Source organism: Epinephelus fuscoguttatus, linkage group LG16 (assembly GCF_011397635.1).
Source record: "Epinephelus fuscoguttatus linkage group LG16, E.fuscoguttatus.final_Chr_v1".
Lineage (NCBI taxonomy): Eukaryota > Metazoa > Chordata > Actinopteri > Perciformes > Serranidae > Epinephelus > Epinephelus fuscoguttatus.
Window position 1 is genome coordinate 2,114,123 of NC_064767.1, and position 144,179 is coordinate 2,258,301.

A 144,179-nucleotide genomic window follows, 5' to 3' on the forward strand; every position below is an offset into this window, starting at 1 on the left:
CCCTCATCAGGGTCCATCGGTGGACCATCAGCCCTCATCAGGGTCCATCGGTGGACCATCAGCCCTCATCAGGGTCCATCGGTGGACCATCAGTCCTCGTCAGTGTCCATCGGTGGACCAGCAGTCCTCGTCAGGGTCCATCAGTGGACCGACAGTCCTCATCAGGGTCCATCGGTGGACCGACAGCCCTCATCAGGGTCCATCAGTGGACCAACAGCCCTCATCAGTGTCCATCGGTGGACCATCAGCCCTCATCAGTGTCCATCGGTGGACCATCAGCCCTCATCAGGGTCCATCGGTGGACCATCAGTCCTCGTCAGTGTCCATCGGTGGACCATCAGCCCTCATCAGGGTCCATCGGTGGACCAGCAGCCCTCGTCAGGGTCCATCGGTGGACCATCAGTCCTCATCAGGGTCCATCGGTGGACCATCAGTCCTCATCAGGGTCCATCAGTGGACTAGTCTCCTGCATGTTTCTGATATTGCTGTAATGATGAAATGATATATTTTGGTGGTTTGAGTTGAAGGTGTGAGAAAGAATAGTATCAGTAACATTGTTAACACTGTGCTACATTACAGAGAAATACAAACCGTACTAATGAACCTTCATTAATATAGGCCTATATTTTATCTCCAAGTGCACGTCACACACTGAGCGAGCCGCCTGTTAATGACGCTGTGGGCTAATGGGCATGTAGCTACTTCCATGTTTCACATGATACGTCATGTTTGTAGTCGACCAATGAAGATGAGTTTACATATCACCTTGGGTTCGTCCTTCACCTTCTCAAAATGATCCCACACTTTGGATTTCCTGCCCGACATGTTATTAACTAGCCTGTGGAATAACCGCAGGTACCAGCCCTGGAGATTAACCTGACTGCTGTCTGACTGCTGAGCGTGGACACTTCCTGTGTCTGTCCTTTCAAAGTAAAGTCACACACGCTCCAGTCATATAGGTTTGGATTTATTGTGACAAGGTGCAGCTCCTGATAGAGTTTCATGTTTGTTTTAATTTGTTTGTATTTTTCTGCTACTAAGTGACTATCTGGTTGGCTAACGTTTGGTCGACTGTCAGGGGGCAGTCTGACTTAAACTCTGGACTGTGAGGTAACCAGAGTTTAACTGTAGATGTTGCAGGTCAGAAAAGCTCATTTGAATCATTTTGGAAGGAAATAAACAATCTCTCTTTTTGCCATGTTTTGCTTTGCTTCTTCATTATTCTCAAACTTAAACAAGCTCATGAGGTGCTTTAATTAATCTATACGAGGCACAAATCCATGATTCATCTGTTGCTTTCCATGGACTGTATTTTCCCCACTTGGTTTAAATTTGAGTGAAACAATAATATCTATAACTAGTCCATACCCTTTGAGTACAGCATACCATACCATGACTTAGTCATACCAAACATTAGAAAACAACACCAACATTGGTCCACAGGGGGAGCCACAGCGATCGGTCGCATTTTAGCCATTTTGAAGCATTTTTCTGTTGTTATAGCGCCACCCAGTTGCCAATTAGAGTTAAATTTCTCCAGTCACCTTGAGGCGTCCTGTTCTACATATCTACCAAGTTTAGTAAAAATCCATATGGCGGTTAGGCCTAGATAAGAAATGAGCTCTCTAGCGCCCCCATTTTGTTTGATGGGCTCAATAATGGAGGGGTCCCCTCAGATTATGTGTGGTCATATGCCTACAAAGTTGCGTGGTGATGGGTGAAACCCTTGAGATGTTCTACACCTTTATGTGATGAGCCACGCCCTCCGCAATATTCATTGCCTTATAGAAGCTCAGTTTTAGGAAGTTTTCCAACTTTTGCCAAGAGGGAACTTTAGATATTGCTCCCTAGATTATGTTCACCCAGTTTCATGCAGATCGCTCAAACTTCCTAGGAAGAGATCCATTTGAAGTGTTTTTCAAAAAATTCAAAATGGTGGAAAATCTATATAAGCGGAAGTTATGGGTTATTGAGGCAAATGTGTTCCTCATGAGGAGAGGCATCTCTGTGCAAAGTTTCATGTCTCTACGACATACGGGGCATGAGATATGCCCATTCAAAGTTTGACATTTCAATGGGTTGCTATAGCGCCCCCCTTTGGCCAATTGATGTAATATTGCTTCATTGGCATCCTCCCATGACCCTCTACCACTGTGCCAAATTTCACATGGATTGACCAAGTCAGTGAGGAGAACAACATGGAACAGACACACAGAGTTGGTCATTATATAGTGAGAGGATTCGGTGCAGGAGGCTCTTACTTTTAGTTAAAGTGATCGAAGTGGGGAATTTAAAAATAGAGTCCTTCATGTCTGAAAACACATTAACATTTAAGTGTTTTACATTTGAGTCCACAGAACTTTGCAGCGATGGAAAGTTTAATCCAGTTTTACTGGAATTAAATTAGGATTGTTCTGATTCATACAGAGAGCTCAGAATCAACATTTCCAGCAGAGAAATACTGGGACTGAACAGGATTACACACAGGCAGGAGCTATAAGAGGAAGAGGAATATTTGATGTGGACGGAGCTGAAGAGGATGGCAGAAGGAAACCTGCTTTACTGGGAGGAAGTTGTGTTTAATTTTTGTCTTTTTCTTCCTTAGAGGACAAAAAACTTTGGTGCACTATTGAAAGGATCAACTGGAGGAAATAAATACATAAAGTAAAGTAGAATAACTGCCCGTCGATTGACACTTGGATAGTCAAAGATTACTGCGATGTGTTCTCTCGATTAAGATGTAATTTCTCACAGTTTAAAGAATGATTTGAGCTTTTGAGCTGAAAACTGTTGACTGTATGTTCAGTGTGTAGCTGCTTCAAGCTGCTACGTCACCTGAGACAAACACAGTTTATAATCTAACAGCTCTGCAGTGATGTATTTGCAGCAGAGTTATAATTTGGTTTCAGTGGATCAGGTGTGTGGGGCTTAATGAGCTTTTAACCAGGCAGTAATGTACTGTAGATCAGAGCTGACCTGACAACACAGAGACGAGCTCCTCTGCTTGGTCTCATTTTGATGAAGTGTAGTCAGCTGAGTAGATTAACTGGACCATGGACTGAACTCCTCTAGCTGTCAGTCCTGATGGAGTCTGATGTAGATTTATGTGCCGTGATGTTGCAAAGAAAATTAGCAACATAAGCAGTAAGAAACCCTTTTGTTTGTCTATAAAAACACCTGAACACTGGCTTCAACTGTGTTGTTGATCTTAATAAAATGTCTGAAAGTAGCCTAAAGTCTTGTGGCCATTATATACTTGCTAGCTGCTAGGTGTCTCACCTGGCCGCTGTAGCTCCGCCTCTTTTTGTCCTTCTTTACGCGATCATGGTCAGAGGCAAGGCTCCACAAGGTTTCCCTCTTTGCTGGAATCACACACATTTCTTTTAGCGTGTTTTGTCTCCATGGCGAGCTGCTACCTGTCTGTACTATACTTTCAGTCCAGTCCCTCTGGAACCAGCAATAAGCCTTAAGACATGGTACCTAGACCCTCGGTGTGTTCAGACAGTCCTCTTAAATGTGGGCGGGGTTGTTGTCACTCACTGCTCCGTCCAGCACTCGCTGTATTTCCTCATCAGCGGTGACACAGATGGAAGTCTGCACCTGGTTTATCGTCCACAGAACGAGGCTGCACGCCCACATTTTCACAACAAAATAGAACAGGCTGCAGTGAGAGTCTCTCTCCATGGGATATTTCAAAATAGCAGCTTTGTGCATTTAGTCCTTCTCAGGCAAGCTCAGGGGTTTAGTGTTGCTGTAGCCCACAGGAAGTGAGGATTAGAATATATGACCTTCACATAATCCGCTCCAAATGAATCTATATTTTTAAAGTCATTACTAAAAGTGTGTGTCATATAAAAACTAAAGTGATGGTCAAAGTTGTCACAGTGAAATTTAAGGTGTGCTGATGGATTCACGTCATCAACTCATGCATTGAGTAACATTACAAGTTAACGTTCCACCTTAAAAGTTGCCGGCAGTCGGCCCAGTGAATGAAGTGATTTTTTTCTCTTTCATTTTATAGTTGTAGTTTACTGATGTATGAACAGAGGTTACATAAAACCAGAGTGAGCGTCCTCTACTGACCAATCAGACTGCAGGGTTTCTAGCTCCACCTTTTAGTACCAGATCTGTGTGCTAGGTACCCCAACAGAGGGGGGACCAAACATGGGGACGCTAAGGAACGCTGCTGTTGCTACAGAACTGGACTGAACTGTTTGGTGGAAACGGGGCTTTAGTGCCCTTGAGCAAGACACCAAGTCACCACCAGCTCCGAGTTTTTCACAGACATGATGAGTGGAATTAAAGAAGAGCTCCTGCTGTTTTCACTGTTTCTCCACCTTCATCCTCACCCCGTCCTCTCTGCATGTCTCCTGCTCACCAGTAGGTGGAGCTTGTCTCCTTTAGCTTGAGAGAAATAGAGAAGGAGGGAGAGAGGGAGATGATTAAAGAGAGAAGAAAGACAGCAAGAGGAGGGATGGAGGGAGGGAGAGGGAGATGGAGAGAGGGAGGGAGGAGAGAGCAAGCGTCAGCACTCCATGCGTTAAAAGGGCAGATGGTAACCGCGGGTAACTGAGGAGCAAACCACTCTGCCGGCCACAGAGCAAGAGATCAGCAAGAGGGAGAGGTAGAGGAGGAGGGAGGAGAGCGAACACATGCAGCGCAGCAGAGGAGAGGAGAGGAGCATCTGAGAGGAAGCTGCACGCCTGCTCTGACACAGAGGAAGACAGAGGGAGGAGAGTACTTCTTCTCCACACTAACAAGGAGGCAGACGAGGAGAGAAACAAAGACAAGAGACAGGAGATGGGGAGATAGTGAGAGGGAGGAAAACAAAAGTATCCCTCCCCTCCACTTAGAGAGACACAGAGACAAAGAGGGAGGGGAAACCAAAGAGAGACTGTGAAGTGAGGAGAGGAGAGGAGAGGGAGGCAGCGGACGGGAGATAGTTAGAGGAACTGCAAGACTGATCAGTGAGAGGCTGAGGTTTCGGGGAAGAAATTTCGACTCAGCAAGAAAGAGACAGGGAGAGAGAGAGAGAGAGAGAGAGAGAGAGAGAGAGAGAGAGAGAGTCAATGACAGGGAAAGATTGATGAATGAAAGATGGGAGCAAAACATTTGGAAGACTGAGAGAGGGAAATATTTAACAGGCAGACGCAGAGGGAACATTTTTTAGAGGAAAAAAAGAATAAAAAAAACATTTAGACAACGACAAGATAAGAGCGTGAGGAAGAGGAGAGGAGCGCAGGGTGAAATATTTAACAAGAGACAGAAGCTGTGGGGAAGATGAGCCGAGTCAAAGAGTCACCGGCAAAAACTTAGAGAAGAGAGGGAATAAATCAGAGCAGCGGGGGGAGAAACTCCTCCTTTCTCTCCTCTTATTTCCTCCGTCCCTCCTCCACTTTATAACACAGAGGAGGAGAGCTGAGATGAGGGGAGCGGCAGAGAGTTGAAGGAGACAGAGGAGCAAAGTCCAGATAGATGCTCAGATAGAGACTCAAGCATATGAATCAAATCCAATGGCGTGCTACTACATTGTGATCAGTTCCACCCACCTGCGTGACGGACAGCTGAGGAGCATCAAGGGGGTGTTCAGAGGACCAATAGGAACCACCGGGCAGAGAAGCACGGTAAGGCCTCGTGTCCGATCTTTACTGGGCTGTGAAAGAGACAGAAAAGCCAGACTGAAGTGCTTTTATTTTGAAAAGTTTGAGTGCGTTTGGGACTCAAATCTGAGTCGGATCTTTGAACTCGAGGCTTTTTCTGATTCGACGTGAATCCAGTTTGATGCCGAGCGCGTGTTTGCTCCTGTGACTGTTGTTTTTAATTTTCTGCATCAAAGAAAAAAGCCAGAAAGTCATTACCTCTAAATCAGCATGAGTCAAACCACTCCCCCTCAGTTGATTGTCAGGTCCTTAATCATTGTGTTTGCTGAGTTAATTAATTGCCACTTCCATTAGGGTTAATTGGCTTGGTATTGGAGGCTGGAAGATGCATGCAGATGGGGGTGGGGAAGCTGGAGAGGGTCCCCGTCTTACGTTAAGAGCTCCTCCGGCTCCGTGTCTGCCCTTAAACATGTTCCTGTTCTCTACCTTTTAAGTGTTCGATGTTTGAGGTCAGTGAGAAGTCAGGAGGGGTTTTTACATTTACATTTCTCCTCAGTTTGACACGACACGTCTGCTGTTCTGCACCAGGAGTCAAACACATGCAGCAGCCACATGTTCGCATGTTGTTTGCACATTTATTTGAAGCTAATCTTCTAATGAGCTGCTAAAAATACCAAGAATGTTTAATGTCACACCGTGTGATGAGGATACGTTTTATTGTGGTAAAAATACAACGTGGTGACAAATGAAGAAACTGAAATCTGAATGAAGATGAGTTGAGAGAGAGAACTTGTGGTGTGCAGTCGCGGAGCTGTGTGGGAAGGTTTGGAGCCGGCCAGATGAGTCACAGGCTTCTTTACTTTTCTTTTTTTCTCTGTTCTCTCTTAATCTAAACTCCAACTAAACCTTGTACTTCATTCCCCCTCGTTCCCACTGAACGTTACAGGCAAACATAATTACAGCGAGTCCTTGTAGAGACGCACCTAAAAATTCCTACAGGCTTCAAAGAGAGACATGAGATGAGACGTCAAAAGGTTGTGTGAGGGCAGCGCTACAGTAAGCTCATTACACGTTAAACACCATCAACTGCTTTTACAGAAGAAATGACATCATGATTAATCAGAATAAACCAAATATTTAAATTCAAACCGTCAGGGTCATGTTTGATGATTAAGGATAAATCAGGTGTGATCATTTCCACAGAGGCTGAACAGTATCTCGTCTTTGTTCTCCTTCAGTGCGGCCGCTTCGCCTCGCGCGACATCGTCAGATCATATTTCACTTTTACTTATGTCAATACTTTTAATAAGGGCCATAAATCACAAATTATGATGGCATGTCACGGTGAAATGACGGGGCTATAGGTCTGTGAGAGGGACCGGCCCGCAGTAAAATCAACAATGGATCTGACTTAGCCTGCAATTAACTGGGAGCACACAATAGAGCCTGCAGCAGCTCTCAAGCCCTCTGCAGCCGTGTCTTCTTTTATTCTGTTTTTAATTAAAATAGCAATAATAAAGCCATGATATAATGCTGGAATAATGCTGGTATTTATGGAGAAAATCACAAACCTGGATTACCACACAACTGCAGTAAGTGTTTTTAAGCTTTTGGCACATTGCAGCTTTTCACGAGCCCGATGATGCACTGAGAGAGACTCATCGGTGTTAATAAAAGATCCCGGATCATATTTTTATGGACGTGGAGCGTGCGGTCACTTCCACAAACATTTGGAGTTTATTTGTCCCAAACGTAGACTCCAGTTTAAACTACACTACACTGACACATATAAGCATAATCACCAGCAACATAAGACGCTCCGGAGGACGATTAAAGAAGCATCGTGTTGATCTTTTGGGTTTCCGGAGAGTTCTTACGACCTCTGCAACATCTTTTGTCCTCCATTACAAACTACTGCTACAAAAAAAAAAAGAAGTGTTTCCTGATCTGACACTGATGTGATCGGGGTTTGAGGTTTAGACGCAGAAATGACATGGCTGTGTTAAGGGTCCAGGGTACAAAGGGTGCAGATGAGCCCGGCCCATGAAGAGGTCGATGGTTGACCTTTGAATTGGATCAAGTACAACAGTTTACTCACTGACTTAAATTCACTGAGAATAAAAGTTATATGTATTTACATGATAAATAAATGTACTTTTATCATTACGACACTTTTCAATGTGCCATCTGATGCTGCTGCCCCCCCGCAAGTATTGTGAAATGGTTCGGTCCATCTATTGATACCAACCATGTGATGCTATCTTGTCAGAGAGGGTGCCAAATAATGCTCCAAAGTGATGCTAAATTTTGGCGAGGGAAAAAAAGGAACGCTGCCATTTTTCAAAATTATTTCTGCCTACTGAGACTCCCTCACAGTCTTGCAGTTACATAAATTAATGTAAGTGTGTATAATAAGTGGAAAACTGAGAGCTGACAGCCATAAAGTCTTTATACTATTAGTATTAGTATCCTTTCAATCATGATTTGATCTTATGATGTAATAATTCTTTGCAGTAATTTGTTGTTGATTTTACTTTTCTCTAATCATTTAATTGAGGGCATTTTCTTTCTGCCAAAAAAAAACCCACACAAAAAACACATGGATATATAAAAATAAAGAATACACTAAGTGTTGTCCCCCTGCCCATATTTCCTAACGGCTGGCCTGTAAGCAGAGATCATGGTTTAGATTCAAATGACGACATCATTAGAGTAAGGGTACCTTTGTACCATGGTTATATTAATAACCACTTGGTTAAAGTTAGGGAACGATGGGGCGTCAGTAGAGCAGTGGATAGTGCCGGCGTCCCATGTATAGAGGTGATGTCTCGCTGAAGCAGTCGCAAAGTTCGACTCCGGCTGGCAACCCTTTGCTGAATGTTGTCCCCCCCACACTCTCTCTCTCCCCCATTTCACACACTAGCCATGTTTCCATCAGCCTGTTTAGATGCGCATCTAGAAGTATCGCATGGGAAAATTACGATGGAAACGCCAAAATTCGAATTAAAATTCCCTGATTCACACAAACTAAAATACGCTCGCTTTAGCCGGGTTTTGGTTGATTTGAAAAAATGTTGATTCGCAAAACGGGGGATGGAAACAGTTATGTTGGAATTAAGTCTGACGTAGTGCACCTCTCTCCATGGTGATATCCACACTCCGGGTCAGGAAGGCGGTAATGCATTTACAAGCTGGTTGCCAACCGCCAGAAAATGGAGAAGAAGAAGAATGCGAGACTTGTTTTGTTTCCGGTTCTGCAGAAAACTCGCGCGAGTTCGTAGTTTTCACCAAAGTCCGTACATTTAATGGAAACACACAGGATTCGTATTTCTTTAATGCACATTTCCCAATGATTCAAATCACTTTTGGATGGAAACATAGCTAGTGTCTGTCCATTAAAGGGAAAAAAGGCCCAAAAAAATAATCTTCAGAAAAACATAAATAAATAAAAAAAAGCTAGGGAACGATTGTGGTCGTGGTAAAAAACCAACGTCTCTGGCAGCAAAGCAGCAAAGTCTGTAATGTTTAACAGCAATGTGATCACTGTTTTCAGTAACGAGTAGTGTATCAGTTGAATATTGAAAAATTTTAGGGATCTGCTTGTTTGCTGGACGGACAGTTGGTCTCCTTGTGTCCAGCACACATACGCAAACAGGGCTTGTTAGCTTGACTGAATGGACGTGGAGGAAAGCAGTTAGCTTAGCTTAGCTTAGCTAGTGACTCCCAGTGAGTCAGAGGTTGTGTTCTTTGTTAGGTGGCTTGCTAACGTTAGCCACCGGTACCCCTGCATTTCGGTATCAGTTTGGTTTTGTGTGGACTTTTAAGGTGTGGGAGCCTCTTTGTCTCTGAGGCTAACGTTAAACTAGCTCCTGATGGTCGATGAAAATGTCTTGTTTTGTATTTCTACACGTGAAATAATGAAAAGCTTTGGAGTTGGTTTAAAGGCTGTTTGACGTAGCTGGGCTGCTTTTGAGTACGTAGTAATGTAGTTACTTACAGTTACTGCACAATACGATACGATATGATACGATACTATACCTCATAAGTTTTGCTACACAGCCCCTATAAAGCATTTAAACAATCACAGTTGTAACGGTACACAAAAGTCATGGTGTGGTTTACACCACGGTTTAAAAGTCACAGAAAAATTAATAAATAATACAAAATCAAATCATAAGGATCCATTAGTTGTGATTTATCTTAAACAGACAGTAGTGCAAGTATCAGATTAAATCCTCCTGCTGCGGACTGAGGGACATTCCAACCACTTTATGTTCACTTCGGTAAACTATATCCATTATAAAAATAAGAAACATTTTTGTATCATACTGTACGAACACTAAACAAACACTTTCCCAAAAGGCAACAGGACACAACAGGCAACAAAACTGAAAAGCATCTCCTCTGCTGTGACACTAAAAACACCAAAACACACAGAATAATAAAAAATAAAACTTGTGCATTAGGAGGAGGACGATTAGTTCCATCTTTGCTATATTTAAACATTTAAAGTAAAAATGAATCATCTCAGTGATCTGGGTGATGCCGTCAAATGTTAAATGTTAGCATGTTGGATTTGTGAATGGAAACTGTCAACTGTCTCGCCGTTTGTTGTTTTTGTTGCAAAAAAAAAAAAAAAAAAAAAAAGATGATAAAATGTCTGACAAATATCATTAAACTGTCCGGAAAAATGTTTTTAAAAAATGTCCGAAAAATGTTAATAAATGTCTGAAAAATATAATTAAATTGTGCAAAAATGTTTAAAAAAAAAAAAGTCCAAACACATGTTGATGAAATGTCTGAAAAATATTTTAAAATGCCCGGAAAAATGCTTTAATTGTCCTAAAAAATATTTTAAAAAGCCAAAAAAATGTTGATAAAATGTCAGAAAAATATTATTGAAATGTCTGAAAAATGTCAATGAAATGTGTCCTTTGCAATGCTCAAACAAAATGACGCCCTTGTCTGCATCAGTGTATGGGTACTAAACTAATAATAAAGAATAATTTTATAATGATAAAAAATAAAATAATAAGAAAAATGTGTACATAGCTATTTTTTAATCAATAATTATGAGAGGTGCCCCCTTTGTCTTTTTGCTTGAGCAGCTGCCCCTGAAACTGTCTGTGCACGGGACTGAGCTGCGTTCACTAAATTGTGACCCGTACCATGACGGTTTGGTACAAATACACAAACTGTTACAGTATTGTCTCTTTTGCTGAAATATCTTCTTTCTTTGAACCCAAATTTTTCATGACATCAAAGGAAAGTCAAGTACAGGCGATCACTTCACAAAATAAATGACAAACTTAAGAAGCCCTCACAGCACCTTCATCAAGTTAGAGCTTTCAAACTTGTTAAATCATATCCAACAGGAAACATAAGGTAAAGTTTCCACTGCGAACACAAGACCATAAATAAATGTTCTTTAATTACCCACACAAGAAAACGCAGACATTTCAGAGGCACGTATTCAACTCTGTTCGTCACCTCATCCAGGAATAGAAAGCTATATCAAGAGATTTAATTGGCCAACAACCACACATGACTACCAGCAGTCACCTTGGATCCTCATATACCCAAGCTAATTTTATCTCCAAGTTCTTTAGCGCAGGCAGGTCTGATGAAATTGCATGAAACGATCACGTCTTAAAAATTCAAATAACATGCTCTGTGCATGGGAAATGAGAGCGATATGTTTGCGCCAGCACAAAAGGATTGCATGAGAGAGACTTGGGCAGGAACAGGCAGCCGAGTCTGAAGCCAAGATAGTGTAGAGTGTAAGAGAGTGTGGAGATCTGTGGGATGGATGAGTGTCTGCAGTTTGCTTTTGACTCCAGTGACTCAAGTTCAGTCTTATGTTTATGCAGAGATGTTTTCATTTTCAGCAGCTTTTTTTTACTCAGTCAAAATCATGAACAAAATATCAGCTGAAAGACACTTTGAGGAACTGTACCCAAGTGTTCTCAGCTCTTTAACCACAATTCATGTTAACACAAATTTATTTCTTCTACAGACAGGCATCATGTTTCATTTAAGTTAGGGGTTACGAGTACTTCCTAATTAAAAGCGTCTTATCTTTTTACTGTTGCTAAAATTGGTCACATTTGTTGCCATATCAAACTACAAACATTATTAATCATAAATAAACAAGTTTCAGCCATAACGTGTGATCAGGTTTGGACCTTGCTCACAATGTGTCGGGGTCGGCTGCAGACTGACTTTTTAGAGATGGCTGCCATCTTGTTTTTACAGGGATTAGTGTATTGTGCTCTTACTACCACTAGATGGCACATCATCGACATCAAAGAACTAGCAGCGATGAAAGCCAACTGTTGCGTCGTCTACGTCGCCTCACGTCGCCTCACGTCGCCCTGTGTCAGTTGCATTTGAACACACTACACGGACTACATCCGACGGCCAAGTAGCACGTACGTTCTGCGCCTGCGTGAGAGAGAGCGGAGTGAGACAGTGGTACATCCTGTCAGCCGAGGGGTTTCCTATCTGTGCAGCCGAGCACCACAGCACCTCCACGGACTATTACATCCAGACGGTCTAACTTGACGGGGCTAGCTCAGAGACTAGCGCAGGCTAACTGGCTGTGCTTCCCTCTGGTCATGCTGTGGCTAACGCTCCGCTAGCCGCTCCCAGCTAGCTCCGGTTTGTTATTCAGGTTAAAGTGTGAAGAAGCAGCGGGTCTGTTGGGCAGCTGAGTGAAGTGGAGCCTGAGGAGGAAGCACCGGTTAGCCCCGGTTTCACTACAGGCAGATTCACTCGCTACAGGGGCGAGGAAATAAAACCTGAACAGCCAATCAGAGTGATCTCTCTCACCGACAAGTTCCGCCGCTGATTCAACATGCTCAATCGGCCGAAAAGCCGCCAACGCCGAAGTGCAGACGGTACAGGACAAAAACTAGCTCACCGACGGCCCGACTTTGGTCGACAGCACACCATGGACTTGGTGTGTCAGAGCCTTAAGGTGCAGCAAACCCAAACTGTGATGTCATCATATGAGGACACAGAGTCTCAGGAGGTTAAATCACAGTGGCCCTCATTTACCAAACAGAAGTGCGACAGAAATCTGGGTGTGCGGTCATTTCCACGCAAAGTTCAGCATTTATCAATGTGGACATGAGCGCTGGCTACGATCAAACCTCACGTCAGGGGTCTCTCTATAAAACAGCGCGCAGGATCCAAACTAAAAATGCACGTACGGACAAAAGTGCACCAGAAAATATTTGACAGTTTCTACAGTCAGGCTTCCACCTCACTATCTGTGTCGCCAATGTCCCGTCTCCAAAATGTTCGTAAGCATGAGTCAAAGTTTCTCTCATCAAGTCTGTTTTTATAGATCACAACTTTTGTGTGGGAAGTGGCGTACGCCTCTTGCAGGTTGTATGCAGTCATGTACGCAGCTTTGAGTCAGCGTCGAGTCTGTCTGAGTTTGAGAACTGTTCTCAGACCATACTCTGACTGGCATCACAGTATTTGCAGCGACACATTAATCACTGTAAAATGTGTAGCCTATGAGAAAATAGGATATTTTGTAAAGGTCTACATCGATGCATGCTCTCTGGGCCTGACTCCAGGCTGACTGAGCACTGAACACCACCGCTGCCCGCCTCTTATTCATCTGACTTTTTTTTCACACTGATAAAGCATGTTTTATCATTTATCATTAAAACACCATTAAAAAGAGAAATAAACCTTGAAACAGTGTAATTATTTAAACACTAGTGATGACATGTTTGTCCTTGTCTCCTCCACCACCTGGATCTGGATTCATTATAAGCTTAATGAATATGTTGATATTATATAATACATAGGCTAATATTAGTATGTAGGCTGTAAAAAATAATGTAATTAATTATCAATACATCAATATTCCAACCCAGGGAAGTGGCACCAAATTCCGTGGGCCCCCCGTCCCTCCTCTAGACCCATTCCTCTCTCTCTCGTACCTTTTGAATTTTCTTTTACAATTTCAGTTTGCTGTCTTTCTTTCTCATCACATCCTCACTGTGACCTCGTCACATGTCCACGTTTGGTCATGGACTTTCCACGTCCACATATGGTGTCCAAGGTACCCTGGGTGTGTTGGTTGTTGACGTTCTGGGACGCCGTGTCAACTTCAGCCTGTTACATGCATTGTCTGTTTTCAAAATACACTTCTGTTTTCACAGGAAATGTACAGTTTGCATACAGTCTCAATTACTTGGAAATAAAAAAATTGCAGACAAAACAAACTTGTTATTCCAGGCTTTCCAAGGGGCCTCTCCTAGTCCCACTTTCCCCCCACCACAACGCCCCTGTGTGTTTGCCCACTGCAACCCTGCTGACCGCATCAGTGACTTATTTCCATACTGTTTTATTCTGACTTCCTTTGGTTAAACTTTTTGCTTAAATTGGATCTGGGACGTCAGCGTTTCCTTTTCATTTCTCTTTCCGGCCGTATTTCACCTCTCCATGTGGTAAACTCTCAGGGAGGAGCCTCTGAACCCAGAATATACTGGGGCGGGATATTTGAATGTTTTCAGCAGCCACAGTGTCGGCCAGAGGAGGAATGTGGCGGCCACACTTATCAACGTGCAGTCATTCCTCCTCTGTGATCAGCAAGATAAGAACGTTATCCCTATTGTTACATGACCTGTGCGCTCAGATCTGCACTGGTGTGTGAACATCAACAACATGAATTTGTTCTTTCAGCATTGCATGGTGATGCTGTTTAAATGGAGACTGATAGAAACTGCATTACCTCACACATGTAGTGAACACACTGTAGATTTCAATGATGTCTAGCTTTAACGGAGGTCGACTGATTTTTAAGTCACTTGGGACAAAAGCAGGAGCTGAATAAATGAACAAACCTCACAACAATATGTTCACAACTTGAGCAACGTTCAAGAGTTCGATGATTAATTTCCAAACTGTGTTGAAATGAATGGGAAACAATGGATGCTGGGGACGGTGTCATTTGTATTAACTGGGCTAAAATATGTAAATCATTGGTGTGGTTCTTTAAATAAATAAAGTTACACCAAACTGGTCAAAATTATAAATATGTAAATATAAATATACAGCTGACAGACAAATAATAAACAAGTAGAGAAAGACAACACATGCAGAGGCGTGTATACAGGTGTACTACAGCATGATGAAATTAAGCAATTAACATGCCTATCACACTGTGTGACACGCATGATGATGCACAGCAGGCACGTTTGACAGCGCTGTTGTCCGCAGGGCACGAGGGCCATGAATATTCTGCTTACTGTCCCCGTTTATTAGCAGAGCATCTGGACAGGATGCAGAGACTGACAGTCACTATAATACATCATGATACGACACTAATACAAGAACAAAACACAATAACCTGAGTATTTACGGGCGAGATCCGTTCAGCAGCTGCTGTGGAGCTTCTGATCGTATCATACGAGAAGCAGATCGTTTTTACATTTAGGTGCAGGACTTCAAAGGTCCTTTCTCCTGAGAACTTCAGTCAGAAGCCAATGCTGGATAAACATGAGGAATCTGACTCCATTTTTTTTTTTGCTCTTAATTTACGCCATACAGAAATTAAACCCAAAACTTTTGTTGTTGCTCCCAGTGTGGATATCATATTTCTTTATCACACCACTCGTGTGGACGAATTTATTTTGGAAACCCGAACCCGAAAAACTTTGGTTTCAGAATTGATTTTCGCCACAGCTCCCGCCTGTGAACTACAGAACTCCCATGTTGCTTTGCAAGCGTACAAGGCTGATGAGTAGAATTTAAGAAACAGGCTAAATGACATACTCTTGTACAGTAGGCGGCGGTATGCACCTTAAATTGTTTGCAATCCCCCAGCTGAGAGAAGAAGAAAAAAAAAGCTTTGCAAGCTGTCTTTCCGATCGAGACTGGCCAATAGAGACGTGTCCTACAGTTTTCAGTTTAGGCCCCGCCCACCATGTTCAACTTTTTACTCGCAAAACTTTTTGACTTGCAAACGGAAAAAAAAAAAAGACTCGCAAACAAAACTTTTGGATTTGCATTTTTTAATCAATAAATTTTTGATTGCAATATTGGTACTTTTGCTCTCAAATCTTTTTTTTGATTGCAAAACCTACTCTGATTGAATAATAAAGGAACAAATGTAGCTCCATACCTCTCAAAATCAAACAGACAATTGTTTGTGTACAAAACGTGGCCTGAAAGAGCCGTACGCCACTTCCCACAGGAAAGTTGTGATCTATTAAAACAGACTTGATGGGAGAAACTCAGCTCAACTCTTCCTCAGAAGGAAATGTGCATCTACTCATGGACGAGAGGCTCGTGACAGTGTGAGATGTAAACATAAATGGCTGACGCCGGAATTCCACTGGATGCGTGTCCGTTGCAGAATGGCTGTGCTGGTTATCCGCTGCGTGCTCCGCCATCTGTCAACACCCACCGGCTGCGTTTGCTGGGCCGGAAAGCGGGAGTCACGAGGACCCACGAGATCTCGTGAATTCACGCATGATCGCTCGATATAATAAGATGTAGTTTCTATAAACAGAACCACAAACCAGAGGAGTAGTAGGAAGACATCTGGGTGCACCTCCATGATTAACATCTCCTCGTCCATGGTGTCAACGGGGTGAAATGACGTCTGGAAACCTCTGACCTGTTGACTTCAGGCCTGCCTCCGCCCATTATGACGTTTTCAAGGTGTAGTGCAGGGAAATATGATCCGCCGTGAACACTGTGCATTTTATTTTGAAAATTAACCGGATGTTTTATTTTGTGTCTGTGCATGACTTCCTGCCCCGCACGATCTGCTCTGTGCTGAATTGCTGCGTTTTTGCGTGTGCAAAAATAGAAGTCCTGCGTATCTGTTGCGGAGGGCTCCGGAGCGCCGCAGCTGTGACGGAGCCGGAACGCAGCACAGCCGCAGCTGGTGGAAGCACACACATTGACTAAAATTGAAACAGATCGGCTCTGCTGCCGTTCCAGAGCGCAAACGCAACCAACACGCATCTGGTGGAATTTGGGGGTGAGCTGCAACGATAGCTGGCTCAGCGATGCTAGGTAAGCTAGCATGTTGGCCCTACTCTGCCTCTGATTGGCTACACTGTACTTCTTGACGCGTCTCTCACGTGTTTCACCCATTGACTGTGGATTTGCAGTGGACACCAGAGAAACTGATGTCACGTGTTATCTGCAGGAACATGTTCATGTTCTAATGTCTCTGTTATTTTTTGTGATTTACATTACTGTCTTTTCCCTCTGATCACTGATTTGACATAAAGTCAAAAATAAAAGTAGCTGTGCAAGTATCAAATTACTTGTGCCATTGTCTCGCAGCCTAGCTATCTGTATTTCTCTGGAGACAGCCTCAGTGTAGTGAAACATTATTTTGATACTGTTGTAATATTAGAAAAAGTATCAGATATGTTTTCAGTCCCAAAACCAATATTACAGGAACATCATAATGACGTCAGTAAACTCGTCAGCCACCTTTACTTTCTCACTTTCGTGCCACTGCAAGAAGCAACACAGTTTCTTTTCTACTGAAGCCTCATTTCTTGTGATTTGAGTGAACTGACCCTTTAACCTTCCAGCTGCTGATGTAACGTCTAATTCAAACTGATGCACCGTCGTCATCGTTTCTGTTTCATATTTATCTCTCATTTCCTGAGATGACTGACACACCTGTTGTGTGACAGGTGAGCGTTTAGCTGCTGCAGAGAGCAAACAGATCTCACACTGCACGCATATAACGGAAAATAAACCACTCTAACACCCTGAATCAAATGTTTTTTTTTCTGTACCTTAATTGCTCGAATGTGCCAAAGACACTCTGGCACGTCGCCTGTGTTTCTGTGTGTTACTATTCCTGCTGTCAGCTCGTCTCGTCTCAGCGGGTGGTCCAAAGTCTTAATTTATTAAAACATTTTAAAATCACACAACAGCACGCGTCTGAGTCCTCTGCTCTCCGCCTCATGTGTGTGCGCCTCACTGTTTATATGTGTGTTTTTGTAAATCAGGTAGTTCACAGCGTCTCCGTGGCGACATTAATTCATGATAGCCCACCAGCTGTCAGGGAATTTTTCACACCTTTCCCCAGTATCAGCGAGGCCAGAGTTGTGTTGCTATAGAAACATTGATTCCAGTAAGTTAAATAATGCTGATTTTCTACACCCTACTTGGCACAAAAAGTTGACATCAAATTCCTTCTGAGCATGTAATTTTCTCTCGGCGGTAATATTTTTGAGCAGTTTATTTGTTTTGGAGGCTTCCTGCGCCGGATGTGTGAAGTGTTGCTCTCGAGGAAGTGACAGCGGTTTGGTTTAGACCTCCGGAAAAAAAAACTCCAGCAGTAAAAGACGAGAGCGTTTAACTGTGGTGTGGTTTATTTTCTTCATCAGAGGTCTGTATTTAGTGCTGAGTGCTTTCAATTAAAACCACAGGTGCTGCCGACTGTCTTGTAAAAGCAATAATGTCCTTGAGCCGCAGGGTTACGGTGCAATATTCTCACTCCGTGCTGTCGGCTATTTGACATCAGGCCTAACAACACCCATGACAATACGACACTATAACCTCGTGCCTCTTAGCCGCTAATGCTTTCAACCTGTGTGTGTGTGTGTGTGTGTGTGTGTGTGTGTGTGTGTGTGTGAGGGACAGGCAGAGTGTGTTATGAGGTTTGAGCTACGTCGCCAGCGACATGGCTCCTCACTCCATAAATTAGCGCCGATGAGGACACTCTGTGCATGTGTGTGCATTTGTGCACGTGTGTGTAAGTGTGTGTGTGTGTGTGTGTGTGTGTTTGTATCACTGCCTGTGTGTGTGTTGCGGCCCTTCTGGGTTCGAGTGGTTACGCATGTTTGCAAGCATGTTCCTCTGTGTGAGTGTGTTCAGTGGTTGTGACTTACATGGCATGAGTGTGTGTGTGTGTGTGTGTGTGTCTGTGTGTTCAGTAGTTGTGAGTACATGGTGTGCTTCATTGATGTGTGAAACATCAGCTATGACTGTGGAGCCATCTGCTCCAAAGGGAGAGATAGAGTGCAAGTGTGTGTGTACGTGCAGGCACATTTTCTTCTCCATGCATGAGTGTGTTTTCATGACAGTGTGTGTGTGTGTGTGTGTGTGTGTGTGTGTGTGTGTGTTTCTGACACAGTCTGACTACTTGGCTGAACCAACAAGTTGTGTTTCTTCTTTCTGTGCTTGTGGGACATGATGAAGTTTCAGAGCTAAAATATCTCCTCAATACTTTCAAACACGTCGGCTTCTTTTTCTGTGAATCATTTCGTTGTCTGTGATCTTACTTCAGTTACAGATTCATTCAGCGAAGATATTTTAAACATTGAATGAATTCGTCAACATGACCTCCAAATTAAATGAAACACAAATGTCAATTGTAACTTTCGTTTCCTGATCTGACGCCTGTTTCACAGGACGACATCATTTGTCTGTGCTGTGGTTAAAACCTCTTGCACTCCACCCCCGTTTTGCAGCAAAAACACCTAAAATGACATGCCTACATTAAAATGACTGTAGCTTCTGAACCGCTCTGACTACATACATGCATGAGGTCTTGCCAGAAAGAAAACTCTCTGAAGTTTCTTGTGAAAGTGTCAGAAACACTCTAGGTGATACAGAGACAGAGTAATGGGCCTCTGAAGTCAGTAAAAAATTCAAGATTTTGCCTAAAATAAAATAAAAAATGTTTTTCAGTGCGTCTCAGATTTGGTCCTAAACTGTCCGTTAAAAGGGAGAAATTGGTGAAATACTTATCAATTCAATTGAACAAATGAACATGAAAATAGATGGAAAATTTACATACTACTACATCAAAACTTTCATTTGGTTAATTTTGGTTTTGGAGCTCAGTATGCAGATTGTGAACAAAAGAGAATGTCAGTAAAACTTCATGTACATAAGATCAAGTATCACACTGAGGAAAATGAGACTAATCTGGGTAAAGACAAAAATCCTTAAAAAAATCACTTTCTTTCCACATTTGTAGCCAAGAATGATGTCAGGAAGATTCTGTAGAAGATGTCATGTGGTCAAATATACAGACTGAAAATGTAAAACTTGATTTGAAGGGACTATTTTCTGCACTTTAAAGACCACAAGAACTTTTAGGCTGCTTTCACACCTGCCCTGTTTGGTTTGGTTCAATCAAACTCAAGTTAATTTGCTCCCTCAGTGTGGTTTATTTAGACAGGTGTGAACACACCAAAACAACTTTTACCGAGACCTTCTTGGAGAGGTGGTCTCAGTCCGGTTCCAAAGGAACTCTGGTGCGGTTGGTTTGTGGTGAGAAGGTGTTGCGACCTGGATGTGAAGCAACTGCAGTCACATGACACATTGTTTGGGTTAAACATGAGCATGTTACAGTCCTGGAGGATTATTAATGTGCACCTCCTCCTGTACTGCCTTAATATGCACATTCAGCACATCCAATGCATCAAAACATTGTTTTCTAGTTGGAGCCGCGTTTGCCTCGTTTTCAAACTGTATGCTTTGACTAAAATGAACAATGACAGCAATATAGTCCACGATGAGCAGCGCTAAAATCAACCTGCATAGTTGTCCCTCCATTGTGACATTAGAAAGTGTCACATTTATCTTGCAAGTGTACTCTTCTTCAACGTTTGCTTTACTTCCTGGATTTTTCCCACATGGAAATTCTGACCAATCAAGAGCAGCTTTCTCACACAAGGCATTTGATCTGGTCCTCTTGTAAATGCTGCCGTGAGAACACCAACCAACTCTAGGCAATTATACAACTTTGGAACAACATGAGTCCCTGATTCAGACCAGAGGAGACCACTCTAGGGCTGACAGCAGCCTCAGTCATGATATGTGCCTCCAATATCACCCCACATGTCCCATCAGCAGAAGTCAGATTGCTCTGTTGCAGAGTAGATTGTTTCCTTCTCACTAAAAGTAACGTAAAATTTCCCACATGAAGTTCATAAAGCACAGGCACATAAAACAGACACAACACAAGAGAGGTCAAGGACTGTATGCTCCTCTAACAGAGCTGCAACACCTCTGAACCTCATCACCTCTACGTCTACTCATCTCCTAAAAATGACTTTGAAATGAGGATGATGTTTCTACAGGTTTGATGTAAGCTACAGTTCCTAATATACCTCGACATCACTCAGCTTTCAAATCACAGAAATCTTAAAGCCTTAATGAGCCGCTCTGTGATAGCTCGACTTTGGGAAAAACATGTTTTGCAAAACCCACAAGCTTCTGCTCTATGAAATCTTCATGGATTTAATTTCATCTCCCTAAAACCCTCCCGCTACGTCTGAAACCAGAGACACTCTGCATATGTCCAACTCCCATCAGGCTTTGACAACAAGCCAACTGCTACGACTCGTGACACATGTTGTTGTTTAACACTTGCAGGATAATCACGGATTTTTCTTTGGTCAGAAAAAATGTCAACAATGATGCTAAACACAACCCAAGCAGGTCTTTGGCTCATGATCGCAGAGGAACCTGTTTAGAAGCATTACAGGTGCCATACAGTGCTGTTTGAATCTTTGAGCCTGGGGGCCTGAATGATGCCTGATAAAACCATGGATGAGTCACTGTGCTTCTAAATGACACATTTACTGAAAATATGAATGATTATTAGTCATTGAGAAACACAATACGTTTCCTTTGGAGGGCAAAAAGGTCAATCGCCAGTGCTTTAACATTATTCTCTGGAAATACACCGTTTGCTATTTTAATGATTATTCTTTTCAAAGGTTCTCTACTGGTTCCTCAGCTGACTTTAGTGAGACTTTAGTGTACTTTACTGGGGCAACGTATCCTCACAGAACTGTTCGTATGAGTCAACTCATCCTCACTGTGACCTCGTCACATGTCCACGTTTGGTCATGGACTTTCCACGTCCACATATGACGTCCAAGGTACCCTGGGTGTGTTGGTTGTTGATGTTCTGGGACGCTGTGTCAACTTCAGCCTGTTACATGCATTGTCTGTTTTCAAAATACACTTCTGTTTTCACAGGAAATGTACAGTTTGATACAGTCTCTTTCAAAATAAAAGCACTATGTTGGTACAACACCGCAATTTGACTTTTTTCCCTTCAACAACAAACACACGTGATTGGGTTCAGGAAAAAGAACAGGGTTTGGCTCCCGGGTGAAAGTCATCCCACCCACACTAATGGGACCGTTGCCACCTTAACTTTCGTTGTTGTCCCGTCACATTTCCCCTGACTCCAATTGGTGCTGCTGAACAATACCGACGACCATCCGCAAATCACACTGATGGCTTTTTCTGTCTGTGTCTGACGCCTGAAGTCACTGACAAAGTGCTGGTTTTCAAAGACTTCAGAGTGAGACTGGGTTGTATGATATTCTACAAATTAGCACCCCACGAAATGACGCTATATATTTAATGTACACGTAATTAGCATAAAGTTACAAAGGTTAGGTCTTGGCAAGTGCAGATATTGTGGCTAGGTTTCGGAGAAGACACTCAGAGTTCACAAGTTCCCAATCACAGGTCTCCTGGGGAAAGTCCCATGTGTTGTGACCCATCCACCACCCCTCTTGCCTGCCTACTTAGACTTCGGTCCCCATAACGTTCGTTGTTGTCCCGCTATGTTTCCCCCTGACGCTGCTGGACGCTGTTAAACTATAATGTCGACTGGCCGCGTATCATACTGACGTGGTAGGACAGTTTCTTTCTTCAGGGCCTGAAACTGGAAGTCACTGTCCAAGCGCCAGATTTTGTCGACTTCGGAATGATATTCTACAAATTAGCACCCCATGAAATGATGCTACATATTTAATGTTAGTTATGTAACTGAAAGGAAGTTATGGTGGTTAGGTGTAGGAAAAGAACCACAATGACCATGTTCCCTGTGATGACTCAGAGTCACAAGGTCCCAATCACAGGTCTCAAGGTCCAGCTAAGCCCCGCCCACCCAAAAATATGATACTGTTTATTTAAAGTAAAAGGGGCTATAATAAATCAACTGACTTTTGTCACACATGGGACACAAACAGCAGGCTCCTGGCTGAAAGCCCAGAGTTTGTTTGACCCATCCACCTCTCACCTGCCCTATGTGGACCTTCTCACTCTTTATATTGCAGTAGCTGCACAGAGCATCAACAAATTACACCACCCAGTGCAACTCATACTGCTGATCAAGGTGCCTCTGTGTGTTGGTATCTGATGTTGAGGGTCAATGATCAAGTGTCGGACTTTAACGAGTTGGGAGGGAGACCTGGTTGGGATCTCAAGGCAACTGACCTATGGCTAAGCCACGCCCCCTCCACTCACTCGGACAAACTATCAACATTCAGTGACCGGCGCTATGGCAGGTGTCACAGTACACGGCATTTCACAGGAGGCAACTGATGATTTTTGGGGACATAACGATCAGATGTCATTGAGAAGTAACCAAAAGGGCCTAAACTACGCATTGGAGGGATATATTCATCATTTTATTGTTGAGAAGGTCGATGAAAAGCTTAAATTACAAGCCAACATTTACAGGTCACAGTGTACGCTTGTGAACCGCATCTGGTTGCCGTCACCATCAAAGACAACAAGTTAAAGTGCCACTGAAGTTAAGGTTTTTGGCTCAGAATATGAGAAAAGGATAACGGCCTTTTTACCATCTTTACCAAGAGTGTCTCTCCGTTAGTTTGGTGCTACAGTATTTACACTGAATCATTCAGCATAACGTTTGCCAACCTTTGTTATCTCTGCCATTACAGATAAGTTAATGAAGCTAAGCTCCAGAAGTTAACGTTAGCTTAACTAGAGCCCTTTGGACAACAGCTAACAATGATGTCACATCACCAAAGTACAAAACTAGAACAAAATAGGCTAATGAACTCCCAGCAAACAAGGTGACATGATGAACAACGCAGCTAGGAGCTAACGTTAGGCTAACTTTAGCTAACGTTAGCTAGAGATGTTAAAGATAACTTTATATTTCTTTCCAGCAAAGTGACAATATGTTGCCTCAAACACAATGTTGACTTACCTTAGAACAGATGTAGACATCATTGTTAATCTTATTCACGTTGAGTTGATGTTGTGGTCTAACGTTACCACACAACTTTATCCAAAGGAGACACTTTTCTCGCTTGAGATGTGGTTTAAAGTGTAAAAATACACCTGGTCGCCCAGCCTCTCAGGATACCTTGTGTCAGAGTTGCATGTACCCCATGCACACCGTTTGACCATTTTTAAACTTCAAATCTCAGAAAAAGCTCATAAAACCCAACAAACTGACTTTCTGTAATGCATTTCAATGGACGTCCAGGCAGAGAATGTCCCAGTGTATGGGAATGGCTATACGCACTGTGATTGGCTCATCGCGTTTGAGGGCGGGACTTAGCCATAGGTCAGTTGAATCGGATGCAACTGGACTTGGTTTTGTCTCAGAAGACGTTTCACCTCTTATCCAAGAGGCTTCATCAGTTCATGCTTGTCTGACTAGGCTGGAACTAGTCTGACAAACTGGGGTGCAAACAACCCAGGTATTAAACCTTTGAGGAGGTCTTCACAAGGCCAATGATGTCACTGGTTTGTTAGTGCTCCAATGGTGTGTCAACGGTGGTCGTTGGAGTCGTTAGAGTCACATGAGGCCATTTGTGAACGACCATTGTTTTTAGAGGTTAAGCTGCTAAATCTCCTGGGCAAGGATGAAAGGACAGCATTATAGGTGGGGGATAGGTGGTGTCGCAGACCTCCTCCTCTTTTATAAATGTACATCATATAAAGAAACAACAATAAATAAAAGCAACAGTAACAATAAACATATCCAGTAGGAAAAGCAGCGATAAAAGAAGATATAGTGACGCTGTGATAAGAGTAAAAACCAGAAGCATGAGTGTGCTGCGAGTCCACGTCCAGCTCCGATGAATCATCCTTATTAGCATCCTTATTATTTCATGAGGCTGGAGCAGTATATCTGATAAGTTCCAGATCTCCAGCTGAGAAATGAGGACAAGTTAAATGTTAATCCGTTTAGGAGGCCTTTATGAATAAAAGCTTTACAGAAAAAATCAATAAAAACATTTAAGAGGAAACCCATGGAGATAAAGAAGCTAGTGGAGCAGATGTAAGCTACGAGAGGGGGCGGGACTCTGTCTGTCTGTTGTTGTTGTTGGTCAGCCATGATGTCAGCCACAATATGTTGACCACTGCTACCTATCTGCTGTCTGCAAGAGAGAACTTCAGACTCTGAAAGGGTTAACGTCACACGTGTTAGGGCTGCTCCGCTGACAGCTGAATGGAAGAGTGATTTTGTGAACAGCTTTTATACCCAAATAAGCTTTGTTCTGACTCTCTCATGAGTCGTGAACTAGAAAATGTTCTCTTGTAGTCATGAAATCCCCCTGGGTCACATTTACCATCATGTCACGCTCCGCGGAGCAGCTCCAGCTTTTTAAACATGCCGACGACCTCACAGGTTCATGCGCTCCTCAGTGCTTCTCTGGCTTTGTGCTCACAAACACTCGCAGGGATTTTAAAAAAACAAGAAGCCCCTAAATTCAGAGTGGTGTCTGTTTACGGAGGACAACACCCTGAGAGATGAATGTTTCATCCAAAGATGTTCTTAATGAGTTGTGGAGTGCTGAATGTTAAAGTATATATTTATGTAGCACGGTCGCTACTCGATTACCATGGAAACTGAGGTAGCATGTTGGAGGTGAGTGGGCGTCAACGCGACTTGGATGAACCCTGCGAATGTGGTGGGAGGGACGGAGAGATAGAGATAGAGAGATAAAGAGTCAGAAAGAGAGAAAGTGACAGAGGAAACAGAAGCAGATGGAGAAAAGTAAGAAAGAAACGCTCACTGATAAAGTTTAGTTGCTATGAGGAGTTTGCTCCTTGTTTTCCTTCCTTCATTTCTCATCTGCCTCTCCTCTCATCTGAAAAAGTTTGCTCATCTTTTCCTCCTCCTCTCTTGCTTTTCACTCGTTTTGTCTCCCCTCCTCTCCTCCCCTCTTTTTAACAAGATGTTTAGTCCTCTAAATGATGCAGAACAACCACCCGGCTCAGTCTTGGCGAGGAGCTGGAAACATCAATAATAGTCCAGTCAATCAAGCTTAAAAATGGGCCCAACCTCGGAGAAACTGCAACAGTAATGTTTCATGTTTTTTTTATTGGTTTAATAATACATTCATTCATTCATTCATTCATTTTCTGTAGCCGTGTTTAGTATAAGACAGTTGTTTTGTCAGTGAACCTTGTGAGCTGTAATGGAGCTGAATTTTGTAACGTCACCTTTGTTGCTGTTGTCCCTGGCTTCATATGAGAAGAGGAAAAGATCGCTAGCTGCTAGGCTAATTTATGCAATGTAAAATGCCATAGACTTGTGCTAATAACTTTAGCATGTTGTATTTGTGGGGAAAATGTGTCCAGATAAAGACAAGTGTTTGTCTGTGAATGCTGTGAGTTATAGTGAAGCTGATTTGTGTACTTGTGTTTGAAACTGTCTTTATTAAGCCATGTTTAATGTGTGTTTAATGTGTGTTTGTGTGTTTACTGTGTGTTTAATGTGTGTTTGTGTGTTTAATGTGTGTTTACTGTGTGTTTAATGTGTGTTTGTGTGTTTAATGTGTGTTTACTGTGTATTTAATGTGTGTTTGTGTGTTTACTGTGTGTTTAATGTGTGTTTGTGTGTTTAATGTGTGTTTACTGTGTGTTTACTGTGTGCTTAATGTGTGTTTGTGTATTTAATATGTGTTTAATGTCTGTTTGTGTGTTTACTGTGTGTTTAACATGTGTTTAAAGTGCATTCAATGTGTTTTTAATGTGTGTTTGTATATTTAATGTGTGTTTACTAACCGCTAAGCTAATTTATACAATGTAAAATGCCGTAGCCTTGTGCTAATAATGTTAGCATGGTGTGGGTTTTGTCTGTGAATGCTGCAACTTAAAGTGAAGCTGATTTGTGTAGTTGTGATTGAAATCGTCGCTATTAAGCCATATTTAATGTGTGTTTAATGTGTGTGTGTTTAATGTGTGTTTGTTTAATGTATGTGTGTTTAATGTGTGTTTTGAATCAACTAAACTTTACAGCACTTCACAGAAACCAGGCCGCTGACTAGTGTTTTGTGCAGCTGTATATTTTCAAACAGTCTTTGCATTTTATTTTGATCAGTCTGTTTCTCAAATTTGGCTTTGATTTGCAGCTGAAAACATGTTTTCCATTTCGTAGAAAATACATATATTTTCTATATATCGTGTATCACCAGTCAGCCTGTAAATACAGAGATGTTAAATTCTGTCCACATGGCCCAGCCCTACTGGGCTCCACCCTCTTTTATGTATTCTGGTACTGAATTACAAGACGAGTATGGTTTCCATTTGTATGCCTCACCGTTTGCCATTCAAAAAAAACCCACACAACTCCCAGGAGGTGGAGCTTCTACCAACAGGGTGGTGCACAGGTGTGCTGCATCCTGCCAGTGATTACACTGAGATTGGTTACTTTGACCAGCCTGTCCATTGCTGCCTCATGTTTCCTCTGACGAAGGTCAAATAGACCGAGAGCTCAACAATGAAGTGAAACACTGCAGAGATGTTAAAGTGCGCGGAAATCGTTTTCTACCAGTTCAGTCAGCAAATGAAATAATTCTTAATAAATTACTGACCCTTTAAATGATGTGGCTGTTGTTCAGGTTCGGTTTTGTTTTGGCACAAAGAGAAATTGGTCAGGTTCAGGGAAAGATCGTGTTTCGGGTTTAAATGAGTACTTTGTTGTACTCGCCATGGTTACAGTAACAGATTTGTGGTGAAGCTTTGGGAAGGATCGTGATCATGCTTAAAAAAAAAAAAAGGTAGCATGTCACGAGTTTTTTTTAATGAGAAATCAACGGCAGCTTCCTCCCTCCATCATCTTTCCTCTCCTCTCCGTCCTCCTGCCAATACTTCCTCTCCTCTCCACTTCTCCTTTCAACGAGACATTTGACATGTGCTTTCTTTCCTTTGCCTCTCTGTTCCTCTTTTCTTCTTCTCCCTCCTCCTGTTGCCTCACCTCTCCTCTTTTTTCTCTCACCTCTCGCTTACTTTCTTTCTTCTTCTCTCCATGTTTCAACCTTTTCATCCTCTTTTCATCTCTCTCCTCCTTTTACTTCATCTGGACTTATCCTTTGCTCTGCTCCTCTCCTTTTTCTCTCCTCTCAATTTCTCTTGGCTTCCATCACCAGTTTCGTCTCTCCTCCTCTCCCTCTCCAACCCAGTCACCAGAATAAATGCTGGTATTGATCTGTATGTTTCTGAAAACCTCGGATACGTAACGTTGGTACATTATTGTGTTGTGAATACGTTGAAACTTTCTTTACATTTCAGCAGCCCTGTGGTTAACATGTGGTTATGTTTAGGCACAGAAACACTTGATTACAGGTCAGGAGAATGTCATGCTTGGGCTTAAAATACCTGGTTTTGGTGCCACAATTATGACTGAAAATGCTGCTGATTATAAGGTCAGCTCCGAGACACGTTATCATGTCTGTGTCAGTTTAGAAATGCTGAAAACGTAACATATCCATGGTTTGCTGATAGCGTCATTTTCCTCTTGCGACTGCAGCCTGGCTTTCTATTTGTTGTTTCCTTCCTCCTCAGTTTCTCTGTTCTCCTCTCTTCCCCCTTCTCTCATATTTTCCCTCTTCAATACACCCTCATACATCCACTCGTGATATCTAACAAAGTAAAGTCACCTTGGTTTGGGTAAGTTAAAGAAACAGGGTTGGGTGTTGTTAAATTATGTACTTAACATAAAGTTACCTACTCCATCATTGAGCTTCGTAAGTTATGTTTAGGCAAATTAAGTTATGTAAGTTATGTATGGAAAGTTACGTACTTAAGGTAACGTTATGTAGGTTTAGGAAAGTTGGCTTTAGGAAAAGAAACATGGTTGTCATCATGTTACATACTTAAAGGGATAGTGCACCCAAAAATGAAAATTCAGCCATTATCTACTCACCCATATGCCGAGGGAGGCTCAGGTGAAGTTTTAGAGTCCTCACATCACTTGCAGAGATCCAAGGGGAGAGGAGGTAGCAACACAACTCCACCTAATGGAGGCTGACGGCGCCCCAGATTCAAACGTCCAAAAACACATCATTGAAACCACAAAATATCTCCATACTGCTCGTCCGTAGTGATCCAAGTGTCCTGAAGCCCCGACATAAAAAGTTGTTTGGAAAAACATCAGGCTACAATGAGGCCAAAAACAGAGTTCAAATGATGTTTTTCCAAACAACTTTTTATGTCGGGGCTTCAGGCCAGGTTTAGGAAAGGAATCATGTTTGGTATTGTAAGGTTTCTTACGTGATGACAAGTTATGTACTTACCCTGCAGTTAGGTATGTTTAGGAAAGTTAAGTTACGTTCGATTTAGAAATAGAAACCTGGTTGGTATTGTCACGTTGCATATTAGATATAGAGTTACGTTTAGGAAAATATAGTTACATAGGTTAGGTTGAGGAACTGAAACATGCTTGGTAACGTCATGTTGTGTAGGGTTAGTAAAATTAGGTTGTGTTTTGGAAAAGAAACGTAGGTGAGTACGTACCAACACTCATACACCACCTGACCCGCCTCCTTATACAGACGTTCACACTTTATACTACTTCCTACTTAACAATTATGAAGGTTACAAATTACAGGTTCATGATTACGCAGGTTTGATATGAATTCAGTGCCATATTTTCCGCAGGTATACATACGAACAGCCCTGTGTGTTGTCTCCTGTTCCTCTCTCTCTCTGTTTTAGTTTTTCCTCTGACCCCCGTTCTTCTTATGTCAACAAGCCCTTTGCAACCTTCCTTGTTACTCTCCTTTTATTTATCCTCTCCTCCTTCTTTTACCTTTTTGTATTTCATCTTGATTTCTCCTCTCATTTCAGCGAGACACTGGCAACCTTGCTTTTGACTCATCTTTTCCTCCTTCCATCACTCCGCTGCTCGCCTGCCCTCACCTTTCATCATTATTTGTTGCTCCTCTTATCTGCCATCTCTCTGCTGCACTTGTTTCCTCTCCTCCCCTCTTTTTGTGTTACAGTCGTCTCCTTTCTCTGTTTAAAAAGACCTTCATAATCTCGCTTTCTTGTCCTCTTTTTTCTCTTGCGTAGTGTTTTTCTACCTTTGCGCTTCATTAGCAGCGTTCATTTTCCCTCCTTCCATCACTTCTCTGCTCTCCTTCACTCACCTTTCCACATTATTTGTTGCTCCTCTTATTTGCTCTCTCCCTCCTCGTCCACCTGTTTACTCTCCTCCCCTCTTTTTTGTTGCTTTCTTATTTGTGCTCCGTTTCAGTCGTCTCCGTCTTATTTATTCTCCTCTTCTCCCTGTATTTATATATCTCCTCTTTGTTTCAACGAGACCTTTGCAACCTTCCTTTCCATTTGTTTTGTCCTCCTGCCATCACTTCTTTCCTCATTTGTTTCCTCTCTCGTCCTCTTTTCTCCCGTTTCCTCTGCTTTTCCTCACCTTCATCCTCCTCTCCTCTCCACTCTCCGTTCTCAGTTTAGTGAGCAGTAAAAACAACGATAAAATAATAATAAAAACAACAACTGTCCCGTGATTATAAAACCATCTCCATCTGGATCTCTCACACCCTCACACTGAGACACACACACACACACACACACACTGAGCCGAATAGGAAGTCAAACAGAAGGCCAATAAGACACGCTTGACTGGAGGCGACTCTGCAGTGTGTGTGTGTGTGTGTGTGTGTGAAGGAGACAGATAGAGAGGGAGATAAAGCGAGACTGTGTGCGTGAACAGGGAGAGTATTCACTCCTGTCATTGTGTGAACCTCGTGTCCTCGCAGCCAAAAGGAAAATGAGATAAATCCTTAAACATTTTTGTCAATACTCGAGGGAACATTTCAGACTGAAGACACCTGGAGGTCAGGGAGCGACGTCACGTCACGCCACACACAAAATAAAATGAGCAGAAACAGGTGATCGAGCTGAGACGACTGATTGGACCCAAAAAACTATAACTGAATTAATGAGATGATATTTAACTGACAGACTTTTCATGTGCTTGTTGACATCGTGGGAGAGTTTCTTTGGTTTAATGATCAACTTTATGAATTTAATATAGACCCGTGTGTGTGTGTGTGTGTGTGTGTGTGTGTGTGTGTGTGTGTGTGTGTGTGTGTGTGCTTGATGAGGTTTAAAGAGCAGCGGTGCAAAACACGATGGGCAAAAGGGGACACATCTGGTCATTACAGCTCGGGGGACACACACATTTGTACATCTATGTGTTTGAGGACTCCAACAGTCTCGCTGTGATGGTGAGCCCAGGTTTTAACCCTTTACCTTCCTGTATGGCTTTAACTTTAAGGTCTATCGTATCATAACATAGACAGATAAAAGCCGTGCTTCTCAGTCGTCACCTATGAAGCACTAAAAGTGATAAATGGACTCACATTTGTGCAGCAACTTCCTCGTCTTCCAACCACTCAAAGCGGCTTTGCCTGAAACGCCACATTCATCCATTCCCAATACCAGACAAGGTGCAATCTGCCTCTCAGGGGCTCCGTATGTTGCCCAAGGATACTTTGACATGTGGACATTTTCTTTAAAATAAAACTCCAAACCGGGAGCACAAATGAAATGATGCTGACATAATGTTGACTCTTCATCAGAGACCATAAAAGGACACAAACTGGATCCTGCTGACCACCACAGAGCGCTGAGAATTCATTTAAATCTCAAAGTCCTTGGGGGCCGTACATGTGTCACGTTTTTTGCGACCTCAGATCCATTGTTTTCAATGTAGACACGCAGCAGGCGTGCTCAAGCACACTCACAAGCCAGAGCGATGCCGTCGCAGCATGCATGTGTTCCTGTGTGACTATTATTCAGCGTGCGATGTTCTCTAGGAGGTTAAAGATGTGGCATGTGTATGGCCCCTTACTCATCACTGCTCTCTGTATGTTCAGGTGTGACGGTCTGCCTTGGACACCTGTAGACCTCACCACTGGTATGTTCTTATTTATTAAAGGGAAACGCCAATGATATGTTGTTTCCATGGCCGAGGACAGGTCAGTCAATATTTATGAAGATGAGCTCCTCTCTCTCGAAGCCAGAAACCAGACTTGACAATGACTGTGACGACTTGTGATGTCATTGTGAATCAAGTCTGGAGCTGCTCCATCGACGATGAATGGGAGCCTGATTTCGTGGACCCACAGTTTGTTTTCTTTTTTATACCCAAGTGAGCTTTATTCTGTCGTAATGCTCTCAGTCCTGAAACAGAAAATGTACCCAAATACTCAGAACATTCCTCTGGGTGCTCTCACTGTCATGTAAAACATCTTTCACCATTTCCATGTCGATGACGCAGCTTCAAACATTTTACGCTATGACATCACAAATTTGAGTTTAAGCACTCAGGTTTTGGATTTGGGAGAGTTGTTTATGTTTATTTTTGGACCGTCCTATGTAGTGTTCAAACTGTGAGTGACACATCAACAGGCTGTAGGTCAAATTCAATGGAAATCAGTTTTATTAAGCTACAAACTGAGTCCAACACTTGTCACTGCGGACAGAGGCACTGTAGTTTAAAGTTGAGCTGGCCTCGATGCCGATCATGTGCTTTTGTTTCTTGCTGTGGTGCTGTGCTCTGTAGGTTAGCTAGCTGATGCTTGTTTGATGCACATTGCAGTGCACATGGAGATGCAGTGGGATCAAAAGCATTGTCACCAAATACAAACTTAATATGACATTTAGTCTGGTGCTTTATGGCAAGGAGCAGACACACACACGCCCCCCCCCCCCCCCCCCCACAAGACGTTAACGAGCGTTTACCTTCAGTGGTGACTCAGCAATAATGTAGCTGGTAATGCTGTTGTGTTGTCACTTGTAGTGTGAACACAGTATTAGACCACAGAAATAACATATTAGAAAAATGGCTGTAGTTCCCCTTTAAGGTTGTTTAAAACATTCTGTCTTCCAACTCTTCAAAGACAGACACTTAGTCAGTAGCCCTAAATGCTCTAGGTATCCTCCAGTGTCAGTTTCGCATGTTCAGGGATGGTTTGTCAATTTACTTGTTACATGCATTGTGTCTTTTCAACTTCCGTTTGCCCAGGAAATGTAATTACAGTGAATGCTTACCAGTAGTCTTTTTTTTTTAATAAACTTGGAACATAGGTTTAAAAAAAAAAAATAAAAAAATTTTTAGATCTACGTTCGTGAGTTAAGGCAACAAATGGACACGGTTAGGTTGAGAAAAAATATGGTTTGGCTTAAAATACGTTCAGTGTATTATAATGTCATGTCACACAGATCACAATCTTAGCACGCTGCACATACTCGCAGACTACGTTGTTATTAAAATAATGGAGTTGACTTTCGGTTTCACAGGGGAAGCCTTTTGTCGGAGTTGCAAAAAAGAATAAAAAAATCATATCGAGATTATTTTTGACAGATTCTATAATTGGCGGCACGGTGGAGCAGTGGTTAGCTTTGTCAGCTCATAGCAAGAGGGTTCCTCTTTCGAACCGCGGGCAGGAGGTTTGAACCAGCATGGTTTTGGTGGGCGGGGCTTAGCTGGAGGCAAAATAATTCTCCACAGACATTAGCTAGCAAGTTATGTTAGCTTGTTTTAGACAATGGAGGGAGATGGTGTGAGTGTAGAGCGTCAGACTGAATTTACCAACGCACCGTGTGGGTCCATGTCATTTGTTCAACATCCCATTAGTCCGACCGTCCGCGGTGCTGAACGGCTCGCGGTGGGCGTATGGTGCGCCACGACCGGCTTGAGGCGGAGCAGGCTCACGGCTTATGTGTTTGTCACTTTCTTTTTCATTTTAACCCACACCATGATCTTTTCCTGACCCTAACCAAGTGGTTTTTTTTAATATGGTCGAACCAATGGGCAGTTCCCCGCCATGTCAGGTCACTCACTCTCCGGGACCGCCAGTGTTACTTGAATAAGTAAACACTGACCAACGGGACCAGACTGGCCGACCCGTATGCTCTCACTCAGTGGATGGATGATGTCACAGGAAGCCAGTCTTACAAAGGAGGACCACACTTGTTTGTTTTGCTATGGAAGCTAACGTTAGCTAATGTGCTAAAAAGTTAGCGTTGCAGAGAAATCCAATCTTCCTCTTAATCCCTCCCCAGTTTCTGATGAGGTGGACATGATAACCCTTAATACACATAACCTTATTCATCCCTACAACAGGAAATACTTTTTCCCTAACCTGATATGAAGTGTGCGCTGCACATGTGAGCATTTTTGATGATGGCCTCCGTCCAGTCCTTTGGTCTTATCACATTTAACCATAGTTGTCTTTGTTTTTGTTGACGGGCAGTGGCGGCTGGTTTTGATCCATGACTCCTTCTATTCTGGCTCCCAATAACACAACAAGACAAACACATTTTAACACTCCTGTGTAGCCTACAGCCCTGTGGGCGAGTGAGACCAGGTTCTTGGGCTACTTCCTTGTTACCTACGGATCTACATCCTTCATAAATATGGAAAGTTCTTGCCCTCACTCTCAGGTGTTTAAGAACATGGCTTGGAAACAGATTCCCTGAGTGTTTAGTAGCTGGTCTTGTTGGTCGCCTTTACAGTGATTGTAAATGACTTGTAAGCATCTTATAGTTTCTATAATTTGCTCCTTTTCATTTAAATATTTATATGTTTATTTCCTGTCTGCAGCTGTGTGTTATTGGTGCTGCTGCCTGTGTCGGTCAGGACGCTCTGAAGAAAGAGTTTTAATCTCAGTGAGTCTTTTGCTCCTGCTTAAACAAAGGTTAAATAACAAGCCGTCTGTGAACTACTACCTCTGTTATCTCTGCTTCGCGGCTGTTAGCTTACATTCTGTACAAGTCCTCCGAGCAGAGCGGACAGTGTAAACACAGATGACATATAGATGCCCTTGCTCCGGGGCACGTCGGCAGCGTCGGGCGCTGTTGATACCTGAGATCAAACGAGTAATTCCTTCCTGCCGCTCGGTGGCCTTTTCTAAGAGGAAGGAAAGATAGTCAGATATTTTGGCACTCAGGCTCTGCTCTAATGACACAGCAGACGAGCAGATAGCATTGATCAGAGTGACCCCTCTTTCTAAATCAATAGAAATGATCCCATCTAGATAACGTTACACACAATCAATAGCGCTCTGTGTGTGTCTGTCTGTGGGGGCGTGTGTGTGTGTGTGTGTGTGTGTGTGTGTGTGTGTCTGCACTCGTTCCTGATGACCTGACCTGTGTCTTAGAGAGGCTACTTGTGTGTGTGCCTTAATATAGTTTTGAGAGCAGGTTTGGATGTGTGTAGGTGTGCATGTGTGTGTTGGTGTGTGTGTGTTGGCGGGTGGGGGGAGGGGTGGGGCAGCTAAAGGTCAGCCAAGGTGAGGCGTAATGGGACTCTGACCAGATCCAATCTGGGACCACTTGTGGCAAAATGAATTGGCCTCACACATAGGAAGCTGAGTCTATCTCTGAGTGTGTGTGTGTGTGTGTGTGCCCAGCTGTCTATGTGTTTCTCAGAGTGTGTTTGTATATGTGTAAAGGCCATGCTTGCTGTGGAAAACTAATCTAATTTTGACAGGTTCGCACAGACAAAAGGCCACATTTATTAAAAAAAAAAAAAAAAAAAAAAAAAATCCTGAAGCACCACATTGGATTTGCACCGCCGAGTGTGCACAGGCTCGCAGGCTGAACTCATCGAATGTTTCACACACCAGCCGCCACTTTGTGACCGTCTGTGATAAGTGTAAAATGCCACATGATTGGTTGTGTTGCGTCGTGGAAAAGCATCTCCATTTCTCGCCGTCTGGTTTCGTCGCCTCGTGGTCGGCTCTGCAGATCAGATGCCGTCTTAAAACCTCAAATTGTCTCAGCTGCCTCTGTTGCTCCTTCACCGCAGAACTGTCGACCGCCTCGTCACTGATAGATACATTTGATTGTAGGTCAAAGGATGTCTAGACATCAAAGGTGACACTGAGCCAAAATTAGTTCCAAGGTAAGTTTTCTTTGTAGATGTTAGATTAGCAAATGGTGAAAGAAATACTCTTTCACCTAAACCCTCCCACAGACTGTGAGATTTTAACAATCTTACAAGTCTAGTGCAGCGACACTGTGTCACATGGATCTAATAAACTTGGGTACGACATCAGGTTTGATGTCTGCAGACTGTACAATGACAGCGCCGACTGAATCACAGGTTGAATCACCCGATGCACTAGCTTCACATACTGAGTGAGCAAGGATGCTGCACAGGTTATTACTTCTCCAACTGTGAAGCACAACATGGAGCCTCACATTAATACAATTAATAAAAGGCCTGAAAAAATGTTGATAAAATGTCAGAAAAATCTTGATAAAATAAAAATATATACATATTATTAAATTGTCTAAAAAAATATTGATAAATGTCAGAAAAATATTAACAAAATATCAGAAAACAATTCTGATACAATGTCTGAAAAAAAGGTTAAAAAAAATGTTGAAAAATATTATATATAAATATAAAAATAAAATGTTTTTCTCGACATGACAATGTGGCACCCACTTCTGAAAAATTCTCATATTACAGCCAAACAGTGCACTTAAATGGAAATGTGGGTTTATTTCAACCTGTCTCCTATTGTGCTAAATTTGTTTCAAGTGACTAGTGACATAAAAATAATAGTTAGCATGTTAGCCGTTAGCCTAGATACAGCCGGGGCGCATAGTAGCGTCAGACCTGTTAAAACGTAAGTGAACGGGCAACCTTCAAGTGCAAAGTTAGTCCACTAAACAAGCTTTTTTTCCACAAAGACCGCCTCATATCGTTAGGATAAATGTCAGAGAACATATAGAAAACGACATGTAAACGTGTTGTCTTACCTTACCGGTGTGCTGCCATGTTTGTTTGCCATTTAGCTCTGCTTTCCAAAGCGCCCCGGCTGTATCTAGGCTAACGGCTAACATGATAACTATTATTTCTATGTCACTAGTCACTTGAAACAAATTTAGGACGATAGGAGACAGGTTGAAATAAATCGAAATTTCCCTTTAAAGATGTTTCAGAAGACATTTTAGGTAAGAAGTGGGCGATACAGTAACAGAACTTTGGTTTATATTTGATCATCTCACAGTTTGGTCTGCATTTGAGAGTTTGCGATAAAGAGAGGGGGGTGGGTCTCTCCCTGGATCCGCCCCTTCACTGTTTGTGTCCAAGGTGGCAGGCACAGGAAGATGCAGACGTAAAACCTGTAGTTTGAGCAGCAGCTGGAAAGCTGGCGAAAATCCACAAAACGTGTCACCCTGCAGATATACGACCTGGGAATGAGATTCAACAAGCACTCTCTCTCTCCAGAGTCACACACTGCACCTTTAAATGCCCGAAACAACAGTTAAGCAGGAAGTACAGTATAGTAAGCAATCTAATAAAAAAACAAAAAGTTTCCTTCTCTGCCACATTTAGCTCAGTGGTGGCCGAGATGTCAGTGAGAGTGGTTCACAGTTCTCTGTGCGATCACCAGCTGCCTCCTCACAGAGGACAGAGCAAAGAAGTGAATAATTAGAATTGAGAGTTTTCACACATTTGTATGCAACAAGGAGTCGGAGCGTCTCCTTTTCCAGGTCAGTTTGACTTCTTGGTCCACCTTCTGTCACAGCGCAGGAACAAACAAACACATTCACTCTTTATGAACAATTTAGAGTTTTCCTCTCCACCTGACCTGAAGGCATCTCCACTCTCTGGGTTGCTTTTGTGTTTGGACAGAACTCCACACAGTAATCGGCTGCAGGTTTGAACCCGACCACAACCTGTTGTGCGAGGTGACAACGTTCAAGCAGCTCTCCAGCAGCAATCGTTCTTTTCAGTATCAAATACTCGCCACATGTTGGTCAGAAAAGTTTGTAGCGTGCTCTTTTGTGATGGACTGACAACTGGAGTCAGTTTGGATTCACAGCGGTTACAAAGGAAGTCTCCTTCATTCATCGGTGTGTTCAGTATCAGTGTTGCCAGACTCCAGGATTATTATATTTAAGGGCAAATCATCGTACATATAAATCCAGACTGCAGAAAAAACCCCGAGCTGAGTTTCTCATTCTGTGCCAAAGATATGATAATGTATTCGTGGGTTCACCAAGTTGACAGAAACAGGCTCGAACAATAGAGCAGCATTTATCATGCAATCTCTAACACACCACAGTGTGTAAGCAGAGAGGTTAGAGGTTGGCCTTTAGCATTCAGCTACACCCAGGGAAACTGTTTATCCCCCAGAGTCGTTAAACACAGTCAGGACGAGTTCACTCTGATCTGTGAGATTTGATTAGGTCATTCTGGCAGATCCAGGGTCAGGTTTGAATACATTGGGTTCCCATTAATGAAGCGTTCAGAAACCTGTGAGCAGATTTGCACATATATAACCGTGGTACTAAAAACCTACGCCGCATCATGAATGCCACGAAAAACTTGGATTTGATCGTAGGCACGTGTGTATGATAATAAATGCCAATCAGTCCTAAAGTGACAGCACACACTCTAGCTAGTCAGCAATTAGCATACATCCCCGCCCGTGAATATCCAGTGACCTCCATATATGGAGGTGATAATTACTATGGACAGGTGCATCCTGTCGACCTGCCAACATGCCGCAAACAAAGAAAAAGAGAGTGAGAGAAAAAGAAAAACTTCCGATGCTGAGATTGAAGTTATTTTGAGAAAAAAATATTTTATCATAATTACTGTATTATTAGTGTTGTGACAGGGACAGGTAAATCAAAGGCCTGGAAGGAGGTAACAGAAGCCGTTAACTCTGTGTCCTTTGTTGTAAGAACCATCCAAGAGATTAAAACGAAAATGGTTCCACATGAAACTTGATGCAAAAAAAACCCCAAAAACGCTTAGCTACAGGAGGAGGCTCCTCCCACTCACTGCTGCAGATGAGACCTCTCTGTCAGGAGTTATTAATGACGCATTCAGCAACATGCCTCCACTGGAGCAGCATGAGGTGGATACGGTGGAGTTCTCTCCCCTGATTGAATCAAGCGGAAACGAGATGTAGAAAACACGTGTATCAAGTCAATTTAAATAATAATTTAAGAAACCTAATCTGATTGTGTCTAATTGTAATTCCAAAGATAATGACAAGCAACATTTATGTGCATTACTTATTTACACAGGCACTATGGGCAGTCAGAAACAGGTCTAGATTTTGGACCTGTCCCAATACCCCCCTTAGCCCTACCCCTTAGCCCTACCCCTACATTTGCATGTTCCCGCGAGGGGTAGTGGTATCCCAATTCCCTTTTGCGTGTAGGGGTAGGGAGCATAACGAGGGGTAGTGGGCATGAAACTAGCCCTTCGGAGCGAGGGACTTCAGATGCTGACTTGCCAGCGAGGGGTAGACGTCGCCATGGCTACCACCGAGCAAGAGACGGGGAAAAAAGTTGATACATAGCTAACGTTACCGTCATCAGGTTGCTTGTTAGCTAGCTAGCTAGCTCGCACTGTCTGGCGTCTGTCCTGTTCTGCAAAATTGTCGGATTTTTCACATTATGATAACACGCCAGCTAGCATAACTATGCTGCCTCGTAATGTTAGCTGGTTAGCTAGCTAGCAGAAGTCCCCTGTCATCTGTCATTCATCAAACGAAGCATGACGAATGCGGCAAACGTGATCGGTAGGATGAACTCAACTGGAGACTCCACTGTAGATGCCGGTTGGAAATGTAGATGGCTCGCAGCTTCCTGTTTAAAATAGTTACGTATGCGTGAACGTAACCGACGCAGTGACGTAGTGAGTGGTGTCCCAATTCCTAGGGAAAGATTTCAACCCCTACCCCTCGTTGCTTCATTTCGAGGGCCAAGGGGTAGTGGACAAGGGGGGGATTGGGATTGGGCCTTTGTTCGTACCTATGAAAATATCGTAGCCACTAACATATTGATGAATGCTGAAATACACAAACAGTTTACACACAAATTCATTCTGTTCACGTTTCATGAATGAGACCCATGATATGCATGCTGTTGTAGTACTCCAAAGTAGTTGAAATATGGCACTTGGTCAGTAACTTCTGGTGTCAGACACCAACGAAAAAAGCTTGTCATAGCGACTCACTCGCACGCCATTCTCCTTGTTGTGCTAACCTCAGTGGCCCACAAATATTTATCCATATCTGATAATGATCAGACTCTGATCCTCTGCCTGACCCTCCCTGTGTCCAAGGAGATTCAGTTATTTTAATCCAAAGCGGTAACCACTGTGTGTGAACACATGAATGTGTCAGACCTGGATTTGAAATGAACTGTAATAACCTGCTGTGAAACAGCACAAGCCTCATCCATTCAACATCGACAATTTTGGTCAAAATAACACAAAAGTAGTGTAATAAGTAACTTATTACTCTACACTAATAGTGCAAACTAACTCATTACTTTTCAAATGAAGGTGACTAATGATACAGTAATATGTAACACTGTGACAGTAACCCTGCACACGACCAAACACCATACCCTCCTCCAGGCTCCTGACAGAGATAATTATCATACACTTATTAATGACTGTGGTTTCTCACAGCCTCCTTTTTGTTCAAAAGTGCTGCCACAAGTGAAAATTTAATGATGTGTTGGCAAAGCAACGACTGTGTGAGGATCATTGGACATACAAATCAGCCATGGAGAGTTTGATTATGCTGCAGGAGTGATTTTTTTGAATGTTTTGGTGCCACGACTTTCAGCTTCCTCCAGAATCCGTCCTCCAAACTGACAACAGCTGCCGTTCTCCATGAGAGACCGAGCTGCAAACTTTGAGTGTTTGATATTCAAAAGATACAGCAGAGTATTCCTTTAGCCACTGAGCCATCGTGCTGACCGTAGTTTCCAAACGCCCTGTGGTCAACTCCGCCGGTCGTATACGGTGACACATCATCAATATTTCCACAGCTGCCTTTGTCGCTCCTTCCACCGCAGCTTCAATATCACCTGTCTCAGATTTTCACTGTCACCGCTATTTCCGGCTTCCCTCGGTTAACCTTATTCCTCACCACACACCCCCATGCAGCGTGGAATGTAAATAAACCGAGAAGCCACAGCCAGTACACACACAACACACACACACACACACACACACATTTGTATGCTGCAACGAGTTCGACCGTGTTTCTATTTCTGGCCCGGTTCGACTTCTTTGTAAGTCTACTGCGCCGCCTTTGGAGCATTTCTTGGTTGTAAAATAAAGGCTGGGGATACATGTACTTCTCCACAAAGATTTGTTAGCTCCCTCTATTACAAGATGTGCGTCTGAGTGTTTGTGTGTGTGTATATTTGAGTGTGTGTGTGTGTGTGTGTGGGGAGGGAGACAGAGATAACATTGTTCTCCCAGAAATCTATCAGCACCAACAGGATTGCTTCCCCCCCTCCTGCTGCCTCGCTTTTTCCTGTGTTTCATTCCTGTTTCCATCTCCCCCGCCTCGACTCTCTCTCTATTCACTGCCCCCCCCCTCCTCTCCTCCTCCCTCCCCCCTTCTTTCTCTACCTCCTACTCCTCTCTTTCCATTACTCTCTCTTCTCAAGCTCTCCCCAGACAGAGCACCAGTTGCACTTTATAACATCTAGTTTAGCAGCTGCCCACCAAACACGGAGACGCACTGGGAGACAAAGGATAGCCGGGCTAACTCGTGTGTGTGCGTGTGTGTGTGCATCGGCATGTCTGCGAAAGCTATCTTCTCTAAATGATACTCTGCCTCCTCTACCCCTGACAGAGAGAGAGATAGATATGAAGACAGCAGAGAAATGGGAGTAGAGAGGGAGGTGGAGAGGCGGGAGACAGATGGGAAGAAGGGAGCGGGAGGAAGAGGAAAGAGAGGGATGAGGGGGAAAGAGAGACGACGGGGAGAAGATATAGAGGAGGGGAAGTGAGTGATAGAGGGCCAGAGAATAAAAGGAGATGTATAGGGATTAGGTGAGAGGGAAAAAATTAGTTATGGCTGGTGCAGACGGGAGACAAGAGGGATGGAGGTCGGGCGCAGCAAGGTTGTACTTTGCATTTGTCAGTTCAACTCTGTTGTACTGTATAATGTATAATTTCCTCGTGTCGGGGGCAAGAGTACAACATATTATAGGCCAAGGAAGCAGCCTGGGAGAAGTGATGTCTAAGCAGGTGAGCTCCTATTATAAATAAATGTTGCGTTGGCCATAAAACACCTGCAGCACAAAGCAGTCACAGCTGCACTTAAAGTTAAAGGAGGACGCTGGAGTTATTCTACATGTCAGAGCACATGAAGTGACCAAAACCAAAAGTGTTAGTTTGTCTGTTAAAACTGTCTGTGGGACGCGGCCCAAACTCCTCTGGTTCACACTGAAGATGTGGATCAATCAGTTTATACATGACTGCTTTGTACCGAGTTTGCTTTCAGTACAGCGTAAGCTCAAACCTACGGTGGCCAACAAGGACAGACGTACAAATGTGCTGCAGCTTCAGAGAGGATGCCATTGAGAAAAATCAACAATCCAAAACATTAAAATTCAAAACCAGTACATCAACTTCAGCGTAGTACACTATGTACGCTTTGTACTTCTTGCATGGTGCACTAATTTCAACAGGGTAGTGTCGTCTCAAATTGCACATTGGCGTTTTGCACTCACTGGAGGTGATGACAGCTTTTTTTTAACCACCTATTCTTCTTCTTGGTGTTCTTTTTAAATTGCAAACAGTCTGTAGATTATTATCGCCAACATTTGACCTCTATCTCCGCCCACACAGAAACCAAACTTACGCCACAACAAAGCTGATTAAAATGTGCCGCCGTAGCTAGGAGCAATTTAGCTAGCTAGCAAGTGCTAACATTACCAGTAGCATTATTGTTGGTGGTACCAAATCATTCAGACCCAACAAACATTACCGTCAGCCTCCGTTCACCAACAGTTTTGGTTCTTAGTGCAAAAAACATGTGTAACTAACAGACTCCTTGTTGTCTCCAGCCGCCATGTCAAAGGTTGAGAAGTTTGCGATGTCACAAAGATGGCGACTGTTGAGGGCGACAAGTGTCCGTCATTCCAACTTCTGGACTGTTTTGAGTGCACCAGTCCATCTTCCTGTACTATGCAGTGTGAACACACTTAGCGCACCTGTGCACTCAAAATATGAAGTGTACATACAGAAGTATGTTTTAGACTTTGCAGATTCATTTTATTTGTTTTGGATATTTGAACGTGGCCTTGAAATGACATTGTTTCTGAGCCTGCAGCACGTTTCTCCAAATGGAAATATTTCGGGCTGTGCATTTGTGACCTAGCGGCCACCGTACCAGATACCAACATCACATCAGACACTTAACACAACAGAAAGTTGTAAGTGAGTGCATCTGTCTGGGTTAGTGTTCAGAGTTCTTTTTGCAAGTGTTTTTAACACAGGATGATTTGGTGGGCAGGGATCTACAGCGCCTCCTTGAGGGAATCAGTTGAAGAGATAGAGTGAGTAGGGTTTTGCTCTTTTGATTGAGCATTTCTGATATAGGGATTCAATCGCTGGGAGGCAGGAGCCAATACTTGGGTTGATGTATTGATAATGTGCTGCAGTGTGTGACTGTCCGTGCTGCCGTGTTAATCTGTTATGGATGAGGTGAGAATGATCTGAATGATGGCTGCGTACAACTGGAGGAAGATGCTTTGTTTAATTTTAATGCTTTTGAGCCGTCTCAGGGAAAACCATCTTGGCTGGGCTTTATTTGGTAATGTGTCTGTATTGATGTTTCAGTGTTTTCCTGATGTGTGTGCCAAGAAATCTGCAAGAGTCAGTGATGGTTTTGGGTTCTCATGAGACCTGTGGGGAGGGGGCTGTGCCTGAAATCTTTAATGAGGACTTGTGTTTTGGATGTGTGGAGCTGGAGGTTGTTATCAAGGCACAGAGTGGCTGATGGGCTACCTGCACATGTAACCTCACTTGGACGTTTGACCTCCAGTGAGAAGAGTTTGATGATAAACAGCTGAGAGGTCGTAAATCTAAACCTGATTTTGTGACATCACAACTAGTTTGGAAGCCAGTCATGCTCCAACATGCAATCTAACCTCAGTGTGGCGTCACTACAAGCAGCAATATTACCAAGTTAAGTACATTTCTCAGTAGCGTGGTGGTTACGTCACGACTTTCAGAGTCAAACAGTACTGCAGCGTCCACAACAGTTACGAGCTCTTTGTCCCAGCAGACGTATTTTCTGGATAAAAGTCAGGATAATAAAACTGAGGATAAGTCAAGTGATGGACGCCAGTGCCACACTGAGGCATGTAGACGCGGGGAACACTTCCTGTATGACATCACATACTGATCCTTCAGTTTATTCTGCTCGCTGCTTTGCTGTTAGCTTTTCTTGGCAAGACCCGCCCTACTCTGCCTCTGATTGGCTACACTGCACTTCTTGACATGTCTCTCACATGTCTCGCCCATAGACTGTGTATATGTAGTGGATTTATCAGTGGACGCCAGAGAAACAGACACAACAAGGGCCGAGAGACGAGCTGAGAGACAGAGGACAGTATGAAGAAGAGAGGAGACAGACAGAGACATACTGATGTCACGTGTTATCTGCAGGACATGTTCATGTTCTAATGTCCCAAAAAAGAAAAGTTTTAATTCAGGTCTGTTAGCTTTATCGTTGATATTACTGTCTTTTATTTATTATGGTTTTATCGAGTGAAAAATATATTTTGGAATTCTGTTTTTGAATTAGTGACAGAGCCAGAGAGCCGACTGAAAGAGGCCGAGACAGAGACATGCACTGAGCAGGAAGAGGAGAGAGGCCGACTGATGATGTCATGTTATTGGAGGACACGTTCACATGTCACTAAGTCTTCAGAATAGGAGAAAGTTTTCATTTAAGTTAATTATTTTATAATTTACAGTTCAACTGAACATGTTTTGCTGCCTGTTTGTTTGGCTGACAGTTTTTCTGATCACTGAGGTAAAGCTGATTTGACATAAAGTTAAAAAATACAAGTAACTTTATGAGAGTAACAAGTTACTTTTGCCATTTTCTCGCAGCTCAGCTCACTACATTCCTCTGGAGAGAGCTTCAGTGTAGCTCAGCTCACTACATTCCTCTGGAGAGAGCTTCAGTGTAGCTGAGCTCACTACATTTTCCAAGTAGCTTGCCCAGCACTGCCCAAGATAAGACGAAGCTGAATCCTACGAAGACTCGACACATCACAGATAATGATTGTTCCCTCACACTTGCACAGATGTTCTGACTGTCAGGAAGGAGAATAAACCTAATACACTTGACAGCACAGTGAACCAGAGTTCTGGAGGTACACAACCCTGCAAATCCCCCGAGAACCAGTATTTTGTTTGTTCTTGTACCAAAAGAGACACAAAGAGAAACCAGCAGCTTGCACTGTTTATATGCAGTGCAAGCTGTGCTAAATAAAAAGGCCAAAAATAAGAGGAGTTTGGGTGAGATCCTGGACAGAGAGGCACGCACTGTACAGCACAGGAGTTAAATGAATTCCTGTTCTCCTGTTCACTGGTCCGTCTCTCTCAGGCGACACACGAGTGACATCACTGGTCGCAGATGTCTTTAGCACCTTTACACAAAGTGTGATGTGGAAACGTGAAAAATGTAGTTCACAAAGACTGAGAATGAACTTGAGATTTGCATATCAGATTCTGGATTTTTTGACTTGGAGAGAGAGGAGAGAAGATTTTGAAGAAGTTCTCAGCAGATAGTAGTTCTACATTGTCACAAAACTGAGCTCAGCGTTAGTTCATGTCAGCACACAATGTCAAGCTCTTTGCAACCTGCCTCCACCCCAGCTCCTCCTTTTCATGCTGTGTCTGACTTATCAATGTCATTTCTGTTTGTCATTGATGCTGCTCTGTTCTGTTCCCGGGGGTCTTTGCTGCTGCTCTCCCTGCCTGAGGCTTTCCATGTAGGCGTGTGGAAGGGCAGAGAGGTTTGCTCTGTCTGCCTCAGTCTGTCCTTGTATGCAGGTGGAAGGGTGGAGAAGTGTGTTCTCTCCACCTTAGGCTTTCCAGTAGGCAGAGAGGCCCCACAGCCATACAGCCAAATATAATACTGCAATGGGAATAAAGTTTTCTTTGACAAAAAAAAAGGTCCTGACTGAAAGATACTTTTGGATCGATACATCACTCTCAGGTTTGCAGCTGGACCCAAGAGTAAATTAGCTTAGCGTAGCATAAAGCCTGGAAATTTCCTTTGGCAATCACCATCCAGAGATAATGTTAGCCACTGGCGACCAAGCTAACCCCGCTCCGGTGAACAATCTGCATACACTAAGCTCAACTACCGTCCAACAACTCATCAAACAACCATCTTTTTCTCATGTGTTTAATCTGTCTTCTCAGAAAGCGTTAAATCTGCCCACAGTTCAGTCTGTCAGGTGTATGCAGCGTTTGTGACAGGTGTTATGACATGTCAGTCAGTCTGTCTGCTCTGTGTCACTTTTAGCTGCAATAAAAATGATTGATTGACTGAAAACTTTATCTTAGGAGGTAAAACTGATGCAGACAAAATTTTCCTTTGAGGAAATAATCTGCAGTTGGAAAAAAAGGTAATAAATCGCTTGTTTTTTATTGCAATACTCAGCATATCCCAATGCCACAATAATATTGTATCATGACCTAAGTACCATGATGATATCGTATCATAGGTCCTCTGGTGATTCCCACCCCGCGCAGTCAGGACTTCACCTTGATGCTGCTGTTGACACCACATTTACAGTGTGTGTTACGGTAAACTTTCACTTTTAAACCACATTAAGACCAGTTTTAATCCAGAGGTCTGGATACCTTTGGATGTGAAAGTCACAATGATTTGGTGTCTGGCTTTAGTCATAAAATCATCTGTGCTGTTACTTCCTGACAAATAGATGGAAAAAATATCACAGTCATAAAAAACACAACATGCTATCAGCAGAAAACACATTCCTCCTAAATGTCAACTTTTATGAGACAAAGAAAAACACTGTTTGACTCAGATTGACCAACAGGAGTTTTCAAAAGCCCGAGGCTACCCTGTAATCATCACACTGAGCTGCAGAAAAGAAACAACAATGCTCCTTTTTCAATTCAATCGCGTCAAATGAAGTTTAATAAAACTTATGTGATTTCTTTCAGATCTTATTTTGAGACATTTAAAGGTGCATTGATTGATTGTTGGCCATCAGGTCACCACCACGATGCTGACTGCCAATTTACATTCATCTAGCAGATACAAAGCAATGTTAGCATTCACTTGGAGTCACAATGAATCTAAGTCCAATATTCACTCATCTTTTAGCTCTGTTTTGGTCCCTACGAGCCTCTAAGAGAAATATCTGGCTCTTAAATTGCTAAATATTGAGCTTTCTTCACCAGCTAGTTTGGTGCCAGGCAGGTAAGCCAACCTGTTCTTACTCCATAGGGCTTTCAGCTAACTCTAATGTAAACATGTCTGTGGCAATAACATGGTGGAGAGAGCAAAAAAAGTCCTGGTAAGCTGGGAGGGAGTGGCCCGTTCTCATTCTGAACTCATCAAACACCATTGCTTTTCAGTGATCTGGACGTTTGATACCGATGCACAAAGGCACCTTTTGCAGCAGTAAAATACGCACTAGGCAGCAGCAGTTGCTGACACAGCGGCCACCAACCCATGTCATCAAATACATCAAGATACAAACCCACAAAGACACCTTTTATGGCAGTATAGTACGCACCAGGCAGCAGCAGTTGTTGACGCAGCAGTGATCAACCAGTGTCTTCAAATACCGGTGCTGTGTCACTGGATGTCTGCATAAGATACTGATGCACAAAGGTACCCTTCCTGGAGAGTTTGTAACGCAATCAGTAACAACCTAATATAACGAGCTGGAACGTCCCTATAGGGCGGGCAGGTGGGAGCGGCATTGGATGGGTCCAACAGTCCCTGGACTTTCACCCGCGAGCCCGCTGGTTGCTTCCAGAGGCACTGACAATTCAAAGGGAGAGCTGGGAAGATTTTGCAGCTTAAATAGACCGTAGATGACATACGGGGAGTGATGTATGACGTGTGTATGAATCAGTGCAGCTCGAGTTAACCACACAGTAAATGTGCTGTAAATCCAAAGCGATGAGCAAAAGGAGGCTACAATTGATCGAGAGAGAAACAACAATTTCCAAATAAGGCAACAGAATCACATATGGACTGTATCCTTGAATTTAATTCAGATCATAGACGATTGATGTATATAAGAGCTCATTAACGATATTAATCCACACGCCCTTGAAACAGATGACCAATGGGATCTTAGACTTGATACATGCATCATCTATATCCACTAAACATAGCTTGTTACGACTGAAAGTGGCACACAGAGCTCATTTAACTAACATTAGACTAGCAAAGATTTATCCGAATGCTGCGCTGCTGTGACCTCGATGTAGAGGCCAGCCAGCAGATTTAATGCATATCATCTGCTCATGTCCAAATCTCTCCACCTTCTGGATAAGTATTTTTAAAGCTTTTAGTGAGATGTCTGAAACCTAATTGGACCCTAACCCAGGTTGTGCACTTTGTTTGAGTTATTAATACAATTATTTGTTTCTTTTGTTTTTCCCTCCCTCACCTGAACGTATTTTGTAACCTGTGATCCTTTGGATGGGTGTGCAGCAGTGGCGGCTGCTGGTCTTTCAAACAGGGGAAGCTCACTTTAAGTTCACACCATAAAATGTGTCATATTGAGGCGAGGCAGTAACTTATAAAAGGAACATTCAAAGATTTTCAGATGGGTTTAATGGTGAAAATGAGCTATATGGGAATAAGGAACTCCGGACGGCACTCTGTCAGAAGACTCCACTCGCTGATGCCGGTGTGTATTTCCAAAGTGCTGTCAGTCACAAAGGGGTTCAGCCTTTTAGACCATTCCTCCAATCATCATGCAGACACCGAGCGTCCTCTCCCGCCTACCGCTCCATCACGTCCCAGGGAAGCTGAGCCTCCCTGGAAGTGACGATTTTGTTGCATTTATCCAATGACTGTCTCGCTTTGCTGCATTTGCTGCTGTCTCATAAGAATGCTTGGAGGCTCCGCGAATGTTTGACAGGGAGGTCGCGTGATAAACAGCTGACGTTTGAACATCATAGTCATGATATGAAACACATCCTAGCGCACGTTTAATGCAATGTAAATTGTTATTTTATTGTAAATTCAATAGTGCAGATTCGACCATTTCTTCTATGAATTTTAGGGGAAGTTCAGCCTCCCTTGTTGTCTCAGAGCAGTCGGCCCTGGTTAGCAGGGTGTTAGGGATTCAACTTTTCAGCATTTATGAGGAACACTGTTTCTTCATAGTCAGCGGAGGAATGGTTTAATACAAGTCAAATATACATGTTCTGTATCTTTTTAGTGGGATAAAAACTCAATGAAACATATTTACAAAAACAACAGAAAAAGAGAGATGAGGAGTTGCTCTGTATAATAATATATAATCAAACACAGATCAAAACCTTGTGTCAGATGCTAGTGGCTAATTCATTAGTTTCAACCACTGTAGGTTTGATAACTGATCATTTTCTGTGGGCTCAGATTCACAACACGTAGAGTTCAATTCAATATCATTATCAAAAATAATATATTAGATGCTGTTTCTCCTTGATTCAAACAGACCTGTGCGTTTAAACCTGATTCTATTAAAGGAAACAGTATTGATTTGCTGTCCAGCCTGATATGTGAATGCAAAACTGCACCACATTGTCTGTATTTCATTTATCATTCACGATTCAAATGCTTAAATATATGTGTGCCTTACGTTTTACAGCCCGAGGCGGCTCAGCTGACAGTGATTTATTGGATTAACTGCATTTATTCTACTCTGAAATTCATTACCTAAATCTGTCATTTAAAAAAAAAAAAAAACGTATCTTGCCATTATGGGTTTAGGCTTAAAGTAATTATGTTGCAGGTATCTCCTGCAAGAAGTTAGTAAACCTTTCTAATTGCACTATTGGATTGCTCATGCCTTGCTGCAAACCATTAACTAAATGTCTGAGGAGCCAGATATACGCTGTGAGGTAGTTAATTAGAATGGAGCGATGCCAGCGGTTAAGACACCCCATAATATAGCTATAATGCTTGAGAGATCTCGGCTGAACAACCTCTCTGACTGGAGCACAGGCTTCAGCTGCATTTTCACGTCCGAAGAAGCCGGACGTCGGATATCGAGAGCGCCGTAGCGAAGGCGAGGCGACGACGTGCTTCTCACAGCTTCATTCATCAGTCCTTTCCAGAGGATTCTGTCACCGCTTCATGATTTGCAAAATAATTTCCCGATTGTAGCTGAAATGTCCTCCTTCCTTCAGCCTGCCTCTGTTCATTATTTACCCACCTGCATTTTCTCTCTTTTCATCCTCCCGTCTCCCTCCATCCCTCCTCCTATCTGCTTTCCTCTCCATGCTCCTCCCTGCCATCTCTATCTATTCATCTCCATCCTCTTCTATCTCTTTATTTCTATCTCTTCCTCCCATTCCCTCTGGTTGCCTCTAAGAAATTCCTTAACGGCAGTTTTTTTTTTTTGTTCGGGAGGAAAGACAGAGATTGATGGAGTGAACAGCAATAAAGAGACAAGAGGAGAAGGAGAAGGAGTGTGTGGAGGGGGGATAATAGAGGGAAAGAGTGAAAGAGCAGGGAGGGAGGAAAAAAAGACGAGAAGTGAAAAATCTCTGAGCCATAATCTTCACTCAGCCTGGAGAAGCTCTGGCAAGCTGACCACACACGCACACACACATGCACACATACACACACACACACACACACACACACACACACACACACACACACACGTTCTGTGTGGGCTAAGTTTAAGACAGAGTGGAAATCAATGCAACCACTACCACTATGCATGATAATGAGAAACACTGTGCCTCTGTATGTGTGTGTGTGTGTGTGTGTGTGTGTGTGTGTGTGTGAGGCAGTATGACAGTGGATGTGTGTCTAAAACGAGCATCTGTTTGTGTGTGTGTGTGGATGCGAGTGGATATCTGCAGAGTGTGTGTGTGGTCTAATCCTAACTAAGCCTGTGGATGTGTGTCTGACTGTGATACAGAGTCATCGGCTGATTGGTGTATCTGTCCTGTGTGTGTGTGTGTGTGTGTGTGTGTGTGTGTGTGTGTGTGTGTGCGCGGCCACGTGTGCGTACTGTATGTGTGCACGTCGGTATGAGTGTGTATTTGTGTTACGGCCTTGCTGGAGGTAAACTCAGCTCCCTGAATGCAGTGAGGGAGAGTTCAGGTTCAACAAAAAGTCACTTTATTAAATGTGCCGGGAAAGGGCAGGGGTAGTAAGTGAAACTAAGCCTCTTCCTGGTCACGCTATCTTTGCTCGGGCGGCTCAGGCGGACGTCGACTGGAGGAAATAGAAGCGGGCAGAGGGGCAGCGGCGAGGTGGGGGTGGAGTGGCTGGAGGTTAAAGACAGGGCGGTGTAACTACAAGCACCGCTAACCTGTCCAGATCCAGCGCTTGAAGTTGCGATCCAGAATCGTTATTCCTGGTCACGCTGCAGGTTTCAAGAAATCCATACGACCACGGCCGAGTCCTGACACGTTGGGCGGTTCATCAGCAGCTTATTCCTCACATTAGAGATGGTACAGTTAAGATGTCTGGCTGCCACACTGTGGAACACTGACATGTTTATCAATGTGTGCAAGACTACTTTATCTCCTTTAAGGCCTCGGGCGGATCACACAGAGCGTCGATATCGCACATATTCGCTAACAAAGTTTTACTTTTTCATTCTTAGGCTGTAACTATCTTCCTCTCCCTGTTGTTCACTGCTTGCACACAGTTCGAGGCTGTCAGCGGAGTCATCAGCTGTCCTACAGCTGATCCACAATCAACCAATAGCACAGCGACCAGTATCGTGATAGATTGAGTGGCGATATTGTATCAATCCTTTGTTATGTACATTATCAATTTTTGCAAATACACATTTTAACACAACTGTTGGTGCTTGAATAATAAAATCAGTAGCTCTTTCGCTCCACTAGATGGTGCTGATGTTTTTTCTCCTGGTGAGGTCAGCAGTGGTCTCAGTCAGCGGCATTTGGCAGGAAGTTCATCAAAACAAAGATGGAGGCACCGGAGACAGAAATCAGAGTATCAAACGTCTGGACTTATTTTGGATTTTTAAACACAGAAGGAGGACTTGGACATGACACATGTGATTTGAAGCAGTGTCATATGAGAATAAAATACTGGGAATACTACGAACATGAGGGCCTCACACGACACCATCAGGAGTTATCGTTAGCCGCTAGCAGCTAAGCTAACGCTAACTCGCTTTGTTGAAAAATCAATCAACCCTGGACACACTTAGCTCGACACAACTACCATCCAACTGTGAGAGGGCTGAGAAAATAACACAGTCCATCAGCTACTTCCTGTTCAGAGATCTGCGTCCATACACTTCGTTCATCGTCGCAGTTGCTCACTGACATTTTTAAAACATAAAAGACCAGGCTTGATTATCGAGAGTCTCGCGGAATCAATGACATTTAAAAATAGCGGGTTTGTGCACTGACTGCAGTGCTTCTAGCTCCACCTTTTTATAGTATTGGAGCCACAGACTACATAATAAAGATGGACAATAAGTCAGGTCCCAAAGTGAAGCCACATCATCTGGCTCGCCCCCTGGTGGCCGGTCACAAACCCTGCCGCCTCCATGTTAGCAGATGGGACATGGGCCAAACTGAAAACTCAAAGAACACGTCAAATACATTTTACCACAGAGATCACTACTGCACAGACTCTGGCTCTAAATGACGTCACCAGAGCAGTGGCCATATCCAGGATATTCTGGCTTCATTCATGTACAGCGGGGGGAAGTGGAGACGTGTTGTCCATCTTTATATACAGTCTATGATCGGATCAGTCTGTTAGGTATCACAAAGGGTTCATGATAAAACGAGAGTGAATGAGACAGTTCTGTTGGTACCATCTGCAACTTCCTACATTGGAAATGCTATAACCCGACTAATGCGCGACATCTGAACTGAACCGCAGTGCTTGGTGGAAATGAGGCTTTACTCTCTCTGAAATAACTTTTTTTCACCCGGCTGTAAACAAGTTTATTTCTGCTGTAAAGTTGGATATTTTACGGGGATTCTATGTGGATTTATCTGACGTGGAGCAGTCAGTGGTGATGTTCTTCTGTTTCAAATACATGGGCCAGATGTGGCCGTCGAAGAGGCCAGGAGGGTCTGGCACCTGGAAGTTCCTAGAGCTCCTCCTCTTTTTGCATTCTTGATATGGGATGGAAATAAAATAACATTCAGCACATTCAGCACATTAGCACGTTGACCAAAGGTCCGTAGGTATAAAGCAGAAAGCCTTCCACATTGGCTTCATTTTTCAGCCTCAGAATTTGCCACTGCAACCCGAAACATGACACACTCTTTCCCAGAATTGCTCTCAGGTACCAAAATTTGGCACTGACTGACTTACTGTGAATTCTTAATGTAATTCACAAAGTACAGAGTTCGGTACACAACCTAGTTATGGTGATGCATTATATCCTTAGGTCAAACAAGAGCTATTCTTTTCTAGATAAAGAAAGAAGGATCATCTGCACGACTCACACGACAGGTTGGGACCACTCGTGAAGTTTTTGAGCAATACCAAAGTACTGGTGAAACAACCCAGTCTCACGTCTAAGTCGTTGAAAACCAGCGCTTTTTCAGACACCAACGAAAAAGCTGTCCTTTAACGCTGGTATGACATGCAGCCAGTTGCCGTTATTGGACAATAATGAAAGTTAGGGCAGCGGAAGTCAAAGTAAGGCGAGAGGGAGGGGTGGTGGATTGGTCAAACAACCACTGACTTTCACCCAGGAGGCCGGTGTTCCAGTAAGATTGTAAAGACAAACCCTGTTCTTTTGTCCTAAACCCAACCATGTATGTGTGTGTTTGTTGTTGAAGGAAAAGAAAACGTCAATTTGCAGTGTTGTACCGATGTAGTGCTTTTATTTTGAAAGAGACTGTATGCAAACTGTATATTTCCTGTGAAAACAGAAGTGTATTTTGAAAACAGACAATGCATGTAACAGGCTGAAGTTGACACGGCGTCCCAGAACGTCAACAACCAACACACCCAGGGTACCTTGGACGTCATATGTGGACGTGGAAAGTCCATGACCAAACGTGGACATGTGACGAGGTCACATGTGTTGGCTGAAAATTTGTGAATGCCACAAATTCAGTTGAGGACAGATCTGAATGTACGAGTGTGTCCTGCATGAAGCACAATGAGGCAAAACTATCACGTCATAGTTGTGTGTACGTATCTTTATATGTACTGTAATTGTGTGTATGTATGTGTATAATGTCTGTGAGAGAGTGTGTATGACTGATGTAGCTTTGTGTGTGTGTGTGTGTGTGTGTGTGTCTGTTTGCTTTGCATGAGTGTGTGGATGTGGGGTGTGTGAGTGTGATTTGTGAGAGTGTCTGTGTGTTAATTGGAGGGCTGTTGTCTTGAAAGATCATCCATTTGTCTCCATCTGGCCCTCTGGCTGCAGATACCTCTCTGCTACATCACACACACGCGCGCGCACACACACGCACACACACACAGTTACTGACGTGCACGCCAATGGTGCATCCACTCGGCACCGGTGTTCCCACGGTGTGCCAAGGTCCTCACCCACCACACTTGAAGCATTTTTGAAGACAACAGCAGCGACAACATTTTATCAAAGCCGCCACTCAAATGCATTTTAATCTACACCTTCAATCAATGTGCCTCTGAATGATGTCCAGGTTCTGCAGTCTGCAGGATAAAAGCCTGTAATATCGACTGTAAAGTGGAGGTGGAGGGCGTGCAGCGGGCCCACCGGCTCATTTTGGAGCAGCCTCGCCTCTCATTTATTCAGAGATGGAAAGGTGATGCTCAGCTTCTCTCTCCATTAAAATCACAACACAATTGCCTCCGTCTTTCATCCAGCGTGAGCAATACAGTCTCAGCCTAACATAAAATAACTGCCATAATTGTGAGAGATGACTCCTGCACTGAAGCCTCCGTGATGAAGGCTTTCATGTAAACACTCAGGGCGACGTACAGTGTGTGTGCGATGGAGTGTGTGTGTTTGTGTGTCTTGTCTAATTTGAACAATGTTTATTCATAGGATTAGACTGTTTGGCTAGAATATGGGTCGTGTTCACGAAACAGCACGGCAAACACTTTTTAAAGTGATGCAATATTAATGTCAATATGCCCGTCTCATTTTCATCTCGTCGCAGATTTTGTGGGACTTCTTAAAGGGCCGGATTCATTAAAGGTTCACCATGCAAGAGTGCATCAAAGTCTTTTTAACGTCTGTGGGGACAAGCGATGGGTACTGAAACCTGGTATGACACTGTCCCCGAATCATTAAAGACCGTAGTATTGACAAGCGCCAACGTTTCTGCTATCATGTTTATCTGTGTGTGTGTGTGTTCCACGTTTTTCTCCTCACTGACTTGGTCAATCCATGTGAAATTTGGCACAGTGGTAGAGGGTCATGGGAGGATGCCAATGAAGCAATATTACATCAATTGGCCAAAGGGGGGCGCTATAGCAACCCATTGAAATGTCAAACTTTGAATGGGCATATCTCATGCCCCGTATGTGGTAGAGACATGAAACTTTGCACAGAGATGCCTCTCCTCATGAGGAACACATTTGCCTCAAGAACCCATAACTTCCGCTTATATAGATTTTCCACCATTTTGAATTTTTTGAAAAACACTTCAAATGGATCTCTTCCTAGGAAGTTTGAGCGATCTGCATGAAACTGGGTGAACATAATCTAGGGACCAATATCTAAAGTTCCCTCTTGGCAAAAGTTGGAAAACTTCCTAAAACTGAGCTTCTATAAGGCAATGAATATTGCGGAGGGCGTGGCTCATCACATAAAGGTGTAGAACATCTCAAGGGTTTCACCCATCACCACGCAACTTTGTAGGCATATGACCACACATAATCTGAGGGGACCCCTCCATTACTGACCCCATCAAACAAAATGGGGGCGCTAGAGAGCTCATTTCTTATCTAGGCCTAACCGCCATATGGATTTTTACTAAACTTGGTAGATATGTAGAACAGGACGCCTCAAGGTGACTGGAGAAATTTAACTCTAATTGGCAACTGGGTGGCGCTATAACAACAGAAAAATGCTTCAAAATGGCTAAAATGCGACCGATGGCTGTGGCTCCCCCTGTGGACCAATGTTGGTGTTGTTTCTAATGTTTGGTATGACTAAGTCATGGTATGGTATGCTGTACATAATCACGGAAACTGTCAGTGTGTCATTCTGTCAGTCAGTCATTCTGTCTGTCCCACGTTTTTCTACTCACTGACGTGGTCAATCTATGTGAAACTGCACATAGGCATTGAGGACTGGCATAGGTAGAAGGGGACAAAGCTACCAATGGCTATGGACTAGTTTCCATTAAATTTATCTTCAATCCAGAGGGCTCTCTGTGTCAGAGCCTCACAGCCTGCTGCATGTGTGAGGGGCGGAGCCAGCAGAGGCCCTGCTCTCAGTAACAATGGCGGGGAGAGAAAAACACTCTGAAGTTTGGTTATACTTCACAAGACGCTGGCACTGCTTGTAGCCACAAGTTCAACAGCTCCTGTGCCTGTGAGGGCAGAAACACAAACAATCTTTGGGAACATCTAGTGAAAGTTTGTCACATACAGGCGGAGAAATGCACCGTTTTTCACCACCTAACTTGTAGTTCATCTCCCATGACTCCATCCACCCCGGGTATGTTCAGGTCTATAATATTAATTTATCCATTTTATCTTAATTGGCAGAGTACCACAGTAGCGTCCACAAAAGATTGGAACCAGTGCTTATTTGACTTCCTGTTGCCTTTCTATCATCTTGAACCAGTCTGGCCATTCTCCTCTGACCTCTGGCATCAACAAGGCATTTTGGCTCACTGGATATTTTCTCTTTTTGGGACCATCCTCTGTAAACCCTAGAGATGGTTGTGCTGAAAATCCCAGTAAATACTCAGACCAGCCCGTCTGGCACCAACAACCATGCCACGTTCAAAGTCACTTCAATCACCTTTCTTCATCATTCTGATGCTCCGTTTGAACTGCAGCAGCTCGTCTTCATCATGTCTACATGACTAAATGTTAATGAGTTGCTGATTAGCTATTTGTGTTGACGAGCAGTTAATGTGGGAAGCCAGTGAAGGATCGGTCCTTGTAGCTGCTCTATCAACTCGTGCAGGGCGAGCACACACAGAGGGACAAGGACCACAGTGCAGCAGACGAAGGAAAAAGTAAAAGGGAATAATGAAATAAATAATAAAGCAAACAGCACGGACAGGACGGATGAACGAGCACGTCTTCCATATAATAAGAGTTCACACTGAGAAGTAAAAAAAGTCGCTGGCATTAAACACAACTTGGCAATCTGGCCTGTATCTGGCCTGTGTGGGAGCATGCTGAGGCACAACAACAACAACACATACACAATGGAGTTTAACCCATATGGTGTCAGAAGGCTGATACAAATATTTTCAGGCCAAAGACACAATCAGCAGTTTTACTCTATATATTCTCTGTTTAAATCAGGACTCATTTTATGAAGTCGTCTGATGACTGTTTTCTCAAATTAATCATATAACTGTGGTCAGTGAAATGTTCTGTCTGATCAGTGTTAACTCTGACAGCTATTTTAGATTTAGTCTCAGTGTTGAGATGAAAACGTTTATTAATGTTAGTCACATTTCAGTCATTATGTTTTCTATATATTCAACTTTAACAGCACAAATAACTAATGTGAGCCAACTAGGATTTGTCCCCAGGTTCATTGTAAACTCTGACTTATCCATGTGACTGTTAAGAAGCAGAAACATAACTTGTTTCTTCATGTGCAACATGTTAGTCTGGAGGTTTAAACTGGTGTCCTCTCACAGAGTTGGTGATTCAAACTAAACTTTCATCTGAGTTCAGACTGTTTACTTACAGCACAGCTACACTCACAGATAACTGAGCCTCCTACCTGCCTGTCAAACACCATCAACCCACAAACCTTCTCCAGTCCGGACTGAGTGGAGTCCTGCGGGGTGAAGCTGTGAAGGCTGCGAGCGGAGCTAGCTGCTAACTGCAACTAACAAACTCCACAGATCCATTCAGCAGCTCCACCATCCACAGTCAGACACACACGGCTGATTATTTACTGCTGAATTACAGCTCACAACTCACACCAACCCAAACATCCCGGTGCAGACTATTTACTGGAGTTTACCAGCTAGAAGATCATTACAAGCATGGCCGTTCTCAGCTTTCAAGGTCCGATAGTCGGTCATGAACATTTTCATCATGTCTTGTCTCATCAATGAAAATGAAACATAGATTTTGTCTTATTTTCATTATCCAGATCTATTTTTAGCTCATCTATGTCTCTTGTTTATCATGGAAAAAAGGTCGTTGACAAAAAGTTTTCATCAACAAAATTGGGGCTGCTTTCACACCTGCCCTGTTTGGTTCGATTCAGTCAAACTCAAGTTCGTTTGCTCCCTCAGTGCGGTTCGTTTGTGCAGGTGTGAACACACCAAAACAACCTTCTGGAAGAGGTGGTCTCAGTCCGGTTACAAACGAACTCTCATATGATTGAAAAATCAGCTAATTGTTTGATTTTTAACTTTTCATAGTTAAACCTCTGAAGCGACACTTTTAATTTTAAAACTGCAGACATAATATTAAACGTCACAATCAATTTACGAACATGAATAATTAATTTGAGTCAAAAGACAGATTGATGTAAACTCTTCTGAAAATGTTTCATTCTGATTAGATAATATTTTATTGCAGGATAACATTAGTCATCACCCTTCTGTCATCATATATTTTTCTTTCAATTCAAATACAAAAGTGAAGGAGAAAGGAGACGTGGGAGTGAAAGTCTGTGTAATTAACCCACAAAGTACACTGTCAACTTCAAAAACCCCTCTTTACTTCCTCCTTTATCTCTGGATTTTTTCCCTCCTCCGTTCATGTCTCTATCTCTCTATCTTCCTCTCTTGCTGTCTCTCTGAAGTCCGGTTGCCGTATCAGACGGGCTAATTAAAGCAGCACATAATAATGAGAGAGCAGAGGAGGAGGAGGAGGAGGAAAGGGGAGGGTCAAAGGGAGAGAGGAAGAAGAAAGGAGTCATGATTCGGGGATGTCACATTCCTATCAAAGCAACTTGTTCTTCAGACTCATTTCCTCTTCCACTGAACCGTGCTGTAACGCCGCGTTTCCTTCTTCTTTGTGTTTGGTTTTCTGCGATTAAATAATTCAGACTAACAGAATTATAAAAACACACATTTGGTTGCTGTTTGAACGAGAGCGCGCTGATGAGGAGAAGCAGCTGATGCCTGTGGGGTGTTAATTAAGGCTAGTTTCAAAAGTTAAAGAAATGTAACGTGCAGCCTAAGGAGCTCCCCGGAGACGGCGACTCCACGTTTCAAACACACAACTCCAGTCATTTTAAATGAGCTGTGAGAGAGAGGTGGCTGGTGAGGGGACACCTATGTGAATCTGACTGTGATATATTTGAGATTCATTATTAATGGTAGGTGTAACAGACACGTGCTGGTGATTCCTGTCTGGGACCTACCTGGATATGAGCTGCATGTTAACTGAAGGTGTGAAAGGAAGCCCTGCAGCTGAGGAGCAGACTCTTGTTTTGCATCTCCTTGCAGTTGTTTTACATCTCGGTGTCGCAGCTCTGTGTGTCTTTGTGCCTCTTTTCTGTCATTCTGCATCTCTTTACAGCCGTTCTGTGCATCTTTGTGTCTATTTAGTGTCTGCTTGTAGTTGTTTTGTGCATCTTTGGTGCATTTCATATCTGTTAGCAGTTGTTCACATCTCTTTATGTCTCTTTGAGGCCTTTATGTGAAAATGTAGCATCTCTGTGTGGTTGGTCTTTGTCTCTTTGTGGTCAATTTGCATCTCTACTGGCTATTTAGCATTAGCTTGGAATCGTTTTGCTTATTCTTGGTTCCATTTTGTATCTCTTAGTGGCTGTTTGCAGTCCTTTACGGATATTTTGCATCTCTTTATGACCTTTTTGCATCTCTTTGTGGTCATTTCATGTCTTTGCACCTCTTTTCTATCATTCTGCATCTCTTTACGGACATTTTGTTTATATTTGTGTCTATCTATCATCTGCTTGTGGTTGTTTTGTGTATCTTTAATACCATTTTGTATCTGTTAGCAGGCGTTTGTATCTCTATGTGGCCATTTATCATCTCTTTGCAGTCGTTTTGCATCTCTTTGAAGCTGTTCTGCATTTGTTTGTGGTCACTTTGCGTGACTTTGCCGTCTTTTGCAAATCTTTGTGGCTCTTTAGCATTACCCTGGAATCTTCTGTTTATACTTGGCGCCATTTTGTATCTCTTAGCGGTTGTCTACATTCCTTTGTGGCCATTTTGCGTCTCTTTGAAGTCAATTTGCGCTAGTTTTTAGTTGTTTTGCATCTTTTTGTGGCTGATTGGCATTTATTTGTAATTTGTTACTCTTGTGTCTCTTTCCGTTTCTCTTTGTGAAAATTTTGCATCTCTTTCTGGCCGCTTAGCATTAGCTTGCGGTTGTTTTGTATCCTTGGTGCCATTTTGTATCTCTCTCTGTGGTTGTTTTGCATCTTTTTGTGGCTGTTTAGCATTAGCTTGAAGTCGTTTTGAATATTGCTGGTGCAATTTTGTATCTTGTAGCAGTCGTCTGCATTCCTTTGTGGCCATTTCGCATCTCTTTGTAGTCGTTTTGCATCTTTTTGTGGCTACTTGGCTTCTCTTTGTGTCCATGTTGCATCTCTTCAAAGTCATTTTGCATCTCTTTGTGGTCATTATGCGTAATATTTCCATCATTTTGCATCTCTTTCTGGCCACTTAGCATTAGCTTGGGGTTGTCTTGTGTATCCTTGGTGTCATTTTGTGTCTCTCTTTGTGGTTGTTTTGCATCTTTTTGTGGCTGATTGGCATTTCTTTGTAGTTTTGTGTCTCTGAGGCCTTTTGCCTCTCTGTGAAGATTTTGCATCTCTTTGTGATAGTTTTGCTTTGCTTTGCCATTGTTTTGCATCTTTTTCTGGCTATTTAGCATTAGCTTGAAGTTGTTTTGAATATTGTTGGTGCAATTTTGTATCTCTTAGTAGTCATCTGCATCTCTTTGTGGCCATTATGCGTAATATTTCCATGATTTTGCATCTCTTTCCGGCTATTTAGCATTAGCTTGAAGTCATTTTGTGTATCCTTATGGCCATTTTGCATCTCCTTGCAGTCTTTGTGGTCACTTTATGTCCCTCTGAAGTCATTTTGCATGTCTTTGTGTCTCTTTGTGGTTGTTTTGCATTTATTTCCAGCTACCATAAACTTGGAGTGGTTTTGCCGATGTTTGGTGCCATTTTGTATCTTATCAAATGTTAGTGATTGTTTGCATTCCCTTGTGGCCATTTTGTGTCTCTCTGGGACCATTTGGCATCTCTTTGTGGTCCTTTTGTGCTACATTGTAGTTGCTTTATATCTTTCTGTGACTGTACATCATACGTCTGTGCATCTCTTTGTAGATGTTTTGTGTGTCTTTGAGGTCTTTTGCTTCTCTGTGAAAATTCTCTTCTGAAAATCTGTTTTTGGACATGTTGCATAACTTTGTAGGTGTCCTGTATTTTTTTGTTGTTGTTTTGTATCTTTTTATGGGCAAGTTTCTTCTTGTTGTTACCATTTCGCTCATCTTTGTGGTAGTTTTGCATCTCTCTCTGTCTGTTTGTTGTCTCTTTGCAGTAGTTTTGAGTCTCTTTGGTTGTTTTTTGGTTGTCTTTGTGACCATTTTTTATTTCTTTGTAGACCTTTTGTGTCTCTTTGAAGGTGTTACGCATCTGTTTGTGGCCCATTTGCATCACTTTGTATCTCTTTGAAGTGAATTTGCGTCTCTCTGTGGTTGTTTTGTGTCTCTTTGAAGTTGTTGTGCATCTCTCTGTGGTCATTTTGTAGTCGTCTCTGTCAGTGACATCTTTGGTAGGCTCGTTCAGATATCCTACCGCGGATTTTGAACCACCAAGACGTCCGCTTTCAATCTCGGCTCAAGTGGGAGAAAAAAAAAAAAACAGTGTTGAAGTGATTTTTGACTTGGCCTTGTCTCTGCTGCGTGGCTGATGATGAAATGACTTGAAAGATGAGACAAACAGAAAGACGGAGATATGGAGAGGCAAAGAGAAGAGACAGAGGGGGAACAAGACAGGAGACACATAGAGAGAGATGCAGAGACAATAAGGAGGATGTTATTCCTGCATCATTACTTCAACACCCATTCTCCCTCCACTGTCTCATCTTCTCTTTTTTATTATTCGTGCTCCCTCTCATCTTTTCTTTCTATTATTCATCCTCTCTCTTCCTGTTTCTATCATTAGTTTTTATCTCTCTGTCTCTCTCGCTTTCTGTTGTTCAGACACTCAGACAAATGAGCCATGAAATATTCGCCATCAAGACACTGAAAGAGTTTCTGAGTTGGTATGTGAGTGTGTATATGTGTGTGTGGGTGGCAGGCTGCGCACATGCATGTGTGTGTGTGTGTGTGTGTGTGTGTGTGTGTGTGTGCTCATTTTGACTTTGGCTTTGAAGTCTGTCGGGTCTACTAGCCGCTCTGGAAGGTAGCCCACCTGTGTTCGATCCGACTTTTGTGATCCAAAAAATAATTTGGCAGGCAGGAAATCAAATTGGCCGCTAGAAATTGTGAATTCACTGGCTGCTGCACAGCTGACCGGCCAAGGAGAAAGGATGTTACACGAAGATCTCAGCCAGAAATCTTACAAGAAAATTCACCAAATTAAAGCACAACACTGAGAAAAGGGCTGTTTGTAACAGTCTGATGATGAGGATGCAATAAATAAGACTTAGATTGTATCTGCTGAGACCTCTGCGTCACTCAGGACTTACTGTCTGCTTCTTCTATTTATCCAGCGTACTCATGTTTTCGCATTTTGACTTTTTCCCAATTAATGTTTGTCTTTTCATCACTCATATCCATGATCTTTCCCTAAACTCTGCCAAGTGCTTCAGTGCCTCTATCTGTAGAAAACTCCTGCACAGTGTTTAACTTGCAAAAATAAGAATTTTAATGCTGCACCGTTTCAGTAACTAAACCCTCATCAGGTCAAAACCTGTTCTGGCCTGATGAGGGTTTATTTACTGAAACGCTGCAGTGACAGACTGTTTGCACCTAACGAGCAGAAACTGTACATGTGTATTTTAAAAAGACACAATGCATGTAAGAGGCGTAAATTGACAGAGCGTCCCAGAACGTCAACAACAGACGCAGGAGGATATCTGGTGCCTCTTATGTCAACATGAAAGTCCACAGACTAAGCGGCGATATTTGAAACGTTGGAATGAGAAAGTGTTGGAGGGTTGGCGGTGGATGGGTTCAACACAAACCGGACTTTTACCCAGGAGGCAAGTGTTTGTGCCCTGTATGAAACAAAAATTAACTTGAATTTCAGTCATCAAAATCTGGCGCATAGTCAGTGACTTTCGACATCAGACACAAAAAAAGCTGTCCTTTCACATCAGCATGGTACACAGATGGTTGCCATTATTGTTTCACAGCATCAGGGGGAAACGCAGCGGGACAACAATGAAAGTTAAGGCAGGGTTCAAAAACCACTGACTTTCACCCGGAGGCCGGTGTTCACTTCCTGTAAGATTGTCATGGCAAACCCTGTTCATTTGTCCTGAACCCGACCACATGCGTTTGTTGTTGAAGGAAAAAAACATCAATTCACTAGTTGTACTGACGTAGTGCTTTTATTTTGAAAGAGACTGTATGCAAACTGTACATTTCCTGTGAAAACAGAAGTGTATTTTGAAAACAGACAATGCATGTAACAGGCTGAAGTTGACACGGCGCCCCAGAACGTCAACAACCAACACACCCAGGGTACCTTGGACGCCATATGTGGACGTGGAAAGTCCATGACCAAATGTGGACATGTGATGAGGTCACAGTGAGGATGAGTTGATTCTCCCCATAAACCAGAGCACACACAGAGTTCAGGTCCGGTAAAAAGCAGAAGCCGTACTTCACTTCAGTCACTTCAGTTAGGGACGTCTGTGGCTCAGAGGAAGAGCGGGTAATCGGAAGATTGGCGTTTCCGGTGTTCGCGGTGGCTGTTTGAGAGGTTACTGAGTATGTATGGTAGCCTCGGCCATCAGTGTGAGAATGTGTGCGTGAATGTGACGTCGTGTAACAGCGCTTTGAGCGGTCAGAAGAATCGAAAGGCTCCATACAAGTTCAGTCCATTTACCAGTGACAACCGACTAAACCTTCCAGTAAACATCAATTCGGTAATCTGCTGGTCTAACGACAGCCCAGTTTGACACGAGACGTCTTTTGACCTGCAAATGTTCCAGTCATTGGTTGCTGGGATGTTGCTGTCCATTAATGGCCTCAGATTGTCCCACAGATCCATTGACGTTGTAGCAATTACCTGGTTCCTGACAGAGGTCAGTCAAAGTGCAAAATGACGTAATGTCCCATCATGATAATTAGGTTAACGTGTTCTAATTAACCAGGCGCACTGGGGTCAAACACCGGACTGAGCCGGAGGACAGCGCTGTCCAATAACCGTCCAAAACACTGCAGGAAAACAGCCTGAGAACTCTGCGAAGTTTGACTCACCACGAGACAAAAATAAAAATCAGCAGCACCTTTAGCAGAGTATTTGTCTGTTTATCCTCCATATTGGGATGTTGAAGCCTGCTGGCAAAGAGTTTGAGTTTTAAACTCAAAATTCATCATTTGCATTTCATAAGCTGTTCTTTGGCTGTGCTATTGTCAAAGGTAGTGAGGAGCAGCGCCTTAAATATGTTTGCAGCACAGCCCCGCTCCAAATGTTACTCATCCTGGCCCTCTTTTTACACAACGCAACTTTGTCAAATATGCATAAAATTCTGCATTACGGATATTAAGCCAGACGCAGTGCCATATGTTTGATCTCTCACGTCTTTAGGCTGCAGCCCACATTCACACACACACACACACACACACACACACACACACACACACACACACACACACACATCTTCCCTTGTGTTTGAGACTCTGCATCCAGCTTGAGTCTGAAGAAGTTGCCGTCCTTTAAAAAGTCATGAGCAACCCGTCTTCACAGAGACAGAAACACAGCTCTTGTTCTTGACCCTTTTTATGTAAAACATTATTCAGTTTTTGCATCTTTGATGCTGATGTGCTGAAAATGATGCTGGATCAAAAACATCTTCCTTGTTGCCACGAGCGTTTGTAAGAACAGTATAATTTCCTGTCATCGTGCTCCATTATGTCTTTGTTACATCTGTGCTGGTAGCAGGTTCAGGAAATAACCGCATCAGCGTCCTTCATAAACTGAAGCCGTCCTCAGTGCATACGTGTACCAGGATGCTTTGCATGTGCCCTGAAGTCATTGTTTTCAAGATGGTTACTGCTGCTGCTGGACACTCGAAATGTCACATGGTGGTGATTAAATATGTTCATGGGAGCACTGTTTTTCCATCAGATCCACAGACACACACAAACGAAGCCCAACTTAGCTCCTTCAACATATTTGTACGGCGCAAGTTTTACTGTTTATCTCCGTCGTAATTAGTTTAAAGCAACACTCTGGAAATTTTACGCTTTTCTTTGTTTAGGTTAAAATGCTATTAATAAGCTGATGGCACATTAACAGAGATAAAAACTCAGAATTATACCATTCTCATATGGTTTGAAGAAAACTCCAACCAATCACTGGCTGAGCACCCTGTCTGTCTCCCCCACGTGGAGGCGTCCGACTGACGTAACCGCTCGCATAACATCTCCCCCTAAAAAGGGACGAGATGGTCGCAGAGTTTCTGCTGGAGAGGTGTTTTTAGTTTGCCTCTAATGTAACATAGGCTATAACGTTATATATGACAACACAGCATCCAATTGCTAATGGCTAACGTTAGCCTACTGTAGTGTAGCCTCTGAAACATTAACGTTATCTTCCTTGTGCGTTTCCACTTACTAGTAACGTTAACGCTACTATCTAACGTTAGCACTGTAACCTTACTCTAATGTTACAGTGCCTCTCCTCTTCTTACACCTACGTCTGTAATGAGGACGTAAGGGAGGAGGAGGGAGTAGGCCGTTGGAGGGAGGTGGAGTTGCAGGAGTAGGAGGATGGGACTTTGGAGGGAGGTGGAGTTGCAGGAGTAGGAGGATGGGACTTTGGAGGGAGGTGGAGTTGCAGGAGGAGGAGGATGGGACTTTGGAGGGAGGTGGAGTTGTGGATGTTCAAATTTTTTCTCAGTGCTGTGTGAAATGCAAGAAAGGTAAGAATTGCTTTAATCAATTTTAGTCATGTTTGTGTTGCGTTGTATTTACGTTGTATTGCTTTGAAGCCATTTGGGCTGATCTGATCTGATCTGTCGGCACTTCTGCTGTTTTTTGTGAACTGGGAGATCAGGTATCCGTCTGAAACTTCTAGGGCTGTAGTCGACCAAAGAAAATCTTGGTCGACTAAAGTCGCACATAATCTTCAACTAATCGAATAGTCGTGGGGAAAAAAAATCTGTACGTTATTTTTACTTCTGTGGTGGTGTGTCTGCGTCACTCTGCAGTTACACCTCCAAAACACTAGTGGGCGGTGGAGGACTGTGTTGTAAAGTTTAGTTGATTCAAAACACACATTAAACACACATTAAACATGGCTTAATAGAGACAGTTTCAAACACAAGTACACAAATCAGCTTCACTATAACTCGCAGCGTTCACAAACACTTGTCTTTATCTGGACACATTTCCCCCACCAATACAACATGCTAACATTATTAGCACAAGTCTATGGCATTTTACATTATATAAATTAGCCTAGCAGGTAGTGATCTTTTCCTCTTCTCATATAAAACCAGGGACAACAGCAACATGTAATAAAGGTAATGGCACATAATTTGGCTCCATTACAACTCACAGCATTCACTGACAAAACAACTGTCTTATACTAAACACGTTTTCCAAGCAAATACAACATGCTAACGTTATTAGCACCAGCCTATGGCATTTTACATTGTATACATTAGCCTAGTGACAAGCGGAGATTTCCTCTGCTCATGTGAAGCCAGGATAAATCCTGAAGTATAAATCTGTGAGGGATAAATCACACACAAGACTTAAAATGCTATTTTAGTGGAGGCTTTACTGTCTTCACAATTTATTGTTTCTTATCTGCAGCCCTAGAAACTTCCTGTATTCACTAGCTGTTGACAATGACGATGTAGACAATGCAGCCCAGTCTCACTCTGAAGTCGTTGAATATCTGCACTTGAGCAGTGACTTCCTGCAAAAAAAGCTGTCTTTTCACGTGGGTATGATCCACAGCCAGTGTAACAGCTCAAAATATTTCTAAAAGCTGCAGAGTGGACCGTGTTTGATCGCCTGAGAGCCGCAGCAGACGCAGCTAACGTTAGCATGCCTGCAGCTACACAGACACACACGATGCATTCTCGTGCTTCACCCTGGTGACGGACGGACAGGCTGGAGGTTGGCTGGGTTTGGGAGAGGAGAGGAAGGGAGAGAGGGATTGCACAATTTGATGCACTTTTCACCTTGACGCCTTGACACAGGGGTGTAAATATAGACAGTGTAGACAGTGCGTTGTATTTGGGCCTCTGAGGTGGGGGGCCGATAGAGAGTGGGCCCTCCAACAATGTGTTGGGTGGAGAAAGGGCCCCGATACGTGACTGCAACCTTGGAAATACGTCTGTTTTAAAGTTGAAATTGTAACTTGAACTTGTAAAATAGGAAACAGCATTTAAAACAAACTCATATGCTTATTTCAAATAAACTATAATGAAGTATTACAATTGTTAGATCAAAAATCCTGCACTGGGGCCCGTCGTAGCGGCCTTACATCTCTGCCTGGACGTAAATCACCAGGTTAACACTCAGCAGTTGTGTCAGCGCACAGAAACAGTTCATATCTGATGCTCATAAAATCTCTGCAGCTCCTCAGACTTTGCCTTAAAACATTTCCGCCCCCCTGCCGTCACACACGCTCCTGATCTCACCAACAAATACAGACCGGTGCAGAGCCGAGCTGCAGCACGGTGGGCAGCAGGAGCGCAGACACATCCTGTCGTCTCAGAGCGGCCTCGGCCTTTACAGTGCCCAGCTGCAGCTGCAGTGCTGCCGGGCAGCAGCCTGAGCCTCTGCCTGGCTTTGCTGCGATCCCTCGGCACACAGCTCGGCCTCCACCAGCACGCTTTGAGTCTGACAACATTTCCTGAAATGTGAAGTGATGCGGGAGGTCCCCTGCGCGTACAAACTGGAAAGTTGTTTTGGCTAACTGAAACGCAGCAACTCCAACAGCTGAGTGAGCAGGAGAGCGCTCCCCGGAGGCAGAGACTCGTGTCGCTGTTTCACCATCAGCTGAAGCTGATTTACCCACACTGATAAACACAAGGTTCTCATCACCACAGACCGATGACTAATACATGAAATAATGCACACTGCTCTGCCCTCGTGTCCTGCTTTTTCTCCTGCTGCCTTTTCACATGTTCACATTTTAATTATTCACCATGTTTTCATTGGCAGCAGTAATTAAAATGTTCAACCATCACAAGAAGCTTTACATATTTTCAGCTGTTATTAGTGAGAAAATAACCCTCTCATGAATCACATACCTGAATAATGAATCTGAATTCTTGTTGCCTGTTTGGTCATTAAGGTAACTGAGGATGCAAACACAAGAGCAGCCAGCCGGGTTGCCAGGTTTGAGACTAGATATTCAGTCTTAAAGGAGAGCTTTGAATATAATTTCTACACTGCGGAGTTTAGATTTTTCTGATGAATCATTCCCTCTTGTTAGTATTTTTTTGCTGTCAAATTACAAAGTGTTTGTTTAAATTAATAATCGGTGCAGTCTGTTTATTTTGATCCCTTAAATTAAAGTATTTCACATCTCTTATTCTAAATACTTATTTGTGTCTTAATTCCTCCTCGTCTCCTTGCAGAGGGAAGCCTTGAGAGCAGCCTCTGTTTCCACTCTTTTATTCCATTTATTGAACACATACTTTTGTCTGAAGCAACTTACAATACGAACATTCAGACCAGATATAAATAAGATCTAGACGTCTTAAGGAATTGTCTTTCTGTAAAGATGAATCCTGGGATTTTCTTTTTTTTCAAACATTTTCTTGTATGTTCTCCGTTACTTACGTCGTAATCTGCTCGCCTCATTTTAACAAACAACATCCTTTATTTCCATGAGTGGAAAGTCTTTTCAGTTTCCAGTTACGTCCTTGTTCAGCTGAGAGGAGGAAGGGTCACTCTGCTCTTGACCTACATCTAATTCCCAGTAAATGAACAAGAGATAACTAACAGACCTTGCAAAGTACTCATCAGTTAAACCCACAGACACAAGATTTAATGAAATTTGTTCTTTGCTTTCAAACAGAAGATTTTCTTTTCACATCTTATGTAACTTGTGCTTTGTGCAAAGAGTGTAGCGCTGAGCGATCCGGAGAAAATCAGATATCACAATATTTTTCACCAAATACCTCGATGAAAATATTGAGACCAGAGCTGCCCCACAACCCACCATCATGACTGCAGCGCAGAGATGATCCAGCCTGCAGCGCCCAGTCGCTCAGTGGTTAGGGCCAGTGTCCCATGAACAGAGTCCCTGCCGCAGCAGCCGTGGGTTTGAGTCCCGCCTGAAGCCATTCTCTGCATGTCGTCTCCTCCCTGTCAAATAAGGACAAAAAAGCAGAACAATAATCTTTAAAAGAGACGTCCCGTCTTATAAATCACATCCCAGATGTACGGAAACAAACAAAAATCACATCGTCATCGTTTTTAGATTTTTTTCAGTCAAACTGAATTAACACAAAATTCACGACTCACTTGCAACATCTGTCAAAAATAATTACAATATGATGTTTGTGTGTCTGTTTGCAAATCCTGCAGCACTAACACTGATATAACACAGATGTATAACGCAGCCCTGACAGAGGAGCTGCTGAAGGTCACAGGTCGGATATTTATTTCAAACATGTAAAACAGACAGAAAGTAATATTAACAAATAATGAAAAGCATAATGTTAATGTAGAGTTACTGTGATTTACACATCTGGAGAGGAGAGGGAGGAAATATAAACGTATTAATGTCATCTCTTTTCTATAAGTCATCAAGTGTCGGCTCATATAAACCTCACACTTTTCTGAATATACAATATTATTACCATTTAACTTTGTCACACAAAATAACCCTTATCTATATAACAATATCTGTCTTATGAAATATAAAACCTGTCTTAGTGTATAATAAATATGTATATATATATATATATATATATAACAATGACAAAAAACACATCTAAAAATTAATATTCCAAATATATCTTAATCATCTTGACCTGCTTCCTCTTTACATTTTAATAGATGGATATATAAAATATACAAAATATGAATATACATAAGTCTTTCAGTATTTATGAATATGCATTCCCACATACCTTTAAATAAATATCTGCTTATCTACATATTAATACATTCTAATTAACAGAAAAATAAAATGTATATATAAGTAGAGGAAATAAACAGTGATCCGTGTGAACAACTGGTGAATTCCAAACCCCGTCTTTAACCCTGCACCTCCTGAATATCACGTCTTTATACCGTATCTTAAATATGTATTTACAGAGTTTGAGTTTCTGAACTAAACGATAAGATGACAGTTGGTTTCTTTGTTTGCTGCTCTGCTGTAATGTGAACGTCTGGATGTCTTCACAGCAAATTAATAAAGTCTTATTTCCCCCTAGAAAACCAGAGCAGTCCACTAATATAATATAATATACTATAATATAATATAATATAATATAATATAATACAATATAATAACAGGTCCTTTCTCTATCAGAGTTGAGTGGTGCATTTGGTAAAAAGCCGGCAGGGGGACAGTCAATCACTTGTTTTATTTTCCTTTCAATTACAGGAAAGCATTTGTTCTGATTCTATGGAGGATGCTGTCCACACACACACACACACACACACACACACACACACACACACACACATATGCACAGTATATAATGTATATGCATGTGCACACACAGACGCATTCACTCATTTCCCTTTTAATTTAAACCTTTATTGTCCCAGAAGGGATTTCTTTGTTTGTTTCTCAGCTGAATTTATGATGAAAAATATACAATAATAAAACCAATTAAACAAAACAATAAAACACACAGAAACTTACTACAGGATTTAATATACAGAGAAAACAACAGCAGCTCCATACAGTCCCGTAAAGAGTTGATTATCGGTGGAAAATATGACGCTCCGCCGCAGATAAAAGGCGACATGTCTCCTGCCTGCAGATGAAGCAGTCACACTGCAGTCTGGGTAAAATAATCCCATATTCTTTTAGATTTTGGCACGGAGAGATTCAACCCAGAGGGCTCGCACCACCCTCGAAGACCGAGGCAGCATCAACTTTCCTCGCCATATGCTTCTCAAAGGTTGAGTCAGTTTTTCCTGCTGCACGCCAATAACCTTCCTGGCCACTTTTCACCGCGCTCACTAATCTAGTTTTGAATGCTGAAGGCTGTTGAGCCAAGCTGCAATTAAAAAAAGGCTGAAAAGTGTACTGAAAGTCTGATGAAGCAACATTTACAGCGCTGGGAGGAACACATGCTGCAGCGCCGACGTACAGATTGTCTGATTGTGTTTTTGGAGACACAGCGTTTGCGATCAATAAGAGATATTTGCCGTTCAGACAGTCTAATTTTCTTTCCTTTTATCACAGCAGGTTTCAGAGAAGGTCGCGACCTTGTCCTTGGTTTTTAAAGAAACACAATGATGAATGTGCCACGCCACGGGGGCACAGAGCCATCAACATAAAGGCCGTGTCTGCGTTCTCTCTTTTGCAAAAGATTAAAAATGACCTCACTTGACCCCCAAACTTGATAAAAAAAAACACATCTATCTACATACTGGCTGCGGTTAGTCATTAGTGTTAAGAAAGTACGAGCTTGGAGAAAGAACATAACCCTGAGGGAGACGGAGGAAAAGAGATCTGTCAGTAAGAAAGTCATTTACAGGAGCTGCTCGGCGAGCGTGAGGCTGGAAAAAAGTCTTCACACTTCAGACTTATCAAGCCGGTTATAAGACATCCAAAATCAAATTAGTTACAGTTGACAGCTTTGTTTCAGCAGAAGTAATACATTTCAAGATAGCGGGCTGAGCGAGACGTCCTAAAATGTAGATTATTTGATGCTTTCTTCCCCCCTCCTTTCATCACACTTCATTCTTTACTCCCAGAGTCAGAGGGAAAAACACCCAGTTCAGATAATTGGGTGTTAATCTACAAGACAGAAACACCCGGCGCTGCAGCTCTGAGCAGATTTTAGCCTCTCTCAGATCGCTGTCTTGGTCTTCCAGCTGAACATCGTCTCCAGTAAACAAAATCAGACAAGCCGAGTGTTCACTAACTGCCTGCATCAAACGACACAGACCTGATGTAAACAAGTGTCTGGTGAGGAAAGTGGAGCATCCACCCGCTAAAGAGGCGGATATTTTCCTCAGGAGTCGGTGCTGACTAAACCAGAGCTCAAAGGAGAGTAATGAACTTGGATTAGATCAGGAGGACAGAAACACGACTGTCAGGGTTTTTGTTTCTCAGAGTCTATTTTGAAGTTTTTCTGCCCTCTGGAAATCAAAAACTGCCTTGTTGAAATTATGAGTAAAATTACCATTTAATAAGTTTCAGATTGCCACTTGTGTCTGCCTGCTCACCGTCATTTTGCTCATTGTGTTCCTGATGGGCTGAAATGGACTCGCTTGGAACAAATGTCATGTGAAGTCAGCTCTACAACAGATGATTGACGTCCCTTTCTTATTCAGACATCACAATGAATGCTTTCTGAACCTGCAGCAACACTCACAGGTCTTTAGACTTTGATTTCGACTCAACCTGAAGCGAAATATGGCACCTCATCCAAACTGTGACTGCCGATTAAACTCCACAAACACAAAGCAAATGTATTTCTTAAAACCTCATATTCAATACAAGATATCTCTGACATCTGACATCCACAATCAGCGTTCACTCTGACAGCTAGCTCAGATTTAGTCTCAGTCTGGAGACGACAATGCTTTTTAGTTTTAGTCACTTTTATCCTTCGTGGTTTGAGTCAACTTTTAATCGTTATGTTTTCTGTATGTTTTTATGTTTGACAGGTTTAAGGGCTGATTTACGAGCACACACTTACATGTACTGATCATCATCTGGAAAGCTCCACATCTCTCTATTTATGCTCTCAACAAATAACTAATGTGAGACAACGAATGTTGGCGTGGTGCATTTCTGCAAACCACAGATGCACGTGCAGGCTATGGTGTAGTGGATACATAGAAACTTTACTCTTCAACAATGTGACTAACATGTGGTTATGAAGTTTAGGTCATGGTTATGATAAGATCATGTTTTAGCTTAAACTAAACTGGGTTGATAAAAACATTTGGGGGCTAAAAATTCGCTGGAAACTCAGCAGTGACTCACTTAAAATTTAACTGGTTGTGTTGTTTGTTGGTCGTCATTAGTGGACTGCAGCTTGGCAGGTGTCTGGTGGAGGTGTCATGTCATCCCAACTCATTCTCACTGTGACCTCGTCACATGTCCACGTTTGGTCATGGACTTTCCACGTCCACATATGGCGCCCAAGGTACCCTGGGTGTGTTGGTTGTTGACGTTCTGGGACGCCGTGTCAACTTCAGCCTGTTACATGCATTGTCTGTTTTCAAAATACACTTCTGTTTTCACAGGAAATGTACAGTTTGATACAGTCTCTTTCAAAATAAAAGCACTATGTTGGTAGCCTGGAAATCCAGACTGAAATCTAGAAACATTTTGAGTCTGGCCCTCACCGATTCACCCTTCCTACTCAAGGGGCAGCACTAACTGAGGCGTATTAAATGCCGCCGCACGCAATTGGATAGCACGATAGCCAATCAGAGCAAAAAACAAGGTGATGTATTCGTTGCACTAAGCCCCATTTGTTTGCCGACCAGTGGGGCTAAACGGCAAAAACGTCCTTCCTGGAAGCGAAGGCTTCTAGGACAGTCTTCTGTTCCTCTCGTCTGTAGTTGGCTTAGCGTTTCTTCCAAAGCTAAACTGAATGGACGCGGTCCTTCAGCAGCTGCCATCTTGGCTGTTTACTTTTCGACTCCTACGGTGCAGCGCTGTCCTCATCATGTTACGCCCGCCCAGAGCCCGTCTCTCTGCTCGTCAGGGTCCAGATCCCCGTGCAGAGCAAATTTGAATTTCCTAGGGGCAGGGCATCTGGATTTCCAGGTTACTACGTTGGTACAACACCACAAAGAGACATTTCTTTTCTTCAACAACAAACGTACATGGTCACATTTAGCCAACACATGCATGTGGTTGGGTTTAAAACAAAGGAATATGGTTTGGGGCACCCACTAGCTCCCCTGGTAGAGCAGGCGTCCCATGTGCAAAGGCTGCATTCTTGCTGCAGTGGCTGCGGGTTTAATTCCAACCCATAGCCTTTTGCTGCATGTCATTCCCCTTCTCCTGTTGAATACTGATGCTTGGTCAGTGACTATCAGCGTCAGACACCAGGGAAAGAGCCGTCCTTTTACATTGGCATGATACGTAGCTGGTCATGTCATCAGGGGAAAACGTGACACGTAAGTTAAGAGGGCGAAAGTCCGAGCAGGGCAGGAGGGATGGTGGATGGGTCCAACAACCATCGCCTATCACTTGGGAGGCTGGTGTTCACTTCCTGTATGATTGTAAAGCTTTTGTTGTAGTGATGTAGTGCTTTTATTTTGAAAGAGACTGTATGCAAACTGTACATTTCCTGTGAAAACAGAAGTGTATTTTGAAAACAGACAATGCATGTAACAGGCTGAAGTTGACACGGCGTCCCAGAACGTCAACAACCAACACACCCAGGGTACCTTGGACGCCATATGTGGACGTGGAAAGTCCATGACCAAACGTGGACATGTGACGAGGTTGTAGGGCAGATGTTTTCCTCAGCTCTACTTTCTACGACGGCGACGGCTGAAATGCCGAACTCGAGGCTTTAAAGCTGCTTCAAAATGGCAGCCCTCACACCAATGGGTGACGTCGCAGTAGCTAGATCCTCAATTTTCTACAATCTACGGCTGCAATTAATCGACTTATTGACTCGGACTTAAAATACATTTTGAACAAAAATTGCCAGATTCATATTTTCTAACACAAAGTAAAGACGAGACAGTTTCTCAGCTCGTATTCGGTCTGCCTGAGCTGCTCCTCAGCAGTTGTTTTCCAGACTTGAATCTGAGCTTGCAAGATGCAGACTGGCTTTAGGGAGGTTCATTTTTTGCCTCACAACCAGGCATCTGAGAGTTTGTCCTGCGGGGTTTTGAAAAATTCATTCTCACTATGGGTCAGGCAATTTCCTAAACTCTTTCCAAAAAACTCTCCCTCGGCTCAAGTTGAAAAAAAAAGAAGAAGAAGAAAAAATGAGATATTCCACATGGCAACAAGACAACACATCCTCTGTTTTGTTGCCATGCAGTGCACCAAAAAGCTTCCAAACTATAATGTGTTTTAATTTGGCCTTACTGAGCAGCTATTTCCCAGCTATCCAGCAAGCCATGTTTAATGGACATCAAAGCCCATCTTCAGTGGGCTAATGCAACCCAACGACATCTTTAATGACATAATGCAAACCGATGCCGTCTTTGATTAAATAATGCAAATGTAATGTTTCGTTCTGTAATAGAATAATGTAACATAACTTCGTTACTTGATGAGATTATGGTAGCTGCAGTAATCACTTGTCTGACGAGCTAATGCTGACTAAAGGAGGAGATCCCTGCGGTAATGGCCGGGGATGGCGGCCGTTCTGGGACCATGAGGGATGAAACAAGGTTGTCTGTGTTTCCCCTCTGCTTCTGTCACTGTCTCTGTGTTTGTCTCCGTCTGTCCTCCGTCACACTCTGCGGCTGACTCACTCCACGTTTGTCTCTTTCTGGTCTCTCCCCTAATGGAGCTCAGGAAGCTTCTCCAAATGTGATTTTTCTTTCTTCTTTTTTAAGACACAAAAAGTTGGAAATTTCCAACTTATGCAAACTGTGACACACACACACACACACACACACACACACACACACACACACACACACAGCAGCCAGACCTCCGCTGAAGGTCGTGCCACAGATTGAATGTTCCCTACTTTTAAAGATAAATCAATCTTCCATTAATGGGGATGGTGTGTGTGTGTGTGTGTGTGTGTGTGTGTGTGTAGAAGCCTAAAAGTACAATCCTGCATTGCCACATCTGTGACTGTCTGTGTGGGCTTTAGATTCGCTGCCGTATTAAATGCATTAAAAGCTTTGGATGTACGTGGGCTCACAGAAATGTTTGTTTGTGTGTGTATTCGTGTGTGTGTGTGTGTGTGTGTTCGCTCAGACACTCAGATTGCTGATCAATAGTTGTGATTGAAGGGCCCATTAGCCATCGGAAGCAATAGAGACAGCATCACTCTGCATGACAGGCTCTATGGGAACACACACACTCACACACACACACACTCTCCATACGACAGGTAACAAATTAAAAGCTCCAGGATGATGAATATGCATCCTCCATAAATACATTTTACAGCCTATACCGGCTCCGACTGTAACTCACCACTCCCTCCCACACAGTGGGACTTTATACACACACACACACACTTTTGTTTTCGTTTTGTTCTTTACGACCGACTTAAAGGAGTGTGAAGTCATGATTTACACTCACACGAGAGCGAGGGAAGTGAGGAATGGATTAAACCGTTTATTCATCTGCTCGACTGTAGAAGTTTGCATGTGGAGCTACCAGCTCATTTCCGACGGTACAGTGTACGCACAGTAACAACCAGCACCACCTACAGAAGTGTTTCACTGCTGGAGAGATTTCATGAAACTGGGCGGTCCGTGCAGCAAAGAGACACAACAGAGTAAAGGGCTGAAGTGTCACTTTGGCTCAAGAAAACCTACACCTTCCAGAATGCACAGCACTGAACCTTGTCAATAAATGCTCCTGCTGGTAGGTGACGCACTGGGAGGTGCTCGCCCGGAAAACAGTGTGATGACCAGCTGGTAACAAGAAATCCCATATTAGCAAGAGAGGCAGCTCTCAGTAACACAAATGACCACGACACGTTTCTGCTGAAGAGCTCAATGGCTGAAAAAGATCATCTCACTTTATGAAACAAGTTTGTTTTCATCTCAATCCCTCTTGACTTCACCGTTGTTTACTTTCCTCACTTTAGTTCCTCTCGTGTGCTGAGTTGGACCACCAGTTAGAGTGGTTTTATTCACAGAGGGAATCCACCGACACCGATTCAACACGCTGAATCAGCTATAAAAGCCGACAAGAGCTGAAAAGGTCTAACGGTGCTGAGACACATTGCAAAGACGCCCATCATTGACCGATGGCTCGATAATGTCTCACTCCGAAGTCCAAATCCAAGGCTTGGTCAGTGACTTCTGTCGTCAGACACCGACAAAACGAGCTGTCCTTTCTTGTCAGCATGAAACACAGCCACTCGCTATTAACAAATTTGTTTCGACCTCACGCCCTTTTGACTTTAGCTTTTTGTTTACTTTCCTCACTTTAGTTTCTCTCGTTGTGCACTGAGCTGAACCACCAATCAGAATGATTTTATTCACTGAGGGGCTTCACTGACCCGGTGCCAATTAAAGCTGAATCAAGGAGCCAACAAGGGCTGACATGGTGTGGGGACAGATCACAAAGACTCGGGCAACAGACACTCACTGACGACCCAACGTTGCCTGATGGCTGACTGTCCAATTTGGTCTCACACCAAAGTTGTCCAAAACTGGTGCTTGGTCAGTGACTTTCGGTGCTTGACACCAACGAAAAAAAAAGCTGCTGTTTCATGTAGGCAGCCGATTATTAAACAATAACATTGACCAGCGGAAACACGGCAGGAAAACAACTAAAGTTAAGGCGGCAGAAGGGAGGGATGGTGAATAATAGACAGGCCCCCCTTCCCTTCTCAGCTTGTTACACCCTGCTCTCGCATTGAGGCTCACCCAGGGCACCAAATGTGCTAGGGCCACCACTGACATTCAGTAGCATCATGAAAATATTCCTGTGGACGCCGTGCAGAGTGGACAACACCAACAGAGACTGCTGACTTAAAAATGTTTTGGTTTCTAAAGAGACGTTCTGGTGACGTGGCAGTTACAGTTACAGAGGCAGGTTAAATCCAGATTAAGCAGTCGGCACCTTAAATCCTCAGAGTTCAATGTTTTCAGGTTCATAAAAGAACATTTAGCAGCGACCTCTCAGTAAGATTCTGCTCAGGTTGTTTTCTTACCTTTATCCTCGGCACCTTTTTGCAGCAGGAAGCAGAAACTTGTGGATGCTCGAGGACATTAAAACAAATCTGCTTCTTTAAAAAAAGATTCTGGTTCTAAACAAGCAGCCATACATCATGTTAATGGTACAATGATTCTCAAGATCAACACAAAAACACTAAACACAATGAGTGAGATTTCCTTTTTTAACTTCTCTGGCTCTGTGTCTGCAGGAGGAAGGAGACTCCAGCCTCTACTGCGAGCTGTGTGACAAGCAGTACGTGAGACACCAACAGTACGACAACCACATCAACTCCTACGACCACCACCACAAACAGGTGAGTCACAGCACCTTAACAAGGCACCCAGAGGTCTGCTTCATCTTGCCGCACAACACCTTAAAGCCTTCTGACCAAGGTCGCGGATTTATTACATCCCAGGGCCGCGACGAGCACTCTGCTCAGGTTTCTGTTACACACACTGCGGTCGACAGAATCACACAAACACACAACAATATCGGCTCTTATGACCAGCAGGACTGCAAACATCCATTGACTGAGTGTATGTCACGTTAGGTTTTAAATTCAGTCTGATGTCATTCATACAAACGTCTATAAATCTGTCCTCATGACTGCAGAACCTGCCAGATACTGATCATGTTTTTACATTTTCCTCAGTGTCACAGTGATCCAGTGATAGTTGTCTGCACACCCATGGGTACACTGCAAACAGGAAGTGCTGATGGCAGATTCGGTGCAGTTATAATGGTCCCAGTTTGTACTAATGTCAACAAATATCAGTAAAAGAAACAGGACTTGAGTTGTAGCCCACAGCAACGTTACACCGCTGTTCACATCTTGTTACAACCTGTATCACCTGCTCGATGGTGAAGGTTTGATATAATTTTTAAGAATTGTGACTTCTCAGCTGTTTATTTGATGGATGAGTAAAACAAAGAAAAACACTCTCTGAAAAACAAACAGAAGAATGACTTCCTGTTTGGTTTTATTTCCACTAAGTTACTGAACTGATGTCAGCAATTTATCATCATTTCATATCATGATATAAACAGAAATCATGACAAATTATATTGTGACAAAGAGTTTTTATTTGTCTAAATTTACTTAAGGAAGAAGCAATCTGTGTTTTCAAATGTCTCGCTTGATATATTTTAGTTATGTTTGCAAAAATAAGAACAGTCTGCTGTAATCTACTTGAATGTATGCATCTTATTAAAGGTCTAGTGTGAAGGATTCATACTGACAGCAGTGGAATGTAATCTAATCAGTGTGTTTTCTTTAGTGTATAATCACCTGAAAATAAGAATTATTGTGTTTTCGTTACCTTAGAATAAGACGTTTATATCTGCATAGGGAGCAGGTCCTCGTCTACGGAGATCACCATGTTGCACTGCTGTGTTTCTACAGTAGCCCAGAGTGGACAAACTAAACACTGGCTCTAGATGGGGATATTTCTCGTTTTTGCATCAGCCACCATAGTTAGCTGAACAGCATCGGAAAAACTGAGATTTTAGCATGAAACTGATTTATTCAGTGATTCTATTGGTTTAAATCATCGGTTCAGTTTGTTCTGGAAAGGAAGAGACCTCTGTGGATAATTCAGCTCTCGGTAAAACAACCCAGTCTCACTCCGAAGTCGCTGAAATCTGGTGCTTGGTCAGTGGCTGCCAGCGTCAGACACCAAACAATAAAACTGTTCTTTCATGTCGGCATGATACGGTTAACGTTATTGTTTATCAACGCCTGGCAGCATCAGGGGAGAACGCAGCGGGAAAACAATGAAACTCAAGGCAGCGGCAGTCCGAGAAGGTGTAGAAACATAAATTTAAGGTCTGGAGCTGCGACCTCGTTCCCATCTTCTCGAACAAACCTTCTTTGTTTTCTATTAAATATCAAAAACTCAAATACTCAGAGGTCACAGTGAGGATGGGTTGACTATCAGCCACCAGCCCCTCCACAATGAGCTGAACAGCATCATAAAAACATAGATTTTCCATCCAGTGAGGAGGAGACCTCTGCTGATAATTTGGCTCCTGGTAGAAACCTCCTGAACACTGAAGGAATTCTAACCGGGAAAATCTGCAATCCTCACTGATAGACGCTAATAAATCCCACACACTGTCCCTTTAAATCTGATTTTATTAATCCTGAAAGCTGATTGTTATGACGATTTTTCTTCTTTGTTCTTGAAGGAACTTTTTCCAGAACTCGCAGATTTAATTGAATCCTAAAAATAAGCAAATCTATAAAACTCATTAATCTCTCCAGACAAGATGATATTACACTTCTATCAATATAAAAATATTAATCACAGTTATCTGGGGCATCTTTCTAGGTTAGGATCAATAGTGCATATACTGTACGCTGATTACAAAATAACACAGGTGATTAATAATGCATCCTGCTTGGGTAAAAAAACACAAGGATCTGTCAGGTCTTTGTGATGTTCCCTTGCTTCGTCTCACCATGTTTCTGTTTTCAGTCTGATGTAAAAACAGTTTGTTCCTCCATAGTGGGATGTGGAGGAAGGTGACTCGGAGAACTTGCAGCTGTTTGGGTGTTTACAAAATTATAGGTGCTGGGAGGAATGTATTTGCTGCAATTATCATTTGTTCACTTGCAAGCGATGAAAGAGGCATAATATTTTTCACAGTTAGCTGTGTGTCAGAGTTATTAGGTTTACTTGGGCATGCAGAGCATTTAGGGCATATTGTTGGAGACTGCAACACTTGCAGGAAATGGATTTTCTCACAGTAATATTCTCCAGCCTGCACACACACACACACACACACACACACACACACACACAGCTAAGCTACCCATCTTTTTGTCCACGGTCAGTCATGGTCCCATCTTCTTTTTGGAAATGAAGCGGTTTGCAGACGTCAGACGTCACACAGGCACTTGATGTGCTGCTGTGACGGATGCAGACTTTGAGAAACAGCCAGTTTATCGCGCATTATTCTGCTTAAAGAGGCTGTGTGTTTCTAATTGAATATATAATTCTTACACTGAGATCTCTGAGTAGCAAGGTGACTCATCATTTGTTGTGAGCACTCTGGATCTGAAAGGAAACAATGATTCTGAAGTTAAAGTGCCGACTCTCAGCTGTACTTAGAGAGTGTTTACATCAGATGAACTGTGTGGGAACTGTTGCCCTTTTTAAACAAAGTCTCGTCTCTTTGACTCTTTAATTACAAGCCTATAGAGTCCTTCACCCTCCACTTATAAAATATGTACAGTACTCAACGGTGAGAGTTTGAACTGTGCCATGAGTTACACATGCGGAGCAGGTTGCACCACCTGGTCTTTACTAAGCCTGGTCCTAACTGCTGTTGTCAGGTTCAGACTACATGATATGTGTCAGCCCTGTGATAGTCTGGGGACCTGTCCAGGGTGAACCCTGCCTCTCACCCAGTGTCAGCACCTGGAGAAAACCCACGCTGACACAGGGAGAACATGTCGGAGCACCTGGAGGAAACCCACGCTGACACGGGGAGAACATGTCAGAGCACCTGGAGGAAACCCACGCTGACACAGGGAGAACATGTCGGAGCACCTGGAGAAAACCCACGCTGACACAGGGAGAACATGTCAGAGCACCTGGAGGAAACCCACGCTGACACGGGGAGAACATGTCAGAGCACCTGGAGGAAACCCACGCTGACACGGGGAGAACATGTCAGAGCACCTGGAGGAAACCCACGCTGACACAGGGAGAACATGTCGGAGCACCTGGAGAAAACCCACGCTGACACAGGTAGAACATGTCAGAGCACTTGGAGGAAACCCACACTGACACAGGGAGAACATGTCGGAGCACCTGGAGGAAACCCACGCTGACACAAGGAGAACATGTCAGAGCACCTGGAGGAAACCCACGCTGACACAGGGAGAACATGTCAGAGCACCTGGAGGAAACCCACGCTGACACACTGAGAACATGTCAGAGCACCTGGAGGAAACCCACGCTGACACAGGGAGAACATGTCAGAGCACCTGGAGGAAACCCACGCTGACACAGGGAGAACATGTCAGAGCACCTGGAGGAAACCCACGCTGACACAGGGAGAACATGTCGGAGCACCTGGAGGAAACCCACGCTGACACAGGGAGAACATGTTGGAGCACCTGGAGGAAACCCACGCTGACACAGGGAGAACATGTTGGAGCACCTGGAGGAAACCCATGCTGACACAGGGAGAACATGTTGGAGCACCTGGAGGAAACCCACGCTGACACGAGAAGAACATGTCAGAGCACCTGGAGGAAACCACGCTGACACAGGAGAACATGTTGGAGCACCTGGATGAAACCCACACTGACACAGGGAGAACATGTCAGAGCACCTGGAGGAAACCCACGCTGACACAAGGAGAACATGTTGGAGCACCTGGAGGAAACCCACACTGACACAGGGAGAACATGTTGGAGCACCTGGAGGAAACCCACGCTGACACAAGGAGAACATGTTGGAGCACCTGGAGGAAACCCACGCTGACACAGGGAGAACATGTCAGAGCACCTGGAGGAAACCCACGCTGACACAGGGAGAACATGTTGGAGCACCTGGAGGAAACCCACACTGACACAGGGAGAACATGTCAGAGCACCTGGAGGAAACCCACGCTGACACAAGGAGAACATGTTGGAGCACCTGGAGGAAACCCACGCTGACACAGGGAGAACATGTCAGAGCACCTGGAGGAAACCCACGCTGACACAAGGAGAACATGTTGGAGCACCTGGAGGAAACCCACACTGACACAGGGAGAACATGTTGGAGCACCTGGAGGAAACCCACGCTGACACAAGGAGAACATGTTGGAGCACCTGGAGGAAACCCACGCTGACACAGGGAGAACATGTCAGAGCACCTGGAGGAAACCCACGCTGACACAGGGAGAACATGTTGGAGCACCTGGAGGAAACCCACACTGACACAGGGAGAACATGTCAGAGCACCTGGAGGAAACCCACGCTGACACAAGGAGAACATGTTGGAGCACCTGGAGGAAACCCACGCTGACACAGGGAGAACATGTCAGAGCACCTGGAGGAAACCCACGCTGACAAACTCCACACACAAGGGCTCCCCCATCCTGGGGTACAAACCAGTAACCCACTTGCTGTGAGGCGACAATGCTAACCACTGCACCACTGTGCCGCTTCTAACAACAATAATCCTTTAATATCGAGCATCTGCAGATCTCAGGTCTGATCCTGAATTCATTTTTCATCATATATCTGTGTAATTATTCCAACACAAATCAGCTGCACAGTAGATTCTGCACAAATGCTACAACATTATAATTAGTAAAGCAGTTTTTATTTGCTACGTAGGAGGGAGGGTCTTTTTGTGTCCAGGAGGCCACTCTCTCATAATCTGTCCACACACTTGCTGATATTTCACATTTAAAATATGCAGAATCTGAACAAACAAAATAATAAGTCAGTGCTGCTGAAGACACAATATAGAATCTAATATTCAAGGGAATACATTTACACTGTGTGTTTGCTGCAGCTGTATGGGATGGAGAGGATGAGCTGCCTCTTGTCTGCAGTCAAACTATAAATATTGTTTAGTTTGAGGACTTTAAATTGGGACTGTGAGGTTTACTTTATAACCCCAGCCAGAGATTTTTAGTGATTATTCTGCTGTCTTACATCTCTGTGTGCAGGGTTATGCTGCATGCATGTGTCTGATGTGTGTCTTTGAGCTCAATGTTGGGATACAGGAAGGAAATAACGTCCACATTGATACTCCATAACTACACCTTCAGACTGTCGTGTATTCATGTTATCAGCTCGGCCACTGCGTCATGTGGTAAATTAATTATTCTCAGAGGCCGTGTCGCCGTTAAACATCAGAGAAACATGTAGAATGACATTTAAAGACCTTCACAAAAGGTCATGCGTCACTACAACCTGACATTATGTTTGATATTTCTTCAGATCAATTATTAGACATGGTTTTGGTTTGTGTTTGGCTAAATGAACACATCAGCTTCCACAACCGCAATTAAATACATTTTACATTAATCTATTTATTTGTCCAGTGTGATGAAAACTTATATTTTTCAGCTAAATCATCATCAGCATTATGTTTGACTATTTTATTGTTGCAAACTTCTTACATGGCTGCTGGTGTTTAGACAAAAATGAACATGAAAGAAGTCTGGCTTCTTCTGTTCAGTGAAAAGCAGGTTTTGTAGAAAACCACATTTCTATTCTTCAGAGTAAAGTTATTATTGTGGTTTAAGACCCAGTCACCACAGGAAATGTTGGCATTGTTTGTTCCAATATGTTTTTTACCGACCCTTTGCAGCGTGTTTTTAATCAGCATTTTTTTGTCACCGCCCTGTGCCTGCTTTTTCAAATGTGGGTGTTTTAAGCCAAATTATGATCTTTTCCGAGCCATAACCAAACGTTTTCTGTGCCTACACATAACCATGTGTTAATCACAGCGACTACAAGATACGGTACGAATGTAGCATACCTGTGGTTTACAGAAATGTACAAACAAAACTAAACCTTAAACAGTTTTCTTGCATTTGGGTTGTCGAACTGCAGAGAGTGTGGGTTTGGTTTTTTTTGTTTTTTTCAGAAAAATTAGACTTCAGAGCAATAAGCGCTTGTTTTTGGGATAACAGGCTCTGAGAAATGGGCTTTTGGTCCAACAGGACATTTTTCAGATTAATGGGGCTTCCGAATTTGAGCAACACGTCCTCACTGCGACCTCGTCACATGTCCACGTTTGGTCATGGACTTTCCACGTCCACATATGACGTCCAAGGTACCCTGGGTGTGTTGGTTGTTGACACTCTGGGACGCCGTGTCAACTTCAGCCTGTTACATGCATTGTCTGTTTTCAAAATACACTTCTGTTTTCACAGGAAATGTACAGTTTGATATAGTCTCTTTCAAAATAAAAGCACCACGTCTGTACAACACCTCAAATAGACATGGTTGGGTGTAGGAAAACAAAGAACAGGGTTTAGCTTCACAGTCTTACAGGAAGTGAACACCAGCCTCCCAGGTGAAAGGCAGTGGTTGTTGGACCCATCCACCACCCCTCCCACCCAACTTGTGCATCTGACCAGCCTCCCTTACTTTGGAATGGGAGTCTGGGGACATTCGTCTTTCGTTTTGTAATAGAAGTGGGCGGGAATATCCAGACCATGTGACAGCGTTGCCATAGGTACGGCACGTGTGTTACACGTAACAGAGAAGTACCAGGAACACAGAAAGCAGCTTAACGGTGCATAGTACTGTGATGTAGATTCGTAATGTAGTCATTCATGGCTCATAGCCTGTTTGGTTTTTCTGTTAGTGTGAAGAGTTTGGCAAAAACAGCCTGTAGTTTAACAGATAGTGTCTTAACGATCATGAAGACAGTGGTGCTTGTAGTTGAAATAGTGACGTTAGTTTTATTGATTTGAGTTTGATTTTGACAGGAAGGATTAAGAGGTGATTTTCTTTTTAAAATATGTTGATCACACGGCGTTTAATGTTTGTGCATGTGTGCGAGTGTGTCTGTCCGCAATGTCTGCAATTCTTTATCTACTCCATGTGTGTGTGTGTGTGTGTGTGTGTGTGTGTGTGACAGAGAGAGAGAGAGACGTCTTTGTGTGTGCTTACTAAGTCAGCCAGTGTCAGCTTTAGTACAGTCCAGACCAGCTTAATTCACTTACTGAGCTCTGTCTGCAAGCCGGAGATACTGATACTGAGTGTGTGTGTGTGTGTGTGTGTGTGTGTGTGTGAGTGTGTGAGTGTGTGTGTCACAAATAATAATAATAATATAGCGGTGGGTTCATATCATAGACAGACAGATGACGACAGACAGACAGCAAGGCGAGCAGAGAAACCGACAAATAGATAAACAGACCAAAATAGACGGAGAGATAAAACACAGAGAGACAGACAGACGGACGGACAGACAGACGGACAGGTACAAACACAGAGACAGACAGACAGACGGACAGACAGACGGACAGGTACAAACACAGAGACAGACAGACAGACGGACAGACAGACAGACAGGTACAAAGACAGAGGGACAAAGAGAGACAGGCAGGGAGACACATGAAGAGAAGCTTTCAGTGGAGCTTGAGCGTTTCTTAGAAGGTGTTGGTACACTGTGAGGGGTGGACAGGGAAAATAACAAGACATCCTCACAACACACTGAAAGCCAACACAACACAAACCTGAAACATCAGCAGAGTTAAATCAACGCTGAGCGACCGTCACAGCCAAAACTTAAAATGTTTCATACAATACATGTAAGTTTCTGGATGAACTGATGAGAGACAGATGATGACGTTTGTGATAAACCAGGCTGTTTTCATTCACTCTTTGTTCTCATACGTATGAAAAGTAACGCACTATAATCAGTATATAACCCCGTAACCCTGAGCCAGGAGGCTGTGATCACATGACCTACGTAACGCAGGCCGTCCTGCCTTCCTCCTTCCTCCCTTTCTCATTTACTGAGTTATATATGACATGAGCGAAACAGGAAGTCAGGTGGTGTAGTATAAAGACAGAGTCCACATAGGGAGGCGGTCAAGGTCTTGAGAGGTTCAAACAAACACAGGACTTTGACCCAGGTGATCGCTGTTTGTGTTTTGTGTCAAACCAAATTTCAGTGTTGAGATATTTTAAGTTATGCACGTAACGTAATGTCCCCACTTTACTCTAATGTCGGGTTCAGACTACATGATATCAGCCCGATTACAGCCTGACACAGTGTCGTACGGTGTCGGCTCAGATCGTGAACGACAACGAGTGTCGTACACAATAATCCTTCATTTTTTCTCATGTAGTGTGTCATAGTAGACAACAGCTGACGCTACATCCCGACAGAAAGTCTAGCATGTTTGATTTTCTTCTCCCGTCACAGCCGTCACTTTGACCAATAGAGCAATCTGTTGCCATGGAAACTGCATGACAACAACAGCCCAGCCTTTTAGATATTTCCTGTAGGGACGTTAGCACACAGAGTAAAAAGGAAACAGCAGAGGCACTTTATCAACCCGCTGAGTACTGCCATTAGCATCAAGCTAGCAAAGAATGTTCTTTCTTCATAATGGAGGATATAAAGGAATCAAACTCACAGATAGTGTCTGGGCCTTTACTCAGCACAGCCAGATTAGACTACATTAGAAATGGACATTTATTTTCAGACATGGGCCTCTATTTATAATTCCCTCTGTATGTTTATATTTTTTACTTTTAATCTGCTCCTGTTTGTCCCGTTAAATTTAATGTATCATGCTGTCATTTCAAACTCAACACTTCCTGCATCTGTTTCAAATCAAAAGCCCATTATAATTTCAGCTGATTATCCCATTGTCATTTTCTAAAGAGGCTTTTATTGTGAAACATTTGCAGGAACTTCATGTGGAGGATTCAGTGACTTGCATAATTTGCGTACGGTACTTCAAATGCAGCTCATCTTGTGACACTTTATGCTACTAGAACAGTTCAGCTGTGACATGAACAGACACAGTGACTGAAATAATAATAATAATTATAATAATAAAAATAGGACAAGAATAATCTGATGACATCACACACGTCATGAAAGACGACCAGGGATGATTGGTCGTGGACCAACGTGTAGTCTGTCATGTCTGTCGGCCAAGTCACGACACGATTTTATGACTCCACAATCACCTAATGTGACATAGTGACTGTCAGAACGTGTAGTGTGAGCCCGGCATAAGTACGAATGTGACGACCCTCAACCATGATTGTTTTTCTAAACCTAACCTCACTGGTCGGGGCGATGATTCCAAAGTGGTCTCACTCCAAAGCCGTCAAAACCAGCGCTTGGTCAGTGATTCCCGTCAGACACAGATGAAAAAGCCGCCCTTTTATGTCAGCATGATACACAGCTGGTTGTTTTTATTGTTTAACGGCGTCCAGCAGCATCGGGGGGAAACTCAGCAGGACAGCAACAAAAGTAAATGACATGTACAGTTTGTATACAGTCTCCAAATATCCAAACCAAACCAAATATCTACCTGTGGCCTGTTTATAGTGCTGAAAGAAAGTGTTGTGTAAAGCAGAGAGCGTGCATTAGGGCTGGCATGAACACACAGGCTACAAGTGTTGATAGTGTCAGAGACGGCGCTTTAAGGATCTCTGTTGGTGTTTTAAGCATTCAGAAAAAATAACTGTAATAATCATAATCCATGTGCTTTTTTTTCTGCAGCGCCTGAAGGAGCTGAAACAGAGGGAGTTCTACAGAGCGCTGGCCTGCAGGAGGCAGAGGAGACGCAGGGAGGAGAAGAGAGAGGAGAGGGCACTGAGGAGGCTCCATAAGCATGGAGAGAGGAGGACGGGGGAGTGGTGAGTGACATGTGACGATGTTAAAGTAATAATTAAAAAAGTAATTAACTTAAAGTAGTTTCTGTCAATTCCTGTTGATAAGATGTTGAATATGATAAACATACTACACAGAGTTACAGAATTTAAAGGGACAGTCGGCACGACAGGCGTAGTTTGGTCGACAGAAAATAGTTCCCACGTTATTTTTTTAATCATATCCTGAATTGTGAAGCACTTTATAAATCTGTTAATGAATCATTGATCATCCTCCTGATGGTAAATATAATGATGTTTATGATTTTACTGCAACAATGATTCGCAGACACGTGATGAATTAGTGGGACGGCCGTGCCTAATGACCGCCGCTCTGTTGGAGACAATAGCAATAACACACAATCAGTTGAAACTGCATCTCACCCTTCAACCCAACCACGTGTGTGTTGAAGGAAAAAAAAGTCAATTCGGCATGCCAGAACGTCAACAACCAACGCACCTACAATACCTTGCATGTCTTACCTCATTAAGAGTCCGTGACTGTGTTGAGCGAGCACAGCTATCAAAATGCAAATAAATGTTTAAGCATGTTTCTACATTTAAGGGGCGGACATGCTGTCCAGCTGCGACTGCTGGCCTCCTGGTGGCCCTCCCGATCAAAACTAATTTGAGGCTAATATAACTGTCTTTAAGAGGCTGTTGTACACTAATTGTTTAAGCTAGCCTGAAGATAGTGGTGTCTTGTGAAACAGGACCACCGAAAGCTTATATTGGTACTGTACTCCACCCCCATTTTGTAGCAAAAATGCCTAAAATGACATACCCAAATTAAAATGACTGTAGCTTCTGAACCGCTCTGACTACATGCATGCATGAGGTCTTGCCAGAAAGAAAACTCCCTGAAGTTTCTTGTGAAAGTGTCAGAAACACTCTAGGTGATACAGAGACAGAGTAATGGGCCTCTGAAGTCAGTAAAAAATTCAAGATTTTGCCTAAAATAAAATAAAAAATGTGTTTCAGGATGAATAACTGTCTGTGGCTTCATCTGAGCAGGTAAATGACACTGTGGGGCTGTAGGCACACTATCAATGAACACTTGGTTCAAATTTGAAGAAGACTGCTCAAAGTATGACCATTCTACAGTGTTTTTACCATGAAAAGATCCAAGCGGAGCTCCAAATGACAAGTCGGTCACTCGGCTTCAAAACAGTACTATCAGTGATCAAACAACACTCAGCCAGCTTCAAACATTGTACCTTATTGAAATCAGGTGTGATTATGATAGCTGATGTTGTTTATGACACAGAAACACCATAAAATATCACCAAATAAAGCCATATGAAACGTGAAAGTTATGATCCCACTTTCTAGACGGTATATCTCAGCCAAAAATAGTGGTAGGAGTGAGACTCTTACGTTTTATAAAACAGCTACGTGCCTGCTAACAGCTCCACATACGATTGTGAGTAATCCTTTAACTTTTCCCGTCAAAAAACGGCATGACATGACTTGTCACCACTCATCGCGATTTTTGGACTTTGTGTGTTTAGGCTGCTCTGGTGCCAAATACATAATAAATAAAAGAAAAATTATTTTTGAAAAGTCGAGAGCTTCCTGAATCCGGCAATACCAAACATCACGTGGTTTGATGACGTAGTGCGCCTGGGAGATACCATTTAACAGAGGAGGAGGGGAGCGAGGACGTTGGCATTCTGGCGGAGTTAGAGAGGTTAAGCTAGCCTGAAGGTGGTGTCTTGTGAAACTAGACAACCTAAAGCTTCTATTGGTACCAACTGTGCTGGCATAGCTTGTCAGGAAGGATCTAAATAACACCCCAAAGTTAGGCTACATTTTGGCTAGGCAACACCTGGCCAGGGGTCCCTTGAACCCTCACCTCAAGATATATGAATGAAAATGGGTACTTTGCATACGAGTTTCCCCTAAACTGTAGATGGCTTGTTTCTAATAATTTTTTTGCTCCTTACAATCAATGTAGTCCTTCAAATTAAAGATGTGTGTGTCTGTCAGAGGAAACTGATCTGAGTTCAGACTGTTTACTCACAGCACAGCTACACTCACAGATAACTGAGCCTCCTACCTGCCTGTCAAACACCATCAACCCACAAACCTTCCCGAGACTTGATTTGGGTGCAGTCAACAGATAAGAAGTCCGGTGGCCGGTGGCTGCTTGCTCCGCTGCCGTTCAGCAGCTAACAATGGAGCTAAGTGCTAACAGCCACCGCTGCAACTAACAAACCCAGCTAGAAGATAATAACAAGCACAGCCGTTCACAGCTTTCAAGGTCCGATAGTCCACCGCTAACATTTTCGTCTCGTCAATGAAAATAAAACATAGATGTCATCTTAGTTCTTCTCATCAGGATCTATTTTTAGCTCGTCATCGTCTTGTTTTCGTCATGAATTTTTGTCATAGTTTATGTCAACGAAATTAACACCAGACCGAGATTTATAAAACAGAACCAGGCGTCTGTGCAGCTTAATGCATATGTATATTTTCTGTCGTTGTGCGTACACAGTTTTAATCTACTCAGAGTTTCATGCATCATCGGGGCCCCAGGACCCTGAAACTGAGGCAGCTAAATGGAACCCAGCCACATTTTTCTCTTTACAGCTGTGCCAATATGTCAGAACACCTTTTGTTCGGAGGGTTTATGAATTTTAAGTCGTTTGTGTCGCTGTCGTTTAAATGCAGTGAATTATAGTCTGTTCCTGCTGTGTTTATGTTTGTCAGAGTCACTTTAACAGCTGTGTGTTAATGTCTCTGACGAACCTCCATCTCTCTGCACGTGTGTGTGCGTTCATGTGTCGGTGGGAAGCTCCAACATCTGGGAGTTTTTTTAAGTGTGCTGCCAAACAGAGGCGCCCTCACATGCTGTTTGTCTTAAAAGCAAAAACCTGTAAGACAAACGATAAACAAACGCGGAGGTCTGCGAACAGATGATGTGGATCTGGCTGCTTCTCGCTGGAAACTCGATATGAGGAGAGTTCATCTGGCTCGACACCAGAACTGAGAATTTGTTTTCTCAAAATATATACGATAGCACATGAATGCAAAATTTGAAGCTTGGAGCTGCGAGTCAAAACCTGAGGACGCCCACGCAAAGAGAGAACGTAGTTCTCCGCCAGAAAATAGTCCCTGCAGACACCATCAAACATCCACGGCGTGTAAATCCTGCGCATCAGAGTTGGAATTTAAATGTTGACCGTTGGGGCCTGCGCGTATTTAAAACTCCTCATGTAGTGACATGTTTTTATCACACGAGTAAAAATAAACACAGGAGGAGGAGAGAGATGGCTCGCTCCCTGGTTACAACCAGCGTTGGCACAGCAACCAATAAAATTCATCTTGCTGTGCTTAATGGGGATAATCAGCTCTAAAGTGTTTCTGACCAATCACGTTGTGCGGCTGAACCCACTCGCTGCACACACACACACACACACACACACACACACACACACACACACACACACAGTCGTGTATCAGTATCGGCTGTCACTGCCATTTTCAGATCTGCAACAATGCAGTTTGGCTCCTGGCACAAAGGCGGAGACGAGAGGCATGAGCTAATTGATTTTCAGCTGGATTTCAGCTCCTCTCGCCCTCCTCATCGCCTGTCTCCTCCTCTCCTCTCCTCGTCTTACTTTCCTCTCCTCTACTTTTCTTTTGTCATCTCTCACTCCACTGTTCATCCTCTCCTCTTTGTGCTTTTCTTTCCTTTCTCCCCTTTTGTTTCCTTTCACCTCCTCTTTTCCCCTCCTTTATTCCACTCCTCTCATCCTCTCCTTTTCCTCGTCTCCTTTACTTTAAATTCACTCCTGTACTCCCCTCCTTTTGTCGTCTCCTCTCCCCTTTTCCTCCCTCCTTACCTTTCATTCCTCCATCCTCTCCTCCTTTTTGATCTACTCCTGTTCATCCTCTCCTCTCCTTCCTTACCTTTTATGATTTTCTGTCATTCACCTTTCTCCTCCCCTCTTTCCTCATTCCATCCTTCATTTATTGCTTCCTCCCCTTTCTCCCTTTTTCATTTGTTTCCTTCATGTCCTCTTATCTCCTCCTTCGTTCCATTTCACTCTTCCTTCTCCTCTCCTCTTTTTTCCTTTACTTTTAATCCTCTCCTCTATTCCCCTTTCCGTTTGTCTCTCACTCCACTATTCATCCTTTCCTCTCATTTACTCTTCTCCTCCTTTTTTTGTTTCCTTTCATCCTCTTATCTCCTCCTTTTCTCCCCTTCTTCATTCCATGCCTCTCATCCTTTCTTCTCCTCTTCATTTGTCTCCTTTCCTCTTTAATCCTTTTCTCCTTTACTCTCCTCTCATTTTCATTACTTGTCTCCTTCTTTCCTCCTCTAATCGTCATCTTTTTCTTCCTCCCTTCCTTTTTATTTGTTTCCTTTCATCCTCACTTCTCTCTTCTCTCTCCTCCCCTCTTTGCTTTCATCTTGGCCTCATCTTTTCGCTCCTTTCTTCCCTCCCCTCTTTCCTTTTCATTTCCTTCCTTTCATCCTCATCTCCTCCTCTTCTGCCCTCCTTCATTCCATTCCTCTCATCCTTTCCTCTCGTCTTCATTTGTCTCCTTTCCTCTTTATTCCTTCTTTTAATTTCTCTTGTCATCTCCTATTCCCTTCCTCCTCTCCTCTTTACTCCTTTCCTTGTCCATTTGTTCCTGCTCATCCTCTCCTTCCTTTTTTCTCATCCTTTTCTCATTGACCTTCCTTACATCCTCACTTGTTTCCTTATGTCCTCCTCTCCTCATCATCCTCCTCCTGTCTTTTCTGGATTCCTTTCGTCCTCACTTTCCTGTTGCCCTCCTCCCCTCTTCTCCTTTTTATTTCTTTCTGTTGCTTACCTCCCCTCCTCCCTTTTTCATTTGTTGCTGTTCATCCCCTCATCTCCTTCCTTTCCATCCTTTTTCTTTTTTACTCTCCTCTCATTTTCATCACTTGTCTCCTTTTCTCCTCTTCTCATTATCATTGTCATCTTTTTCCTTGTTCCTTCCTTTTTATTTGTGTCCTTTCATCCTCACTTCTCTTTTGTCTTCCTCCCCTCTTTCCTTTCATCTGGTCCTCATGTTTTAACTCTCTCCTCTCCTCTCCTCTCCTCAGCGCTCCAGGTTCTGGTCCCATGTTCCGGTCCACCACAGTAGCGGTCGAGCCAGCGAACCAGACGGGACCAGACTTTGTGCAGGACTGGAGCGACGTCCACACGAGCGGCTCCACGCTGGGAACAAGTAAGAACTCTGATCTGCATGAAAGGCACGAGCTCATCTGCTTTAATACTTGATGAGTGTGTGTTTGGTTTTGGTGATGAAGATATCACTCTTCATACTCAGGAATTAAGCAGAGTGCTGCAGTGCTGCTGAAACATCGACAGCACAAAGCTCTGAGATCTTTGCAGCCTGTAAGATATAAACCGCACAGGGATCGGAGGGGGCGGTGAGGGGAGGAAGTGACACACAACGTAACAAGTGAACATGCACCAGACAATTATACGCTCAGTGAGGAAGTGCTCCAGGGGCTCGGTCACACCAGTACACCCTCAGTCTGGAAACCATTTCAATAGAGTTCAATGTTGGTGAACTTTGTCGCACAGATTCCTGCTGCTGACCACGTGCAAACCGTCCTGACAGCGGTGACCTTTGAGTTAATATAGAGTTGGAGAATAAAGGAAGCGTATCGTATTAGTCGAGTCACACCACCCAAAATTATATAAGCCGCTCTGCTGAAGTGTAAAGTGCTGCACAAAGACATGCAGCTGGTCTGCAGTCAGTCAGAGACAGGAGAGGATGGGACGAATACCAGAGGTGTGGACACACGTCACCTGGACTCGGTTCAGACTCAAGTCACAAATCAAGTCAATTTAGTTCCTTTTTTTTGCTGAATCAACATTTAAATGTTCATGTCCAAAAACTACGCTCCATAAAAATAAGAATGACTGTATGAGAAATGTGCAGGTCGAACATTAAAGAGTGAACAACTTCCAGCAAAACGCCAACTTTTAAAAAGCAGTGAGGATTTTTGTAAATGTAATGTAGCATTACTTGATTGAGCATTATGACTTGTTCAGGACTCGAAACTCAAGGTTTAGGACTTGGGCCTCATCAGTGTTGATTTGGGATGAAGGTTGCCAACAAGGGCCAACAAAGTCAAACCCTGTGGGGACACACAGCAAAGACTCGGACGACTGACACTCAGTGACAGCCCAACATTGACCGACAGCTGACCGTCCAACCTGGTCTCCCTCTGAAGGTGTCGAAAAACGCCACTTGGTCAAAAATGGCCGTCCTTTCATGTCGGCATGATACACGGTGTTAGAAATGTCAGATAGTTAAGGTCAGGTTAGACGCAAAGCCAGTCGCCATTATTGTTTAACAGCGCCTGGTGGCATCATGGGGGAAATGTGGCGGGACAACAGTGAAAGTAAAGGCAGCGGAGGTCCGAGTGGAGCAGGTGGGAGGGGAGGTGGATAGATCCAACAACCACCAACTTTCACTTCCTGTAAGATTGTAAAGCCAAACCCTGTTCTTTCTTCTAAACCCAACCATGTGAGTTTGTTGTTGAAGGAAAAAACATAAATTTGCGGTGTTGTACTGTCGTAGTGCTTTTATTTTGAAAGAGACTGTATCAAACTGTACATTTCCTGTGAAAACAGAAGTGTATTTTGAAAACAGACAATGCATGTAACAGGCTGAAGTTGACACGCCGTCCCAGAACGTCAACAACCAACACACCCAGGGTACCTTGGACGTCATATGTGGACGTGGAAAGTCCATGACCAAACGTGGACATGTGACGAGGCATACAGTCTCTTTCAAAATAAAAGCACAGCGTTGGTACAACACTGTGAATAGACATTTTTCAGTCCCTGCAGGATCTCGCGACAAAAAAAAACATGAATTTGCGGCCAATTTTGTCAAAAATCACATAAAAATTGTGCCTTTTTTTGGGGGATTTTTTGCGGGAAATTGCGGCTAATGACAAAAGGGGAAAAAAAATTGATTTTTGTTTTTAATTACTACCTCCCAAAAAATAAGTCATGTAATCACTTGCTATAATAATCATACTGAATATTACAAAAATAGCTGCAAATGTTTTTTATAGTTCTCTTCTTTTTATTTAATTAGTTTCAAAACATTCCAATAATGTTGCTGAGTGAATACTGTAGCTCTGTAGCTGTGACTGTAAAACAACATGTCAGCTACACCTTCTGTAAACATGACATTTTAATACATTCAACACGTAGCGTCTGCATTTAAACACTGCTAATTCTTATGTCAATACAGAGCGTTTCTCCAAAATTGCAAGCCCCCGCAAATACTGCAGACTTTCGCTTTTTTTTTTTTTTTTGACAACTTCGGAGTTGAAAAGACACAATGCGTGTAGCAGGTGTTAATTAACACGGTGTCCTAAACATCAACAACAGACACAGGAGGATATTTGTGTCATATGTAAACATGAACGTCCACTGAGCAGCTGTGATATTTGACAAGGTGGGATGAGAGCGCGTAGTCACTGCTGTACAACACCAAGCTTCAGACATGCAAACGTTCAACAGCACCACAAACTTCAGCCTTTAAAACGATCATGAAGTCGAATCGAGGCTTTTTAAAACACTCTGAACAAAAGCTGAACATTAAGAATAAGGCTGGAGTAATATTTTACCGTTAAATGTGTCACTCAGTGTGAATTTGTTCTGAATCAGGAGGTGATATCGGCTCCCTCAGTCCATCTCAAGTGGATTTTAGGGTGCAAGATTCATTTTTTAAAAATGAAGAAAGCATGAACTTTAAATGTGGCAGCAGCATCCCTGTGGTTTCAAAGAGACAATCGATTGTCACCCTGTCTTTCCTGAAAATACGTCAGGTGCATATCCACTGAAGTTTGCTCTTCTCATTTGAAAGTTGAAACCGACGGAAAAGTTCGACAACTGCATTTAAAGTCAACCCTCTCCGAGTGCTAAATGTATTTTCACATTCGGTGCTGGAAGAGTAATAACTCATTTGAAGGCTTCCCTTCGAAAACGTGAATGTTTAACAAAAGGTGTGAGCGGAAGGCACATTATGGATTACTTTTAACGTTATGACTCATCTTAAAAACCTTCACTCAAGAAATTGCGTGAATCATCTGCCAAGCTGATGTATAGACAGGTGAATGTCTGCCAGCATGTGCTGCTAAGTGGATATACAAAAAAGGATATTACATGTTGGAATAAAACCCTTAATCTTATTTTTTTCCCATTTCTAAGTGAGCCACACATTCATCTCCGTGCTTATGTTTTTCCTTAAGTCCATCCCACACCCATTAATCACATTCAGATGTGTTAAAAGCAACAAAAGAGTAATGGTGAGGAGCCAGGATGCTGAATAAATGCATAAGGAGCTTACTGTATAAAAATGAACGCTATTCTCCTGCGTGTATCCCTTCCTACTCCTTTCTTTATAGTCAGGTTAGGCAGATAATCCTGTTATGTTATGTTGTGCATGTAAATGTAACCAGTGTCAGCTGCTCTAATCCCTTCTGCTCTTCTCTCCATCTAGAGCCTCAAACCCCGCTGATCCAGCCCTTCCTTCCCCTGGACCCTGCGCTGGAAACCAGACTCCTCAGCAACACACAGTGGGCGTACGACCCAGTGGACACCAACAGCTCTACGGCTGCTGCTGCTGCTGCTGCACAATCCTGCATCCTCAACACAGCCCAGATGGACTACAGCGACCTGAGCACCGCCAGCAACATGAACACTGATAACAAAAACACTTCAACCAAAACCAACCACTTTAACAAGCTCTCCTGGGCTCATAATTATTTAAGCAGCCCCATTACTCCCAATAACATCCCAACAACTGCCACGAACACCACAGCTAATGGCTCCATCTTCAACAAAACCACCGCGACCAACTTCAGCAAAAACACTGCCACCCCTGCCGCGCCTGCCATTACCGCTACCGACATCAGCATCAGCAGCAGCAGAGCAGTGTGTGGACCAGACGTCCAGTCTGTCCGCAGCAGAGTCCGCCCTGTGTCCTTCTCGCTGCCCAAAAGGAGCTGCGTCCTCCTCCACCAATCAGCTGCCGTCTTCATCCAAGCTGGACGGGGCTCTGGCTTGTCGGGGAAACAAGAGGGTGTGACGGTGCAGGAAAGAGCCAAAGATCTGAGGGAGAAAGTCGCAGATCAGCAGCTCAAATCTCCTGTATCTGCAGTCGTGGACGGTGTAGGTGTGGGTCACTGGGACACTGGAAACCAGTGCAGTGTGGAAATTAAAACTGCAATCCAGCACTCTGAGGCTGGAGCCAATATGTCTACCGAGAGGGGAACTGGAGGACACTCTGGGACCGGAGCCCAGGTTTCTTTATGTAATCGCAATGTGATCAGAGTTGAGGACTCTGTTATCAGTGGGAGTGGAGCCCAGCTCTCCTTATGTAATGACAATGGGACTGGAGCCCAAGTAGGCAATGAAAGTGGGACCGGAGCTCATCTTTATTTAAACAGCAGGATACCAGGACAGATTTCTGACACAGTTGTGACTAAAGATTCAGAATGCAAAGACAGCGAGGCCGAACCCCGTGACAGTGTGGAAATTCCCACCCAAGAATTGAAAGATCTGCTTTGTCCCGCCACAAATCAGCCTCAAAAATCAATTTCTGGTGTTTTAAATGAGACCAAAGAGTCTTCAGTCCAAACACAGCCCAAAGAATCAAACTCCTCTCCGTCAGACGGAGCGAAAGAATCAACGTCTTTGCCTCTAAATCGTCCCAAAGAGCCGTTCTGTCGCGTCCTGAGCCGAGATGGTAGCAGGGTTCTACTCTGGCCGTCGGAGATGGTCAGGTACACCAAGACGTCGCCCTCCATCTCCTTCAGCATCAACCCTCTACTGTACGACTTCAGAGCACATAACAGGGCCAAGGAAGGGGGTGAGGAAAAGAAAGGAGGGCAGGAGGAAGGGAGGGAGAGAATAAAGCCGCCTGTGATCAAACAAGCCGACTGCCAACAGAGGCAGGAGGGTATGGAGGGAGGAAGGGAGGTGAAGATAGATGAAAGGGAAGAAGAGGATGAAGGAGGACAGGCAGGAAATCCTATGGAACTTGTAGCCCATTGTAGCGGCGACGACGCAGTTCCAGACTGCTGCGACTGCCGTGATGAAAGCGCTTTAAAATTTGTTCCCGTTTCCGCGGAATGCCACCTTGCGCCGACGCTGGGCCTTCAAAAAACAGGCAGGAGGAGGAGGAGGAGGAGGAGGGGAGGGGTGAGGAGAGGGATGAGGAAGAGGGGGAGGAGGAAAAGAGGACAAGCGACAGATAGAAAGGACTCAGAAAGGGGAAGGAGGATAATAAGCAACATTTCTGAGAATCAGATGTTTGAAGGGAGAGGAGACGAGAGGTTGAAAAGAGAGGGCACCGAAAAAGAGGAGAGGAGAGAAAAAGGGCTATTAAGTAATCTTGCGGCGCATCGGCTGGTAGGAGGGAGAGAAAAGAGGATGAGGGGAGAAGAGAGAAGGATAAGAGGAGATCAGACAGAGCGAGAGAGGGCAGGTAGAAATGACGAGAAGAGAGGAGAGCTATTAAGTAATCTTCCTGCGAATCGGTGTAATCGGTGTAACCAGCTGTGTCTGCAGGTGAAAAGGGAGGCCAGCCAGCATCAATCCCAGCAATCAGCCTCCGGGTGGGGCCACGGGCTCAGAAAGCTCCTCTGTAGGGGTGCTGCATGCAACTCAGTGATTAGCCCCGTCCCTGGGTCTGTTATAGAGACGCCACGCTGTCCTGCAATTACGCCCGACCCCGCTCAGAATGACAGAGAGACGGGGGAGATGCACAAAAATACACAAGCAGAGGAGCAGGAAGGGCACGGAGATGAGGAGCAAAGGAATCCGAGGAAGACGGCGATAAGAGCTGTTCAGGACGCTAAAGAAAACGCGTGTAACCTAGTGATTAGCGGTGTTTCTTTTCCCTGTCGAGAAGCAGCACGCGGGCCAGAAATTTGTCTTGTTCCTACACTTCATGGGGAAACAGCATGTGATCCAGCGATTAGCCTTGTCCCTGCTCCCTTTAGAGAAACAGCGTGTAGTCAAAGACAAACAATACCTGCAGGACACAGCCATCCTGCGTCGGGCCCGGCCCCACGCTGCTCCGCACAACAGACAGAAAGACAGCCGAGAATCAGATCAGCCGGCGCAGGCATGACCCTCCCCGCTGATGCAATTTCAAAAGAAGTGATGTCGAAGAGAGCAGCAACAGCCGACAAGAGAAAGACGGAATCGCCGGAGGCTGGGGAAACACCGAGGAAGAAACGGAGGAGGGGAAGGAGGCAAGCGAGGAGATTCTCCTGTCTTTTGAGACGGCAAAGTGCAGCTTGCGTCGGGTTGACCGCCGACCCCACAAAACTCAACAGCAACGAGACGGAGACACTTGTGGACAACTTCCTGTGCAGTCCAGAGGGCAAGAGGACAGAGAAAAACACCAACTGCCATTTTCTCTGCAGGACAAAACACCCTCTGTGTCATGAAACAAATCACAGTGAAGGAACATTTAGCTGTAACACCACTGACAAGCTGAATAACTACTGCCGCTGTGATGACAGAAAAGGCGGCGACTACAACGCTGATGACTACAGTCAGTGTAGCTCTGATGCTTCTGGAGGCGAGGGAAAGAGGAAGTGTTTGTCCGAGAAGCCTCTCAGTGACTGTGACACCTGTAACACACCAAGTGACCACAATGAATGTGATAAAACCTCCAACAGGGACGGAAAACATGACGCCACTCGTGACAATCCTTACGACAAAGACAATCTGGGCTGTAGCGAGATGAAGGAAGACGAGGGTTCTCCTGCTGACTCACCTGTGGACTCCTTTACCTGTAGCAGCAGTGACACACACGCTGACCACTGTCAATGTGAAATCGAGCAAACACAGAGTCACAAAACGACAGATTTTTGTGGGCAAACTGCGGCTCAGAGTCAGAGCTCAGAGCCTAACGACTGCTGTAACTGTAAAACCAATGACGCATGTCATCACGTTTGTGATCGCATCCATACAACGAACAAAAGTGGGCTCGGTGAGGAGGATGAAACCAAACCTCAGTGTCACACTCAGCTCAAAAACAACCTCTCTGATTCAACAATTGATCACAAAACCTGCAGCAGTATTGATCACAGACATGGAGACGGCTGTGATGATGTTGACGGTGGTCAGTGTGATTATCTGAACACTAATCGTGTCACTGATTGTAATCACTGTGTTTATGCTGCCCGTAAGAGTAGCGCAACGGAAGCTGCCGCGCTCACGAGTGTGGAGCAAAGAGACGCAGAGAGGGAGAGAAAGGAGGAGGAGGAGAAACAGATGGAGAGGAAGAGGGTGAAGGAGAAGCAGGAAGAGTGGGAGAAGGAGTGGGTGAGGAGGAAGGAGAGAGAAAGGGAGGACAGGGAGAGAAGGAAGGAGAAAGATTTCCACACAGAGAAGAGGCCTTGTTTTCCTCCCGCCCTCCCTCCGCAGTGCATCCCCCTCCACGCTCCTCTCCTCCTCCCGCCCTCCCTCTCCTCCTCCTCCTTCTCCTTCCGTCACACCATCATCCAGCATCACCTCTCCCTCCTCCCGCCTCCGTCGCACCTCCCCCTCCATTCATACCCTCCTCTTCTCCCCTCTTTCTCCCCACACCTCTCTCCTCTCACTCTCAATCCACCTCCTGCTCCTCCACCACCGCCACCACCTCCTCCTCCTCCCCCTATTCATCCCTCCTTCTACTCCTCATCACCAATCCCTTTACTGGATGCCCCCGGTCCGTATCCGTTAGCAACGGCGTTTCATCCCATGCAGAGTCACCCCCCGCCTCTGTATCCCCCGCCCCACCCTGCAGTGCTGCCCCTACAGGTGTTGTTCTGAAATATGTTTAAAATAAGCAAAGAAATAAACTCATTAAAGGACAAAACTTTTTCCAGGGGAGAAGTTGTCAGCTGTGAGAAAGCAGCTTGCATGTGTCATTACCTGCCTACTCGAAGTGAGGATGAAATGCGAGGGATAACAATGTCAGGGAGACTCAAGTAGACAAACAAAGCCGCTCTTTCTTAAAGCCAGACCTCCGGGAGCCTCGTCACCCCGTCCAACCACTCAAATCACTGATTCACACATCTAAAAAAAAAAAAACGATGGCTAATTATCTTCATCAGTGGCAATCCTGCTTGAAATGAGCCTCAGGTGTGCAGCCAGTGGAATGGTGGCGGCGATACACAGCTGGGCTCGTTTCCCTCGGCAGAAATTAGTCGACGCTGCTGTTTTGCATTTTAAACTGATGATTTGCTCGTTTTTTAAAGCATGGTGGAAATTTTAAACTATGGTTTGTGACTTTAAAGGACAAAATCCATCCTCAGATACCTTCAGTCTGGGATAATACACGCAGGACTTTCACATTTTGTTGCCCCCTGAGGGTTTCTCCATAGAGTCGCTGCTCTGCTTCCTCCTCCTTTCAGATGTCAACCCATCCTCAGATGGAGGTTATTAAGAGCTGATGACCTGCGTGTCTTCCACATAGAGGGCTGAAACAGCATCTGGGGGTTGCCTTCCAAAATAAACATTAAAGGGCACCTATGATGCTCAGTTTCAGGTTCAGATTTAGGGTCGGAGCATCGACCACAGGCGGTCCCACGGCCATATTGAAACTGATGGAATTTTTGAGGGGCTGAAGATGCTCGAAAACTAATTTGTACACGCATCAGAAGTGGTGAAATGTACATTTGATATGGAAATCATGATTGGGTGTAAAACATGGTGCAGTAGTGCCCCCGACAAAACTTCTACGAAGCAGCACCTGAAGCTGCTTTCGCCAACATGTATGAAACTAACATCCCAAGATGTAGAGCTGTACCCTAAACCCGACAGGAAGTCAGCCATTTTGAATTAAATGTGTAATTTTTGTGCATTTGTGGCCATATTTTGGAGTACGGGGGCACTTTGGACCATGGAAAATCACAGCAAAAAAAAAAAAAGCTCCTAAACCAAAATCTTCCCAACCGGCAACCAAGTTCACACGTTCCCCTGATGTTAGCATGTAGCTACATGTAGCAGTGTATGTAACGTTAACACTCGCAGTAGCCTGGAGCAGACGACCATAGAAAGAAATCCATCATGAGCTGACCTCATGATGGATTCATCCTCACTGTGACCTCGTCACATGTCCACGTTTGGTCATGGACTTTCCACGTCCACATATGACGTCCAAGGTACCCTGGGTGTGTTGGTTGTTGACGTTCTGGGACGCCGTGTCAACTTCAGCCTGTTACATGCATTGTCTGTTTTCAAAACACATTTCTGTTTTCACAGGAAATGTACAGTTTGCATACAGTCTCTTTCAAAATAAAAGCACTACGTCCAACACCGGTAATTTACGTTTCTTTCCTTCCACAAAAGCACACGATTGGTTTTAGAAATACAGAACAGGATTTGGCTTTACAATCATACAGGAAGTGAACACCGGCCTCCCAGGTGAACTCCTCCCACCTGCCCTACTCAGACTTCCACCACCTTACCTGACGTTGTTGTCCTGTTAAACAATAACAGCGACTGTCTGCATATCACGCCAACATGAAAGGACGGCTTGTTTCGTCGGTGTCTGACGCCAGAAGTCACAAAATAAGCACTCAGGCCTAGTCCACACGGACCCGTGTACTTCTTAAACTTCCAAAAAAAATTTGTCCACACAATTGGTGTGATATCCACACGAAACTGCAAAACCCGCTACCAAGTGATGTAATACACATGCCAAAGCAGTAGGTGGCGATGTAACTTCTAACGGAAAGGCCATTTTAACCAATCAGAAGTCAGCGTCAATACCAGAATAGGGAAGTGCGGAAAATAAAAACAACCCGACCCACAAAAATAGCGCGACCTAATTCAACAGCAGAGGCGCCTGAATGACCAACTACACTACCACAACAGCAGCGATGGGCCTGCCAACGGAGGTCCGACCCGGCCGGATCCAGAACCTCCGTTGGCAGGCCCGTCGCTGCCGTCGTGGTAGTGTAGTTGGGGTAGCTAGCAACAGGAGCAGCCTCCTTGGTTGGTCGTTAGGTTGAGCAGCTGGATGTGCCATCCAAAGAGAGCAGAGAGCACGCTCACAAATAAAGTTAGCATCAGCATGTTTGTTTGGTCTGCCATTTCACTAGCTATTTACTGTCGCACTGACGTCAAACAGTGGAGACAGGTAATAAAATACTGCAGTTATCCTATCTACACGCAACCACTGGCATCGGAGTCTTCAAAAAACTTCACCCTGGACTCCTGTTTCAAAGAAACGCGATTTCGAAGGCCCAAAGTGTGGTTGCGTGTGGCCAAACAGCCAAATCGCTTAGAATAATACACAGTTTCAGAAGTACACGGGTCCGTGTGGACTAGGCCTGGATTTTGACGACTTCGGAGTGAGAAGGGATTGAGGCGGCGTCAGTTTGAAACCCCACTAGACAACAACAGAATTTACTGACCTGCAAAGTGCATATAGGGCGGGTGGGAGTGGCGGTGGACGAGTCCAACAACCACAGACTTTCAGCCCTGGGTGCTGTGTGCGCTTACCGTATGAATGTTGAGCCAAACCATGATGTTTCTGTTTTTCTTAAACCTAACCACATGCATTTGTTGCATGACAAAATAAACATATATATATATATATATGCAGTCTTTTACCAACTTAAGTTTATTTATTTTTAAAAAAAGACTGAGTGCATCTAACGAACATTTCCTGTGAAAACAGAAGTGTATTTTGAAAAGACAGAATACATGTAAAGAGCGTAAATTGACGCGGCGTCATGCCGATGTGACAGGACTGCTTTATTTGTCAGAGTCTGACACTGGAAGTCACTGACCAAGCGCTGGATTTTGACGACTTCAGAGTGAGAGTGGAAACAAATTATTCAGAACGGTTTTTGCTTAATAAAACCTATTCATATATTATGTGAAAGGAAATAAGGAAAAGCATCATAGGTCCCCTTTAAAATGAATCTACTATACTGAGTGTCAAAATGACGAGATACTCAAATTTTACTAAAGACAAAACAATCATTTTGTCACAAACGTCTCTGAACATCACCCCGCACGTTCAAACGACAGAATAGCTGCGTCCTACTTCCTTTCTACATGCTAATGAAGTGATTAAATCAAGTATACTCAAACATGTCAGTGTGTAGGCTGAGTCAAATTGGTTTCTGGTGTGTTTCTGATGGACATTATTGCTCCACAACACACTGCATAAAGGAAACTGAGAAGCTGCTCACAGCTGGAGAAGATTAATTGAGGATTATGGTTTAAAGAATCGCTTCAGGAACACGTTGGAAAAATAAGAAAAAATAAAGTCTGAAAAAACGTTTTCTCTCTAGGAAGTTTAATTGGTCCTTTAAAGTGGCGGTGTGACTGACCTCCAGTGGGTCAAGTCGTACATGATACCGCTCACTGTTAGTCTGTAGCTGGTGTCTCTTTGCTGCATGCAGGCCCACTGATGCTGTCATTAGTGTATAAATTGTGTCTCAGCCTCCTCTGAAGTGTATTTCTCCCAGAGTGAGAGTCGGACGTCAGAGCCAAATGTTAAGTTTGAAATACAGCCTTTGCTCTTTGGTTTTGAGGGACTGACTCCAGCGTCTGACCTTTACTCTTGACGTTTTAGACTGTTGATTTTCTGCCATCTCACTCCATCGCAGCAGCACTAAAAATATCCCAAATGTCGTGGATAACTTTACATTTAGTGACTCATGCCCGGAAAACAAAGGCCAAAAAAACTGAGCAGAGAGAGAGTGATTCAGAGCGTCATGTGAGACACACCCGGCTTCGACTGGGGCCGTGTACCCGGGAGAGGCAGACGTGACGATGAGGAAGATGTGAGGGTTTGACTGTCAGGTACTCACAAAAGAACCGCCCCCCCACCGGTCGCCATTCATCGGCTGCTTGTTGCAGCTTGACAGGTGATTTTCCACACTGCGTTACGCAACAAAATGAAGCATCTTCCCGCTTCGTGAATGCAGTCGTATCCTTTCATTGACATGCAGGAAGTTCAAAGCGTTCCTTCCTAGCGGCACTTTTCCATCTGAACGGCCCCTCAGGGTGGATTTTACCTTTAAAGCTAAGGGTTAGGACAAAGCCACATGTGAGTAAGTGCGGATCCGCCCTTCCTCTTTGTTCCAACTCTGCTTTTTCCTCTTTCCTCACAATTGACAAAACGTCCAGAGACGCTGGTGCGGCGCTCAGAGTCTGAGGTTTGAATGGCAGCGGTGACAATAAGGGAGCTGCAGAGTAACTCCCACACTTACCAACACATTGTTTTTCCTCATCGGTTTTCTCTCCCTCCTCTGAAGTTGAACATCTGGCTGCGATGGCTTTGGGGCATAACTGGCAGCGCCTACCCATCTCAGCAACTATAGATTATTCTGGTGCAGGCGGGGATGACAAACAAAACAAAAACAAATAAAGATGTGCATGAAAATTAGACTAAAAGAAGCAGGTTTTGTGGGCGGATCATCATCTTTATTCTCGCTAACATTTCCAGGCAAGCACTGTAAAAACATGTTGGTGGTATTGATCCCAGAAGCCTGCACACACACACGCACACACACACACACACACACTGTTTTCAGCATCACTGTTGCAGCCCTGCCCGCTCTGCTGTCTCCGCCAGGTGATCTCCAGTGTGTCGGGCATGTCGCCATGGTGACACTACTTAGCACAGGGTGACACGCTTGCAACTTTTGCTTTTTTTTTTTTTTTTTGTTTGTTTGTTTTTGAGGCCATTATGAGCAGGCGGCAACATGAAACTTTTTACTTACAGCTCAAAACCGCTGGTGTGACGGCGCTCGTGCTCTCTCTCCCTGTAGCTCTGCACCACACTGAGGGGGTTTGAAACCAGATGTTCTCTACGGACGTAGGTTTTATTTATTATTGTGATAAAACGGTGTAAATTAGAGAAGAAAACAACCTGTTATTAGATGTATTTTTGTAGAGAAACCTCAGTTGAATGAGGCACAGTTTTTGTATCATGTACTCTGATGCTATTTTAGCTAGCAAACGACCCACTTCATTTGTCCTCCTGTTGAGCTGTTGTACATATGTTCTCTGACGTCCTGTTATCAATGATTGGGTTTAAAAAGGTTTACGTTGCTGCACAAAGCAGTTCTCCCCAGTTTTGTCTAGGAAATGTCTTGAGATCCTCATGAACTAATATTTGGCTACATTTCTTTGTGTGTAATCTATTTTCAGCAGCCTCATATCCACAGATATTATCCCTGCTAATATGATAGACCTAGAAAATACCATCGAGAAAAAACAAATTAACTCTGAAAATGGAAATAAATCAGTAGACTTGATATCACTGTGTCTTGTTGTCACTTTGTTTGTCTTTTAACAGGAGAAACAGAATCACCTGAAACCGACCTGCTTTCATAATAAAGTCCATTATCAGCAGACAAACGTGTGAATCGATACCGTTAACCGCCTCGTTCCTGTGATTTCCCCTGTGTGTGGAATAATACAGCAAGAAAGACACACAAAAAAAGAGTGCAGAGCTCATTCAGAGAATATTTTAATCACTTCCAAACTGAAAGAGATGGATTATAAACCTGGAGACACACACGCTTGATCAGATGCTTTGGGACTGAGACCTCTGTGTGTGTGTGTGTGCGTGTGTGTGTGTGTGTGTGTGTGTGTGTTTCCAGAAGGCCCTCTGACAGCTGGGACCATCATGTTCAACTAAAATAGCGTCAAAACTCAACATGTTCAACACCTGGGGCTGTGTGAGTGTGTGAGTCTACATGTGAACAATTTTTCCATCTGTCTGTGTGTGCGTGTGTGTGTGTGTGTATGTGTGTGTGTGTGTGTGTGTGTGCGTGTGTTTGTTTAGAGGGTATGAAAGCAAGAAACTCAGTGAGTGTGACAAGTCAAGTTCACTTTATTACCGAATCAACGGTTCTCAGTAATTTGCTTCGGTGACCTTTAAAAACCAACAGAAAAACCTTCTGACATTAAAACTTGACTTTATGGAATTAGTTTCAGTGTGTGTGTGTGTGTGTGTGTGTGTGTGTGTGTGATCTTTCCGCCCTGATCTCAGCCTCTTTCAGTCTCTGTGATTCTCTCCTCCTCTCCGCACACTTTCCAGAGAGTCTGATGGACGTCTCGACTCAGGCCGGCACTTCACAGCGGATGAGTTAATACGCGCTCGGTGCATTATAGTTTGCTTCCTTCCACGTCCGCCACAGAGACGACTCAACGGCCAGTTAAGAAAACCTCAGTCGTAGCTTGTTGTGTACTTCGTCAGGAGGCAACGAGAAGAAGCTTTTCAGGAACACGTCCATTAAAGGGCCATTGTGGCTGCCGCCGCCACTCTCGCCGGGCCTAACGAGAAACCAAATATGTTGAAAAATGTATGATAGTTTCATACGAGAATGATTTATGCTCGAAGGGAGACAGAAAGGGAGACATATTGCTGGTGGCCTGCATAAATTATTTACTGGGAGACAGCAGAAGTTATAATAAGTTATAAAAATGTTATATTAGAGAGATGTTGTATAATTTGCTTTTGTTTCAGCATTAAAAACAGATTTATATGCAAACAAACACCAGAACACTGCTCACTGTAGCTGCATCAGTTTTCTTCAGTGGGGCTGAATGATGTGCTCATGTCTTACATACTGTAGAGTTTGGAGAAGCAGGGGAAGTACTGGCATGGAGGCTAAGCTCTGTGCTTTAGTTAGTGTTGTGTTTTGGTGTCTGAGAGCCCTGCGCACTCATGGATCTGTTCCTCACACAGGTCTTCCTGAACCTCACTGCTGTACTGACACCTGAAACAAACCGCCCCCTCCAACGAGCCTGGCCTCACTCCCAGAGCATCAAAATACACAACTTGAGCAGTGTCCATGGCAACACCATAGTGACACCATTAAGCACCTGTGTGAGACGAACCAGTCTTTCCATCAACTCCAGTATAAACCCATCTGCGCCCTTATTAGACGATCCAACCTTGTCTCACTCCGAAATCATCGAAAACCAGTGTTTGGAGAGTGAAAATACTCAACTCTGGGACAATTGGTTTCAGTCAAGACTTAAAAACTTTCAATCCAGAGTCATGTTAGCATCACTTTTGAGAATATTAACACATTACCTTGAGGGTACACCCACGACGAATTTGTGATCAAACAGTTGAAATTAAGGCGATACTGAATTAATCTGAACGGACATAGTGTTGTGTGTAGTCATATTGTGTTCTGGTTTACACAGAGTCCCTGGAAACTGAAAAACAAAATGACAAACCGACCGAATTTAATTCCTTTAAAGCCGCTACAAGGAACTTTTAACTGGATATGCAAAGTCTCTTGTTTCTGCTGATGTCTGTGCGTGACCTACAACAGCAAATGAGACCATCGGTGTGAAGATAAGCTATTTCTATATAGTGTATATCCATACCTTTAGGAAACTGTCTCCGGGTCCACCCCAGGTCGCTTCCAGGACCAAACGATTTACGGCACTCAGACGGCACACGTCATCTTACCTAGCTGCTTACATTTATAGTGACTCTTATAAATAGTCGCTATTCCTCCTCCTCGACCCGACGTCCGCGAGGAGTTAAAATAGCAGCAATCATCGGGTAAAAGTTCTGTGAAAGCACTGGACTCACCAACAGTCAGCCACGTCTCAGTCACACAGAGAAAATCCAATCCTCGGGAAGTCAGGAAATCCTTCAGGATAAACATTTTGTTCGCTAGCGATCTAGCATTTACCAGCCCAATCCTGGCAGGAGCCGGCGGGTCCACGGCGTTAGCTGTCCGGGGAGCCACACACAGAGGCCGCAGGTTGAGCAGATTCACCCCGCGCCAGCGGGGACGAGGAGAGCAGGGGCCACGGGGCTGGAACACCTCATCCGGGCCGACGACAGGTACCAGCCAGGCGTCGACAGGGTCCAGCAAGTGCTGAGAAATAAAGAGGCGAGGCACCGCTCCGTACTCAGTCCAAGAAGCCGTGGAAGTGCTCTCCAAACAGGCCTTCAGCCTTACCAGCCGACCGCTGCGTTTACCCCGGCGGCGGTGGCGCTTACGCCGGAGAGGTGGAGCTGGGGCGCGGCAGAGGTGAGCTGGGATCCCCGATAGGAGCAGGGGCAAAGTTTTCCCGTCTTGTTGTTTCATTCATCCCCAAAACAAACACATGCACGAGCCAGGTAAGCGTCTTTACAACAATACGTGCTAGAGCTCATGGGAAATGTAGGCTTCATTCCGGCAAAACACTACCGCTTTTGTCCACAGGGTCGCCAAAACCAACTCAAAATGAAAGTTCCTTGTCGGGGCTTTAATGTCAAAATAGGAAGAATGATGGTGACATATGTGCAAAGAGGGACACCATATTTATCACTGCCGTCACTGTCAATCTGGTCTCACTCTGAAGTTGTTGAAAACCGGTGATTAATCAGTGACTTCTGGTGTCAGAAACAGACGAAAAAAAGTCATCCTTTCATGTCAGCATGATACATGACCGGTCAATATTATTATTCAATGGCACCTGGCGGTGTCAGGGGGAAATGCTGCGGGAAAACAATAAAACTTTAGGTGGCAGAAGTCTGAGTAGGGCGTGTGGGAGGGGTCATACCTTGTCATGGAAAGTCGAGGTCGGAGTGAGAATGCGTTGGAGCAACAGACGTAGTTTATAGACCATGAAAGGATGTGTGGGAAATGTACAGTTTGCATACAGTCTCTTTCAAAATAAAAGCACTACGTCGGTACAACACCGCCAATTGACTGTTTTTTTTTATTCAACAGAAGAAAAGAACAAGGTTTGGCAGTACAATCTTACAGGAAGTGAACACCAGCCTCCCGGGTGAAAGTAGATGGTTGCGTCCTCCTGCCCGCCCTACTCGGACTTTCACCACCCTAACTTTTGTTGTTGTCCTGCTGCATTCCCCCTGACGCCAGCGGGCACAGTTAAACACTAACAGCGACCGGCTGTGTTCATGCCGATGTGAAAGGACAGCTTTTCTCATCGGTGTCTGACACCTGAAGTCCGTGACTAAGTGCTAGATTTCGACAACTTCAAGTGAGACCGGGTTGACCCAGGAGAGGGGTACTTACCGCCGACTCCTTCTGTGTCAAGATACAAGATACATCACGTTGCATCAATGCAGCAAAAACAGCGCGTGATGAAAGTCTGCGCCAGTATACAACTGCAGTCCAAAAGCTGCCTTTAAAGGTTTAAGTCTCAAATCAAACTGAGACAAATCCAAGAGAAGATTCAAGTCTTAAAATTTAAAGGTCTCAGAAACAAACATCGAGTGAAGGCACCAAAAAGTCTTTCAGGTCTCCAAATGTTCTGCATCACAAAAGGCACATGGGCATTTACATTTCAAAGCTGCTCTCAACAAATGTGACTCAACATCCTTCTGACACAGAGGTCCACAAAGTACACATACAGTATGTAAGGCATGTCTGTCTCATTTTTATTCTTCAGGATTTCTGCTTTCAGATTTCAAGTCAAGTCTTAGAAACAACACCATCCAGTCCCTTGGAGGACGATCTATTTGTTAGACGTCTGCTCTCGTAAAGATCAAAAGGTCAAGAATCAGGACGAACTGAGAATTTAAATCTTCACTACTTGATACAGACTGCGAGATAACACCGTTAGTTTCAAGAGGAAAAAAACACAACTCGCTTGTCTAAATCGCTATGAACAGAATTGAGCTGTTAAATCATCAACAGACTCTCTACTCTCTCTAACAAAAGGGACCTACACGTAGTATTTTTAGATCTTGCAAATGCATTTGGTTCAGTTCCGCACAGCCTCATTTGGAGTGCGTTTGACTACTTCAGAGTGCCACAGGTAGTTGTTAACTTAGTGAAAGCATACTTTCAGGATATTAGGTTGTGTCTAAGTACAGCAGGTTTCACAACAGGTTGGCAGAGGCTAGAAATAGGCATCATGGCAGGGTGTACAATTTCTCCGTTAGCATTTACTATGGCAATGGAAGTAATCATCAGGGCTTCTAAGTGGGTGGTAGGTGGGGAGAGATGGCAGAATGGGTTGCATCTTCCACCAGTTAGGGCTTACATGGATGACATGACACTGGTGACCACAACAATGCCATGTACAAAGAGGCTACTAGAGAAGGTAAATAAGAACCTCAAGTGGGCCAGCATGAAAATCAAGCCTAGTAAATCTAGAAGCATCTCGATATTTAGAGGGAAGTTAAGTGATAGGAAGTTTGTCATAGATGACGAGGACATCCCAACAATTAGGAAAAGTCAGTAAAGAGCTTAGGTAGGTTGTACAATGTAGAGTTGAATGATAAGGAACAGGTGGTGAAATTTAGAAAAGATGTGGCTGAAGGATTGGATAGAATAGATAAATCAGAACTTCCAGGAAAGTTGAAGTTGTGGTGTTTGCAATTTGGGCTATATCCTAGGTTAATATGGCCACTGTCAATTTATGAAATTCCAATAACTGTTGTGGAGAGAATTGAAAGGTTGGTTAGCTCCTACATTAGGAAGTGGTTGGGCGCTCCTAGATGCCTAAATAGTGTTGCATTGTATGGAAAAGGGATACTTCAGCTGCCAGTAACTAGTTTAACAGAGGAATTTAAATGTACCAAGGTCAGGACAGAGCTCTTGTTAGCTGGGAGTAAGGATGTGGTAGTTAGGAGTGTGGTTCCAAATCCAACCAAGGAGGAAGTGGAACCCAAGATCGGCAGTTCAGGAGGCAGAGGCAGCTCTTAGACATGCAGAGATTGTAGGTAATGTTCAGTTTGGCCGGGGAGGCCTGGGGCTTGGCTCAGGCAAACCGGTATGGAATAAAGCAGGTCTCAAAGATAAAAGAAAGCTGGTTGTAGAACAGATACGCAGACAGGAAGAGATAGTAAGGGGTGCAAAGGTAGTGGCCCAGGCTAAACAGGGACAGTGGTTGAATTGGGAAAGTGTAGAGAAGAGGAAGCTTAGTTGGAGGGACCTGTGGAGTATGGAGGAGAATCGTATTAGATTCCTGATAGGGGCTACATACGATGTCTTACCAACCCCCCAGAACCTAAAACTGTGGGTAAATGAGGACCCGTCATGCCCATTGTGTTCACGTACCGCAACTTTAAAGCATATTTTGTCAGGTTGCAAAGTTAGCTTGTCACAAGGCCGATATACATGGCGACATAATCAGGTGTTGAAATGTTTAGCTGCAGGCATTGAAGGGAAACGAAGACAGGTGAATTCAGAAGGTGTTAAGGATAGGAGTTTAGTAATTCAGTTTGTCCGTGAGGGAGAGAAATACAGAAGGGATAAGTTAGTGAGGAGGCAAAGGTGTGGCCGCCTAGAAGGTGCTTGTGATTGGGAAATGCAAGTAGATTTAGGGGGAAAGCTTGTTGTTCCTCAGGAAATAGTCTGTACCAGGCAGAGGCCTGACTTAGTGTTGTGGTCAGTGAGTCAACAGATAGTTTATTTCATCGAGCTGACAGTTCCTTGGGAAGACTCAGTGGAAGAAGCATATGAAAGAAAAAAGCTTAGATATGCAGACTTAGGAGCAGAAGCTGAGCAGCGAGGATGGAAGACTAGGATTTGTCCAGTGGAAGTGGGGTGTAGGGGATTCATAGCAAGATCAACTGTCTCACTCCTGGGGGAACTCGGAGTGCGGGGGAGTTTGAGGAAGACAGTGAGGGAAATGTCAGATGAAGCAATTAAATGCAGCCAGTTTATCTATTACAGAAGAAATAATGTCAGCTGGGGGCCAGCAGGGGGAACTACTAAGCAGGGCACATAACTCCTTGAGATCAGGTGGAGAGATCCACTTCCTGTCAGGAGAAATCCAGGAAGAGGAAGTATTTAAGTGTGGGAGTGGCCTATTGGAATCCATTTTGTTTGAGGCCATGCGGCAAGGTGAGTGTGCTTGCTGATCCTGTAAGTCCAATTAGCTCCTTTAACTTTAGCTTATATTGTAGTTATGCTATGTAGTGTGTGAAATAGAGTATGGTGAATGTGACAGGAAAGCTAGTATCAGCATTGCTTCTGCCTGGAGCTCGCATGTATGGAGCCTGGGTTTGGTTGAAGATGGCAGTGCTGTTTGGGCTGAGAAAGCCATGTGTATGTAAGGAGGAAATCCAGGAAGAGGAAGGTTATTTAAGTGTGGGAGTGGCCTATCTGAATCCATTTTGTTTGAGACCATGCTGCAAAGTGAGTGTGTTTGCTGATCCTGTGAGTTCATTTATCTCCTTTAACTTTAGCTTACATTGTAGTTATGCTATGTAGCGTGTGAAATAGAGTATGGTGAATGTGCTAGTAAAGGTAGTATCAGCATTGCTTCTGCCTGGAGCTCGCATAAAACGGAGCCTGGGTTTGGTTGAAGGTGGCAGTGCTGTTCTGTTTGGGCTGAGATCACTGTCTAGCCTCCTGGAGGTGTCATTGTTGTGAGGGCTCGTCTTGGGAGGTAGACTGTACAGCCTAACCCGGCGGGGAGTGTGATAGCCTAACAAGGCTTCCTCCTGGGTCTACCTCCTCTGTGGTAATATAGGTAAGGTAAAGGAGGTTGTTCGGTTAGTGTGGGGAGCAGTGAGACCTGGCATTAGGGGAGTGTCTCTGGGACGCCAGAGATCACTGTCTAGCCTCCTGGAGGTGTCGTGGGACCAACTAGACGAAACACCGGTGAAAGGAGGTTCCCACCCGATGACCCCAAAGACATGTTAGTTATCACTGCTCATTGGTCTGTATAGTTAAGCCTTGCCATAATAGTTTGTCGTAGGGCTTAGGAGGTTATTCACTGAGTGCTGATCCCTTCTTATTTTCTTATTTATTTATTTATTTATTTTTTTTAGAGCACAAACTTCTTGTGTTTATTTGAATTCAGAACTAGCCCAGCTAGTGACTGCTGTGAACAGGGCAGCTGACAACAAGGGAAAGACCATGTGACCGCTTGGAAAGACAGCTGACAGGAGGAAAAGACCCCAATGGTGCTGGCATGGGTTAGCAACCCATGGTAGCAGTGGTGAGGCCTAGCAGCCTTACTACAACCAAAAATTAGCTACAGCCAACTTAGGAAAAATACCCCAAGAGTCAGCGAGAGCAGGGTGGAAGATGACTCACAGGTGGATTACACGGTAACAGACATTGGAACGGACACGACTATGACTTGGATCTGTGACTCAGTGAAGGATAGGGGCACGGACCTATCCACCAGTGCTAGAATTAGCAGCAGTCAGGGCAAGGTGAGCGCATCTGTAGAGGATAAAAGTAGCACAGTTGAGAACAAGATGCTTCAGGTTTGTCCTTGCGGCTGGCAGAAAGTAACATCAGTGAAAGGCCTCAGAACTCATCAGGGAAAGAAGAAGTGTGGCAAAGAAAGGGCAGAGTAGCCGCATTGATCAGTACTTCCTAAGAAGTCAGTCGAGTCAGTCGGATGAAGTCCAGCGGCAGGTAGAAAACCACAGTTCGCAGGATATCAGTAACGCTGCCACTGAGGAGGAGGGGGTAGTAAGAGAAGATGCAGGTGACACTGAGGCCAGTATGCTAGCCAGAGAGAGAACCATGGAGCAAAAGGTTAGAGTTAGATGGCCTAGAGCAAATGACAGTAAAGAATGGGAGATAGTTAATAGAGATTTGTCAGTAATCTTGAGTAGGCTTAGAGGAAATGCAATGGAAAGGTTAGAAAAGATGGGAGATATAATGTATTCATATGGTGTAGAGAGGTTTGGGGTGCATGAGAGAAAGAGGAGTGAGAGGGTACAGTCAGGTAAGTCTAGGCGGCAGAGAGAAATAGAGAAGTTAGTCAAGGAAAGGAGACAGTTAAGAAAGCAGTGGAAAAAGGCTACAGAAGAAGAAAGGGAGGGAATTAAGGTGTTGCAAGAGGAGTTGAGAAGCAGGCTAGCAGTTCTTAGAAGGGCAGAGCATCTCAGGAAAAAGAGGAGGAAGAAGGAATATGCTAGGACAGGTTTTTTCAGGGACCCTTTTAAGTTTGTTAAAGGATTGTTCAGCCAGGAAAAGCAATGCAGCCAGTTTAAATGCAGCCAGTTTATCTATTACAGAAGAAATAATGTCAGCTGGGGGCCAGCAGGGGGAACTACTAAGCAGGGCACATAACTCCTTGAGATCAGGTGGAGAGATCCACTTCCTGTCAGGAGAAATCCAGGAAGAGGAAGTATTTAAGTGTGGGAGTGGCCTATTGGAATCCATTTTGTTTGAGGCCATGCGGCAAGGTGAGTGTGCTTGCTGATCCTGTAAGTCCAATTAGCTCCTTTAACTTTAGCTTATATTGTAGTTATGCTATGTAGTGTGTGAAATAGAGTATGGTGAATGTGACAGGAAAGCTAGTATCAGCATTGCTTCTGCCTGGAGCTCGCATGTATGGAGCCTGGGTTTGGTTGAAGATGGCAGTGCTGTTTGGGCTGAGAAAGCCATGTGTATGTAAGGAGGAAATCCAGGAAGAGGAAGGTTATTTAAGTGTGGGAGTGGCCTATCTGAATCCATTTTGTTTGAGACCATGCTGCAAAGTGAGTGTGTTTGCTGATCCTGTGAGTTCATTTATCTCCTTTAACTTTAGCTTACATTGTAGTTATGCTATGTAGCGTGTGAAATAGAGTATGGTGAATGTGCTAGTAAAGGTAGTATCAGCATTGCTTCTGCCTGGAGCTCGCATAAACGGAGCCTGGGTTTGGTTGAAGGTGGCAGTGCTGTTCTGTTTGGGCTGAGATCACTGTCTAGCCTCCTGGAGGTGTCATTGTTGTGAGGGCTCGTCTTGGGAGGTAGACTGTACAGCCTAACCCGGTGGGGAGTGTGATAGCCTAACAAGGCTTCCCTCCCTGGGTCTACCTCCTCTGTGGTAATATAGGTAAGGTAAAGGAGGTTGTTCGGTTAGTGTGGGGAGCAGTGAGACCTGGCATTAGGGGAGTGTCTCTGGGACGCCAGAGATCACTGTCTAGCCTCCTGGAGGTGTCGTGGGACCAACTAGACGAAACACCGGTGAAAGGAGGTTCCCACCCGATGACCCCAAAGACATGTTAGTTATCACTGCTCACTGGTCTGTATAGTTAAGCCCTGCCATAATAGCTTATCGTAGGGCTTAGGAGGTTATTCACTGAGTGCTGATCCTTTTTTTTTTTTTTTTTTTTTAGAGCACAAACTTCTTGTGTTTATTTGAATTCAGAACTAGCCCAGCTAGTGACTGCTGTGAATAGGGCAGCTGACAACAAGGGAAAGACCATTTGACCGCTTGGAAAGACAGCTGACAGGAGGAAAAGACCCCAATGGTGCTGGCATGGGTTAGCAACCCATGGTAGCAGTGGTGAGGCCTAGCAGCCTTACTACAACCAAAAATTAGCTACAGCCAACTTAGGAAAAATACCCCAAGAGTCAGCGAGAGCAGGGGTGGAAGATGACTCACAGGTGGATTACACGGTAACAGACATTGGAACGGACACGACTATGACTTGGATCTGTGACTCAGTGAAGGATAGGGGCACGGACCTATCCACCAGTGCTAGAATTAGCAGCAGTCAGGGCAAGGTGAGCGCATCTGTAGAGGATAAAAGTAGCACAGTTGAGAACAAGATGCTTCAGGTTTGTCCTTGCGGCTGGCAGAAAGTAACATCAGTGAAAGGCCTCAGAACTCATCAGGGAAAGAAGAAGTGTGTGGCAAAGAAAGGGCAGAGTAGCCGCATTGATCAGTACTTCCTAAGAAGTCAGTCGAGTCAGTCGGATGAAGTCCAGCGGCAGGTAGAAAACCACAGTTCGCAGGATATCAGTAACGCTGCCACTGAGGAGGAGGGGGTAGTAAGAGAAGATGCAGGTGACACTGAGGCCAGTATGCTAGCCAGAGAGAGAACCATGGAGCAAAAGGTTAGAGTTAGATGGCCTAGAGCAAATGACAGTAAAGAATGGGAGATAGTTAATAGAGATTTGTCAGTAATCTTGAGTAGGCTTAGAGGAAATGCAATGGAAAGGTTAGAAAAGATGGGAGATATAATGTATTCATATGGTGTAGAGAGGTTTGGGGTGCATGAGAGAAAGAGGAGTGAGAGGGTACAGTCAGGTAAGTCTAGGCGGCAGAGAGAAATAGAGAAGTTAGTCAAGGAAAGGAGACAGTTAAGAAAGCAGTGGAAAAGGCTACAGAAGAAGAAAGGGAGGGAATTAAGGTGTTGCAAGAGGAGTTGAGAAGCAGGCTAGCAGTTCTTAGAAAGGCAGAGCATCTCAGGAAAAAGAGGAGGAAGAAGGAATATGCTAGGACAGGTTTTCTCAGGGACCCTTTTAAGTTTGTTAAAGGATTGTTCAGCCAGGAAAAGGGAGGGCAGCTTAAAGCAGAAAGGCTAGAGGTTGAAGAATATTTGAGAAACACATATTCAGATTTGGAGAAGAATAGGATAGTAGGTTTCCCACCTGATATCCCTCCATTAGGAGGGATAGAGCATGAGATGGATGTCAGGCCACCTAGGTGGAAGGAAGTTCAGGAGGTGGTCAGGCGTGCAAAGGCTTCTTCGGCCCCAGGGCCTAATGGAGTCCCCTACCGGGTTTATAAAAGTGCGCCTGATACCCTTAAATTTTTGTGGAAACAGCTAAGAATAGTTTGGGAAAAACAAATTATACCAAGAGCATGGCGTAGGGCAGGGGGTGTCCTCATTCCTAAGGAGAAGGAGTCTGTGGACCTTAGCCAGTTCCGGATGATTTCTCTCTTGAATGTGGAGGGGAAGATTTTCTTTAGTGTAGTAGCGCAGAGACTAGCTAGTTACTTAGAAAGGAATAGCTTAATAGATACCATGGTGCAGAAGGCAGGAATACCAGGTTTTTCAGGGTGTTTAGAGCATACTAGCATGATCTGGCACCAGATTCAGGCAGCGAAGATTAACAAACGGGACCTACACGTAGTATTTTTAGATCTTGCAAATGCATTTGGTTCAGTTCCGCACAGCCTCATTTGGAGTGCGTTTGACTACTTCAGAGTGCCACAGGTAGTTGTTAACTTAGTGAAAGCATACTTTCAGGATATTAGGTTGTGTCTAAGTACAGCAGGTTTCACAACAGGTTGGCAGAGGCTAGAAATAGGCATCATGGCAGGGTGTACAATTTCTCCGTTAGCATTTACTATGGCAATGGAAGTAATCATCAGGGCTTCTAAGTGGGTGGTAGGTGGGGAGAGATGGCAGAATGGGTTGCATCTTCCACCAGTTAGGGCTTACATGGATGACATGACACTGGTGACCACAACAATGCCATGTACAAAGAGGCTACTAGAGAAGGTAAATAAGAACCTCAAGTGGGCCAGCATGAAAATCAAGCCTAGTAAATCTAGAAGCATCTCGATATGTAGAGGGAAATTAAGTGATAGGAAGTTTGTCATAGATGACGAGGACATCCCAACAATTAGGGAAAAGTCAGTAAAGAGCTTAGGTAGGTGGTACAATGTAGAGTTGAATGATGAGGAACAGGTGGTGAAATTTAGAAAAGATGTGGCTGAAGGATTGGATAGAATAGATAAATCAGAACTTCCAGGAAAGTTGAAGTTGTGGTGTTTGCAATTTGGGCTATATCCTAGGTTAATATGGCCACTGTCAATTTATGAAATTCCAATAACTGTTGTGGAGAGAATTGAAAGGTTGGTTAGCTCCTACATTAGGAAGTGGTTGGGCGCTCCTAGATGCCTAAATAGTGTTGCATTGTATGGAAAAGGGATACTTCAGCTGCCAGTAACTAGTTTAACAGAGGAATTTAAATGTACCAAGGTCAGGACAGAGCTCTTGTTAGCTGGGAGTAAGGATGTGGTAGTTAGGAGTGTGGTTCCAAATCCAACCAAGGGGAGGAAGTGGAACCCAAGATCGGCAGTTCAGGAGGCAGAGGCAGCTCTTAGACATGCAGAGATTGTAGGTAATGTTCAGTTTGGCCGGGGAGGCCTGGGGCTTGGCTCAGGTAAACCGGTATGGAATAAAACAGGTCTCAAAGATAAAAGAAAGCTGGTTGTAGAACAGATACGCAGACAGGAAGAGATAGTAAGGGGTGCAAAGGTAGTGGCCCAGGCTAAACAGGGACAGTGGTTGAATTGGGAAAGTGTAGAGAAGAGGAAGCTTAGTTGGAGGGACCTGTGGAGTATGGAGGAGAATCGTATTAGATTCCTGATAGGGGCTACATACGATGTCTTACCAACCCCCCAGAACCTAAAACTGTGGGTAAATGAGGACCCGTCATGCCCATTGTGTTCACGCATCCGCAACTTTAAAGCATATTTTGTCAGGTTGCAAAGTTAGCTTGTCACAAGGCCGATATACATGGCGACATAATCAGGTGTTGAAATGTTTAGCTGCAGGCATTGAAGGGAAACGAAGACAGGTGAATTCAGAAGGTGTTAAGGATAGGAGTTTAGTAATTCAGTTTGTCCGTGAGGGAGAGAAATACAGAAGGGATAAGTTAGTGAGGAGGCAAAGGTGTGGCCTAGAAGGTGCTTGTGATTGGGAAATGCAAGTAGATTTAGGGGGAAAGCTTGTTGTTCCTCAGGAAATAGTCTGTACCAGGCAGAGGCCTGACTTAGTGTTGTGGTCAGTGAGTCAACAGATAGTTTATTTCATCGAGCTGACAGTTCCTTGGGAAGACTCAGTGGAAGAAGCATATGAAAGAAAAAAGCTTAGATATGCAGACTTAGGAGCAGAAGCTGAGCAGCGAGGATGGAAGACTAGGATTTGTCCAGTGGAAGTGGGGTGTAGGGGATTCATAGCAAGATCAACTGTCTCACTCCTGGGAACTCGGAGTGGGGACAGAGTTTGAGGAAGACAGTGAGGGAAATGTCAGATGAAGCAATTAAATGCAGCCAGTTTATCTATTACAGAAGAAATAATGTCAGCTGGGGGCCAGCAGGGAGAACTACTAAGCAGGGCACATAACTCCTTGAGATCAGGTGGAGAGATCCACTTCCTGTCAGGAGAAATCCAGGAAGAGGAAGTATTTAAGTGTGGGAGTGGCCTATTGGAATCCATTTTGTTTGAGGCCATGCGGCAAGGTGAGTGTGCTTGCTGATCCTGTAAGTCCAATTAGCTCCTTTAACTTTAGCTTATATTGTAGTTATGCTATGTAGTGTGTGAAATAGAGTATGGTGAATGTGACAGGAAAGCTAGTATCAGCATTGCTTCTGCCTGGAGCTCGCATGTATGGAGCCTGGGTTTGGTTGAAGATGGCAGTGCTGTTTGGGCTGAGAAAGCCATGTGTATGTAAGGAGGAAATCCAGGAAGAGGAAGGTTATTTAAGTGTGGGAGTGGCCTATCTGAATCCATTTTGTTTGAGACCATGCTGCAAAGTGAGTGTGTTTGCTGATCCTGTGAGTTCATTTATCTCCTTTAACTTTAGCTTACATTGTAGTTATGCTATGTAGCGTGTGAAATAGAGTATGGTGAATGTGCTAGTAAAGGTAGTATCAGCATTGCTTCTGCCTGGAGCTCGCATAAACGGAGCCTGGGTTTGGTTGAAGGTGGCAGTGCTGTTCTGTTTGGGCTGAGATCACTGTCTAGCCTCCTGGAGGTGTCATTGTTGTGAGGGCTCGTCTTGGGGAGGTAGACTGTACAGCCTAACCCGGCGGGGGAGTGTGATAGCCTAACAAGGCTTCCCTCCCTGGGTCTACCTCCTCTGTGGTAATATAGGTAAGGTAAAGGAGGTTGTTCGGTTAGTGTGGGGAGCAGTGAGACCTGGCATTAGGGGAGTGTCTCTGGGACGCCAGAGATCACTGTCTAGCCTCCTGGAGGTGTCGTGGGACCAACTAGACGAAACACCGGTGAAAGGAGGTTCCCACCCGATGACCCCAAAGACATGTTAGTTATCACTGCTCATTGGTCTGTATAGTTAAGCCTTGCCATAATAGTTTGTCGTAGGGCTTAGGAGGTTATTCACTGAGTGCTGATCCCTTCTTATTTTCTTATTTATTTATTTATTTTTTTTTTTTTAGAGCACAAACTTCTTGTGTTTATTTGAATTCTGTCTGTCAAAACCGTTGCATAATGTAATCAGACACAACAGCTGAGGAATGAGAGAGCAGACAGTAAATCAGACACGTTAAACGATGTTTAAACATCATCACACATTTGTTAAAATCACAGTCAAACAGCATTTCAGACGACCTCAGCTGGCTCACTGTAGTTTATGTATTTCCTTCAGAGAAAAGGGATTTGGGGCAGGCGGTGATGGTGAGATGCAATCCAGAGGATGAATGTCGGGATAAAACTAAAGACAGGAAGGTAGTTTCAGGTAGCTTTGTGGAGCTGCGGGGCTGAACGCCTCCAGGGAAGAGAAACTCCATAATCATTTTGTTTTGGACTTGAAGCTTTTCAGGGTCGTCAGACGGATGTTTGTGTGTGTGAGGGCTTACAGAAATCACAAAGACAGGCCGGGTGGTGGCAGATACATTTACTCAGATAACTGCTGGATTGAGGTACTTTGGGGAATTTTACTTTTTCTTCCTCCTCTACATTTATCTGAGCAAAATGCACATTGGTATCCTCCGAATTCAAATCAATTTAATTCAATACGTCATTAATCCTGAAGGAAATTCTTGTGCCAGAGAATGTGTCAAATTCAAACAATAAACATTCACAACCAGTAACTGGGCACCAGGTTTTGAAACAACAGAGTATTAGATATCTGGCAAAATATACAAGATAATAAGTGTTTTCAAGGAGCAAAGCAAAAACCAGTTCCTATCAGAGAAACCTTTAGGAGTACAAGAAGTTCAAGCGTTACTAAAAATGAACTAAAATGGTGGAAAAAAAACAGACTGCGCTGAAAACTCACAAGTCTTGACTGTTGTTGGCCTTCACCAACAGTAGTTGGCGGTGAAGGCCAATACATAAGGGCAGGGCTTTGGATTAACAACGTCCCGTCGACAACGGGACAACAGGAAATGTTTCCCTCATAATGCTGCGTGGTGAACTACCATGTCTTGTTGAAGTCAGCAGGAGGTGAGCTAGTTAACATTAGCTGTTAGCTGTTAGCTGTTAGCGGATTGAACCCAAAATATCAGTATTCTTGATACCACATTTTCATTTTTTCAAGATCGATCCTTGCGTCAACAGGATTGATACCAAAGAAAGGATCAGTTTCCCTCTTCTACATCGTACCTATTTGTATTTCAAGAGCGTTTATACAGAATGTGCCTTTTTCGGGGCAATGGGGGGCGTGAGCAAGTAACAAAACGTGTAGCTCAGCGTGTGACGTAAACAGTGACGTGGGAGGGAAGCCGCGGCTGGTCAGTCCTTCGGAGATTCTCTCGTAAGTCGGCCCGTTCTTCACCGTCCCCGTCATCTGACGGTTAATGGCCTCTTCGTTTGCGAGGACAAGGAGGGCGCGCAATTCCTTGTCTCCCCAGTTGCTCATCTTTACAGTGTCTGTCAGGTTTGTGTTTCCCTCTTGCTACTAGCTGCTCGCTAATTCCTGCTATCAGCTGTTTCCTGTTTATCCACCGCCAGTGGCTCGCACGTGTGGCGTCATCAACAGCTCCTCCCACAAGTCATCAACAGCCCCTCCCATTGCAGAAGGCCGCCTCGGTCTGTTTAAACTTAAAGGGTTCCTCCAATATGTCTACCCTACGAGGCGGAAAATTGGGCACCTCGGATCAACTCGCCAATCCGGCTCTGTGTGTCTAAACGCTCGCAGCTTGCCGGCAAAATGGCCCAACGTTCGCCGAAAATCTGGCAGTGTAAAAGGAGCTAATGTTTCACTTTCACCCGATGCCGTCAGTAGGAGGTCGGTGAGCTCACCTCCCAGCTCTCCTGTTGACTGCTGTGTGCTGACCCTAAACTGTGCTATGAATAGAGCCATGTGCGCGTATGTGTGACCGAAGCTGTCCGCGGACGTTCAGTGTGGGAAGTATGTCCGAGCCTGACTAGTTTAATCAGACACATAAGAGCAGTGATGGATCAATGACAGAAAGAGAACAGCTCAGCATCCAGACCCCTGACTCAGAGTTCACTCACAGAGTCTGTTCACAGAGGCTCAGACGAGGAATATCCAGGTATACAGTGGCCTCATGTTTTAGTCCAAATAAATATTCAGTATTGGTTAATGTCACATTTTTTGCTGTTACTTCAGTATATAGATTATTCACCTTATAAATCATGGCGCACTGCTTTCCCCTACATAAAAGAAACTGCCACTTTTAATAATTAAAGTATCGTATGGGGATCAATATCTGTGATTCTGGCCCTGTGTACTTGGTATCAGATTGAAACCAAATTTTGTAGTGTTGCCTATCCCTACTGTTAACTGTTAGCAGCTAGCGACTGGAGCTAACACCTGACAGAGGTTGATTTTAAGTTACAATATGATGCATTCAAGCTCTCTTTAATAACAATAAGTATTGGGTGAAGGTTAAATTATGATGTTCTCATGATGAGTTCAAATGTTAGAAACTTCAATAAATACTTTTGTTTTTAAGAAGAAATTTGACATTTTCACAGCAATATAAAACAGATACTAGTAGAACTAGTAGCCAGTAATTCAATGTAAATGTACTCTCAAATATTTTACAGTGTGTGTAATAAAAATACTTTTGGATTGTTTTTCACATCAGAAAAAGTTATTTCAAAGGTTGTCTCATGAATGTGTCTGATTGAATTTGTGCTCATTCAAAGGCGGTGTCATGACGGGCCGAGTGACTTTAAAACCGCTCACTTATTTTTTCATAATGAAGATTTCTTTGGCACAAAAGGGGAATAAATAACAACAAAAATAAAATAAACAATCACAACAAAAAAACATGAGCAGCGGTATCAGCCCAGCCCAGAATTGGTCACATTGATGCATCCAAAGCAAAAAACTGTGCAGATGAGGTTTAGGAGATTTGACTGTTTTTACATAAAAAATAAACGTAAATGAATCCTGATGAACATCTTTCTGTGAGCTCGCTGACTTTTAGACATCATCTGAAGCGCTTGAGAGAATTCTCTCAGCCAGTAAAGGAGCGTGTAATCCTTCTTTTGTTGGCTCTTAAACATTTTATCTCCAGCTTTGGAGATTTTCACGCTTCATCATTTCATTTTCTCCAATTTTAAGTATTTGAAACTGTGACATGGAGCGATCTTCACACTGAGTCCTTTTAATTTTGATATTAACACACATTGTGCTGCTAATGTTTGCAGACTTTTACCAAGCAGAACTGTCAAAGCAGGACTTCTACTCGTCTTGTAGTATCATCCCATTGTGGTATAACTACATTAACTTCGGGGAAGTGGTGGATCCTCGAGGCATTACTCTGCCTGCGTGCGGTGCACCGACACACGCTGGTAATGGCTGTGTAGGACGGGCAAACATTTCCTCTCGCAGGAAGTCAAAACTCAGGAAGCCTGAAAACCGCAGGGAAGCAGCAGAAAGCAATAACATTTGTTCTAACATTTTTGATCACCCCTGCTACTGTGCAGAAATGGGTCACGGCTGCCAGAGACGCATCAAACATGTTGTAGTCGTCTGAGTCAGTGGAATCTCTGATGGGCCTTTTTCACCACGCTGTCAACACCGCTCCACAATTTCAAAGCTCACTATGTTTCAGTGCTGAGGAACTAAAAAGTTTTTTAGCCTTTTCACTTTTCTGCTCATTTATGATGACTGATTGCGTCTCTCTTCTCGCCTGGAGTCACTGTTTTCCCTTCTGTTGTTGCTCCTGTTCAGGTGAAACAAAAGGTTATTTGGGATTGAATACCTCTCCACCGCTGCGCTTCCATCACTCGCTATGTAAAGTGATTCATCATCTGTAATCAGCCCCAACAACTGCGTCGTCGTCCGTGAGCTTAAACAACTTTACAGCCTCATCCTGGAACACACAAGCAATTGTGTAATGAAAGCACAACAGAGGGGGGAGGAAGCAGCCTCGAGCAGCTCCTGTGCTCAATAACCCAGTGTTTTTGAGCATCCCTGACCACTTATTTTCTTCTCCATAAGAAGTCTCAAAAACCTAATTACACAAAGTCTGGCTCCCATTCAGATCCACAGTTTGAGGGGGTGCGATTGATCTGACATTGAGCCGCAGTCCAAAAAAAGAGAAATCACTAGCAGGTCCTTGATTTGGCCATGATCGACCAATGACATTCGACTGAGGAAGAGTGTGAAACAAGCAGGAAGGGTATCAGGCTGCGATTCAGTAAATTGATGTGTCTCCTTCAGAGATTAGCATTTTGGGGGGGCAGAGTATTACATGATGAGACACCATCAGAGGATGGATTCAGGAAATCAAATCAAAGACAGAAAGGTAATTTGGATTTCTCATGAAAGGCTGGTCGTATCATACTTGAGGATTAAACATTAATGTATTCACAACATCAGATATTCTTTTTGAGCAGCAGTGTAGCATCGGCTCCTACATCACAGGGAGTGTTGCAATACAGGTTGTTTGTAGCCCCAGTGTTGCTACTCGAGTGTAAAATCTTTACTGATGAACACTGTATAGTTTGTTGAGAACAAAATGACGTAACAACAGACAGTGGAAACAAAAATCATCGACACACTGAGGGCTGGACTGCAGGCCTCTCCAACTGGAATTCTATTAAGGCAACTCATCATGTGACTCCGTGGTGTGTACGGCCCCCGCCTGCCTGTATGACCTCCTGACAACATCTGGGCTCCTGATGAGTCGGCGGATGGTGTCCTGGGGGATCTCCTCCCAGACCTGGATCAGGGCATCAGTGAGCTCCAGGACAGTTTGTGGTGGTACTTGGTGGCGTCTGATGCTCAGTTGGATTTAGGTCAGGAGAACGAGAGGGCCAGTCAATGGCATCAATGCCTTCATCATCCAGGAACTGCCTACACACTCTGGACACATGAGGCCGGGCATTGTCCTGCACCAGAAGGAACCCAGGACCCTCTGCACCAGGAGGAACCCAGGGCCCTCTGCACCAGGAGGAACCCAGGGCCCTCTGCACCAGGAGGAACCAAGGGCCCTCTGCACCAGGAGGAACCCAGGGCCCTCTGCACCAGGAGGAACCCAGGGCCCTCTGCACCAGGAGGAACCAAGGGCCCTCTGCACCAGGAGGAACCAAGGGCCCTCTGCACCAGGAGTCTGGAACCCAGGGCCCTCTGCCAGGAGGAACCCAGGGCCCTCTGTTCACACAGGAGGAACCAAGGGCCCTGCTGCTGGAGTTGATGCCCTTCAGGGCCCCTGTCCAGCTCTCCTGGAGGAACCCAGGGCCCTCTCGCCAGGAGGAACCCAGGGTCCTCTGCTACCAGTAGTGAGGAACAGGGCCCTCTGCACCAGGAGGAACCCAGGGCCCGCTGCACCAGGAGGAACCCAGGGCCCTCTGCACCAGGAGGAACCCAGGGCCCTCTGCACCAGGAGGAACCCAGGGCCCACTGCACCAGGAGGAACCCAGGGCCCACTGCACCAGGAGGGACCCAGGGCCCAATGCACCAGCATAAGGACTGACATTCGCTCTGAGGATTTCCTCCTGGTACCTAACAGCAGTCAGGGTACCGTTGGCTATGACATGGAGGTCTGTGCAAACCCTACAAATGTCACAGGCAGCATAACGTTCACCACAGCATCTCCAGACTCTTTCAGGCCTGTCACATGTGCTCAGTGTGAACCAATGGTGGACCTGCCAGTTCTGGTGTTCTCTGGTGAATGATGGAGCTGCACGGTGCTGGGCTGTGAGCACAGGTCCCACTAGAGGACGTGGGGCCCTCATGCCACCCTCATGGAGTCTGTTTCTGACAGTGTGGTCAGAAACATGCCTGCTGGAGGTCATGCTGTAGGGCTCTGGCAGTGCTCCTCCTGTTCCTCCTCACACAAAGGAGCAGATAGCGGTCCTGCTGCTGGGTTGATGCTCTTCTACGGCCCTGTCCAGCTCTCCTGGTGTAACGGCCGGTCTCCTGGTATCTGGTATCAACCTGATTGGGCTGCAGGTACGGCCTCATGCTACCAGTAGTGCCAAGGACACTAGCAGAAGACCAAACTAGAGGAGAATCAGTCAGGAAGGATAAGGAGAGAGCAACTGTCTGTGGACACCACATGTAAAACCATTCCCTTTTTGGGGCTTGTCTTGCTTTTGCCTCTCCATTGCACCTGTTGTCACTTTGATTTGCACCAAAGCAGCTGAAACTGATTCACAATCACTTGTGCTTCCTGAATGGACAGATTGAGCAGTGAAAGTAGAAAAGCCCCCGTCCTTAGAGGCATGACATGGATGGTCTTCTGGTGTCATTTGATATCACTATCATCCCACCAGCTTTAACACTCAGCCCTCTGTAGCCTCTGAAAGTCAGGATCTGATTTTTGAGAAGTAGTGCTGCATAAAAAGCACTGTCAACTCTAATCTCAGTTATAGAGCAGTATGATTATATCTTTGTTTACAGAAGTCATGCATTATTTATCGAACAGACTTATTTTTTGGAGAATAAGCAAGTCTCATAAAATTAGGAAAAGTCATGAAGTATCAAGCAGATGAACGATGTTGTGGTGTGAGCTGTTTAAGAGGATCTACCAGAAGATTTATCACCGCTTAGATGTTACTGTGACTTTTGAAACTTCAAGCAGAAACATGCAGAACTGTGTCAACAACTGTCAGTTGCACATTTCACCTGTGAAACTGATGCTTCATTGTTTTTTCTGGCGTCTCGCAGCCGTGAAATGAAGATCTCACAGACTGTCACAGCACGAAATAAAAGTTTCTTTAAAAAAAAAAAAAAAAAAAAAAGTGTTCATTTTAATCAAAGTTCAGTGATGAAACGCTGATGCACTTCCTGGCTGAGGTTTGCTGAGCTGCTGCCAGCGCTGTCAGCACAGGTGGCGATCACACCGTCCAGCAGCAGCAAAGAGGAAGCAGCGGCGGAGTGATTACAGTTCAGGAGCTGAGTGGATGAACAGGCCAGAGCTGAGAGCTGCACGTCGCTTCAGTGAAGCTTCAACTTCAACATCAGTCTGAGAGCTTTTCACCTGATCTGACATTAATGTGCTGATTGTCAATTTCTTAAATGACTTCACCTCCGAGGCCTCCAGAACACGCTTCCAGGGAAAGAGAGTCAGAGCTTTCATCCTGCAGTCAAAGTCTCTCAGTAACTGTTGTGGCTCTTAAGTGCTGGCAGTGATTTTCTTGTCTCTGCATTCTGTCGCCATCAGTTTTACTAAAATGCAGCCACAACTATTCCTGCCACGACGAGAGCTTCAGACGGATGGAGCAGCTTTCAAACTTGGACATTTTTATTTTAACAGCATCCTTTTTAAAGGGTGGTTATTTTCTTTAACAAACTGCACCTTGGTAGTTTATAGTTAGGGTGATATTTTTCTCACCAGTTGTTGGTGCTGGGATTTACTACTGCAGTGCACCTTACAATCATGTTGACATACTTGTATCTGACTTAACATTTTATGCAACTTTAGACTTCTGATCCACATTTCAGAGGGAAATATTGCACCTTTTACTGAATCTATTTGACACTTACAGTTGTTTTTTTATACATAAAAGCATGTGATGCACTGCTGTTGACCTGCACAGCAGTATACACAGTATTTGAAAGTGGTTCCACACTGACAAACTAACATTTCAATTCTCTAAAGCCCTGTTTCCACCAAGCAGAACGATTCGATTCAGTTCAGTTCGGTTTGGTACGAAAAGTTGTGGATGGTACCAATAGAACCGTCACTCACTGCTCCGTCCAGCACTCGCTGTATTTCCTCATCAGCGGTGACACAGATGGAAGTCTGCACCTGGTTTATCGTCCACAGAACGAGGCTGCACGCCCACATTTTCACAACAAAATAGAACAGGCTGCAGTGAGAGTCTCTCTCCATGGGATATTTCAAAATAGCAGCTTTGTGCATTTAGTCCTTCTCAGGCAAGCTCAGGGGTTTAGTGTTGCTGTAGCCCACAGGAAGTGAGGATTAGAATATATGACCTTCACATAATCCGCTCCAAATGAATCTATATTTTTAAAGTCATTACTAAAAGTGTGCGTCATCCAAGAGAGACAATAAAAACTAATGGAACGCTCCAAGTTGGAGAACACAGAACGAGGCTGCACGCTGACATTTTCAGAACGTGACATGTGACGAGGTCGGAGCGAGAATGTGTTGGCTACAGGGTGTCTCTGTGCGTCACTGACCAGGTATCTGTAATTGACAGGGATGGTTTTACTGCTCTTGACATATTTTTGTATTTCATGTTTACTTCCTGTACAGCAGTCGGACAGATTACTCTGAGATCATACCACGTCTGCGCTGCATCATCTGTTAGATGCTAACACCTGATTGTCCCTGAATCTTTCTTCCTATTATCGTTGAGGCATCGGTGTAATAATTCATGTCAATATTAATCAGGATGGTTAATAAGACTGTGTTATTTAGGAAAACATTGGGCCTCCTCGTCTGTTTCAAAGTGACTACAGTTTTGGCACAGTGCTGGTCCTGATGCTGATGACTCTGGCAAAAAGAAACGCAGAGTCGTCCAGGAAAAGAAAGTTGAAAGCGGTTCAACTTCTGCCACAAACACAACGCGACATCATCTGGCAACACAGTGTGCTGGCCTGTCAGATATGTGCAGGTGCACATGCCATTTTACCATGAATGTGGTAACTCTGCTGTTTAACTCAGGATCATTGAGACAGAGGATAAACTGATTGTCACTGAGATGTAAAATACTTTCTCACAGTATTATAAAACACTGTGCAGCATTTCTGCAAGTCCTGGAGTCAAAGTAGCTTTAGAGGGAAATACTCCACTACATTTATCTATCAGTATATCAGCTCTTAAAAGCAGCTTCACGTTGACCTCAAACATCAGTTTGCAGCATTTTACATATATTTTACTGATGGTAGCAAAGTGAAATTTTAAATGCAGGACTTTTTACAGTGTGGCTGTTTTTCTCGGAGAGTCAGTAAAGGATGTTTTTTCTCCACCTTTACTGGTAAATAATTTATCCATATAAAAGACCTCAGCACACTCTAAAGTCAGCTGTCCATCTCAGAGCTGGGTGGACAGAAATCTGGAAAAATATCTCCTCCTGTAGCTCTCCGCTCTCTCCCCTCGCCAGACGACCACGGCTGTATGCACACGCTTCGTACAGTAACACAGTGTTTACCATACACTGATTTATTTCATGTTAATTCATTAGTTGCCTGCAGTTCAGTCGCTCAGCCCCTCCTCTCTCCGATCTCTCTGTTCATGGTAAATGGACTGCACTTGTATAGCACCTTTCTAGTCTTCCATCCATTTGTCACATTCACCCATTCACACACTGGGGGCCGAGAATACCACACATGGTGCCACCTGCTGCTGTAAACCATTCACGTGCTCTCACACACCGGAACAGCCATCGGGATCAATTTGGGTTCAGTAACTTGCTCAAGAATACTTCAACATGTGGACTGAACCGCTGACCTTCTGAATAGATACACAAAATAAAACACATGTCAGTATCTGTGAAGAGTTTCAGAGATGGAGAGAAAATGCTGCTAAAAGTTTAGCCTTCTGCTCACTGAAGACTCACAGCTGTAGTTTGATCCTCAAATCACAGTGTGTCCTCTGCCTCATGCTGAGTCTAGACTGGGCAACGTGAAACGTTTTCCATGCAGCGCTGCCTGTGTTCTTCTGGCACCATGTTAAGCAACTGACCTATGGCTAAGCCACGCCCCCCTCCCTCACCTGGACAAACTGTCAACATTCAGTGAGCGGCGCTATGGCAGGTGTCACAGTCAGTGAAACCCAGTGCCGGGTCATGACTTCACAGGAGGCACACAGAAAATGATTTTGGGGACATGATACGATCAGATGTCATTGAGGCGTAACCAAAAGGGCAGCAAACTACGCATTGGAGGATATATTCATCAGACAACAAGTTAAAGTGCCACTGAAGTTAAGGTTTTGGCTCAGAATATGAGAAAAGGATAACGGCCTTTTACCATCTTTACCAGGAGTGTCTCTCCGTTAGTTTGGTGCTACAGTATTTACACTGAATCATTCAGCATAACGTGTGTGCCAACCTTTGTTATCTCTGCCATTACAGATAAGTTAATGAAGCTAAGCTCCAGAAGTTAACGTTAGCTTAACTAGAGCCCTTTGGACAACAGCTAACAATGATGTACCATCACCAAAGTACAAAACTAGAACAAAATAGGCTAATGAACTCCCAGCAAACAAGGTGACATGATGAACAACGCAGCTAGGAGCTAACGCTAGGCTAACTTTAGCTAACGTTAGCTAGAGATGTTAAAGATAACTTTATATTTCTTTCCAGCAAAGTGACAATATGTTGCCTCAAACACAATGTTGACTTACCTTAGAACAGATGTAGACATCATTGTTAATCTTATTCACGTTGAGTTGATGTTGTGGTCTAACGTTACCACACAACTTTATCCAAAGGAGACACTTTTCTCGCTTGAGATGTGGTTTAAAGTGTAAAAATACACCTGGTCGCCCAGCCTCTCAGGATACCTTGTGTTCTGTAATGCATTTCAATGGACGTCCAGGCAGAGAATGTCCCAGTGTATGGGAATGGCTATACGCACTGTGATTGGCCAAGTCTTTCTCACTCTGAAGTCAGTGAAACCCAGTGCCGGGTCAGTGACTTCCAGTGTCGGACACAAAAAGCAAAAGCACACAGAAAAGCCGTTCTGTCATGTCGGCATGATACGTGGCCAGTCGCTGTTTAACGGCACTAGATGGCGTCAGGAGGAAACACAGCGGGGCAGCAAAGCAAGTTAAGGCGGCAGAAGTCCAAGTAGGGCGAGAAGGAGTGGTGGATGGGTAAAAACAACCACTGACTTTCACCCGGGAGGCCGGTGTTTGCTTCCTGTAAGATTTTTCCTGAACCCAACCACGTGTGTGTCAACCAAATGTCGATATGTGACGAGGTCGCAGTGAGGATGAGTTAATTTCTGGTCATTTGAATTACAATATGCTAAAAGGGTTATCATGAGATTTTTGCCCAATGACCCCAAAACCAAACCCCGGCTTTAACACTTTGTCCATCTTTGAAAGGCCCCAAATATCATTCTGTGGTGTCACCATATTTTCCTGCTGTTTCAGATTGTGCTCCTCTCCGTCTGTTGGTCGCATATAAAACTGATCTTTGATATCTGACTCCCTGGCCGGCTGACACACAACATGTAAAGACACTGTTTTTTTGGGGGGTTTTTTTGCACATAACTTCAACTATGTGTCAAATGACCCTGGAATGAAGTAGTCACTTAATAGTCCGTGGGTTTAACCATTAAAGTGCTGCACTTAGTGCGAGGAAAACAGCCAGAAAACCGTCTGTGTATATGTAGATAATTTATACAGGGAACACACACAAACACACGCAGAGGCCGTTTTGGCAGACAGCCACTCTTGAAGCAGTAATCCATAGTGATTGAACTGTGACATCCGAGCTAAAGCTTTACAGATGACAGTGCTGAGCTCTGTCTCTCATTTAACTGCTGTTCATTCATCAGCCTCTCCCCTCCGTCAGACGACCACGAGAGGAGAGAAAAACAAGATTGGGAGGTGATTTCAGAGTTGCAGTTCTGGTGAAATTGCGTTCGTCCTTTAAGTGTAAAAAAATAATTGTCTTGGAATAGATATGTGTTCGCAGATAGTGCTCCCAAGAAACATCAGCGAGTGTGACATCTGTGCCGCCGCACGATGTTAATGATGACTTATAAAATGGATACTCTTTGTCCTCGGCTCTGATTGGCTGAGCTGAAGCTGTTGTTAAACATCCAATAAACGCACACCTGCGACCGCATAAATGTTAATTTAAATGTTAATGCGCCAAAAGGAAGATCTCCGCTCGCACTGTGATTGAAGCTAAACTGCTTGATGGAAGGTTTGACTTATTACAGATGGATGAGAGAAGAGTTTTATTTATTGAGCACGTCTGTGTTACAGCCCCTTTGTTTAAGAAATAAAAAGCCAGCATGCTGCGAGGCTTCACATCTCTGGGCTCAGCCTCTCGAGCTTTCACTGCTTCAAGCGTCGTCGCACTGACAGTGAAGAGAGGGACTGTGGATGTATTAACACCAGGGTCGGTATAGAGATATGTTTTTACGGTTCCTGCCTTTTCTCGCTTTGCTGGAATGAATGTGATCTGTGTGTCAGGAGCTCCAGCAATCATTACACAAGTCTACAAAGTGTCTGTGGAGCAGCGCTGCAAACTGTCAGCTGTTGACATCACTGATTAGAGGTTTTTGCTCTCTGGACTCTGGTCTGTGGGGGGAGAAGCACCGCGCGCACCACCTCCTCCTCCTCAATTACATCAAAACACAGAGCCGAGGAGGAGAGCGGGAGGGAGCGAGGAGAGAGGAGAGCGGAGGAGCAGAAAATTAAAGAATAAGCCCTGAGAGTCCACAGTGATTTAAAGAGAAAAGTCTTTGTCTTTTAAAATCCTGTTAGCTGATTTAACATCAGAGCAAAGCAAGCTGTGAAGAGCTTATTGCTTCTGTAAAATACTCTTAACACCAGAGTATGAGAGAACCAGAGTATAATAAATGATAAAGTCACAATCTGCAGTGTACTGTACATATATACATCTGGAGAGCAGCTCTTCTATTGTTGGCTAATACAGCAGCGGTGATAGACAGAGGTGAGGAGCTGCAGCAAGGTGTGAAAGTACTGAATGCATGAGAGATGAGAGGAATATGTTTCCCCCCGACATGAAAAGCGCACATGAAGCAGACAGCAGAACATACAGTCAGGAGGTCTGAGAGTGAAATTGCAAAGTGCAAAGTCAGAGGCTGAGCTGCTGGATCAAAGTGTGTATTTACCTTCAACTCCAGTGACCTGACTTAAATCCCGACGCATGCCAAGAAGGTTTCCACCGTCAGGAAGTTTTCATTTGAAATCAAAGGTGAAGCTCGTATGACTCCATCAAACCAGACTCTTCCTCCTCCTCCACCGCGGGAGCCGAAAAGTTCGACTCCCTGGAAATTGAGAAATAAATATTCAGCTGAACCTGTACAGTTGCAAATACATAACTAGAATTTATAGTTTACATCTAGTCTGTCTAAACTCATGTGGAGCCATGACAGCTGACCATGTTTCAAACATGCTTCACACAGTTTCAAGATTCAGTATCTGACCTAATGTCTCGCCTTCTGTTCCTGAGATATGACGTTAAAACATGATGATGTCACAGTCAAGCTGACCTTTGACCTTTTGCATTTAAAATATCATCTCCTTATTATGTCATCATTTTAGACATTTGGGTGAAATTGTGACTTATGTCCAAAAACATGTCCAGTGAGGTCACAGTGACTTTAGCTGTGTTCGAAACCGTCCACTCACTCACTCACTATTCCCTATTTCGTGTTTACTATATAGTGCACTACATGGGGAACGACTGAACGAGATTTCGGACACTAACTGAAATTTTCTGAACGTTGTTACGTCAGTAGCTGCGCTGCATACTCCTGCAACGCGCCGAGCATCATGTAAACAAACCGGGCTCTTTGAGGATGATCGAACTGTATGGTGGTTGTACTTTTTGTCAGTAAACTGTTGAAATGTCAACGGTGTGGACGTTTGGTTTTGTCAGCTACGGTTGTGTGTCTGCATTGTGAGCTGTAATAGCCCACGATAGTGCACGAGCTACAAGCTACCTGGCTCGTGCGAGCTAAGTGGCTATTGTTAGCTCATGAGCTAACGTTACCGGCTAGCATCCTATTCGTTTCTTTTCTTTTTGTGTATTAAAATAATGATTCCGGTGATTGTTTGGATGCTGCTGACCCAAGTCCTGCTCCTCAGGCAAAGACGGAGGCGAAGGCAAACGTATCTTAGGTGTTTAAGGCGCCTTTTGTTGATTCGCTGACGTCAACTGGTAATTAGCCTAAAAAAAATCTAAGCTAACATGCTAGCTAACATAAGAAACTATTGGCTTGTTGTGCCTTTCTTCTTCTCCTCTGGCAAAAGACGACCGCATTGGATTGTGGTATACGGGAGTAAAATGTAGGGTACGTCGTTTGTTCACTTACATTTGCTGTGCATTGTGGGTATTTTATAGTCCACTATATAGTGAATGAAATTAACCATGGAGAATTGAACAACACTACAAAATGGCGAACACACTATATAGTGCACTATTTCCGTGATAGGGAGCGATTTCGAACACAGCTTTTGACCTTCCAACATCATCCTCACTGTGACCTCGTCACATGTCCACGTTTGGTCATGGACTTTCCACGCCCACATATGACGTCCAAGGTACCCTGGGTGTGTTGGTTGTTGACGTTCTGGGACGCCGTGTCAACTTCAGCCTGTTACATGCATTGTCTGTTTTCAATGTACAGTTTGATACAGTCTCTTTCAAAATAAAAGCACGTCGGTACAACACCACCAACTGATGTTTTTTCCTTCAACAACAAAAGCACATGGTTGGGTTTAGGAACAAAGGACAGGGTTTACAATCGTTACAGAAGTGAAAAAAGCACTCCTGGGTGAATGTTGGTGATTGTTGGACCCGTCTAACACCCCTCCCACCCGCCCCACTTGGACTTTCACCCCTTTAACTTACGTTCTTGTCCCACTGCATTTCCCTGTGACACCGCCAGGCGCTGTTAAACAATAACGGCGACCGGCTGCAGATCACGCTGCTGTGAAAGGACGGCTTTTTCATTGGTGTCTGACGCTGGAAGTCACTGGCCAAGTGCCACTTTTTGATGACCCTCGGAGTGAAACCAGATTGGTTTTCTGACTCTCTCATAATGGAGGGGCTGCGGACTATGGTGGCCGATGCAAAAATGTGGATGGCCCTGTCTAGAGCCGGTGTTTGGTTTGTCTGCTCTGGGCTACTGTAGAAACATGGCGGTGCAACATGGTGATCTCTGTAGACGAGGGTCTGCTCCCTGTGTAGATATAAACAGCTTATTTTAACTTGACGAAAGTACAATGGTTGTCAGTATCAGCTGATTATACACTAAAGAAAACAAAGCTGTTATATTTCATTCCTGCCAATATGTCCCTCTAAATCCTACACTGGAGCTTTAACATTGCGAGAGAAGACATGTGGCCTTGGGGGACGTCTGTGCTCTCCGAGTTCCCTTCTAGGATGACTTCATTTTTGGTTTTGGTTTTTTCTTGGGATTTAGTGACAATAAAAGTTTGTAAAAAAAAAAAAAAATCTGTCAGAGTTCATCAGGTGTCACTGTTTTGCTCTCAGTTTTACTTGTTTCAGGAATTCTCTCCAAGGCGAGGGGGCAGCTGAGCGCAGCAAGGTGAATAAAATGAGTTAAAAACGTTTATTTAACGAGCTCATTGGGAACAGACGGAGTCACCAAACTGGTGGATTTTCCTGCTATTAAAAATAAGATTTTAGGACTGAAATATGTGCTCAATGACAGAAATGTCAAACAAGTTGTTGTTTACTTTGGAAAGTTGCCAGATCCTTGTATTTGTCTTCCTCCCTTCATCCGTGTGTAGCCTCTGTAATTAGTGAGTCACTGTAATTAAAACAGTGTTAATGTAGTTTGATATTTTCGTCATCAGCAGATGGAGTTTGCACAATTTTCATACATCTCTAGATGTTCCATCTTCCCATTTCCACCCAGTCTATTTTTACATGGTTCACATTTACATTTCTGTCGTTGCCTCATGTGTATTTTCTGCCACAATGCTCTGTTGCTATTTTTGCGCTGCAGCTCCCAGAGATCATTTGTCAGTGTGGCCAGTACTGTGACGTCTCTTTCTTTAGATAATCTGTTGACGACAATAGCTACTCTTTTCTGTTGTGTGTTCCACCATGATTGTTATCGCAGGTCACGCCGACTTTACTCGGGTTTCTTAAAGGAGTGAAGTCAGGCTCTGAAATGCAGCTCAGATGTGTGAGCGTCAATCACACACGGCTGCCACTAATAACAGAGTGAAAAATAACCATCAGAGTTTCTCCCAAACTCACAGTGGCTTCTTCAGATCACTCGTTTTGTTCAGCTTACATTTATAACCTGAAGATTTTCTATCAATGATACAAACAGATAAAAGAGAAGCTGAAACCAGAGAATATTTGGCATTTTGCTGGAGATATTAATGGTTTATCAAAATAGATACCAATTAAATTTTGGTCAGTTATCTAATCAGCATGTCTGATAATTACAACTCTAAATCACGTGAACACTGAATTCCTTATTAAGGAGCAACCATCTGAACTGGACGCTATATCTATTCCTCTGCACCGGCGATTATGTGATTATGGTAGGCCAGTGACATGTTTTCAGGTTGTCTGTCTGTCCCATGCTCCAGAAGGCGATATCTCAAGAACGCCTGGAGGGAATTTCTTTGGCACAAACATCCAAATGGACTTAAGAATAAACTAATTAGAATTTGGTGGTCGAAGGTCCAACCTAATCTCACTCCGAAGTCGAAGAAGTGACTTCCAGCATCAGACACTTCTTTGACGTTGGCATGATATGCGGCTGTTCAACATTATTGTATAACGGTGCCTAAGTCCAAGTAGGGCGGGTGGGAGGGGTGGCGGATGGGTCCAACAACCACCGACTTTCACCTGGGAGGCCGGTGTTTGCTTTCCATGGGGTTGTAAAGCCAAACTCTGTTCCTTTTTCCTAAAACCAAGCACGTGCTTGTGTTGTTGAAAAAAATAAAGTCAATCCATGGTGTTGTATTGTTGTATTATCAACAAATCCAATGAAAAGACCAAAACCAGAAATGAAGTAATCCTACACATTAAAAGCTGCTGAGCTGAATTTTTGACCCAACCATGGGGTCACTCAAATTGGGTCAAATATCTGGGTTGTTTTCTGGAATATCGTGTAATTTAATCTACTAATATATTAATCTTGTTGGGTTGTTACAGTGATGCTTCTGTGCCTGATCACGCGCTTCCTGCTCAAAGTTTCCTCTCTGAAAACAAAAACAGCAGCAACTGAGACCTGTAACTAGAAAGGCACTCAGAGAGCACAGATCTCCACCAAGGCCGAATGCCCTGCCTCACAACGTTAGAGAAAGCGAAAAATAATCTGTGTGTTTACCTCGTGATTTGGATCCCAAACATAATGGGTTCATCCATGGCCCATGCTACGTCCTGTCAACATGTTTAAACAAAACCGGGCCGGTGGTTTTTATGTTATCCTGTTTACAAACTGACAAAACCAAAAACAAAACCTCATTGACGAAGGTAACAACAATTGTCTGTATAATAATTTCTCTGAGCTGTAGAGCTTCACTGTTGTCAACTAAATACACATCATCTGCTGAAAATAGTCCCAAATATGACGGGTGGGACTCACCAGAGGACTCACGATACAATATTATCACGATGCTTAGGTCTTAGTTTGGTCTGTTACACTCTTGTGCTGCATTTTGCAGGACGTCTGCAGCGTTTGCTCCGATGTGACTTTGGTGTCCTGCTCTAGTTTGGAGAACGTGAGACAGTAGCCATGTTTCCATCAGCCTGTTTAGATGAGCATCTAGAAGTATCGCATCGGAAAATTATGATGGAAACGCCAAAATTTGAATTAAAATCCCCTGATTCGCACAAACTAAAATACACTCGCTTTAGCTGGGTTTTGGTTGATTTGAAAAAATGTTGATTCACAAAACGGGGGATGGAAACAGTTATGTTGGAATTAAGTCTGACGTAGCGCACCTCTCTCCATGGTGATATCCACACTCCGGGTCAGGAAGGCGGTAATGCATTTACAAGCTGGTTGCCAACCGCCAGAAAACGTAGAAGAAGAAGAATGCGAGACTTGTTTTGGTTCCGGTTCTGTGGAACACACGCGTGAGTTCATAGTTTTCACCAAAGTCCGTACATTTAATGGAAACACACAGGATTCGTATTTCTTTAATGCACATTTCCCAATGATTCAAATCACTTTTGGATGGAAACATAGCTACTGTCCTGTCCTCTGTCAGATAATGTGCCGTTATAGTCACATATGAATCCACTGAGCTTGAAGTCCAGGCGTCACAGGTTAACTCCACCCTTCCTGCTGTTCTCAAAGGTTCTTACTCAAAGGAGTTTGGGTACGGCTGTGAGGGGGCGGAGTCACTTACCTGGGTTCACATGTTTTTAGCGTGTAACAAAAGCCTTGGTTTTCAGCAGCGTTGTATGGACGCAGATCTTTGCTCATGAAGTAGGTGATGGACTGTGTTATTTTCTTCGCCCTTGTGTCGAGTTAGCTCAAGTTGTGTGGAGCTAAGTGTGTCCAGTGTTGGTTGATTTTTCAGCAGAGCAGGTTTAGCGTTAGCTTGGCCGTCAGTGGCTAACGCTACCTCTGGATGGTGGAGTGTGAGGTGAGCTATCATGTTCGTAGTATTCCCAGAGTATTTTATTCTCATATGCTTGCAGATCTCACGTGTCATATCCCAGTCCTCCTTCTGTGTTAAAAAATGCAAAATAAGTCCAGACGTGTGATTTAAACGCAGAAGGTGTGTTTCTGATTTCCGTCTCCGGTGCCTCCATCTTTGTTTTGATGAACTTCCTGCCAAATGGCGCTGACTCAGACCTCTGCTGACCTCTGTGCCAGAAGCTGTGTTAAAATGTGTCTGAACATAACTCTTCCATACAAACTCCTGTTTGAGGAAGAGTTCCTAAAATCTAAAGTGACCAGCTGTTTTATTTTAATTTATCTATTTGCTGTTGATGCTACCATATATTCAGTTTTCCATCTTCAAAAAGAACCGATGAGTTTTGGGTAGAAAAGTTTCTAGAAATGGAGCAACACATGGCAGATTTTGGTCTTTAATGGGATCTGCTGACAATGAGAAAAATAGAAAATAACACCAGCCGCGTCCTTTTAATAATACGGCACATCGAAGGCTCAACATAAGACTAAATTAATTGGTGTTTTTTTTTATTTATTGAACAGTTTAAATAATAAATTAGTCAACAGGAAAACAAACTACATTAAATGTGCTCATTAAAAACAGAGAGTTTCAGCTGTGAAATGAACTTCCTGGTTGGTGAGAGGCTCAGATTATTTTCAAGAGAAGCTGTGTACTTGTCTTCGCTATCAATGACAGTGCCTCTAAACCCGGACCGCTGTGTTTATTTCTGGTTACATCCAACCTCATGGTGAAAGTCTGGCACCATGAAAAAAAAAAAAAAAAAAAGATTTATCTAGTACTTTGCAGCAGCTCCTAACACGATTCAGCCAATCAGAGCCGAGAGCTGCAACTTAGCACTACATCAGAGGGAGTTAATGGCACGAGGAAGATGGAGGTACAGAGGACTACGAGGCATGACGAGGAGAAGACGTTACATTAAGAGGAGGAGGAGGAGGAGGAGAGCGGTGTGACGGGCGGCGGGGGGAGGAGGAAGGAGCTGGAGGAAGAAGAAAATGGCGAAGATGGAGGAGGAGGAGGAGGAGGAGGAGGACATGTTCTGCTGTCTCCACCAGCAGATGCTGAGGGGTCCAACAGCACACACAGCAAAACTCTCCCAGTCCACTGCCAGATAAATAGCTTTACACACACACACTCTCTCACACACTCTCACACACACTCTCACACACACACACACACACACACTCGAAACTAAATAAATAGCTTTATACTCAGCAACAGCCAAAGTGGGTCAGACATCAAAGTAGCCACTCGAAAAGCTGCTGGAGCTGTCGACACACACAAACACACATGCATGGGCACGCACACACTTGCTTACTCCAAATTGCTACTTGAACTGTCTACACACACACACACACACACACACACACACACACATACACACTCACACACACACACACATTTGAAGATACACAACTTGTGCTTACTCCAAATTGCCACACTCTTCTCCTCTTCTTCCACTCCTCACTCTTCTTTCTTTCTCTTCTCCTCTCTCTCTCTCACACACACACACACACACACACACAAACACACAACCTCTTGCGTCTTGTAAATTGCAGCGAGCGGGTGCCATGGCTGACCAAATAACAGCAATCAGGAAGTCTGAGTGCTGAGGGACAAAGGCTGCCGGCCACTTTAGATAGACACTCACACACACTCACACACACACACACTTTGTCACACACCTTCAGCAGTGAGGATAGTGTCCGTTTTCTGAAAACAGGCCAACAGGAGGTCAAATAACGGGAAGTACACTATCGATTCAAAGTCTGTGAGAATTCAGGCTCTGATGATCTTAACTATTAAACATCCCTCACACATAACGACTGTATGAAGCCTCGCTCTGACACTCTGCAGCTCCGTCAGCCTCTTTCAGCTCATTGTTTGTGTCTTAAAGCACATTTACCGGACGGTTCGGCCTCAGCGCTCTCATCAGCCTCGGCTCAGGCTGCAGCAGCTGGCAGCTACTTTTTTTTCAAACAAGGTCCAATAAAGCCGCCGTACTCCACCTGCCCAGCACCGAGCGGCACACAGACAAAGTTAGAGACCAGCTGAGGGGAGGTGGAGCAGCTAAAGAGCCCGATGCTTTCATCAGGAGGTGAAGGAGCTCAGATACACCACCCTGATAGGATGATAATGCTTCCTAAAGCAGCAGTGTGTCAGTGCCTTTAGGTTACATTTGAAGACAAACTGGTCCAGTGGAGGATTTAAGCGGATATATTGATAAAAATGGAATATACTATATTTGTTTTCACCTGAAACTAAGAATCGTGTCCTCGTCTACAGAGATCACCATGTTGCACCACCATGTTTCTACAGTAGCCCAGAACAGACAAACTAAACACTGCCTTTAGATGGGGTCATTCACATTTTCTCATCGGCCACCATAGATCCCAGCCCCTCCATGATGACAGCGTTGGAAAAACACAGATTTTGTGAATGTAAAACTCCTTTATTCAGTGTTTTTACCAGTTTAAATCACTGTGCGTGTAGAAACCTGCTGAACGTCTGGGGCTGGTTGCACAGTGCTCCTTAAGTTTATTCCTTAAGTACTAGTCCAGACCCACTGAGTGCACAGTTGCCCACGTACAGTTTCACATGGTGTGTGTTTGGGATACAGGTCATAGGAAATTGCAGATTAAATAGTCAACTGAACCCATTAAGAAGAGCAATGTATTCAGACAGAGTGTTTGTGAATTTGATAGTACGATTGCTTTATTGAAAGTACAGTAGTACCATTGCCAATAGTGGGATAGTTAGTGGGCTAAAACTGTACATTAGTAGTTGAGGTAGCACGTTGAAAGGCAGATAGTTAAAGTGTTTATATGTTGTATTGACTTAAAAGTGGGGCGCACTGGTAGTTCACATGGGAAAGGTGCGGTCCAGTCACCTTGAGGCGTCCTGTTCTACATATCTACCAAGTTTAGTAAAAATCCATATGGCGGTTAGGCCTAGATAAGAAATGAGCTCTCTAGCGCCCCCATTTTGTTTGATGGGGTCAATAATGGAGGGTCCCCTCAGATTATGTGTGGTCATATGCCTACAAAGTTGCGTGGTGATGGGTGAAACCCTTGAGATGTTCTACACCTTTATGTGATGAGCCACGCCCTCCGCAATATTCATTGCCTTATAGAAGCTCAGTTTTAGGAAGTTTTCCAACTTTTGCCAAGAGGGAACTTTAGATATTGGTCCCTAGATTATGTTCACCCAGTTTCATGCAGATCGCTCAAACTTCCTAGGAAGAGATCCATTTGAAGTGTTTTTCAAAAAATTCAAAATGGTGGAAAATCTATATAAGCGGAAGTTATGGGTTCTTGAGGCAAATGTGTTCCTCATGAGGAGAGGCATCTCTGTGCAAAGTTTCATGTCTCTACGACATACGGGGCATGAGATATGCCCATTCAAAGTCTGACATTTCAATGGGTTGCTATAGCGCCCCCCTTTGGCCAATTGATGTAATATTGCTTCACTGGCATCCTCCCATGACCCTCTACCACTGTGCCAAATTTCACATGGATTGACCAAGTCAGTGAGGAGAAAAACATGGAACACACACACACACACACACACACACACACACACACACAGAGTTTTCATCATTATATAGTGAGATGACACTTAAGGTTTAGTTTTTCTTTAGCTGAGCTGAATGTTTCTCAAAGCGATCATGTGTCAGCGCCTTTAAGACTGTTCTGAAGGTTTTTATCCTGAAATTGGTCAATTAAATTGGTTAAATTAATTGGTCAGTTAAAATTTAAAATGAAAGTCTAAATGTAGTTTTAGTGCAGATTAATCTGCTGGTTGTTTCTGTGTTTAACCATTAAAGTCTCCTAAAGCAGTGGTTCCCAGCTGGTGGGTCGCAGTCCAGAGATGGGTCGCAGGTGCATTGTGAATAGAGCACAAGTGACTTGCAAACTACTTTATTTTTAAGTACAGTGAATTTCCAGCGCAGAGCTTTTATTTTGAAGTGCTGTTGCTGTAGAGTGAATAACATACAGCTGCTTTACAGAGTCAGCAAACTGGCTTGAGACATGGCCAAACAAACGTATGACGCTGAATATATTGAAGTGTGTGACCAGTCGAGCGTAATCTAGTTTAACAAAACGCTTGGAAACTTAAAAACATTCATGGACACACAGCACTTCAGAACAAACAAAGAAAGCTACAGGAATAAAGATCATGAGGAAGATTGATTCTAATTTGACTATGGCTTCCAGCCCTCATCTATTAAGTATTGATTGATGAATGATTAATCAATTATCAAAACAGCTGTCTAACAGTTTCCTGTCGATCGAATCATTTCAGCTCTTCCTTCAGTACATTTTTAAAAGAAAAACAAAGCTTTTACAAACATTTTTTATCTCTACTAGTAACTGGCGAGTTAGGTCCCGTCTTCTTAAATTAAAAATAAAATATTTTTGCTCTAGTTTGTCATATCGTCAGGAACACCGTCATCACAGCAGCAGACGAGAGGAATAAGATTCATTAGTTAAACAGTCCTACTGGGAAAAAGCTCAGACATGAATTTTCATGAATGTTTAGATTACAGTAAGCAGATTTTGTTAAAGACTTGATGTTGCTCTTAAAGCTGAGCCTGTTACTCCACTAAGACTTCAGACTTGGCAAACCCAGGGAAGAGAGGCAACAGAGAGCAGCATTAATGTGCATGATCTACTAGAACTTTAGGGTCAATTAAAAACACGGCGAACGCTC

General features: G+C 43.8%; 1 protein-coding gene across 1 annotated transcript; it reads left to right on the top strand.

Annotated features, from left to right (window-relative positions):
* The first annotated feature begins 4,077 nt into the window (after positions 1–4,077).
* LOC125903400 (uncharacterized) lies at positions 4,078–103,193 on the top strand. The gene is made up of 5 exons (XM_049600307.1): positions 4,078–5,624; positions 78,157–78,261; positions 88,163–88,299; positions 93,395–93,519; positions 96,826–103,193. Exons 1-5 carry the CDS (start codon positions 5,514–5,516, stop codon positions 101,154–101,156), a joined length of 4,809 nt encoding a protein of 1,602 aa, XP_049456264.1. The 5' UTR covers positions 4,078–5,513; the 3' UTR covers positions 101,157–103,193.
* The last annotated feature ends 40,986 nt before the right edge of the window (positions 103,194–144,179 follow it).

Bases quoted from the DNA above. Each gene is read 5' to 3' on its own strand.
- LOC125903400 (XM_049600307.1), top strand. From the start codon at position 5,514: ATGGCGTGCTACTACATTGTGATCAGTTCCACCCACCTGCGTGACGGA. The intron at 5,625-78,156 runs GTAAGGCCTCGT...CTGTGTCTGCAG, and splicing joins CCACCGGGCAGAGAAGCACG to GAGGAAGGAGACTCCAGCCT. The intron at 93,520-96,825 runs GTAAGAACTCTG...CTCTCCATCTAG, and splicing joins CGGCTCCACGCTGGGAACAA to AGCCTCAAACCCCGCTGATC.